At 40.8% G+C, this 110,296-nt stretch overlaps 2 protein-coding genes across 5 annotated transcripts; one reads left to right on the top strand and one right to left on the bottom strand.

The window, feature by feature from the left end:
* The first annotated feature begins 24,554 nt into the window (after positions 1-24,554).
* On the top strand, positions 24,555-56,861 carry CAPN7 (calpain 7). 4 transcript variants are annotated; one of them, XM_054638645.2, is made up of 21 exons: positions 24,556-24,736; positions 28,711-28,819; positions 29,461-29,618; positions 31,874-31,941; positions 33,125-33,325; positions 33,730-33,816; positions 34,505-34,631; positions 34,960-35,045; positions 36,709-36,802; positions 38,378-38,524; positions 40,167-40,273; positions 41,805-41,925; positions 42,184-42,328; positions 43,841-43,940; positions 45,598-45,733; positions 46,196-46,271; positions 48,513-48,658; positions 49,391-49,453; positions 51,775-51,905; positions 53,074-53,166; positions 53,247-56,861. In XM_054638645.2, the coding sequence occupies exons 1-21, from the start codon at positions 24,635-24,637 to the stop codon at positions 53,389-53,391; spliced, it is 2,442 nt and encodes an 813-aa protein (XP_054494620.1). In that variant the 5' UTR covers positions 24,556-24,634; the 3' UTR covers positions 53,392-56,861. The 4 variants fall into 4 exon arrangements, with proteins under 4 accessions (XP_054494671.2, XP_054494620.1, XP_054494628.1 ...); XM_054638653.2 differs by lacking the exon at positions 24,556-24,736 and adding an exon at positions 24,902-25,445; XM_054638696.2 differs by lacking the exons at positions 45,598-45,733; positions 48,513-48,658 and having other exon boundaries at positions 24,555-24,736.
* A 1,096-nt stretch (positions 56,862-57,957) lies between these two features.
* SH3BP5 (SH3 domain binding protein 5) lies at positions 57,958-109,191 on the bottom strand. The gene is made up of 9 exons (XM_054638709.2): positions 109,022-109,191; positions 106,797-106,859; positions 96,594-96,722; positions 77,751-77,915; positions 69,502-69,632; positions 65,584-65,626; positions 63,473-63,692; positions 60,096-60,356; positions 57,958-59,410 (listed from the first exon to the last, which is right to left on the bottom strand). Exons 1-9 carry the CDS (start codon positions 109,100-109,102, stop codon positions 59,229-59,231), a joined length of 1,275 nt encoding a protein of 424 aa, XP_054494684.1. The 5' UTR covers positions 109,103-109,191; the 3' UTR covers positions 57,958-59,228.
* Positions 109,192-110,296: the final 1,105 nt, after the last annotated feature.

Below are 110,296 nucleotides of genomic sequence, written 5' to 3'. Positions count from 1 at the left end.
AATGGAAATACAGTATAAAAATCTCCCAAAAGCCAAAACTCAATGCTGTGGATAATGGGAATGAAAATCTCTCAGAAAATACAAAATTAAAGCATGTTGAGCTTAAGCACACTAAACAAATGAGAACAAAACAGTTTTGTATAACTTTCTATTCTAGGACACAAGCACACTTGATTCTGCCTTTAACAACTCATTGCACTGTTTATTCTGTGTCTTAGATCTGCAAAGACAACTTAGTAGAAAGATTTCAGCTGGTCTAACATTACAGCACAGGGCTCAGACCAGGTTCTTAGGGTAACAGCATGTAATATTACCCTGGGTCTTGAAAATAACAAAAGGCAATGAATAGAAATTATCTGATTCAATCTATATTCTAACCTCAGGCAAGAGCAAAACTTCATTTCCAAGTATTGCCACACCAAGCTGCGCTGAAGTTCTTGAAGAGTTCTTTGCAACCCTTAGGGGAAAAAGCACCACATTTCCTCTATCTCAAGACATTTATCAGATACTGGCACTTTTCACTTTTATTACAACTGCAGTAACACAGAAATTCCTGCTGCAACTGAGGTCCCTATGCAACCAAAGAGGTTCTAGGTATTATGTAATCCTCAACAAGAACAGACAGCAATGCTGGGGTTGGTGCATTGAGAAAACCTCCTTCATGCCTCTGCACACCACGATTTTCTTCCATAAGCATTACTAACATAAAGGAAACTGTTTGGTAACCATTTTGCATTCTGTGTCCATAATTAAATTTGATCTTGGATTTAATTATTTTTTCTGCATATATTCCTGTTAATGAATCTCTTAAGAGTTCCCCTTGATCACTTTGACAGAGATTTAATCCTGTTATCTATTTTCACTACTACACCTAATTATATGAGCCTATTTTTTAGATGTTAATAAGCTAAAACTTTATGCTGAGAGACAACTAAATATTTTAATGGTAGCCCCAAAAAATAATTAGGATTTCTAATTTGCATTACGGTGTTACACAGTTCCTGCTTTGATAGCACAGTTATTATGCCAGAGCAGCGTTAACACCTTAAACTGTCTTGTTTGAATAAATTGCACACAGATCTACAGACCCAACTAGACACGTACATATTTAAGGGCAGATAAGTAAGTTGCTGCCAGTATTTCCAAAGCCTCCAATTAGTGTTTTGCTCTAGAAATTTCCATGACTATGAGTATGTGAAAAACTCAAGAGCACCAAATAGCAAGCTTCCAAAGTATATGTGGCTGCTCACACTCAGATGAGTAAAATACAGTTGGTGTTTTAGCAAGGGGCTAGACTTTCCTCAATTATGTAAATATTCAGATATCATACCAAAATCTAGCTCTTGCTATCATAATATATAAAATAATCTGTGACTGTTTAGCTAGGCATCTATTTTCATGCCTCCCAACAGCTGTGGTCTCTGCCTCCTTTAGCTTCTTCCAGCCCCATGACTCAAGAATGTTCCTTTAGAATGTTCCCAGTTCTTCAGGTCAGATACCCAAGAACTGAAAAATCTCTCCCACTCTTCCTAACAGTGCATGCAAATGGGAACCTATTTGCCACTTGCTTTGGTTTTCCCTTAATTAGTCCCTACTGACATCAGGCAGCTTCTTTAAATACACAGAAGCACTGCAATTTAGAAACATGTGCAGACTGATTTTCCTACTTGTACTATTTATTTTGCTTTATCTTCACGTACAAAATTCCAATCATGCAGTGCAAGCTGCACAGACAGAGGTGCTTTAGGCCTTCTATGTGTATTCTTCATTACTTACTAATGCAAAATGAGAAGTAATTTAATGGAAAATTCAAATCATACAGCTCATAGATACTATGGATCAAACCCTAAATAAACTCTCTCAGAAACATGCAGTGCTACAGAGCATTTCACTGGCAATATCTTCATTCTAAAATTTATTTGAATGTAAAATAGTATATACAAGGCCTTAGCATAATGTATACAAGGCCTTAGCATAATTATATTTGCATATCTGTAGTTGCTTATATAAATATATATATAAGCATAATTATGCAAGGTGCTAAGGCAGCAATTCTCCAAAATCTAAGACATCTTTCCACTTTAATTCTGTATTAGGAGATAAAAGTTGAAAATTATTGAAAGTCCTTAGAAAACAGTATAAAATAATACACATTTTAAAGCTCAAATCTGTGTTTGAGCTTTAAAATGTGTATTTTAAAATTTACACATTTTAAAATACACATTTTATTGTATTATATAAATAAAATACAATTAAAAAAACAAACAAAAAACTGCCAGCATTTTTACATATTTGTTCCCAGATATACACATATATGTATATAAATCTCAAAGGAAGAAAAATATCAACAGTACTCCTGAATCCTTTAAATGCTTCACAAAGATTGCTTGCCCATATATTTTGTTTTTCTTTTTTAACCAACTAATGTCCCAGTCTTATCTTCAGCTGATTCAATGTTTTAGGCAGGTAAAAAAGGATTTCTGTAGATTTTTGCTGCCAGAGCCAAATGCACTCTCAAATGAAAATATGTTTCTTAAGCACCCTGTCAAAAGCATGGATATCTTGAAGCAACATCTCTTTTCACATAGGATTTATAAGCATCTTGCATGCAGGATTCTCTCTGCACACCTGACTGGGAACATTTTCCCTTTTGTGTTGGTATATACTAACAGAAGGAACACAATCTTTCTTCTTTTAACTTAAACTCCCATCTCTACCAGTGCAAATAAATGTGATCACATAGTTTTCTCCTACCTACTGAAGTACTCCAGTTAGATTACTTCAACTTCTACATGCTGATTTCATTCCTTCTGAAGTCTTTGAAATAAGATCAAGTCCTGGAATACAGGGGAGAGAAAGCTTCAACTTACATGCCCCACTTAGTTATTTCTTTCCTCTCCCTAAAGCAAATTTGAAGCCTGGCTTTAAACTGCAGAATTTCCTGGTTTCACCAAACAGTATAAGAGGAGGAGTCCATCCCACCCCACAACTCTCCTCATATATCCACCTACTGAACTTTAAACACTGAGAAATCATAGTACCAGAAGAAAGATAAATGCTGCTGTAAGCATAATGCAAAATACTTTCTAGGTGTCAGATCTTTATGCAAAGGAATAAATTTTTTTTTTAGTTAATCTCCTCTCTACAGCCACATATTTTTTCCTACAAGTACATTATCTTTTTGTTAGCACTGAAATGCCACAGGAAGAAAGTTGCTGCTTTACTCATCGCAGGTTTCCCGGAGAAAAAGGAGTTTCCTAATGATTCCAGGTATAATCACAGGGCCAGGCATTGATTCAAGCAAGGAGACCCTGGGTGACTTACCTGACTTAAGAAGTCAGTGTGAACAACATGAGGATCAATATGCTTCAAGGAAGGGTTTTGTTTAGAAGGACATGCAGACACAGCTGGAAAGGACGTGGCCACAAGGACAGCAACACCCCCACAGACAGACGTAAGTACAAACAAGCACACAACCAGCCCATGAGGAGTCTACACCCAGTCTTACAAGGAAAAACTGACTGACACTAAAATTCAGTTTCATTTACCATCAAAATCAGTGTCTGCCTGTCTGTGAGCAAACAGGATGGATGTTTACTTGCCAACTTCATTTTAAAGAATGAAGAGACAAAATGAGTTTCCATTTCAGTATTTGGTGCACCTTTTATAAGCCTATTGCATATTTTTCCATTTCTGAGTAAAGCTTAGTAATTAGCATATTATGATCCTATAAGTAAATTCCTTATCATTCATACTTCTATATTCCTGATGGTTTAAACAGAACAAATTGCAATAAGTGCACATTAACAAAATTTTATAAGTAGACCCTGGTATCCTGACAGTCTCAAACAGTTCTTAACCTACCATGAAATTAAAAATAAAATTACAGTTTCTCTCTTCAGTCCAGAAGATCCCTCAAAAACAAATCTTCTGTCAGACAGCCCAGCTATTTTTGACATCTCCGTATCTGAAGTAACCATACCATATACCTTAACATATATATAACCATAACCATAGCATCTCCTGAAGTTAAATGTGTTGAATGTATCAAGCACATATATACATTCCCTTAGGATCAGGACAATTCCCTGAGAAGTCCTGAGCATCCTCTAAAAAAACCTCTCTATTTTACACCTTTCCTTTGCTCAGCATGAGCAACCTGCAACTCCCATAATGCATGATAATGAGACAAGCAGAGCTGTCCTTGCTGCCTGCCAGGTGTCAGAAGTAAAAACTTTGTAAGACTCAGATAACAAATTTTCTGACACTGCTATGTTGTTTGCCCCAACTCCCAGTACTTTGCTTCTGGGAAATCTTCACTGAAAAGTCTGTGGTTTTTATTCAGAAAGCTATTTTTAACACAGAATAAAATAAAACAAATGGCTGAAAACCTCACTAGATGAAAATTAAATCTAACCAGAATACTTACAACATCTAAGACCACAGCTAGCTATTCTGAGAGCCTGATAAGCTTTCACTTCCTCACATTGAACGCACTGTAATTAGCTATTTACTAATCACACCCTAATTTAAACTGGTATATTCAGTTGAAATTAATTAAAGCTTGCCTCCAAGTGTATAAATTCAACTAGACTATCCCAAGTTGTCAGTAATGAACATAACTATGCACATTACTATGGCTTTAGACACTCATGTTTTAGTTTCCTCTAGAAAGAGGTCAAGCTGAAGGTTACATTTAACCTTTCATCCCAGATGGGGGAAAGAATTTTAAAACCAAACCCATTAAATGGAGCTGTGAAACTTTAGAGTCTTTAAACCTTGATTTAAATGAGTTCTTAGCAACAACTCATTTTGACCCAGAACTAGCTCACTTTCAAACTCCTAAACACTCTGTTCTTTGCACTCAATAAAAGAAGAGCAGAAGCCTCATACAACAATTTGGGACTGTAACCAATAAACCTGTATATACATAGTTCACAGCAAGGTAATGTATCTCCTACTAAGGGATTTGTTAAAAGGGGTAAAGGAGGCCAAAAGAGCTCCTTCATATGGATGAGCAGTTTTCCCACATCAGAAAGTTCTCATGGAACTAGACATTTGTTATTGTTTCTCTCTCTCTTTCCTATCTGTTCTGGCCTTAGACTTACTTTGTTGTAGTAGCATGTCAGTGCCAAAGAAATATCATGGCAGTGCCACAGATCAAGTTTGTTTACATGCAGAAAAGAGTATAAAATTGATCAATAAAAAGCATTAAAGCAGCAAACCAAAAACATTTCACAGACCTTGTAAAATGGGTCAGCTAAACCTGGAGGATGATACAAGTAACTTTTCATATACTTGCTAGTCCCTTTGACTGGAAAGTAGACAAATGTCAGCAGCATAAATGCAAAACCTTACCCACATGTGCTTCACTGACTCATTGAGTAGAGGATATTAAGTGAACTAAACACAAACATTTCATTCATGAAAGCAGCTTCTCAAAGCCAAAAGTTCTTAAGAAAACCAGCAGATGTGACTCTCCTACTTCCAGGAATATTGAGTGGGAAAGCATCCTATCCACATGAGTAAGTACTCAAATTCATCTGGAACAAATTAATTTTATAACAATTCTTGCTTTAGAATAAAAATAGTATAAGTCCCCTCATGCTAAACGACCATAAAATGGGGAATTTAAAATTGAGGACAACAGTTTGTATGCAACGTTATACAATTTTTAAACCATCAATTATTCACTAACATATGCTAGATGTACCTTTGGAATAGGATTCTAAAAAGAGGAGCTTGCTGGTGGTGGCAAGATGCAGATTCTTGCTTTATGAAAACCTAATGCTAGAAAAATCTTATCTTGCAATAGTCAATAGGAGTAAAACTTCTGCCAACATACGTGCTTAAAAGCCCAACTAATTATCCTCTCATTTCTAGTACTGCAAATTATGCATTTTTACCAGAATCTACCACTTTTGAGGGCAGGAAAACATGAAGCTAGGTAGAATCAAGACTTTTGCTTGTGAATATCTTCACAAGACTACAATATCACCCATAATTAGTTTGAGGCTCACGTTGTCAAATGAAACATCTTTGTAAAATGAACAAAGCAAAGAGATATACACATTTCTGAAGCATCCTGATATTATTACTAGGTGCTTATTTTACTTTGAATCATTTGGAATAAATTTTGTTTATCCAAAGGCTCTTTTCTTATTCGTTGACATGAAGGAGATTTGTTTGACTGAATGATACTGTATTTGGAAGAATTATGTAAATGACTGTATGCAAGCCAATTAGAGCTGAGTAAATTTGTGACAACCATCTTTAAAACTGCAGCTGTTGTAAAACCAATGAAAATTAAACAGCATGTTTTCTATATTGCCACATTGAGAGAATAACCCATAATAAATTCTGCAAAGCAAGTGTGGAAATCTGACACTTTCTCGGGTGTCTGCATGCCTATACAGGTAACTTAGAAAATGCATTTTGTGACACTCGCCATGCACTAAAGTCACAATGCACCAGATAAAATGTAAGCTCATCCATATGCAAACATTCATTAATAATCCTCAGAAATGCTATCACACTATAGCAGATCTTGGAAAACAGTTTTGTGAGGAGCTAAGAAACTTAAAAATGTAGCTTCGTACAGAATCAAAATAAGACCAAAATTCCAATTTTTCCCCCAAGGTAAATAAATTTAAATACAATTTGGCACCTCTGAAGTGTTGCATTTTCTCAAAAATCAGTGTTCTCCGATTTATTTTTTTTAATGCTATAATGATAAGCTTTTGAATGCTGAAATGAGCTGCATCACATTTGCAAAATGAGTGTTTGTCATACATGATTAGTCAGTACTACATAGAACTGTCTTGGCAGATGAAAGAATATCACTTGAATCTCCAAACTACTGATGAAGGTGTTGGGTTCTCTTCCTTCAAAGCCTTGTCTCTGATGTTCCAATCCAGCAAAAATTGTGCACATAAACTCTTTCACCGCATTTTTTTATAATGACAATTCCCACTGAAATTCACTTTATGCACACTGAATAACCTACACAGAAAATGTATTTTGAGATAACGTACAATTAATAATAGGCATGGAATTTGGCCTCTACAGCATCATCTACAGAAAGAACCTTCTGTCTCCCTAGGACCACACAAAAGAAAACAAGTATAGCATCAATGTTTTTTCCCTGAGCATTACTAACATTTCCTGGACAATGTTTCAGTTCAAGACTACCATATGCCTCTAATTATTTACTGATTAGAATTCTTGCATGAGCCATTATGCTTCTACATTCTAATTTTGCTTTGGAAGGTTGTAGGTTCAATTCAGATGTAAAAGGGCTTCTAAACAAATGCTTTTACTTTGTCTGGTGTCAGAAAAGCTGAAAAGAAGTGGAATCTTGAACACTGTCCTGCACAACATAGTGACATACAGATAATGTAGCTGCAGTTCGGTCCTGTTTTTAAAACATGCCAATTACTTCCAAGCACTGCAACCAGAGCTCCTAGGATCCTCTGAATATTGACAAGTGGGTCAAAATACCACCCAGAGACATTGGCCTCAACAGACAATTCATTCCCTTCAATAAGAGGCAGACAGCAACCACTATGTTACCAAATTTATCTGGAGTTGTAGGCAAGAAAAATGCTTCTTCATGTTACAGAAATGTTTGAGATGTCTCAAACTTAAATGGGAAAAAAAACCCCACATGCTGAAAGCTCAATTGCCCACATCTGAGACAGTGGGTTTTCTGTTCCCTTCAGGAGAGAGTCTCACCCACCTTTTTTTCTTTATGGAAGCAGTTTTGATGCAGGGAGTAGAGCAACTTAACCTCAGGGACACCCCCAGGTAAGATGAATCATTATCTTTGTAATTGTTCATTTCCACTTGTAGAGCCTCACACATATTGTGCAATCTGGAAAGGGAGGGACAGAAGGCAAGAACACCTGGAAAAGATGGGATTTGCGCACATTCAGGTTCCTTAGCTGGTCTTAAACCTGATCTTCTCTTAAGGGGCATTTAAGAGGGCATTTTCCCAGTCCCTACCTTTAGACTCTGGAATTGGGTGACATGACTGGAGCACTTGCTAGTGAGGACTGAAGGAAAAAATGTTGTCGAGTATCTCAGTTTTGTATGTGTCAGTCACAGACAGGTCCCCTGTTTCCCACTGATCAGGCAGGGTGCAGTCTCTTTCTCTTCCTTTTTTGTCCTAAGTACCTGAAAAAAAACTATTTGTTATTTTTAATTTCCCTAGCCAGGTTCAGTTCCACATGTGTCTTGGATTGCTTGATTCCTTCCATGCACCCCGACTTTTCAGTATTTCATTTTATTTTCAATTTGCTTTAACCTTCAGCTGCGCCATCAGTTTTTTTGTTATTGTTGTTATTTCCCTAGGAAACATCTTCTAAGTATCATACAATCTCAAAACCCATACAATTTTTGTTCTGTTTTATAGCAATCAGGTGTCTCAGGAAAGACAGGCAGCAACTTTGCTTTTTTTTTTCCGAATTTATTTCCTATTCTACATATCCCTTGGGATAAAAATCAACAAAGAACCACAGACTTCATTAGCACAGTTTACAGTAGATAAGGATCTGGTGTACAGATGGGGCTTTTATTCCAACCTCTCCAGCAATGTCTTTCCTTAGAAGGAAAAGGAAAAACTAATGCACCTGGACTGCCCGGCACAGGCAATGACCACCTATTGTAAGAGTGACTCTACAGGTCACACTGCTTCAAGATAGATCTTTTGCCTTATTTCCAGTGAAAGATAGATTTAATAGGGAAGTCCATCCCTTCTGAACACAGTAACTGGAAAAGATGCAAAAGCTAAAAGTAGGATGAGCTAATAATGCCATGGTATGCAAGGCTAAACTGGAACAGAGATCACATGAGAAACGATTCATGTGGATCTATCCCTGCTCCAATCACAAGGAGTTCTATATAGTATGGACAACATCACACCAACTAATGGGGCAATTGCACAATTTGGGATGGTTTTAGGGATGTAGTGGCTTTAATTCTATTTTTTTAACCTTTTACTGAAAAACTGATTTCCAGCATCAAATACTGTAATGTTTTGCTAGTCTCTCCTACATTTTGGGGTAGGGAGCCCAATGGTCAGAAAATGAGACAGACATTGCTGAATGTTTTCCCGATCCAAAATTCAAACTAAACCTACTTCCAGAATATCTGGAAAAACTTCTGGATCATCCTGATCCTGTAGCACATTCACATGATGACAGTAGACAGGTAGTGTACTTAATCCTGTACAGTTTAAAAATCCTCACTTCCTAGGAAGGCAAAAATTCTTCATAAAAACAAATTTTAAAAGCCTGACTTTCAAAACTTCTTACAAGTTCTTACAAACTTCTTACATATTCTTACAAATATCTTGGGCTTAGCTTACAACCCTGGAGTGACATCTCATGGCTCCATAATAGTTCCAGCAGTGAACACATGCTGGCAGAGAACACTGACAAAACTGAGGAACACAAATATCTACACGTAGAAAACTGGGTAGCTGCCATTGCTATGGGATGATCTAGTAATTAGCTGGTAACACCAGACTCATTTATGCTCCCAAATAAACCTAATACAAAATACTGCCTGTTACAGATACTTACGTCTGTTTGTATACAGGCTGCATCCCATGTCAAGCATGCCAGCTTTAAATAAAAGGATGAAAGGGATGTGGAAAATAAAATTACAAGAAACTAGACAGGGAGTAGTGAAGGAGCAGGGTCAGAGGAGCAGCTACTGCTGCTGGAAAAATTGATTCCAACCCTTCCTAACACAGACAAGCCACCATGCCAAGAGGTCAATGCCTTAGGTAGCCACCTGTTTCAAAGGAAAAAAAAAAAAGACAGTCTCTTAGTTTAAGAAGCCTGGAGCCATCACATGAATATCATTACAGGGAGCTTCATACCTGCATTGCAGAAGCCAGCAAGAGGTGAATCAATTCCATGTATTAATAAAGCTGACATTTTCTTACAAAGAAAAACTATTAAAATGCTCAGTCAAAACTGAGGACTAAACCCATTCCAGTCTAATCAATCACTGCATCTGTATACCTTTTCAAAATTTAATGCAAGGTCAGTCTTTATTCCTTTATAAACTCAAAGCACAATATCATTTTCCAGGTCAAAAGAAACTACTGTATAATTTATTCTCTCATGATGAATAGCAGAGCTTTTAACTAGGTCTCTTAGGAAACTGTTTTGGGGTTTTTTTTCCGGTGCTGGGAACATTAAGGTACTTCATAAATGGAAACAAACTGGGGAGGTAGAGGGAAAGAAATGTTTGAGGCAGGCTTACCTCATTGTAGCTGAGGGTAGTTTTTGAGCACAATATAGTTTTTGTGTAATTATTTTTAAAGGGATCAGACTCAGGCTTATGGTGAAAACTCTACTGTCCCAGCATGCCACCCTTGCATCATTCATTCTTTATTCCAGTGGCTTAAATCTTCATCATGTCTTCAGGGTCTTGATCTGAAGGTGTGTGCACTGTCTAGAAGAACACACAGTGAGCTTTAAATAGGCTCTATTTCTGTTACATTAGTTTTGTGACCTACTACAGATATTGAAAATTCTGAGTATTTAAAAACAGGCAATGCAAAAAACGTAAAACTTCTAAAGCTTTAACACTCAAAGGAAATAATATAAACTTTAAGGCTATAGATTCTGCATGATCTCTACACTCCTGGCTTTTGACACAGGTCATTACTGAACTCAAGCCTTGCTGTGGCAGTTTTGGTATTGAGTGAAAATTACTTGGATTTCAACAAGAGGACAGATGAAGAAAATCCTCAAAGACACCCCCACCTTCCATGGAGATATGTTTTCCTCCTCTGGCAAACACCAGTTTTCATACAAAAGAAAGGAAATTAGAACATCTGGCAAAGTGAACTCTGCTGTGTTCCTAAGAATGGAGAGTTCATTGAGATCTGTTTAACTGGAATACTTCCCACTTGGCTGGTACATAAAGATGAGATGAGATCAAGTTAATAAAATATGCACAGTTGCACACCTTTACTACTTCTCTTGATTTCCCTTTATTACTTCATAACACATATCATTCTCCACTAAACAATTGTTTTGTTTGGGTTTTAGTTTTCTTCTTGTGACATACTGTTTGGTTTTGAAGATTTTGATCTATTGAAGAGCCTAACTTCATTGCAGGGCATCATATGAGACACAGAAAGAAGCAGCAATGTTTACATTTGACTGGACAACACAGACCCCCTCAAGCCCATGTATTTCTTTTCCTGCTCTTTTTTTCTCTCATATGATCAAATACTCATGTCTCCATTCAAGTAAAATAACAGTGTTTTCAGAGATCAGCAATAACTTTGCAGATTCATCCAAGCACAAAGCAGGATAAAAAGGATAAATGAAAGGTATGGAAAGACATCCAAGCATAAAGTGACTATGCGGACTACTGGAAAAAAATAGACAACTGAGTGAAGATATGATGGGTGCTTATAAAGCCATGAGCAACTTGGAGACAGTGGCTTGTCAACGAAAGGACAGGATATCAACTGAAGCTCGATGCTGGCAGATTCACAGCAAGCTGAATGGAGGCTCAAGTACTGGTGGAATGCTTTGCAGCAGGGTGCTGGGATTGCTAAATCATCATATATGCACAAAGAGCCAATGAATTGAAAGTAAATTAATCAGAAGGCATTAAAAATCCACCTTTTATCTCTAGAAGTCTCTGATCCTAGAGCATTACTACATTTCTGCTGGGTTCTTCTACTCTTCTCTCACACAGACTTTCAGGGATAGTGGAAAAATTATTTGAAAAAAAATTTATGAACCAAGGATTGGCTCAATTTTTTTGATGAAAATTTTATCTTCATAGATAAAATTAGAACACAAGGATTCCTCTTGGGAGTCAAGTTAAAGATCATTGCAGAGAGCCTGAAGTTAAGCTCTAACAGGATCCACTTTAAAAAAAGTGTACGCACATGCCACTTGTAAAACACAGCAGAAAGACAATTTCCTGCAAGATACACTGGGGATTTTTTGCCCAAAACAGTTATAACTTCCAGGCTGCTCCAGTTCCAGTTCTAAACTGCTTCTTTGTTTCTAGGCAGCAAAACAGTCAAAGAAGTGTTCACCTACCAATACTGTTGGAGGTCTAGTTCTGTTTTCCAGACAGTGCTCACTGCCAACTTCCTTGCCTGCAGTACTTTAAAAAGAAATAAAGCACAGGAATTGTCTTAGTTCTGAGGGACATTTTCATATCATTATGCTGCTCATTTTTCTGAGGCAGACACAATTTAGTTAAAAACCAAATACTTTATTGCCTTTTAACCTTGAAAAATTCAATGTATAAGTAAAAACATAATAAAAATGAGACCATCACATGCAAAACCACTACTATGTGGAAAGGTTATAGGATATGACAGCCAGATCGGAAGTGACATTTCCAGGTCATGGTTTTCTGTCCTTAATTCCTTCTGATTGTACTCAGCCATTTTATTTTGGTAGCTCAGAGCAGACATGCTGCAGCAATGCAGATTATAAAACCCACTACATGCTAGACTTTATTCAGTATTGTTTTATCACACAGTTAAATCCTGTACAATGGTCCCACAGGACTAAAGGGAGACTCTGTGCAGAAGGAAAAAAAAATTAATAATTAGGTTTGCATTTGAAAAATGGACTAGATTTTTTAGCATGCTATTTTTTATTAATATCTGGAGAGTTATGGTTAGGTTAAAAGATTCACATGCAATGTATCTACACTTTTCTCTTGTTCCAGCTGTACAAACACTTAGCCCCATGAGCAACTTAATCCTAGTGAAATTTTCAAGAGTAAAGTAAAAGTTTAGGATTTGCAATAACTGAATGAGGCCCACCATTACATACACATTGGTCTCCTCAGGACTTCAATGTCTTTTTTTTTTTTCTGCTGCATTCCTATGGAATATAAATGGCATTATTTTTAGCACTCATCATGGAATCTGCCTGCTGCCTGCCTAATAGCTGCTTAGAACAATATTTCTGGCCTCCTTTAAAAATACAAACTCAAACAAATAATGTAATTTGATGATTGATGAAATCATGTCATTTGACTTAAAAATGGAAAAAAACTGTAGTAAAAACTGGCTTGACTGAGTACAAGTGTATTTATGCACACAGGGAAAGACTGGAGAAAGCTGAAGATGTACACTTGGTATCTACTCCAAATGCTATCAAATTTGTTCTCTGCATCAATTTATGAGGAAAAATTTTCTCAGAAATGTGACAATTACCAAGATGGGTCAAAACTGTCTCGGAGCAATTGTACTCCATCCTCCCATTACAATTATTTGGAGCTGTTTTTCCTCATTCCTTCATGTACATTTCCCCATTCCTTCATACACATTTGTTCTTTTCACCTAGATTATATAGCTTAAGGACATGAAAATGTTTTCACCACAAAGCTATCTCCAAAATTCAGTCAGATGTCATTAGTACAGTAATGAAGTTCATTCATGAAGGAAAAGGTTCTTCAAGCATCCAGTATATTTCTCACCTGGAAGACAGTTATAAAGAATATGGTTATTTGATGAAATCCTGCAATAATGTACTTTAATGAAGAAGCATTACTTTAATTAAAGCAAAATTTCAGTTTTTAATTAGAGTAAGCACATAAAGCAAAATAATCGAATTTTTACAGACCAACTTCATTAGCAGTATTGGCAGGAGGATAAACTACGCAGTCCTGTATCAAACCATCTTATTTAAAAGCCACATAAACCATTACTGTGATCCCAAGAATTTCCCCAAATAATCAGCCTCCCACAGTCCACTGAGCTGACCTTGTTAATCAAGTCCAATGGATGTGAATGTTCTTCAAACTTTCACCATTGTTGGGCATTTCCATACTAGGATGAAAGTTGAAATTTAACCCACTGTGATATATCTATATTTATTAGAACTGTTAAACTTGCTAACAAATCAGAGAGTGCAATCAGAACCTGAGTGCAATGTGAGATTTGGGGGGGTGGGTGGGGGTGTGAAGATTGTAGTCAAAAGAGACCAATCACGCACCTGAAAGACACTTGAGAAAGTCTCAAATAAGGGTATGATATGCAAGCAAAATTACTGTTAGGGAAGGTCAAGTACAAAGTCAATGAACAGTTGTCCCATGTACATTACCCTCTAAAAGACAATATGCACAAAGCAGTTTTACCTTCTCACTGATCTCACTATTTAGCATTGCTTTCAGACAGTACTTGGCACAGCACAGCTGATACACATCAAGTTCAGAAATTTAATTTTGCTCGTAAAACGGCAAAAATATGTTCTTACATGAACCTGCTTCCAACAGGAGAAGACAACACTCTAATACTCAAACATGAGAGCAGCAGCCACAGGAACATACAAACTGTACATGAAGGACAACCCATAGGAGCCATCAGTGGTTTCTGACCAATGTCTCCTTGATCAGCAACAAGGATCTTCAACAAGGGTCTTCCCAGCCAGATTCAGCAACCACCAGCTGAGGCAGTAGGGATTGTTTCCTTCTGCAGCTGTGGATTTACCTTAGCCCAGGGTACACCCTCTGCAAAAAGAAGAGGGTAACCCTAGAAAGGGAACTTGAAATCCATGTATCCTCTGTAGGGGTCTTGTTACCTTCCAACAGGTTTTCAGTTGTGCCTTACATATGTAATATCAAGCAGTAACTAACCCGGTGCAACTGACTGCCTTAGTTGTATTAACTTGCCTGTTAAAAAATTTGAGGAGGAAAAATCTTTATTTGTAATAATCTCTTGTTTCTCCTCAAGCTCATCTCTTTATGAATACACTGGGCTATAAAGAACTGGGTTTTAGTAGTGGTGGGAGGGGGTTGCAGGAGTGGTCTCAGTAAAAAGAGGTATGGGGCTGCTTGTGTCAAAAGTAGCTGAACCAGCAATGGACTCACACCACAATGAAGGTGAGACAGAAAAAGTTTGTAACACCTCTCCGAAAAATATTTTAAAAAAGGGCAGAAAAATCTAACACTGGGAGTACCAGCGCATGGTGAGCAACAAGGTCATGGCATGCCATCAAGTGCAGGGACATGCCCAATTGATCCCCATTGAAATCGCAAGATTCTGTTTCCCTTCCCCAAAGGAAATGAAAATGGAATCTTGCGAAACAGAAAAGAAAGGCTTACAAACACTCTGGAAAGGAGATAGGATCAAATGAAATGCAATTGAAAAAAACCAAAAAAACCCAGAAAATCTGGAGATTTAGTGCCTTCAAAAAATGGTCTCTGAGGAAATGAGCTGCAGTGCAAAGGACCAAAAGAGGCCAAAACTAACTTCACAGATGTTGCAAAAGCAGGGGGAAAATCAAGGAGGAAGACACAACTTGGAGGGAAAGATATGAGGGACATGGCATATATACTGAAAAAAAAAAAAAAAACAAAAAAACAAACAAACAAAAAACAAACAAAAAAAAACCACAAAAAAACCCCAAAAAAAACCCAAAAAAACAAACAAAAAAAAAAACAAAGAAACCAAAAAAGCATGGCATACCATCAAGTGCAGGGACATGCAGCAAAGCTTGCCCAAGTTGATTCCCATTGAAGGCCAAAACAGAAAAGAAGGACTTACAAACACTCTGGAATTGACATACCATCAAAGGAAGTGGAATTGCAGGAAAAAAAAAAAAGAAAATTGGGAAATTTGGGCACTACAAGAAAATGGACAGGGATTACATCAGGTGCAGTGCAAAGGCCCAAACCAGGCCAAAACTAACCTCACAGATGTTGCAAAAGCAGGGGAAAAAATCAAGGAGGGAGACACAACTTTCAGGGGAAGATATGAAAGACATGGCAGGGATGCTTAAAAAAAAGAAAAAAGGAAAAGAAAAATAGTAGGTGATATGAAAGCCATCAAAAGGCACAGCATGTCATCAAGTGCAGGGACATGCACCAAAGGTTGCCCAATTGATCCCCATTGAAATTGCAAGATTTCATTTCCCTTCCCCAAAGGAAATTTCATTTCCTTTTGAGATGGGAAACGGGATCTTGTGAAACAGAAAAGAAAGGCTAACAAACACTCTGGAAAGGAGATAGGATAAAATGAAATGCAATTGAAAAAAACCCAAAAAACCCAGGAAATAGGGAGATTCAGTACCTTCAAAAAATGATCTGTGGGGAAATGAGCTGCAATGCAAAGAACCAAAAGAGGCCAAAACTAACTTCAGAGATGTTGCAAAAGCAGGGGAAAAATCAAGGAGGAAGACACAACTTGCAGGGGAAGATATGAGGGACATGGCATGGACACCTAAAATAAAGGAAAAAAAAACCAAAAAAAATCGTCCCCAAAGTCAAAGCCATCAAAAGGCATGCCACATGCCATCAAGTGCAGGGACATGCACCAAAGCTTGTCAAAACTGAACCCCATTGAAGGCCAAAACAGAAAAGAGGCACTCCATGCTGCAGGAGGGACAACCCCAAAGGGACTAGAGTCAGTGGAGAACTCACACCTGAGCAAAGTAAACACAGCAGAAGAATAGAGAAACACAGAGTAAACACAGCAGAAGAATAGAGAAACAAGGAGGAACAAAGAGAAACTGTTACGCACTGACCTCTAACTCCTGCATCATACATCACCCTCTCTTAAAATCCTACATGTAACTTGCACCAGTTACAAGAAGGGAGGGGAGGTGTCTGGAGTGAAGTTAAGCCCAGAATAGGGGGAGGAAAAGTGTTTTCACAAAGTGTTTAAATGTTTGTTATCTTTGTTTCCCAATGCCCAAATCATTAACTAAATGTTTATGTTAATGGGCAATAAATTAATTTAATCCCCAGCTGGAGTCTGTTTTGTCAACAGTAAAGGGTGAATGCTTTCCTTGTCTTTATCTTGACTCATGAGTTTTCTCACTCCTGTTCATCTGTTTTCTCTGTTCCTCCCCCAGCCCTGTCCTGTTGTGGAGATAGAAGTGTGAGAGCTTGGCTGCCAGCTGAAGCCAACCCATCACGAAGAGGAATGTGTCTAGAGTTTTAAATTTTTAATTACCCGGGAGTACAAATTCGGCAGTATAACAAGATGTTTCAGTAAAGGACTTCCTTGATCAAATTCAAGTTTCTTGCAAATAACATTATTCATGCTAATTAAAATGCTTTCATTGGAAATGAGATAATAAATAGCACCAAAGGAACCTTTAAAAAAGGCCCTCCTTGCCCAATGCATGGAGTCTGAATTTTAATTTTTCTTCAAAAAGGAAATAAAATATCAGCCAATACTAACCCTTTGGGAGTTGTTTCTGGTAAAAATTTGATATCCTATAAAGAATAAGGCTTTCTTTACAGAAATGTTTTTCAACAGATGACAGAGACCCATTTGAGCATCTATTTTATAACTTTACTGTCCTTGAAATTGAGAAAATTAACTAAGGCTATGTTAAATATTTTGATATATTATTATCAAGATATATTTCTCTCTTTTCTTCCCTCTTTCTATAATAAGGAACAATGTCCCTGTCACCATGACTGTTTTGAAACAGATGCCACAAATTACAGCCTAGAAAGCTGAGAGCCACTGTTTTAAAAGTGTAAGGAGGAACATTTTGCTTTTAGAAAGTAGTATTACTTTTTGCAATAAACTAACAAATAAATTTTGGAGAACTGCAATGATCTATGCTGAAACTGCGTTACTTACAAAAAAAAATCAACAGAATCTTTAGTAAAATAATTTTGTATTTCATACTTTTATTTCTCTAGTGTTTGGGGGACCAATATTTCTGACCAGTCTGAATACTGGATGTTTGACTATAAAAACCAAATCTAATTCTCTGTGAGGGAGTCAAGAAAACTTCAAAACAAGAATAACTCAAGCAACTTTAACCATACTCATAGGTAAATCAAACTAAAAATGTATTTTTAAAATTTCTGTTCCTTTAACCATACAAAAAATTCTAGCTTCAAGCTAATCATAGATGGACACCTAGTGGTATAATATAATTGATTCCTTTATTCAAATAGTTTCAAAAATCCAAAGCCTTGTGAATAGAAGGGATTTCTAGCATATCAAAAATTAAAATATCATATACAATCTTAAAGACTTTATTTTCACCTATGCTTTTCCTGACATCTTATTTTCATAAAAGTACCATCTGCAGCAATCAGGAGTCTGGGTTCATATTCAGAAGCCTTCAATCAAGGAAAATTTAATTTTGTACCAAAAGATTTTAATATAATCAATGGGTAGGGGGTTCAGTCCTTAAAATAGAATACTTAGATAGCCTATGTAACAATAAATTTGTGGTTCTTTGCACAAAAATAAACCAAGATCAGTTAGTCTGTTTAAGAAAACATTTTATGCACTGAAGAATATAAACAGAGTTGCTCTGGAACAGCCAAGCAAACCAGGCCCACAAATACAGATATAAGGAGTTGCTCCTACGTAGTGGAAAAATGTGGGCAAAGTTTCCCTAAATTATTGCAGAATCCATTTAACACTTGTGTATACACGTTCAACAAGTTATTGATGAAAGAGGTATTGATATTCAAAGATGTTCTGAACAAACAGCAGCCATTTTTTAGTGAGCTATTTTACCATCCTTAGCTTCTTGTCACTCTTCTCCATTCCTCTAAGTCCTAGATCTCCCCAAGTCTTTAAAATACAAACCATCACATGTCTAACATAAATTAACCTGACAAATTATGTATTGAATCAAACTGCAAAACACAAACCCACAATCTTTTTGTGTAGGATAAAGAGATTATTCAACATACTTCAATGACTAAAATAATACAAATTACATGAAGGGGGAGGAGGCAAATACAGTGATTAGTTTTATTTATTTTAAAGTAGTGACAACTACCATAACCTTGCTGTACTTGGAACTAAAAAAAAGGAAGAGATTACCTATAGTCTGACTAGACATGAAATAGCACAGCCCATGGAAGCAAGGAGAAAACACTGTCCTGGCTAAGCAACAGTGTCAAAATATGAACAGCATCTCAGGTAGAATGTTTGGAAAACAACTTGTAAAAGGAGAGGAGAGCACTTGGGAAAGGATGTCACTCATAAGAGAGGAGAAATCTGGATGACAGCTCCATACAGGGACACAAAAACTTCCCACACAGTGTTCTTCTTTAACAAATAGAGGAAGAAGTAACCATTGGCAAAATATAGAAGATGCTGATTCTTCAAATGGTGAAGGGGGAGACCCCTATGGAACCTGAACACAGCATTTCCAACTTCTGTTTCTGAACAAGGTGGTCACCTATTGCAAAAATTCACAAGTCATCTAAAAATGGCAAGAAATAATAAGGTGAAGAGCCAGTGGTGCATTAGAGTATGCAGTCTGGGAGAAAATAAACCCCCTTGCATTTCACCTTGATCTCTAGTCTTCAGAGATCAGAGGTGCTGGGTGCAGGTAGGCTGAATTTCTGATTAAAACCAGTTTGGCCCTGTAAGTCCAGCCACATTCAATAAGAACTTTCAAAATCACAAATTCATGACTGGTGCAGATTATTGGAGCAACAGAAATAAAGATTTGGAGCAGACATTGATAAGTGCACTTATTGCATTAGTGATAAATATATCAAGGCTAGCTGGCGATTAATTAAGCTAAATTAACAACTCAAGCTAAAGCAACAAATTCAGCTTTTCATTATGTTTAACTTCACTGCTAATTAGCTTGGTTTCACCAGAGTATGCTCTGACACAAGTCAGAATCACAAATCTTACCAAAAAAGGCCTACCAGTTTTGGGGAGGAGAGAGGAGCAAGCCCAACTTGTCTGTGAACTGGGATCATATTTTCATCCTCTCCATGGAGGATTCCAAATGTCAGTGTTATATTTTTGGGTAAATGGGGGTGGGACTATAGTCAAATATAATTGGTCAAATGCTGCTGCTGCCATAAGTGGGGGGGCAGCCCCTTTCTCATTTTCATATTGATGGGTGTATTTTTTCACATCCAAAGGAAGGATGATGAGGGGCTTTTTGACCTTTGGTCAAGCTGAGCTATAGGACTTACAGATGAATGAAAGGCAGAATAGAACCTTGAGAGAGCAGCATTGCTTCCTCTCCAAAAAAGTCAAAGCAGCAGTAAAGGCTGTCTGATCTCTGCCCAGCAGTCTCCTTCTATCAGCATGTTAAAACCATACATCGCTGTCTCCTCAAAGGACCAGATACACACTTCTAACAAGGCCTGTTACACCTGGGTGAGCAGGATTCACATCTCAGGGTCAACACCCCTGTACAGAGGTGTCAGTGCTCTTCTGTGCTTCACTGAGACAACACTGGGCTGGGAGACCTCTGCTTTACCCCACACATTATGTTGGTAAGCCTTGCTCTATCCAGGTGGAGGAAAAAATGTCTCAGCTCACGCTGGCTCAAGCAGCCTCAACAATTCTCTGCAGCAAGCCTGGCAATTTTCCACAGCCAGTGATACAAATAGTCTGGTTTGTGAAAGCCTGCTACAGAAAGTTGTGAAGGATCTCTCCTGTGTATGCAGCCTGTGAAATTAAATGCTGGTAAATCACAGGGGAAAACACACCACATTAGGTACATAATGACAGATGCTAAACCATTAATCCTTTCTCAGAAAAGCTGAGTCATTCTGGAGAGTGCTCAGAACTTGGGTCAATGCTAAGCAGTGGTTAAAAGTGCAAATAGAGTGTTAGGAATCATTATGAAACAGAAGAAAACAATGCAAAAGGATACAAAAGTAATAAGACAACTCTAATACTGCACAGTATTCTGGTCACTCCACGTCAAAGGAAACATTGTGAGATTAAAAAGAGATTAAATGTGTGACAAAAAATAATGGTAGGAAGATATAGTAAAGAACATAAATTTATGGACAAAATAAAAGATGTGAGTGATAAGATCATAATTTTTATAAGAAGGGAAGAAAGGGTGGAAGAATGCACTGAGAAACAGCATGGAAATTGATTTATTATTTTGGGTTTTGGTTTGTATTTTTTGTTAATGGAATGTTATACAACAAATTTAAACATTCCCACAAAATATTTTGAATGCCAAAATCAAAATGTGCTAAAGCAACAATTAGACTAATTAATTGAAAATAAGCCCAGCAAGCAGTATCAGAGGCAATAATGTGAGTTCAACCCACAGCCTACGGGAAGCTGAGACAAAACACTACTTTGACTTTATCTTGTTCCTGTACTCTTTCAACAGGCACCAACTGCACTCCAGTCAGAGGAATAAAGGACCAGAGTAACTCCTGTTCTGACTCTGTATTGCCTCAACAGAGTGAAAGGAACTGTGGAGGAATTCACAGACCAGATCATATCCAAGGTTTGTATCTTTGGGGTTTTCAGTGCCAGGGGCAGGGGAAGCACTGAAAACATTATAAAGCATGAAAAAGCTTTGGCTGCAGTCAAATGAAAATAGGTATGGCAATAGACAAAATTTAGGTAAGAAGCCTCATCATCATGCAGACATCCATCCTTACAACATATGTTTGAAAAATGAGGAGAAGAGGCAGAGAAGCAAGAATCAAAATCAGGAGGCAGAGAGAGGAGTTGGGAGATAGCAACTTACAGTATTATGTGAGACAAAAGGAAAAGAGGGGTGAAAGTATCTTCAGAGGAAGAACAAATGAGAATGAACTGATTCTGTCTTGTTAGTAATGAAAAACTATGACACAGAAACAGAGACCTGAATTTCTTCATCTGATACTGCCTCTGCAAAAAGGCATAGGCTGGATGGAAGAGTATTAAGATAACATACAGAGCTATGATCTTCCCAGAGAATATTGACTGTAAAAGGCAGCCAGGAAGGAAAGAAAGCAAGCATTAGATGAGATTAGGAAGGTAGGTACATAAGGCAAGTAGAAGGTGGGAAGTAAGGGATACTCAGGATATCACCAAAGGGAAGAAAAACTGAGGCAGAAGAGGACCTGGATGTGGAATTGGGATTTGTGACAGTGGAAAAAGGGGTTTAACAATCTTAGTCAGTGGAAGTGGTTTTCTGCTCAGTATCTTGGGAGACAAGCGTTAACCATACAAAAATTTAAATGTCTAGGATACATCAACATCAATTGAAAGAAAATATTCTTCCTCATCTAGAAAGAAAACGGGCCAATTTTAATATCTGGCTCCAAAAGTAAAACACCACTACATGCAAAAGGCAAAAAATTTATATGTGTGAAGTCTTAGCTACAGTCATAACCTTAATAACTTACTGTACTTTCTGTACATTTAAAAGCCTTTTGTAGAATTGTAGACAGGATTAGTAAGAAACAGAAACACACAAGACATTTATTATGTGAACAGGGCCAATCACAGTGACCATCAAATAGTTAAAAAAATAATTCTTCAAAGTGACATTTTTGAATCCAGATTAGCTGGAAGAGGTCCTAGCTTATGTTACAGAATAGGTGGTTTGGGCATGTAGATTTAAGTAAGGAACAGCATTATCTGTTGTTCTGCCCAGTTCAGCCTCCTTTGCATCATGCATGTCACTCTGAGTACTGCAAAGTTGCATTTGATCCATTAATGGTTTAGTCTGAAGCAAAATGATAAACACTGATACACATGATACACAAATTAATTTTAGGCGATGCAAGTTACACCACTATGCCTCAACATCAAATTGAAGCAGACCTTGACAGAAACTCCTTCATTTTCATTCCCATCATTAGGGAAATATGGAACAAATAGAGCTTTATTCAGAAAAACCCTTTAGGGTAATGTGAATCTTTCCTCAGACAAAACCCGTAAAATATACTTTGAAAGAAAAAAGTAACTTTATAAGGAGCACAACCAAAAAGGAAAGCCATGAAGAACACAAGAACTTCCCCGTACCTGGCAGATCACAAAAACAAAGTTTCTTTTTGCACTAAACATTACTGTATTTATATAAATGCAGTCAGTAAAGCACAAAAGGGATAAAGAAGAGAACAAGATGGATTGGGAACATTTAACTCTGCACTTAAGAAAATTACAGGGAAAATAACAGATTTCAGTATTTCAGTACCTAATACTCCTGCATTTAGCTGCATCTCCAACTAAATTTATAATCAGAAAACAGGCTGAAAAGACACACATGAAAAAGAGCTGCAGAACAACTTGCCAGAGAGTATTTTTATATCTCATGAAAACAATGCCTTGCAATAAACTGTATTTTCAAGCAGAAATAAAAGCTTGTAGAATCACAGAATTGTCCAGGGGAGAAGGAACCTCGTCCAGCCTTCTGTGGGAAGGGGAGCATGGATGAGACTAGCACCCTGCCTATACCCTCTTGAAAACCTCCAGCAATGTCCCCAGGGAGGCTGTTCCAACAAATGGTCAATGCTTCCATAAAAATTTTCTTTCTTATGTCAAGATGAAACCTCTCCCAGTGCAACCTGTTCCCATTACCCCTTGCCATGTGGCTCCTTGTGCACAGACCCCACTCCTCAAGCATCCCACCCCTCAGATTTCCCCTGACTGCCTCTTATGGTAGGAAAAAAAGAGAAAATCCTGAACATCCTAGCTAAGCAATCTAGGTTACAAAACTGCTACCCCGACTTTTTTTTTTTGTTTTGTTTTAATGAGGATCAATACAATAAAATGGGGGTTTTTGTTTGTTTTCCATTTTAGACCTATATGAAAACAGATGCACACTGAAAACACTCTCTTTTTAAGGCTAGAAAACCGAACCTCGGGGGATTAGCCATGTCCACCTCTATTAAAAATTGAAAAATGGAAAAAAAAGAACAACCCCACTCTGCAACCCCTGGGCTCCACCTGCTTCTTTCGCCCGTGGCTGACAACCATGGGAGAGAAGGGATGGAAGAGAATCCAGGGAAGTGATTCTTCACCTGTACTCAGCACTGGTCAGGCCACACCTTGAGTGCTGTGTCCAGTTCTGGGCCCATCCGTTCAGGAAGGACATTGAGGTGCTCGAGTGAGTCCAGACAGACAACGGAGCAATGGAGCTGGTGAAGGGTCTGGCACACAAATCCTGTGAGGAGCAGCTGAGGGAGCTGCGGGTGTTCAGCCTGGAGAAAAGGAAGGGAGCCTCTCCTCTCTCCAGGGAGACCTCACTGCTCTCTACAACTGCCTGAAAGGAGGGTGTATCTCAGTGACAGGACAGGAGAACGTAGTCTTAACCTGTGTTAGGAGAGGTCCAGGTTGGACATTAGGAGGAATTTCTTCACGGAAGGAGAGATTAGACATTGGAATGCGCTGCCCAAGGAGGTGGTGGAGTCACCGGTCCCCAGGGATGTTTGAGGCTAGACGTGGCACTTAGTGTCTGATTGACACGGTGGTGTTCGGCCATGGGTTGTATTCGATGATCTCAGAGATCTTTTCCAACCTAACTCATTCTGTGATTCTGTAATTTTGTAATTCTGTTATCACCGCCCGGCGCGCGCTCGCGCCTCCAGCGCCTCAGGTGGGAGCGCGCCGTTCCCGCTCACCGGCCCCGCCGCCCCCGCGCGCCCGAGCACGCGCAGGTCTGCCGGGGCGCGCGGGCGTGGGCGCGCGGTGGGCGTGGCCAAACGAGGAGGACTGGGCGCTTTCGGGCGCGGTGGGCGTGGCCACATACGCGGCGGCGCGGGCGGGGGGCGCGGTCAGACGTGGGGGCGTGGCCAGACATGGGGGCGCGGCCGACGGGCGCGGCGGGGTCAAGGAGGCGGGGAAGGCGGCCGGGCGGGCGCGGGGACAGGGACAGGGTGGGCTTCGACGGGAGCTGTCGCCGCTGCCGCCGGCACCGGGAGGGCGCTGGCCATGGACGCCACCACGCTGGAGCTGGACGCGGTGAAGTTCGCGAAGCTGGCGGTGCAGCGGGACCAGAGCGGGCGCTACCAGGAAGCGGTCTTCTACTACAAGGTACGGCGGGGACGCGCCGGTTTCCTCGGGGCGCCGCCGTCTCCTTCCTCGCGCCGCGGGCTGCGTGATGCTCTTGAGCTGCCGGAGGGTTCGCGCTCCCCCGTTGGCCCCCCGAGGGCCGGAGAGGAGTGCGCGGCACACCCGCGGCCCGGCACGGCCCTGCAGGCGGAGGGAGACGCGCTGGGTCAGCGCGGCCGCCCCCGCCCTCCCCCGGCGGGTGTGCCCCGGGAGCGAGCTCGGCCCGGGGAAGGCGAGGCGGTGCCCGCCGAGACGAGAGCGGAAGGCCGTGCGTGAGCGTGGAAAGTTTGTCAGTCTTCGGAGGAGCCGCGTCCTTCAGGGCGGGTTGCGGAACGCCTTTTGCCTGCGTCCTGCTTTTAGGTGGGAACGGGCGCTGCCCGGGCGCTGATGTTTACCGACAGGCTTAGGGAAAGCACTGCAGGTACTCGGCTTAAAAAGCGGGAACGGGCGCTTCTTCCAGCTGCTGGAGACACAGCCCCTTCAGTGCTGCTGGGAAGATTCATCGTAACCTAAAAACGTCTCTGCCCCGCTGGTTTTACGCGTTCATTCCTGGCCTCTCCCCAAACCCTGCCAGGCCAGAAAGACTGATCAGTTTTATGCTAGGCATTTTGGAGAACCACAAGTGGGCATACTACTGCTCCTGGGTGTGCAGCTGGAAGCAACTCTCTTTGTACAGCCACCAAATAGAGAGGTCTGTGGTGAAATGCAAGATGCTCGGCAGTAACACAGCTTCAGATCACAAGCTGTCAGTGTCAGGTTTTTATCTCGTGTGAATTATTCTTTCCATTAGGGACCAGATTTTATTGTTTCCGTAGAGTGTCAGGTTGGTGTAGCTAAGGGTATAATGAGGTTGATTCAGTGTCTTACTCAATATCTGTAGGTTTACTACTAGTATTTAGTCGTTTTTGTGCAACCATTAGGCATTTTTCACCTATGTAAATTGTTGTTTTATGTGTTGTAAAGTTACATTAAAGTTCCATATCGCATTGACTTCTCACCTGTGAGAAGCCTCTTTGAAGCCTCTGTTTATCCTTATCACAGTAGTCATTCCACAGATTCTGTTATCCTGACAAAATGATTCTCTTCCAATAATTTGTTAAGGGATCTGTAGCTGGCCTTTTATTTCATGAGTACAAGGTGTCTGTGAAATGTTTAAAAAGCATAGTGTTAATATCTTGGTGGCCTATGCATGTAAGTGTGAAAGAATAGGAAGAAGAGTCTTTTTTTCTTTTTTTTTAACCCAGTTGTTAATTTTTAGAGGGCTAAATTTATATATGTAAACCTTATATATGGAGCATTTTTAGTTGCCCATAATAACGCCGATAAGCTCTGTGTTCATCAGGAGCAGCATGTGTGCATGGTCTGATAACCACGTGCAGTACTGCTTTAGCACCGTGTATCTCTCCTTTCATCTGGCAGAAATTACTCAGTGCTATTCAGAATGAAAGTATCTTTTTGTGCAAATAGTCACCCCTGTATGCTTTTGAGCATACATCTGTGTGGAAAATCTTTTTCACATGCTGTATACAGGTGATATTCTTGCTAAGTGGAAAAATGCACCCCTGTCAGTCTTGGTGCACTTGAAACTACATGAGACAAGAGGGTAACCTAGATATGTTTGGCTTTCCAGATGTTGCCTGAAGAATCACTGCCATGTTAGATTATACAAAATAATTACAAAATGTCATTTATTATTTCAGGGATACTTTATTTATTTATTCATTTATATATTCCAGCACAGTAGAAGTAAGCTCTGGCCTGTCACCAGCTTTCTTATCAACTGCTCTAAGAAGTTCAGAGCCCACTGGTGCAATTAATAAGCATGTGGGAAAGCTTGGGTACTGAACTGGCTTCTGTAGGAACTTGACCTTAAGGATGAAATATGGAAAATGCTACAGTTGTTGCTGTAGACAACACCAAAACGTGTGAATGGAGTTCCTATGGTTAGCAAGTATGCTTGGCTTCCTGCTACCATGTAACTTTGATAGATGCCATGGGGAGTGCTGCGTGTGAGCCAGCTTCAGGCAGATTGCTAATTAATGGTGCTCTGCAGAAATGTCAGGATCATATTTGGACACCTATGACTTCAGCCAAAACTGCTGAAGGCTGCTGCTAAGTCTGGCTCTTGACCAGCTGTTAGCAGCTTGCAGACTGATGAGCTGTAGTTAGCTTAGTGTGACTGTGGCACACTACTTGTGACAAACAGTAGTGACATTGGAGAAATCATAAATGCTGAGTCTGAATTGCACATCCATCTGGTCACTGGAAACAGCTGCTATGCTGGCTCCACAAGCACTCTGTCAACTGCTTCAGTCCTTTGCAGATTTGGTTTATAAAAGACTTGTTTCCATTATGCTTACGTCTTAAAACCAGGCAAAAACAATTGTGCTTGAAATCACAGAAGCAACATCAATTATACACTGGTTTTGTAGCACTGGTTTGGAAATCCACATTTGTTCTTTGCATCATATGTAGAGCACATACCTTTGTGATACAGCACCTGTTTTGTCAGTCTGTACTTGCAGTATGTCACAGACAAGTATACCCATCCCTTGAGCACACAGCTGTAGTGCACTTTTTCTCCTGCAAAAAATAGTTGTGTGCTAGACCTTAGTGGTAGTTAATTGCTACATATAAATGGTACTTCTGCTTACCCTGCAGTGGCTGTGGATGTTTTGTGTGATGTAGTATGGAGATGGATGCTGGCAGGGAGCATGCAGTACTTAGTTCTGGGATGTTTCTCAGTGAAAATTTATCCTGTTAACAAATACAGGCTGTGTCAGGATCAGTTTTAAGTTTGGGCAAACTAAACAGATGGAGAGGGGAGCAAACTGCTAAGCTTGACCAAAATAATGGCCATAAAACACACAAGGGAGCCCTGGCCATGGGTCTGTGCTTGCCCTGTGCAGGGCAGCCTCTCTGAGCACCCTCTCTGTGAAGCAGCTCTCCAGTTACTCTTCTGCTTTCTGCCTTCTTCTCTAGTTACTCTTCTGCTTTGTGCCTTCCCAGCCTGCCTGCTACCCCACCACCTCCTCTCCTCTGCTGCTGCTGGGAAGGCGAGCGCTGCCACAAAACTGGGGGGTTTTCCATGGGGACAGTAATGGGGACAAAACATCTGTCCTCGTTTTTGTGGGGTGACAAATGTTGATTCTCCATGTGGTTTGGAGACTGTGTCAGCTCTGGCTATTTATTGAAATCCTGCCAAACCTTAGGTGTTTTTCATAAATTCAGTGAAGGGATAGACAGCTTATGCAACTGAAGGTGTTTTTTCTTAATAGATTTGTAGAGGATGGAAAAAGCCTTAATGTGGGTAATGTACTGTGCTTCTGAGCCAGAGGCCTGTGCTCCCTCCTGGAAGCAGACTTCCACCCAGTATTTTGTATACATACAAACATTTTAAAAAACAAGTTGGAGAAGCTAGGAAGCCTCACATTTGTACATGTTCCAGATTGGATAGCTTTATCTGAGTAATAATAATTTTTAAAAATGCTTACTAAACAAAAATTCTTGGCATTTGATTTTAAAAAGCTTATATATTTGTTTACTTTTGTTGTTACCAGATTAAATACAAATAACTGGAATAGCTACTTTTTTCTCCTAACCTTAAATCCTCAACTTTGAAACCAAACTGATTTCAGTGCATGCGTGAAGAGTTTTACTTAAAATCTCCTGATTTCATACATTACTATATAAACAGGCCTAAGATCTGATGTTACAGAACTTCTGAATGTTTTTATAGTCTTATAGGTTGTCCCAGATGTGAGAAATTAAACATGATCTAGCTTATAACTTGAAACTTTTTCTTTTGAGCAGAATTTCCCTGCAGCCACTGAGTCTTTTTGCAGATGTAATGGCTTGCTTTCATGCAACTCATGGCTGCTGTAGGCCCTCTGTTTTTGGTAAGTAATTTTCTAGGCAGCAAACATTAACTCTGTCTCCAATTCTTCTCCCTGCAGGAAGCTGCACAAGCCTTGATTTATGCTGGGATGGCTGGGTCCAACTTGGAAAATATTCAAGAAAAAATAAATGAGTACTTGGAGAGAGTTCAAGCTCTCCATTCAGCAGGTGGGTAAGGAGCTTTCTAATTAAACCTCTGCTTAAATTAATTGAGTGGAAAGTTGTTTGCTGCTGTGAAATACATATCAATGGTGTTTGCTCTGTTTTTATTACTCTGATTTTCTTGCCCTTTGTGAAGAATCACAAATACAGTGAGCACATCAGTGCTTTGAATTCTGATAGACCATAAATTAAGTGGAGCATTACTTTCTAAGGACTTGGGTGTGGGTGTTCTTTGGTTTTAAATATTCTGAGGAACCACATCTGCAGAGCAAATGTGAGAAAGGTCATTAGTAAAGGTATTTAGTGAGATAGACACTGAAGTATATTATTATAGGTGATGTATTTTCACAAATGATAAAATATTTTACATAATTAAACATCCTTGTTCTCCGTGTAGTATGAAAGAAATTTTACTTACATTATTTCAAATCTGAAATATCCTGAGAGCTAACCTCTGCTTCAGGAATTGTGATGGTGTTTCCTTGCCCTTGCATAGATGTTTTTAACAAAGTTTGGAAAGATTTTGTTAGCAGACAAGAAATAGACATTACCCATCTGATTAGAGCTGCTTGTGTTTTGGTGACATGTTCAGGATGTTTTTACATGTCTGCTGCTATAGAAGGCTAAAGACAGTTTTTTTCTTTTAGTTCAATCACAGAAGACAGACCCTCTGAAGTCAAAACAACAGTTGGACTTGGAGCGTGCACACTTCCTAGTTACTCAGGCTTTTGATGAAGATGATAAAGGCAATGCAGAAGAAGCTATAGAGTTGTACACAGAAGCAGTGGAACTCTGTTTGAAAACAGTATGTTAAGCTACAGGGTAACTTGGTGGAATTATGTGATGGTAAGAAATTCTTCCACTCTCACAAATGACTGACCCTTAAAGGCTGGCTTGAAAATGGAGTACCTGTATTTGTAAAAACTCCCTTTTAAATTTTTTTTTGTTTGTTTCACTGTTTTTGGTTTGTTTTTTTTTTTTCAGTGTTTCTTACAGTCTTTATTATGTTCTATACAACACTGTAAATTTATAGGGACTTGTCATTTGTGTGGATTTTTTTTCTGAACTGGATTATACTAAAAGCTAGAAATATTCTGGAATATTTTTTGTGTTGATTTTTGCCCTGGAGCAAACACCACAAAACCAGAAATTAAAAACTGTTAAAAATGAATAGCTGACTTGCCATTGTGTCAGCTGTATTAATTTCTGACTACATTAAAGGAAGTCATTTAAGGGAAATTTGCGTGTGTAACATTTTTTGAAGACGTTAACAGTGATGCCATAACTATTCAAATACTACTTGATTACTCAAGTGTTTAACACTAAAGCTGTTATGAGTGAATTCAATTCACCCTGCAATTAATAAGGATTAATTGGCCATTACATAAACAATGAAGAATTACATAAACAATAAACAATATAACTACAGGTACTGCTTTTCTCCCTTAAGTCCAGTTGGCTTAACTAACTCATTACAAGAAGAGCTCACCATCATAATGTAACTCCACCAAGTCTGTTTTTCTTTTTCTCTTCTTTTCAATGTTATAATGTAAAAATATTTGTGGATTGTTGAGGGTGTTATGTTACAGTTGCTACATGCTTGAGTAAATCCTTTCCTCTGAATTATGTTAACAGGTTTTACCTAGGCTAAAACCCCTGGTGGTACAGTGTAACCAGATCAAGAGTTAGTAGAGCTGCTCTAGTTTTTCCACTTGAGCTGTTGGAGCAGAACATTTTCAGTCTATTACATAACATTTACTGCAGCAGCATGCTCCTTTTTCTCTGCTGTGTTCCTCCTTCTGTTGTGTCAGTGCATGCAAATATTACTGAAGTTAGTCTGAAAATATCTCATATTAACAGCTGCATTTATTGGGTATTTCATTAGGTACAAGATACTGCTGAAGTTTCTTTTAATCTTGACTAGCATATTCTTTTGTTGACATGATGGTAAGGTTTATCCCTCAGGGTGACCCAAAAGTCCTTTCTTCTTCCCAGGATGAAAGGAGATTTAAAGGACTCTGCTATCTTGAAGTTTACTCATGTTTTTATCAGTATATTCAGGGGTAGAGATTTGTTTCTTCCTTACCCTTGAAGTACTCAGCCATTACTTCTCTTCTGTGGCTGATTCCTAGATGAATGTGCTGGTGTTCCATCTCCATTACTTACCTTCATAAATGTTTTAAAGTATTTTCCAACCAGGAACCCCAGAATGTTATTTGTTTGCAAATGAAATTAGTTTCTTACAGAGGGTGTTTCTAGTTTTGTTTCTTGGGGAGAAAGTAGATTGCTTTTTGTATCCTCACTTGACATCCCTGACCTGAAATAATTGATCAAGGCACAAAGCTAGAACCTGAAACCTGCTTTTAGATGCCACAGGAGAGGCCACACCTCATCTTGTGCCTCCTGCAGATTGTTTGGCTGCAGAAGCTATGCTTCATCTGTAAGGAAGACCAAAGTATAAACTGTCAAAAATGACCTCCCAAATGAGAGCAGAAGCAGAACACTCATCACATCTTTGTCACCCTGTCCTAGGTTATTTTATGCTTTTGATTGCAAGTTAAAAATGTTGTTCTTGCACCACTATGTTGTTAGTTTGAAAACACTTATCTTATGAAAGTAAACATATAAAATCTTTTTCCTAAATTACCATGATCATTTCAACACATTTGGAGAAAAGAATCTGAACATATTCAAGCTCAGCAGTATGTGCAGCGTTTTGTTGTGTCTTCTTTCTGCCAACAGTGTTTGAACACAATTAATTCTGGCAATTCTCTTTGTGTATGGACTGTTTTTCATGCTGAAGAATTTTAGACATCACTTCCATTCTATCAAAATTTCACTAGAACAGCAAAATGGTATTTGCTTACATAGTATTTTTTTATGCTGAGTTTAAAAAAAGAAACAACAACAAACAAACCAAAATATTTGCTCATTTCAAAAAGAGAATTGGAATAAATAGCTAGTTACTCTTTGCTGTAATCTAGAAGTATGACAACTGAGCTAATGAAACATGTTCGTGGTTTTTGGATGTGTAGATTTTTCTTTAATTTTGCACTTTAGGCTACTGAAACCTCAGAAGCAGGACTCCAGTCCAAACTGAAACAGCTGGCTCGACAAGCACTGGATAGGTGAGTACTGCTAATGTTAGTAAACATATAATGTTAGTAAACATATAATGTTAGTAAACATATAATGTTAGTAAACATATAATGTTAGTAAACATATAATGTTAGTAAACATACTTGCTGTCAGTTCTGAGTGCACCCTCTGAGTTGGATTCTCAGTCTAACATGTCTGTGTGGATTCTGTGTAGACTAAACTCCTGCAGAGTTCACCTTGGAGCCAGTTGCCAGCTGCTTCACTGCTGAATGTGGCAGCTGTTGTGCCAACCCTCTGGGAATCTTGGGACATGCAGAATTAGGAAAGGACTGTGTGCTTGTTAGAACAAATGCAGTACTTCAGAGATATAATCCAGAGTACTATAATTATTGGCCTCTATAAAAGTTGCTGAATTCAGGCTAGCATGAAGTCAAGGTGTCAGTGTCCCTCCATAAGGAAGACAGCTTGGAAACTGGGAAACATTTTTCTTTACAATAGCAATCTAATTACATAGGGTATGTGTAGTGAAATCTCTGAAACAATTTACACAAGTATAAGGTCAATGTACATCTTTTTAAATCAGCTCTATGATGGTGAATCCCAGGCTATGTTGGGCTAAGTTTCAGTATAAACTGGGTTTTAGTATTTCTCAGTCTGTGTTCAGAAAAAAATCCCAATATTTTGCATGTGTGTGACTATACAGAAGCTTAATGCAGCAGTAACAAAATATGGCTCCTGCATACACGATGTTCAAGCAGTTGAAAGCCTGGGTTGTGAGAATGCCCATGGGTTTTACTACTATTGTACGTGCTAGACAAAATAAATCTGGAAGGTATGAGAGGATGCAGAACAATTTTTTCTCTGTGTTTCAGTGATCTTGTTCTGAGATTCCACATGATGAACACTTACAGAAATTCTCCTATTAGCATAATTTAGAGGCAATAAAAATCTAATGAGTTCTGTCAAAAGTAGCTTGTGAGAGTTGGAAATGCTGTATTTTAATTGATTCAAGAACAGAAAAAATAAAGAAGCACCAACATCAGAAATCGATTTGATTTTTTTTTTTTTTAAGAAAAAGTAGTATTGGTCAACTGGGGCATTTGCTCATTCCATTTAATATATGTGGGAACATGAACAAAGAAAATCAATAATTGAACTGTAATTATATTTTCATCACTGTTGTAAAGAAAATACATTCTTTATTTGCTTTAGAGCAGAAGCACTGAAGGAATCTATGTCAAAGTCGTCTCAGAAAGAAAAGTCAACTGCAGCCAAACCAAATCAGCCAGTCAGAACATTCTTTCCATTGGGACCTGATTTTTCTTTAAATGATAAACCACAGACAATCAGAGCAGTACAAGCTAGTGAATCTCAAGGTCAGAGATACACTGCAGAGGAGATTGAAGTACTCAGGTAAGTCTAAGATTTTCCAAAATGAGTTCATGGAAGGTCTGACACTGAGAAGCCAAAGTGCAAAGTTGTTTTTATAGATTGTACAACTGCTACTTCACTGGAAATAAAAGCATAATATTTTATATTACTCAGCCTTCTATTCCATCCAGTTCCTTTTACTTTGGTTTTTATTATAGGCGAAATAAGCTACAAATAATTTATAAAACCATTAACCTAAATTGTGACTTTTGAAAACTATCAAATATATAATGTTCAAGAGGTAGTGCTCTTGTTTTCAGAAGCACTGTGTATTACTAGTCTTTCTTAAAAACTTATTTCATTGTCACCTTCTGCAAGTTAATTTTCAGAAGATGATTGATAAGCTTGTAGCTCTTGTTTTTTGTTGTTTTTCTTCTGACTTGCAGGAAGACTTCAAAGATTAATGGCATTGAATATGTACCTTTCATGAGTGTTGATCTGAGGGAACGTTTTGCCTTCCCTATGCCTTTTTCGTAAGTATGCGTCAGTTACTGAACTTCAGTTTTGTTTTTATTTTCAAAGCTTCCATATTTAGTATTTCTGTATTTTATTTTTCAGTGTTTAAAATCATTTATGTGGGCTTTTAAGCATAATTCAGGCAGAGATATTTAAATACTACCACTTCCTTCTTCCACTTTGAACTTAAAACTTTATTGTAAGCTGATCCTGCTCTGTAGTGCTTTTGCACTTGTGTCTTCAAGCCTATAAGGATAATATTACATTTGGATTTTTGGATTATCAGGCTGGGCTGGCAGCTTGAGTCTGTTTTCTGATGCTGCTCCATGCTAATGAATTTAGCTCTGTTGCCTGTAAAATGCAGGTCATAGCTGTTCTTCTGTAAAGGGCTATTCCAAGTAATAGTGATATATAACAGCTAGATTTTCATTCATAAGCAGTAATAATGAGTTGAGATGATACAGCCATAGGAGACAAAGACATTTGGGGTTGGTTGACTTTTTTTTTTAAATTTTTTTTCCTTTTCCCCCCCTTAAAAATCACAAACTTCAAAGCAGTGTTCCTTGGATTTGTTTTACAGCTTTGTAATTGTTCTGTGCATATTTTGCCCCATCTATCTGACATATTTAAGACTGCACATACCATAGAAAGCTCTTCTAAACTGCTACTGATTTATTTCTACTTTTTTTTCTCTCTTAAATCTAGTGATAAGTGTGGGAAGCTACCATTATCCCCCAAACAGAAAGCAATGTTTGCCAAGTGGGTGAGACCAGATGACATAACAAATAACCCTACAATGATCTATACCGTATCAAGTTTCAGCATAAAGCAGGTAAATTGTTCCTAAGAAAAAATGTGTGCTGCTAGTGGTTTATCATGGGGGAGCTTGTTGTTCAAAAAGGAATCCCCAAATAGGAGAGTACTTTCCTTGGCTCTTGTGAGGTTAAATAAATGGAAAAAATTTTGCTCTGTAGGGGCCTCATGTTGAACAAGCATACATTTTCTGCCTCTTTAATAGTGGCTTTGCTTCTTTTGGTCTAAATCCTTCCCTTTTGAAGGGAATTACTAACTGACTGTTTTCCTTCCCTCCACCTACTGCATTCATCTCTCAGTAGCTGAATTATTACTAAATGTCCTCACTGGTTTTCTTCTCTTTGTAGACAATAGTGTCAGATTGTTCTTTTGTGGCATCACTAGCTATCAGTGCAGCATATGAAAGAAGATACAACAAAAAATTGATCACGAGGTAAGGAGCTGTTGCTTTGCAAGATCTTTTCAGATTTAACACTGCCCAGCTTTTGCAATATCTTCTGTGACAGCTGTACACAGTCAAAACCAGCATTTGTTTCACCTTCATCTCCCCTGGACTCATGGTTTCAGCACTTCTAAGCAGGAAGCCAACTTTATATTGGAACAAAGGGTTTTAAGTTTAACAGCAAAAAGCTGTTATACAAACATTCCTAATAAATATTTTGAGTCAAAATTGGGAACAGATAATGAATTTATTCACCATAGACATGTTCAAAGAAAAAACAGTTTTCAGACATTTATTTATGCTCTAATAGCCAAGATTTTTTACAGATACCCCCAAAAGTCTGCACAATTTATTGCATCATGGTATAGGTGTTTTGCTTCTTTTATTTCTTCCAGAACATCTCATCTATTTTTGTTTAATGGATAACCCAAATTTTATCCAGCCAAGCAGCACTTTATTAAATTTGCTGTCCTGGTTAGACAATTATCATTGATTAAGTTTTCTGGGGTGTAACAAGCCTATGAACTGGCTCCCTTACTGTACCTGCAGTGTATTAATCAGGTTTTCTGGGGTGTATAGGCCTTTGACTCCTTAACTTGCTCAAGATAGCTTTCTTTTTCTATGACATCTTATTTATCTCTAGTTATATGATAACCATTGAATGATTCTTTATTGAATTTTGTTCTTCAACTGCTGATTGAGTATGGGTTCATGGAGTTCCTTTCTGCAGGTGCTGTGAGATAGTTTCTCAGGGTTTTCTTCTGACACTCAGGCAACACAGATATAAATCAAAGCCAGCTAAAATCAGAGTCAAGCATTCCTTAACTAATTAGTCATAGTTAATTACAATTTTTTTTTTTTAATCACAGAATTCCTAGCTAAGATATAACTTGCTATCAATATAGGTATGAATACAGACTGGAGTCTAACTACTGATGTGCTTTGAGGAGTAAGAAATAGTTTGGAAGGATTTTGTATTTGTTTGGGATTTTTTAAATATAAACTTTATAATGCACTCTGGTTTCATTTGTCTACTTTGTTGGCTGCTGTGCAGCAGGTGGTCCATTTTACAACTCATTGTGGAATTAATGTTAACAACACTATCTCAGCTCCAGTCAATTGGCATCCTATGATAAATTTGCCATGGATTTTCTGGACTTTGCTGGGAGGCTGTTGCCAGACCAGTGTGTGAATGTTTTTTGACTGTTTTGTTTTAATCTGTTCTTTTTGGAACTGAATTTGTAATATTTTCAAAGTTCTGCATAGCCTTCTCCTTCAAAAGTTTATTGGAATATGTGACTTGTCATTCAGGCAAATACTGTATTTATATTATAGATTTGTAAATACTGCTTGTTTAATCATAAGATAAATTTATTTGCCTTGCTTCTGTTTGAAAAACAGTTAGGTTATTATGTTCTTTTTGCTACTATATTAAGTAGAAAGCTGCAGCAAGACCAGGGCCTGAAAAAATAAAACCTATTTAAGCATGATTATTTTTACTAAATTTGAGTTGCTCTTCATTAAAAATGCAATATTTCTGTTCAGTGTAAATTCCTTAAACAGACTGTGTTAATCACACTTTTATCTTTATAAGTGTAGGTACAGCCAAGTCATTTATGTCATAATTTCCTTCCTTTTTTTTTTCTGTTAACAGTATAATTTACCCTCAGAATAAGAAAGGAGAACCAGAATATAATCCATGTGGTAAATACATGGTGAAGCTTCACATCAATGGTGTTCCTAGAAAGGTAAAGTTTTTGGGGGAACTTAGTGCTGTTACTACAAAAGTCATGTGTTTTAAAGGCTTGATCAGCTTCACTATGAAGTACTTGCATAGCAAAAACTTTAGGCAGGTGTTTTTGGAAAGTATTTTTTAATTGTTAAACCTTTTTGAGATTGATTTTTGGTTTTGAATTATGCAACCACATACTTCTTCTGTCTGTACTTCTATAGCCATTAATAAAAACAGCCTTACATTAAATTCATGTTAAAAAATGCCTTATATTACTTAACAGAATTGTGAAAACCAAATAGGAACAAAGCTATGTATCCCCTATTTATGAATTAGATGTGCACTCTTCCACTCCATCTTAGAAAGAATTAAAAATTATAGAGGGGGGTATCAGGAAGAGTGTAGATATGAAATGACCACAGTGGAATAACTTGACTGATAATTCAAGCAAGGCCTTGGTTGACTACTGATTTTTGGTAAGAAGAGGAAATGCCTGAAGATAAAACTTTGCAAACTCAGGAACAATTTCATTTTCTTTTCAGTGCAATAAATAAGAACATAAAATAATGTATTTCTCCACATCATACTTAACTGTAGCACAGATCATAGTGACTGATGAATGCCTATGAGAGTTCAGAAGTTGAGTGGTCATATTCATGGGGTGGGGAAGTAGGGGAAACTCCTCAAAGGTCTTAATTGTTAAAATATAACCTCTGGGTGAGGAAGTCCTTGAGCTGCAAAATTCTGGAATCTGAATGTTCCAGGGAAGTATAATTTTTGTATCTGCCTTGCTCTTAATATTCTTTCCAAAATATCTCCTAAGGGTTGCCTTTTGTTAGGATGAATGGCCATTTGCTCTCCTATGAAAAGGTCTATTCATTCCTGCACAGACAGGATTTGACCAGAGAATGTGCTGTGCTGGTAGCCTGTATTTGTAATGGACCAGTGCCAACAGAAAACTGAAACATCTATTCACAGAAACTGTTTCAGATTACTGCAAATATGCAGTAAGAATCTGTAGTGATGATGAATATATAGTACCTAATTTAAAGAAGAAATGTTAATACTGTCAGAGCTGCTGCTTTTGAGGTGTTCTTCCTTTTCAGAGAGAAGAAACTTAAATCTGGAACTAGAGGCTATGAAAGTGATATGACACAATTTGTTTCCTTAAAGATAAATAAATATTTATTTCTCTGCTGGCTACCAAGCATCATCCACGCTCTGATTCCTAATTAGATGAGGAATATTGTTAGGCTTTTCTTTACTTTTTATGCTTGTAATTGCATGGAACCTTTCTGCAAGTGCCTTTTGCAGTAGCTATTGCACACTTTATAAGAGTGTACTGTCACCATCAGTCAAGGCAGCCACTCACATGTCACCCAATTAGGCCTGTGCAATCAAGAGCTGACAGTGGGGTTTCTTGTTCACTTGGGCAGACCACTGCAGGGTTGATAGAGGTGTCCATATGTGAGAATAATGGTCAGGTCTGGCTGTGTCTGAAAAGCTTTGTATTAATGAGGGTTTTGTTTGATTTTCTGATTACTTTCAAAATACTTTTTTCATAATACTTTACTTCATTCATTTCACACAGGTAATCATAGATGACCAGTTACCTGTTGATCATAGTGGGGAACTTCTCTGCTCTTATTCCAATAATAAGAATGAATTATGGGTGTCACTAATAGAAAAGGCTTACATGAAAGTCATGGGAGGATATGATTTTCCTGGATCAAATTCTGTAAGTATGAGATTATTTATAAGAGGAAAAAAATCCACTTAAATAATAATGGGTAAAATAATTTCATTCCAGTGAAATCAAAGTGAGCAGCTTAGGGAGACAAGTATTTGGTATGACATTTTCTTAATTTTTTTTCTGTTTCTTTTTTTTCACAATTATTTTTAGCTGTACTTAATGAAATTAGTCCATCAAAATAGAATGAGCAAGACATCTTGATGGTCAAAGTTAATCTTAACTCTCAGATTTCAGTATTGATGTTTGTGGGTAGGAAGTGTTTCTGTAGAGTCTAGATGGACGTGTTGGATGAAGTCAAATTCTCTTTGCCTATATCAATACTGCTGATTTTGGTTTCTAACTCTTTCAATAAATAGGGCAGTTCTCCCTCATTAGGTAGTGGAGTCAGCTAGGAAAGGAGCAGTCTAGAAATTTAGGTCTGTATAGAGGGAGCAAGTGCTTTGATCTGTGTAAGTTTGTTTATCAGATTGTTCCACTCATCTCCATAAATATGCATTGGGTTTCTATAATGTGGTTGCTAAAGAAACAGTCAACATTCATCATACAAGTGACATGCAAGTTATTCTTTAAAGAGGAATGGTTTGCTGAAATGAGTAGCCCATATAATTTGTTACTTAGGAAGCCTTTCTGATTTTAACTTTATACTATTATAATTTTAAAGATTTTTTTTAAATTCATGGTGCTAATTGGTGTCTTGGCAATCACATTCTTGGTGGATATACTTAGTAATCATCACCTCTTGAAAAATTGTTATGGAGACAAATGTGGCTTTGTGTAAGGGGTAAATGTAGCACATATTTTTAAGTGTCAGGACACTTAAAATATTTGTTTTGAAGGACAAAAGCTGGTGAGAATAACGTTATTTAATTCCCATTGTCATCCTCTAACTTGCTATCTGGAAAAACAGCTTGACTGGTGATATTTAATCTCCACCCTTCCTGCCCCCTCCACTTTCCACTGTATTCCAGCTTCCTTGTGTAATCTCAGGGTTACTTAGAATCAGGCTGGGTTGTATTTGTAATTCCTCAAGTTCCCAGCCCCCTAGTGCTGGTTATTGACACTTCAAGCATTTACAGTCTCTGCTTTTGCTTTGAGGAGTACAAAGCAAAAGAATAGGAATTAAGCAATATTTCAAGGAGTTGGGAGATTAAAGCATCTTTTTATGGAAATGCATGTCAGTGTCAGCTTTACCAAAAAGAATAAAAAACCCAAACCCTGAGCTTTAGAAATAAAGCATAAATTATTTAAAATGCATATATAATAGCAAGGTTCCAAATAGTGCTTCTGACTATGCTTTAAAAGTCTGTAAATCAATGAAATAAATAGAACACATCACACAGTTAAACATGACTGATGATTCTGATATGCTTCCATTGCTCTGGAATTCCAGTTTATTTCATCAGTTCACTTTCCAGCTCTTTTTTTTAAGATACTTGGAAATGTTGTCCTTGTATAATCAAAGAATTTTTTGTTTGTTAGTCTTAATCTTGACCCTTTTATGTGTAGAGCTGTACTATAACTTATGTGTACTTAATTTCTTTCAAGGTGTTTTATAAGTTGTGTACAGACATCATATGTTTATATGTGGATTATCTGTTCTGATTTCTTTTGAATACTTGCATTTCAGAATATTGATCTCCATGCACTGACAGGCTGGATACCTGAAAGAATTGCAATGCACTCTGACAATCAAGCCTTCAATAAAGACAGCACTTTCAGAATGCTTTATCAGAGGTAACAATTGTTCTTTCCTAAGTAATTAAAATGCTTGCTGGGTAGTAGCCGTGTTACCACTCTAAGAGCAATACAGTCACCACAGATACTTAAACAACATTTTGGTACTGCTACAAATTGTGCTTTATAAAACCTCCATGTGCTTTCTGGAAGAAGAAAAATGAGATATTGGTGGCTTTGTTAGAACAGAAGATTAAAGTTCTGGGGAATATTGTGTAATGGAATTCTTTGGCTATATGTATGAATAAAAAATTAATAACCCTTTCCTTGATAAAGAAAACAGAATATAAAATCAGAGAAGAGCAGTTTGGAACCAATATACCAGTTATATTCTAACTGGTACCAGTTATAATATATACCAGTTAAGTGTTTAAAAAGAAGAAGGATATGTGTTCTGTGTTTCCACACAGTTCCCCAGAACTATATCTGCTGTCCTTGGCAAGCAGATAAGCAGATATAATACATATAATTGTATCACAAGGTTATGCCCCATCAGTAAATCTCCTGGAGGAGCAGCAAAAGTCTATCAAAACTGCAATACTGCTTTTCAGACCTACCATAGCAGTTGCATTTTATGGTCTTAAGGGTCCAAAGTAAATGATTCTATTATTTTGCTTATGGTGAAAGATACAGCTGTAAATTATAAATGCCAGGTATACCAAGTACTTTGATTTCTTTCCAAATGGCTTTGTGCAGCCAGTGTCTTATGTATTTCAATGCAGTAGAAGGGGTTTATTCTGTTGACTGAAACATCTGCATCCACAATAAAAAGAGTCTTTCTACAGATTTTTTTCAGTTGCTTAGGAGCTCTCAGAGCTGTCAGCAATTTTTCAGATGTTCTGGTGTTGTAATTTGAAGGTATGACTAAAGTTAGGATGGGATCTAGCCATTGGAATATTGCTCTTGTCCACCTGGAAATGTGTTGATCCATGCAGTCCAGTGATCCTGTAATCTGCCTAGGGACACTGAGTATGTACTTGGAATTTTAGTGTAGGACAGAAACATGTTAGTGTGTTTTCACAACAGTAATTGTTCCCAAATTAGCAGTTGCTATTCAGAACACTAAACTTGAGTATAAACACTTGCAAAAGTACAGAAGCATGAACTTCTCCTTCTTCAAAATCTTGGGGGTGTGACAGACTTAATAATTTGCTATATGCAGTCATTGACTGAGTGGTGATGAAACCACATTTGTGCTCAGCTGTGGATCTGTGAAGAGTATCTTTAAAGTGACACAGGCTGAGCTTCAGGTTGATAAATGCTGAATTTTGTTTATGAAAATATGAAATTATATTTAAAAGAATAATTTTTAGTTTAAACTGTATACTTAATTGTGGAAGAAAAATAGTTCCACTTTCTCAATTTTTTTTCAGGAGTGATTTCTGTTGACAAAAACCCCTATATCCCAGTTTTTATAAAGCAGGGTCATGCTAATGGGCAGTGTACAAACATGCTATTGCAGTGTCTGGCAAATGTTAGATTGCAAGTTGTGAGAGTTAATGAAGCTATTTTTTCACCTCTTTTTGAACAGATTTCACAAGGGAGATGTCCTTATCACAACAGCAACAGGGGTGATGTCTGAAGAGGAAGGAGAAAAGTGGGGTTTAGTTCCAACCCATGCATATGCAGTCTTGGATATAAGAGAATATAAGGTATCAAATGAAGCTGGGGGTATTTACAAACTCCTGTTTGAAACCTACTATGTTTCTAGGTTTACCCTAGATGGGTAGCTACTGTTTTTTTTGCTCTAATGGCTAATTTATTTTATTTTGTCTTGGAATTGAGCTCCACTGGGAAATTTCAGAAAACTTAATGATTCTGTGTTTTTGTGATCCATATGAAAGCACTTTCAATATGTAAATATTACCGTGACAAGCTGAATTGACAATTTTCCTTTGTGTTTTTATTAGGGACTTCGATTTCTTCAGCTGAAAAATCCCTGGAGCCACTTACGTTGGAAGGGACGATACAGTGAAAATGACACAAGAAACTGGACCCCAGACTTACAAAAATACTTGAACTTTGATCCCAGAACAGCTCAGAAAATAGACAATGGTAATAGGGTTTTAAAAGTCATTATCTTTTCAAATAGTATAGATCTTTGTGGTGAATCCCTTCAGGAAGGTGGAAAGGAATGCTTAAGCACAAGGAGAGTAAAACAAATACTAGAAACTAAATAGTCCAAAAGTTTAGGAAGTATTTTTGCATTTAGATCTGTCATTTCAGGTTTATCTGGGGTTTAAGTAATCTAGACTGTTAAATATATATCTCAAATTCATTGACAAGAAAGTACCTCCTTGTCAAAGTGTGCTGTGTCAGTATGTGGGAGTTCAGTGCAGAAAGAACATTCTGACAATAAGCTGTGTAATGCTGCTTTTTAATACGTGAATGGACTTTCTGTGGGGTTTTTTCCTCTCCAACCTTTTCAAATATATATCAACATGCTTACTGTAATCAGTATTTAAATCATTCTTTCTGGTGCATCAGCTGCATTTTACTTTCAGAAAGATGTTTCTGCTTTTTGCTGTGTCCTAGTTGCTGCAAATCTCTGAGGGAGCCCCTTTGTTCAGTGCCACTGTTTTTACAACACTATGCCTCCAAATCCATTAGATTATAGCATTTATTGATAAGCTTCGTGCAAGTGCCTGATGAAAACTTTTGATTCAAACATAAAAATAGCAGCCCTGGATTTGTGACAGTTATAATAGCTTATTACTTAGTTCCCAATTCATTTAGTAAGTAATTTGTAGCATCTGGTTGTTAAAATTTTATATGAAATTACCTTAGTAATTCTAATGGAATTATTTCTTCTAATTGGATTTACACTTTGGCCTTCTTGTTTTTGTGTAGTTATTATTACTGCTTTTTAGTGCTGCAAGATCTGCAACTGCCTATGTCAGACACATGATTTATAAGGCTGCTACCATTTTAAAAGTTCACTCCACTAGGAATTTGTTGGCTTGAAGGGACTGTTGTTGGCTGGAGTTGCAATTAAGGGAGCTATGGAGAACTAGAATAAATGCATGAGAATGTTGCAAAGATAAAGCAAATTTAGGGTGCAAAAACCAGTGACATAGGTGTTGGATGAAGTACCTTAGAAATACATTTGAACATACTCACGTGTTGGTTGAATACTTGGTTGTGCTGGATGACTGCTGAAGTAGGTTGTTGAATTGCAGGAACCTGTTTGACTGTGTATTTTATTTTTTTTTTTTTGCTTTAGAAACCCAGGAAAGGGGAAATCAGGTCAGAATCACCTAATGATGTCTCTTTCAAAATAGCAGATTTTCTTATACCTTCTGCTGAGTGCTTGAGAATGGAAAAGCATTCTGACAGCTTCAGAAAGTGAAGCTCTGATAATAAGAAGAGACTAACTTGCTTTTCCTTTCTTTAACTTGGTTTGAGGGGCAAGTTTAAATTTAGCAGTTTAGGCAGTGCAGACATTACTACTACATTTTGCAGAAATGTGTCCTTATATAAGCTGTATCATTTGCAGAAAGAGACTTTTGAGAAACAAGTAAAATAAAGGTATCTGGTAAGAAAATAGTAACAGCATTTCCTTTTCAGGCATTTTCTGGATTTCCTGGGAGGACCTGTGCCAGTACTATGATGTTATTTATTTGAGTTGGAACCCAAGTCTTTTTAAAGAATCTACATGTATTCACAGGTTGGTCCAAAAGATAAAATTTTTGTTTCAAAATCTCAGTAAGTGTTCTGTTGTGATGTTTCCTTCCTTCAATTCTTCCAGGTTATAGCTAGGGGCTTGAATTCCAACCCTGTTCTGTTGAGCCTGACTTTACAGTTTCTCAGCCCAGGCTTTGTTTTTGACTAATTCTGTAACATCAGTGGAGCTCAGTGACCATTGTGATGTTTCTGTGGAACTACAGCTGTGTAACCAGATCCTGACCTCAGTCCCACATCTCCCTGTCAGAATAAAAATCAGTTTTTTGTGCAGTCCATCTCTAAGCAGTGCCCAGACAGTGCTTAAGTGACCTAGTTATTATTTGAAATTAATTTTTTGGCCAGTTGCAAGTGAGCTCTGTGGCGTGTGTTGTCTTTACAGGGTGTGTTCACTGACATCAGGGTAGTTTAACCAGTTCTGGGTTTTAGCAGTTGTAGTTATCATAAATAATCTTCCTTGCTTGCTGATTTGTTTTCTGAGTCTGAGTGTCTCTTACTGAATATCCATTACTCTCAGGGGGTTTGTCTCCCAGTTTGGGGATAAGTGTGTGTATCTGTGTCTCAGTTTTGCAAGACAATGCTTTCTATTCTTTCCCACTCCACTAGACTGCATTTCACCACTGCTTCCACACTGTCCCTGCCTGTGTTAGCTCTGCACAAGCTCCTTCATCCACAGTGTGACTGCTGAGCTTATCTGTAAAGGCTCCTTCCATCTTTGCACTCCAATTATTTCTAAAGTACACTGTGGTGATGCAGCAAGATGAGATAATGTGTCTGCTAATGTCAGAGCTCACCTACTGGTCTGTCTGTCCTTACATTATCAGTGATTGTCTTCTCTCTGTGTAGGGAAAAGCCTTGGCACAGTGGCGGTTGCCATAAAATGTGAAGTAACAATGGTGATAATTTGAAACTTTTTTAATGCAGCCTTCCACACATGCTGTTCAGTTTTACAAGTGTGAGAGGGACAAGGAGACTTAGGAATCTCTGTGTACATTTCTGCTTCCAGTGTGCCACACTTTGTGTTCAGTCATCAGCACTTTTTGTTTTTTCTCACTGTATTTTTCTTGTATAGACACTTCACAAGGCAGCAGGAAGATTCTGCCGTAGGGCACCTCAAAGATCTGCAGGGCACCCTTCCAAGCATGAAACAGGGCACATTTTAAAATAAAATTACACCAGGAAAAAAATAAAAATGAGGAAAAATATTTGGCAAGCTTTTGAAACCAACCATAGCAAATGGATAGATGGATAGATAGTTTTCTACAATTACAAAAGTGTAGGTGTTTTTTCATTTAATATTGGTGGGTGCAATCATGGCTATAGTTGTGTAGCCCAGGCTGCTTAAATGGCTCAGCTTTTTCTGTGCTTTGTGTGATTGCAGTCACCAGCCAGGCTGTTTGTATTTAACATTTTTTATTATCATACATGTATTGTGATGAACTCATTTATAAAACAAGGTTCTAAGATAATGCTTCTGATGTGACTGTGTTATGTAACCGCTGCCATAGATTCCAGTAGAAAACTAGGCTTTGGTAACTTGTTACTGATAATATCACACTCTGCATATGTGTAGGATTTGGAGTTCGTTTCAGAGCACAAATTAATTTCTTACTGGTCTAATAACGTGTCTGTATCACTTTCAGCACGTGGGATGCAAAGCAGGGCCCGGTGAAGGATGCCTACAGCCTGGCCAACAACCCTCAGTACAAGCTGGAGGTGCAGTGTCCACAGGGTGGTGCTGCTGTCTGGGTCCTGCTCAGCAGGCACATCACTGACAAGGTGCTGGTTCTGCACTGCAAGCTCTGCCACAGCTTCTATAAATCTTTCTGTATGGCTTTCTCTTATTATTTCTCTTATTATTTCATAGGCAGTATATTACTGCCTGTGTTCAGGTGTGTATGCTTGTGTACATTTGAAATTTTTAATTCAGCAGGTACGTGTACCTCCAATTGAAACAGAGTAAAATTTGAGCTAAGCAATTCTATTCCACTGTAAAGATTCTGTGAAGTAACTTTGAATCCTAAGGCCTGAATAAGTTCAATTAGTGGATGTTTGTTTACTTCAGGCATTTGAAAAAGGATTCTGTTGGGTATCCCAATAAATACAAATATCACATCATATTGTGTGCTGATTAAAAGGGATGGTAGAAGGTGTTCTTGACTCTGATTAAGCATTCATGAGGTTTCACAGAATATCACAATTCTGATTTGTGGCTTTTTGTGTCTGTTTTTTTTTTAATAGGATGACTTTGCACACAATCGGGAATTCATTACAATGGTTGTATACAAGACTGATGGCAAAAAAGTTTACTATCCAGGTTAGTGTGCCTTAATTGTCAAGAAGCTGATGTTATAAATAAAATGAAGGACACAGAATTTTGTGGAGAGGAAAGGCCCTTTTTTCTTTAAAACTAGATGCCTCATTAAGAAGTCAGTCTTCTGAAATCATTGTTTTGCTCTGTTTGATCCTACTTAAAGTCTACACTGAAGGAATAGGCTATTCTAAACATGCTGTAAGCACTCTTAAGAGGTCTACTCTTAAGAGGTCCTGCTGACACTTACTTTGATGCAACAATTTCTTTATTTTTTCTGATTATTTTTCAGTGCCAGTAGTTAATGCTTAGAGGGAACAGATGTTGTGTGTTAGTTTCTCTGATAGCATAATTATTTCCTACATTTGTGAAATTTTTAAAGGTCTACAGCTTCCACAAAATGAAAATAATCAGGGTTAATTGTCCCATGATCTTGGCTTAGTAAAATACCTAAGCAAGCTTATGAAATACAGGTAAACACTTCATCATATTTCCAAGTATCAGGTACGGAATATTAAAAATGTTCAAATTTTATCAAAATGTCACTCTTGGTCGTTATATGTCAGATTCTTTTCACCTTGAGGAGAAGTGGTTTGCTCTAGCTGTGAAGTAGCCAAGTATGCTTTATTTCAAGAGAGATAGCAGATCTGAGACACAGGCTGAGACACAAGGTGTAAAGGTAATGCCCAGGTTGAATGGAGAGACTGAAACTTTAAGGTGGAGCTAGTAAGATCATCTTTTTATTTATTCTTTCTTTTAAGTTAGAGATTGCTAGAAATATTCCTTGGAATTATTCAGTGGAGGTGCATCCTAAAACAAGTGGAATTTGACTGGTTGCTTTTACAGATAGGAACCTCTTTAGAACCAGGTTTGCATTCAGGTAGCTGCTCGTGCAACAGCCCCCTCAGTAGATTTTAAAGCCTTTTTCATCCAAGAGTGGAATTTGTGGAACTTTTTCTATTGGAATGGCTAATGAGCATTGCATTGTTTGCATCTGATCTTGTTCAGTGAACTCTGCTGACCAGTTCCCCCAGAATCCAAGCTTCCCTGAGAACCCAAGTCTTTCTGTGGAAAGATCTCTTGACACCTGACATCATCTGGTTTTGCAAGAGCTCCTCTGTGAGGAGAAGTAAACTCCCAAGTTGCTTCTGGTGTTCCTGGTGGTTGGAGCAGTGCTTATTTTACACGTGTCTCTCACTGAAAATGTTCTTAAGTGAGCAAACCCAAACACAATTGCATAGTAGAAGGAATTGTTAAATTGTGCTTGAAAGAGACAGCCTAGCAAGACCAGCACCAAAAACTGAACAATTTGTATGTTTTGTCTTGCTACACAAACTCTTAAAAACTTCTCATCTCACGAGCTCAAACTTGTTTAAAACCTTTTTCCATGGAAATAGATTGGTCAAGCTGCACTATTATCTTTAACCATCTGTTAAAACGAGATGAGAACAAAAAAGCTTAATCCTTTGGCAGCAAGGCCGAGGTTTCCCATTCCTAAGCTTCTTATTGTTTTATATTAATCCTTTCCCCTCTCCCATGTTGCTTTGTGGAAGAAAATAAAAGGACCTGATCCTGGACCTATTGAAGTAATTGGCTAGACTTGGTCCTGCTTCACTGAAATTAAAAGAAGTCTGGAAAGAACCAATTAGAGGCCAAATAACAAATTACACTGTCTAATTATAAAAGCAAACATTTGGGATCTTTCTAAGTACCACATGTGCATTGGTATTGGGATGCAGCTACATCTGTGTAATGATCACAGGGATTTGAAGAGAGAGGGACAGAAAGTGTGTGTGATTTAGTTACAGGAATTAACATGTTTTGGAGTATTGTTTACAAGGTGGCCAAAGTTCTGGCAGCTGGCATTCTGGAACTGTCCAGCCAATGGAGAAAGAGCAGACACTTCACAGATTTTCAAAGAGTGCTTAAACATTCATTATCTTCCTCTTGAAATTTCAACATAATTACAGCAGTCTTCTTTGAGTAGTGGCAGTGGTGGGAGATGGATAAGCAGTCCTTGCACGTCTTGGGATTTAAGCTGTACTTTCAAGCATGGAATTTGTGTCTTGTCATGTGTGATGTACCCCTCCTGAAAACAGTAGTTGTTGTTAAGACTGTCCTTTCTTTATGTAAATCTTGAGGCTCTCATCTGTTCAGAGCACTCAGGTCTGTTCGTTCTAATCTTAGAAGTTTGCCAAGCTGGGGGTTTTTTGATCAGGAAAAAATGTTCATCCTTTTCTTTTTCAGCTGATCCTCCTCCTTATATTGATGGTATTCGGATCAACAGTCCTCATTATCTGACCAAGATAAAGCTGACCTCTCCAGGTTCCCATACATTCACCTTAGTGGTGTCCCAGTATGAGAAACAAAACACCATCCACTACACCATCAGGGTATGTGCTGTTGTTCCATAATGAATGTAAGCAATTAAACTGTAAAGTGTCCTTTGCTTTTAAATTTTATAAAAAGGGTATTTCTGAATTAATATTGCTATCTTGGGGAGGGAAGCTGTGAGTGATGGAGCAGAACCACTGGATGATGTGTTTGATAATGTTTTCCATTTGTAGTAACAAAATTTTAGTAACAAAAATCAGCTGAAAAATACTCTTACTTTCTAGAATAAAAAAGTATCTATGTACAGGCAGATCATTGGCTCTCTATGTATCCAAAATAAACCTATTTTAGATCCTGGTTAAGATTTAAAGGTTTTTGACTTCTCTAGGTCTTGATTTAGGATTTGGCTTTTTCTCTTAACTGCTGAATCACATAATGATCAATGCTAGATTTTTTTTTTCACTGAAAAAAGAGTAAAATGCAGATTGTTTCCATTTTGCTTTTTTTTGTTGGTTGTTTTTTTTTGGTTGGGTTTTGTTTGGTTGGTTGGGGTTTTTTTGGGGGGGTGGGGAGCAGGATTGTTAAGTAAATTAAGTAGAACTAAGTCTTAGTCCCAGCACTATTCTGAATTTTGAGTTTGACACATGGTCATCTGGTTGGTAATACAGGCATGAAGTAAACAAGTATCTAAAAATGTTGTGTGGGCAATTCTGCTTTCTTTAATTTGTCATGATTTCATTTGAAAAGTGCAAGATGAAATGTGTGACCTGCTGCTTCTTTTTACAACACAGGTGTATTCCTTGTGCAAGTTCACCTTTTCCAAGATTCCTACACCTTACACCATTTCCAAACGGGTAAAGAAACATTTTATTTTATGCATCACTGGTTTGGCTTTTCCATATTTGAGATGTACAAGGTTTTAAAATATATTTTGATACTACTGCCCCACCTCCAGCACAGAGTGTGTTGTTGCAGCTGTGCCATTGCAGACATGCTGCAAAGCCTTTTTAGAACAGACTGGCCTTTGGAACAACAACCCGTAACCTAATAAGTCATCACTCTGCAGAAATCAGGTTGGTGCAGAATGAAAACTCCCCAGAAGTGTTGCTCATTTCCCCTTGGGAGAATTGCATGATTTTCTTGGAAAAACTCTTGGCATGATGGGACAAAATCAGCAATGCCAAACAAAAGGCACCAGTAGCAAGACCATAAGAAACAAACCTAGGATGGCAATATCACAAGATACCTCAAGGGTCTGTTACAATCGGAATAAGCACTCCTGTTGCCAGACAGGATCAAGGAAGTATATCCATTGTACACTCCCTGAGAGTATAGGAACAGGAGGAGAGTGAAAAACTTGACTGAAACTAGGTCAGAAGCTCAGGCAGTTTTGGGGCCAGCTGCTCTTCATATTTCAGCTGTCAACATAAGCTGCAGTTACACCTTCAGCTGAAGTATAAATATAGCCAAGAGCTCACAGGATAAAGGAACTTGCATGTATTTTCACGTTTTAGCAGTTTTATCCTCAGGATAGAATAAACCAGCAGCTTTACCTCTGTACCTACCATGCATACCCTGGGGAATCCTACTGTAGACAGAAGTCTTGTGTCCAAACAGCAACTTGTTCAGGAAGAGAGAAGCAAGGGAGTTTGGAACAGTCCATTTGCTTGGACACTCATGCCTGAAGCCCAGGGCTGCATTACTTTGTGTGCTCAGGGGGACATGCTGGCTTGCAGCTTGGCTCTCAGGCTCAGACAATGTTCCATACCAGCTGGTATTTCTGGAACAGTCCCTTGAAACCTGTTCTAGAGAACGGTGAGTGAATAGAGAGATTCCTGGGAACAGCAAGAGGGTTTGTTTGGTTCTTCCAGAAACCATTGTTCTATATAGCTGTTAAAAACCAGGCTTACTTTGAGGAAGTGTTTTAAGAGGTTTAAAAACATATTCCAGGTGAAAAGCCTGTTTGAGGAGGGACATGCATTTTATGTTGTAATACGTTTGAAAAGAGAATTAAGTATGTAGAAAACTCCTGTTGATTATTTGAACATGTCTCTCGAGTATTCAAAAAAAAAAAAAAAAGTATGTTCTATCTATCCAATGCCAGTTCTGTCTTTAGGATTGAACACAAAAAGTTAGTTACCTGTATTTAATGCCCCTTTGCTGATGGCTTAGCAGTCATCACACTCAAAAACAAGCAGAGAACTAAATGACAGTTTAGCAGTAAAAACAAATTCTGTTAGATGTCCGATACTGGAGTCAAGTGGTCACCTCTGGAGCTCACCAAGCCCTGATGTGATGCCTGGAATTAAGTGCAGCAGAAGTGGGAAAGGGCTAGAAAGCTCCACAGCACACAGCAGTTTTAGGTTCCTGGGTAGTAGCTTGGTACGGGGGCAAAATTGCCCTTGCTTCTGTACTTACCAGGTTTGAGGGGTTTGGGCACTGAGTGGAGAAATTAAATCAAAAGGGAAAATGCTGTCCTTTGGTGCTTTGACAAAGGCAGGAGACATGGATCTCAGCTATAAATCTGTGGGAATGCCTGGCATGCCTTATGAGTCTAACCTTTCAGTTTAATGACTAGCAAGAGGAGCTTGGAAACAGATGGGCTGCTTCTCAAAGTCTGAGCAGCATTTTTCCCCTTGAGTGTCTTTATCCTTGCAGAATCTGTCCTTGTGGTTATCTTGTCATTGCAGTGCTGGTTCTCAGAGCACACAGAGGTGATGGACAGGCTGGAGGCAGAGATCTTTAAAAGCAAAGGTTACAACACTATTGGTGTTGTAGTGCCTGTATCACTGCTGTTTCTCATTTAATCCGACAGGGGAGTGTCTGACGACAAAAAAAAATAACCTGTGTAGTCTAGTAGGCATGGGATAGATGGGAATGTGAGTCTTCTGTTAGCTGCAGTTTGTCACAGTCAGAAACAGTCACTCAGTACTTGTTTAATGTAAGCTGGAAAAATACAGTACAGGGATGGGATGTAAGCTTTGATTGAGGGGGAGGGGGAACTGCCCGAGACTTCATGAATGCTTAACACCATCTTGCACTTCACTTTAAAAATTAGGAGAGGTCATTAAAGTCAGTCACTATTAAAGTGAGACGACCCTCTTGTCTTGTCTGTGTGTATATATAAGCAATAAAAATCCTCAGGAACTGTTTTCTGTATTTTGACTTCTTTCAGGTTAATGGACAGTGGAAAGGTCACAGTGCTGGAGGATGTGGAAACTTCAGAGACACCTACAAAAATAACCCCATTTATCAATTCCAGCTAGACAAGAATGGGCCATTGCTAATTGAACTACGGGGACCGAGGTTTGTAGAAAATAATTGTGCATCAATACAGTGAAAGCATTGCATGCCAAAGATAAAGCTTTGTCAGTATCCCCTTGGGGAGGGTGGCAAGCTCATGGAAACTCCAGAAAACAAGGTGTGGGAGTTGACTCAGGTTTAGTACTATTTGTTTCTATCTTTTCCATCAATAGTGTTTTAAATCTACAATTAACTACTGAGGGAAATCCTTGACCTATAAGGAAAGCAGCAGCCTTCCTTTAAGTTTTGGGGTCTGAGCAGAGCTAGGGAAGAAGGTATAAAGGATTTCTTCTTAAAACTAATTATGATCAAAATTCCTTTTATTTCGTAGTAGAGCTAATATGCAAGATACTAAACCCTTACAGCTCTCAAACACCTCTGAAAGTGCATTTACTCTGCAACTAGCAGGCCAGGAGAAGTGCTGGATGTCAATGTCCCATAAAGTAGACTTAGGCATGCCAAATTCCTTTGGCACAATTAATGATTACCTCAAAATACCAGTATTCAGTACTTCTGAATAGCAACAGACCTGGAGTCAACTTATTATCCTTTGCAAAGCTGCACAGTGGGCCCTACAAAATGGCAGAACTTTTCTATCTCTCTTCCCCTCTTTGAGGAAACTCCTTCTCTCATGAAATGAAGATGAAGGCAGAGGTGCGGCTGCACAGTTCCATGAATTGAGCAGTTCTTTGTTTGCATTTTTTCCTGCACTTGTACATCATTTGGGTAGTTTGAAGGACAGAGGCAATGGTGCCTGTCACATGCATTAGCAGGAGCAGACAAAGTGTCCCAAGTTGTATTGCAACACGAGAAATTCTGCTGAGATCACTGACACTAAGTCTTCCAATAGCAATCTGATCAGAGGCCAGGATCTCTGCCATGTGGCACAGGAGTGTGTCACAAGCTTAACTACTTGAATTCTGTTTGAGTGCACAGGCAGGCTTCTAGCAGGCATTTTCCCAACAGTCTAGTTCTAAACCTGAACTGAGTTCTGTCTTCCTCCAAATACCACATTCATGTCATGGTAAATTTGACTTTTCATTTTTGTCACAAATGTGGCAAAACTTCTAGATGTCTTTCAGTTATACTGTGTAGTTTTTAATAACTAGTCCTCTTCATGATAATCCTGATGAACCAAGTATCTAAAGGAAGCCTGTCATGTCACTTGCAGGCAATACAGTGTTGGTTTTGAACTTGTCACCGTCTCAACAGTGGGAGATCCTGGTTCCTATGGCTTTCAGAAAAAAAGCAGTGGTGACTACAGGTAACACTTAATGAAGTCTGTACAGAGGTTTGAAACATACTTTAGATCCCATTTCTAACAGGTAGTTTTCTTTATCATAGGTGTGGATTTTGCTACTTGGAGGTGGAGAACACATTTGCTGGAGTTTACAACATTATCCCCACCACATTCCTGCCTCAACAAGAGGGGCCTTTTTTCTTAGATTTTAACAGTACTACTCCTCTTAAGGTGTCACAGCTGCAGTGAGGAGACAGAACTGTGCAATGCTGTTTAAGGAGATGGTTTTGATCTGCCCTACAGGCTGAGAACAGGTGAAGAACCCTTATTACACCTGCACAAAAGAGAATTGCATCCCGAATTACAACCAAAAGCATGGAATGACAGATTGCCAGGTAATTGTGGCAGGCAGTTAGCTGTGAGTTTGCTGCTATGGTCCAGGAGTGAGCACTGTTCAACAGGCTTGGGAATAGGCTAAAATTCATATATTCAAATGAACCAGCAGAAGAAGAATTCAATTTATTGCAGTTGTTCCACACTTTGAATCAAAGTCTAGTGGGTTACAAGAAAAACTAACATTGAAATTCCCTCCTCCCCACATACAGGGTATATGGGCTAAAGATTCTATTCTTAAAAGTAAACATATAAGAAAAAAATATTCTTGTGTATTCTGCTTATTCAGTCTCAGGACCAAATAGCTTTTATTACATATTTGTGCTGCTGTCTATGTTTTCAGCACTGAACTGGTTCTCCCATCTAAATGTAAATGTACTACTGCTGAGCCAGTAGTATTCCATGTGTCATCTTCTCTGGAATATGTATCTAAGAGTATAGGAAAAGGAAGCTTCCAGCTTTAGCAAATTCTAAAAGCAAAGCAATTGCTTTGCTCATGTTATGTGTACCTTGAGAGCTGTAACTTCATCTCTGTATGACTTTAGTACATAATACAGGAGCAGGTTCTGTGGCTTTCTTCCTGCCATCTGCCAGAGCTAGGCTGATCCTGATGAGCAGGAAGGACAGGAGGTTATCCAGCAGAGGTGACCAGGCAGTGCAGCACAGCCTTCCCTGAGCAGCTGTGAAAGGTTTTCATCTGAAGATCCCCTCCCTGTAAGATTCACTGTATCTGCTGAGGGTAGTCTCAGTTGCTGGTGCAGGGAGATGCAGAACTGCCCACCATCAGCAACTCTGCAAAGAAATATTTTATTTTCATCACTTTTGTAAGAATGCATCATGTAGGGAAGGATCATTTAAACCTCTCTCCCAATACACCACAGCTGCAAGGAATGCACTTGCTGATTCCATTATGCAAAACATCTTTGAAAAGGTACTTTTTCCTTTTAAGTTGAAACCAGTGAAGGAATTGAGCACGAGGTCAGTGACATCAATAGAAGCAGGGTCAGAGTTCTTAAGAAAATAGTGGAGGTGGGATTAATGCAGAACAAGTTATTTTTTTAGAGGACCCCCCTACCATGTGTTCTTCCTCTACACTGTATACATTGTATCTGAGGAGGATTCAAGATGAGTTGTGGTTTTTTTTTTAATACCAACTGCCTTAGAGATTCTGAAATGGATTAAATTTTGTCATTTTTACAAAATTTACAGTATTTCACAAGGGGAGAGAGGGTATTTTTAAAACAGCCATGGGAATTTTGCTGCCATTCATACTGGTTTGGCAGTTTTCCAAGCAAAAAGGTAGCATTTAAATCTTGCTTTAGGTTACAGGTGTCACTCGGCCATTGGGAAACTAAACATATATTCTACAGTAGCACCAGAAATAGCTGTGGGCTAAAATTATTCCCACAGAAATCTGCTATTAGTCCTCTCCAGAAAGTAGAAGAACCTTTTGTTTCATTTCCTTCATCAGACAGCTGCTTAACAAGTGTCTGGCACTGAAAGGGCAGGGATAGCTCCTGCCTTGGAGAACACATGCCTTGCTGACTGCAGTTCTCACAGAGACCATCTGGGCTAGGGAATTTGTGACAAGTTTGTCACAGAGTGACTTACCTTCTTTTGCAGGGAAGTTTCTGATGGTTATTGCAATAAATCAACAGAAGGAGCAGCATGGGTGCAAGCTGAGAATAAAGCAGATTAAGTTCTTTGTGGTTATGCTTGGCTTTCGGAGTATGTGCCAAGGACTGCCCCACCCCTAGAATATGAAAATTTCATTCAACTCCCATTTTCCCTACACGTTTCTGTTAAGTTTTTAGCTGAGTAGCAGTGGAGTCCTCCATGTATCTTATCACCTCCAGAGTTGGAGGTAGTGAGGAAGTCTCAGCTGAGTATCTTTTTGGCAGTACAAAAGGCAGATGCCAGAAGTGCCAGCTTTCAGCACCAAGTTCTCTGCTGTTTGAGATCAAGCTGGTAGACTTGCCTAGAGGAAAATCTGTTGTTGTTCTTCAGTAGTTGGTTCCTATCCGGCAGGAAGGAGTTTTTCTTTCCCTTTCCCCCTGAGCACAAGTTAGTGCCAAAGCTTATGCTGCATGAAATGAGAGCATAAGGCTCAGCTTCCATACTGTGCAGAACTTAAACTGAACTGAAAAGTAAGAAATGTACTCACTTTCCTAATGCCAGACAAAGACATTAAAGCCAAAGGAACCTGTCTCCACCAGGATATGTCAATATTTCTTACACATTTGGAACAGTCAGTAGATTGGGCTCATCCCCATAAATGCACAGGACTTAAGTTTAGTATCAGTCTTATATATATAAAGCAAAGTGTATTCAAATATTGCACCTGCACTGCATACTAGAATGCCATCACTGTGCATTTCCCTTCAGATATAGGACAGAACACTCAGGTGAAGTATTTAAGAGGTACTACAAAATACCCATATAAATTGCAGCCTAGGGATTCTGGTTATGGTAAAGTAATTTTACAATAAAATTTTCTTGCCCTTTTTTCTTCAGAAAAACCATTGATGTAAGCATTTAGGATTTGCTTTAGTATTTTCTGTCAAATATATACTTTCATATATTTTCCACAAGTAAGTCTGAAAAAATTATTGCAAAGTGAACTGATCCTTAGATTTTAACACAACCTCAGGCCACTAAGTTAAGCTTTTCTTTCCCCTGTACTGTAGCATTTTTTGAGCCATATGACAGAGAACATAGTTTGTTCTGTTTGTTTTGTTAGGAAGACACAGGTTAGCCCTTGGTTGATCCAATCCCTCAGTTCCCAAAGATTCAGTGAGACACAGTACCATGGATGAATGGTATCAACAGCTTCCATCCCAACTGCCCCAGACAGTGAGTCTGAGCTCAGTCCTAGTCTCCTGCTGCAAGCTTCATGTAACTATTTTGTACAGTAATCATGCATTTAACCACACAATCTCTGCAGCCTTTGAACAGCCACCTATTTAGAACTAAGTTTGTGTACATACAGTAGGGGTTTCCATTGCTTCATCTAAAAGGACACTGAAATTGTTTGATAATACCAAAGAGAAGTAGAACTCCTAGGTTAACATTTGCTTTATACATTCTCACATCAGGGCAGATGAAGCAATCATGTATACTTTGATACACCAGAGGCTTATTTTTATACCCATGAAGGCAGCTACCATCATGTTACCCTTCAGAATCCATGAAGAGCTTAAGTAAAAAGTAACTGGAGAAAGCTTGTTCATTTGCTTGTACTCCATAGCAATGTATGTTCATTTAAGTCTGTCATATTTATAATTATGGCTTTTATGAAGTTTAAAATAAAATGAGTTTTCCATTAATTTATTAGACACACAGTTGTGCCTGTTTGCTTGCACGTTTGAAGGGTGATTTACCTGCCAGGTCTGGGGCTCACCGAAGGAGGAAGGCTCCACCATGATCTTTCACCAACTCTTGCAGCAGGGTGATAGAAAAGGAAGGGCAGAGTGGATTCCACACCCTTTCAAACTTCCAGATCAATGGTTTTACCCAGCTGGGAGCTGAACCCAATCAGGACATAGGCAAGGCAGCACACACACAAAATTAATTAATTGTGCCCAAGTGCAGGAAGTTTGGGTTTCCAGTCCCAACTGGCGAGATGAGAAGAAATTTGATAACAAGAGAGGTTAAAAAAATAAAAGGAAAAAAAAAATCACCACCAAAACAACCATTCAGAGAACCCAGGAACCTGTAACAGGTGTTACTGGGAGGTCTGCAGAAGTGAGATTCAATCACAAAGACCTCTGCTAGTTTACCAACTGAATGCAGCACAGACAACAGCTCAGCTATGACAGTTTAAGTAAAAACACTTAATACAATGTGGCAACTCCTGTACTGCTTTTCATATTTAATACTGCCTATCCTAGCTTTTTCCTAAGTAATGATCACATCAGAAGCTGGAAGCACAGACTTCTTTCCTAAGCATTTTTTGTGCTTGGAATTGCTGGCAGTGAAAGATTTCAGCCTTAAGGTCTTCAGAGGATGTAAACATATAAATGTCTAACAAGGTTACAGCTTAACAGCTATAATGTGATGAATCTATTTTTCTATGAAAACAGGATTCTTTGCCTCCAATTCTGCATGGCTTTACAGCATGCATTAAGTACAGAGGTCTTATGTAACAGAATACCTCCTTCCTGCACACTAAGGAGGTTTTGGAGAGCCTGACTGAAGCCCTGGTCTTGTGGCACAGTTCAGAATAAACTGTGAGCCACGGATGCAGGGATTTGGGAAGCTGGAAAGAGGCACCAGTTGCCCACGTACGTTAATGGATTCTAACACCAGTGTGACCTCAGCCTGCAGTCTTCAGCTGGAAATGGATATTTGGAGGCTAAACTTGCTGTGGGAAAAGATTGGTTCCTAGCACTTGAGATAAACGTCACTTGCACAGACTCAAAATGTGGAAAACAAAAATGTTTACTGTAGTGTGAAGAATTTTACATTAACTTTGAGAATAGATACACAAGCTGTGGCAGGGATGAAATACAACAGGACTGCAAAAACAGAATAGAAAATACTTTGGGCAATACTAAGATTCCCATCAAATCAACAATATAAACTGACATTTTAGAGAAAATGGTGCTTTCAGAAATGCTTAGTCACCAAAACTGAAGAGTCCTAGGATTTTTACTACCACTTATTAGCATAATTATCAGACACTACTACTGCCTAACAGCTGCTGGCAAAACATGCCCGTGCCCTTTCTAGTTTTATTGAACACTTTGTCTAGGGCATACTAAAATCCCATGTCCCTTTAACAGTTATAAACCCCCACACAGTACAACCTACAGAGAAGCTTAAGAACACATTGTCAATCTACACTGGCAATTCCTTTTCTTCATGCATATTTCAAGGGCAAACCCCTTATCATCATCATCCTGAAAACATCTATGACTCCCATTTTTGAGGGGGAAAAAAAACCCAAAAAACACTTAAAGTGCTGAAAAATAATTCTTCACTTCTCAGGGAAGCAGAAGAGCAAGGGGCCAATCAACTCTTTTTGGTCACTGGAATCACCTGCAGAGTCCAAGCCAGACTCAGGAAGGTGTCTAGAAAGGGCCTCCCCCTGCTGGGCATTACCATCCCCTTCCTGTCATCCATCTGTTTTATAGGCTTTTAGAGGCATGACTCATTTTATTTTCTGTGAGCACCAAGGGAAGAGTGAAGGCTTTCAGACCCCCCACATGCAACAGCTTTCCTGTATACAAAATATTTCTACAGTTTCAGCATAATAAAGACCAATACAGATGTTTAAAGATTATGCCACTTGTACTCAAGAGACTGGTTGTATCTAAAGAGCATTTCATTCTACAAAACCAAAGCCAAACCACTCTGCAAAAGTCTGGCTTGAATTTCAGACCCCGACTGGCATGAATTTACACGGGAACATTACTAGTTATTGCTTCAGCCAGGCTGCTACAAAACAATTTACAAAGTCTGTGAAATATGAGCACAGCTTAAACATTTGATAACTCGTCCGGCCTACAAAGGATTTACTGAATAAAAACTTCAGCCCTCCACATCAATTAAACTTCTTAGTGCATTTTTAAATTCTCAGAGTAAACGCTTAAGATTTGGCATATATTATTGGCACAACGTTCTTCAAACACTTAGAAGTTCATGTATAAATATTTAGACTCCCATTATTCAGGACGGGGCACGAGAAGGCCTCAGCCAATCTGGGCAGCTTTCCTGCCTGCACAAATTCCCTCTTTGATTTTCATGCACTGCAGGGAGAGCTGCTTCATTCGGTTATCCAGAGCCAGCCCTTCCGTGGAGCTGCTCCTGGTGCTGCTCCTGTTCTTGTTTGCTCTGTCGCTTGTCTTGTTCTCAGCCCCTTCCGCCCTATCCCCTGCAAAGAAAGGATTAAACTGCATGTTAAACCCGGATTTCATTCTGCAAGTTAAGCTTCAAGCAGGTGCCTCTGCAGCTTCCTTTGCCAAAGCACATAGAAATTACAGGAGCAGGAGCAAGATGCTGTAACAAAACCAAGTTGGCCTTCCAAGCCGTGCTCATCTTGTGCACTGCATCAGCAAATTAGTGAGAACAGCCTTAAAATGAAGCAGACAAGGGCAGTGGTAATCCTCTAGTCTGAATTAGTCAGCCAGAGCTGGCAGAGCCTGCAACGAGCTCCTTCTGGCATGTTATTTTTTGTGGGGATTTTGGTTTGATTTTTTTTTTCCCCTGGAAAGCAACATTTTCAAAAAGCAGGACAGTAATTTAAATAAATGAACTCAGATTTTCCTCCAAATAAATGTACCATGACAATCCCGCTGGTCACTTATTTAGTGAGAAATCTCAAACCCCTGCACTAAGGCAGAACTGGGGAACGTTCCCAACCAGGAGAACAGTAATTAATACATTATAGACATTGCTGTTAACTCTGAGACACGGGGCCTTCCACAATTGCCTTCCCCATAGAAGCAGCAGCAGCTCTGAGCATTCCCTGGCTTATGCCTAGGGGAGCTGGGAAGGTTTTCCTGCTCCCTTGATGAGGCTGAAGAGCACTGGCCCAGGGTGTATCCAGCTGTGCATACCTCTCTCAGCTTCACACTCGGGGGAGGAGGCCCCACTGCATTCGCTCCGGGGGCCCAGGACAGGGAAGATCATCCCGAACTCAGAGAGGGAGACGGGGCTGGGCAGGTCCAGGCTTCCCGGTCGTGTGGCAGGAGGAAACTGAGTGGGCACCTCACAGGGACTCGTAGGACCAGAGCTGAAGCTGGACACTGACTGAGTTTCTGAATCTTCTTCGGACACAAAGCTGCTGCCGTTGTCATCCTCAAACACTTCTGAAGCCACTGCAATGTTCAAAGAATATTCCAGTCAGTAATTCAGCCTCCTGTCCTGCACCTTCCCAGGCAAAGGCAGTTTTTCAGGTTTTCATCTTCCATACACAGACACACTGCTAACGCATGGGCTGCCCCCTCTGGTTTTCCATTCCCTGTGCAAAGCCTTAGCCTGGTTCTGCCCTGGGCAGCAGCACACCTGCCAGCCAGGTCCTGCAAGGCCAGCACTGCAGTAGCTACTGCTCCTCATGCCAAGAAGCTCTTGGATTTTTACCAGCCCTGCTGGCCTTGTTCATTTGTGGTTTTCAGTAGACAACTTAGGATAGAGCCTAATTCCCTGTGTCTGCCTCCCCCAGCATTATCTTGATCCCTGTGCAGCCTCCTGGTTATTTAAGCTGCTAAATTAGAAAGACACAGGTCCCAAGATTTCTTTTTGAATGAGCATCACCAAACAACACCTAAATAAAAAAAAAAAAAAACCAAACAAAACATATATTCCCTGCTTGTGTTTGCTCAGATCTGAATTCTAATTAAAGCAAACCCGCTCCAAACTGTCTGTCTGGGTTAAGCTGTAGGGTCCTTATGAACAACCAGAGCAGAAAACCATTAAAGAAAGCCCCATTTTGTGCAACACAAGGGTGTAGATTTTTGCTGAAATTCAACACACTTCAGAGGCTCATTGCAGGCTGGGGACCAAAGATTTCTGCACACAAGCAGTCCCACTGGGATCAGAAGGTTCTCTACACACATCAGCCTCTACACCACGTAAGAGTGTGCTGGAATCCCACTGGCCTGAAGAAGTCCCAGACACCGCAAGACATCCACAGTGACCTGAGGTTATGTCCAATTCCTCCTCCTGGTGACTCCTGCCATTGTTAGCCAGGCTCAGAACCACCTTGGAAGAGCAGCAGGAGCAAAGCAGAGGCGTTAACAAAATGGCTCAAAGGAGAAGCTTCAAAAAAGTTCTCCTGTCACCTTGGCAGCCTGGGGCTTGCAGGCACCACTCAGACACAAAGGTGCCAACAGAGGCTGTTCCTGCCATTTTTATGGCAGAGATGTTCAGCCTCTTTCTGCTGGACTTGCAGATTGCTGCACTCACAGCAGTTGCAAAACTGACCCCAAAGGCTTTGAGCATGAAATGGGTAACAACATTATCCACCTCTCTGAGTCCTCTCCAGGGCACTTCATACTCAGAGACAGCTTCTCTTGTGGTTTGGGTTTTGTTGTTTTGTTTTTAATGAAGTCAAATCTAAGACTGCAGAGGGGCCTTTTTTCTCACTTGCTGTGTTTCATCAATATATGGTGAGCAGTACAGATAACTTTGTGGGGGAGAAAGCAATAAAAGGTTTGGCAAAAAAGGTGTTTCCAATTAGAGTCCTCTGCTTGGCAAGAAGCACTGACATCAGGCAGTCTACACATGGCACAGCTTAAACGGTAGCTTGCTTTTCACTGTCTAAAAATCACCATAATGCACAGGAGCATCTGCAAGGGCCAAGAAACTCCTGCTGATGACGAGGTGTTATCCAACTCCAGCAGACAGAAATCAAGATACAAAAGGACCTTGGCGGAAAGCTCCCCCCACATTACAATGAGAACTTAATCCAGGCTATTTTATTATTTAATCCAGTCTGCTAGTCCTGCCCTGTCATAACCCAGTTCTGTGTTGGCACCAGACACAAGCTGATGTCCTTCCACTCATGTCAGACTGTACAGTCCAAAGAGAGGGATGAGCCCACGCTGCTGGTCCTTGCCTGCAGCCTCAGGTGAGCCAGCAACTGATACAAACATTAACTTGCCTGGCTCTTTCTGCCCCTATATCCCAGGTCCCTGAACTCCTTCAGCACAAAATACCCTAAAACTCAGTTATACCTAAGGCTTTGAGGAGGCCTTCTGCATGAGAGGGGGGACTTGCAGATATCCAAAAGAGGCAATTCCTGCCTAGGTTGGAAAGGGTCCACCTCAGAAATTAAGGGTGGCAGAAGATAAGCAGCCATACTGAAACTTGGCTGCATCAGCTGTCCAGACACAGCACACCCTTGCTGCTGCAACTCAGGTCCCAGCTGCACAGTACTGAGAGCTCCAACACATCATGCAGAAACTCCTGCCATTGCAGAGGGTGGAGGCCAGCCCAGGCCTGCTTCCCAGCTCCTAAGGCTGTACCTACAAGGCCTCAGTGCCAGTACACATTGGTGTTTATGGGGAAATTGCATCTTCTGCCTCTAGGCACCAGGGTTGTGCAATCATCAACTCCTGCAATCCTGACCTAGACTTTCCCCTGCAGAAACAAAGCTGAAATACAAATTAAACTGGAATTTGTGGGACTGGGCAGCAAGAAAAAGACTTTCTGCATCAAGAAGGGAAAAAAGTGTCCAGGAAGGAGGCAAAAGTAGGCCACATGTAATGTCCATCTATCCACTTGCACCCGGAGGCAGGACAAATGCAAACTCACCATACAACAGACTTTGGTGGCACACGGGGACCTTGTCTTGCAGAGAGCAGAGGTTACCTTGCTTGTTTGGAGCTTCCTTGGAGGTTGTTGCTGTCCCACATTTCTCCTACAGAGCCCCTCTTGCTCACAGCACACATGCTCTGCTGAAATCACACCTTGGCAAAAGACTCTCAGCACAAAGGAGCTTATCCTTACTTGCTTCCCTGCAAGCATCACACCTTTCTCTACTACTGTAGCCACAACTTTAGCTCCCTGTGCCACAGGCCCAGCACTGGAAGACAAGCCCTTGATCCAGAAGGTCTGTTCCCAGACTGCATGAATGATCTGCCACAGCCTGCAGCCTCCCGAGGCACATCACTGCCAGCAGCACCACTGGTGTAGAATTAGACACAAGCTTTGGAGTGTGTTCATTTTGCTCCTTTCATACAGCACTGTGCAAAAAACTACAGGGATGCAAAGGGAATGGCTGGTGCACTTTAACTCATTACCCTTTCCCTTGAAAATTGCCTATTAAAGAATGTAATCAACTCCTGCAATAACAAGAAGCATCACAACTTAGCCACAGTCCCAAAACAGCCAGCACATTTCAAAACTGCGTAACACAGAGAGCAGCCCTAACATCAGCATTTCTTACAATGCCCATAGGATGCTCCCAAGCAGGAGAGTGCTCTGTACTCACTGGAGACGGCGTCTGGCTCCGGCTTACTCGCTGCCAGGTCTTCCACAGAGGCGTTGCTCCCCTCGGCACCCACGCCACACCCTCGGGGCCCTATGGCACTGGACCTTCTCCTCTCATGAATCTCATCAGAGATCATCTCCAGATTTTTCAAGGCAGTCTTATATTCTCCCTTTGCCAGGGCCAGTTTGGCCTGCAGGTCATCCACTGTTTTCTTCAGTTGCTAACAAGGGAGACAGGGATTAGATGGACCTTCACTACAAACAAGGCACAGCACACAGCTCCCTGTTACACATCCAGGCAAGCACAAACTGGGCTGGTATCTAGGGGATGGCAGAGTTCAGAACTCAGAAGCACCCTGGCCCAAGCAGTGCCACTTGTGAAGGAGGGAACAGCAAAGCAAACCATGGGAGCCAGGGGCTGGAACTGCCTCTGGAGTGTGGTCACGGCCCTTGGCTAAGCACAGAGCAGAGGCCCCGTTAAGATGTGAGCATGCAGGATCTCTCCTTAACAGGAATGCAGCTCTCAGCTATGTCACTGCTTATCCCAGAGCCACCCCCAAGGCTTGCTGGCAGCCCTGGTCTGCAGGGCACAGCAGAGCTGGGAGCCACCCCTGAGGGGGCTGAGCCTCACTCTCATCAAACCCATCACTTTGCTCACTAAACCTGCAGAGCAGAAAGCAGCAAACCTCAAACCCTGACAGCCATAACACAGCAGTTCCTGTGTCCCCAGGCACAAACACCACCCTACAGCAAGGGCAGAAGTGTTGTGCATCCTATTTCCCAAAGGGGAAACACTACTTGTGTGTCTGCAGTTCTCTCAATGCTTGCTTTTAATGCACAAAAAAACTATCTGTGCTTTCTTCATACAGTTTTACACAATCACCTTGCTTCAGAAGGGCACTGAGCAGCTGCCATAGAGGAGCAACAGGCGTACAAACAGTGTGCCTTTGCCCGTGGAAAAAAAGGGAATTTCTCAAAAGATGCTTCTGGGCAGCAGGGATTACTGGCCTGGCAGCCAGCCCAGGGCAGGCAAGGGCTCAGCTTGATGCAGCAGCAGCTGCAGGCAGGCAAGGCAGAGGAGGAGGGCACACCCAAGCCTGGAACCTGGCAAGGAAAAAGGTGCACACCAGAGTCTCTGAGGCTTACAAAATGCTGCTGAATCTCAGGCAGGAAAGGGCTCACAAAACCTTTATGGGATATGCCTTGCACCCCAGACAAGGAATGGGAATCCTTTTCTAGCTAGGGTCCTACTGACCCAGCACCACACCGGCAAGTAATCCAAGGCAATGTGCTCCACTCAAAGCCTCTGCCTATCCCACACAACAACAGCACCACTTGCAGGGCCACTACCCTGCAACTGTGAGGAGCCAGAGTCCCCCATTTTAGGGGCCACATGCAGCAAAAGTCACTCAAATAGAGAGAGAGTGATTCTTGTATTTGAATTTGTATGGCTGCCCTGCCCTCCCATCCCTAGCAGCTCCAAGACTGGCTGTAACAGCAGGGATTACCATCCCACACAGTGCTGCCATGCCTGGCCCGGGGCCACTGTGCCCTGCAGGGCATGTGCTGTGCCCAAGCACTGGCCAGACATTGCTGCACCACACAGAATGCAGTGCAGAGATGCCAAAAAGCCCTGGAAGCCTATCCAGCCAAACCCCAAATCTCTCTTATGCCAAACCCCAAATCAGAAATTCACATCTGCATGGTATCGGAGCACTGCAAGCAGGTTACTTATTCTGTTAATTGATCCAGTCAGTGAACATAAAAGAGCACCCCAAGTACAGTTAAACAGTCTGAAGCATAAAACATAGGGGGGAAAAAAATCAAACCCACAACAAACAAACAAATCCCAGACATATTAAACTACAAGAAGCAAAGATAGTCAGACTGTGCTCTTTTGGTTCTGACAGAGTTCAAACACTCTTATTTCACACAAGGAAACAAAGACTCTCTTAGTCTTTTATCTTTAAATTGTGCTTTGCAAATTACTCAAGAGGTTTTGAATTGGTTTTGTATAGAAACACAACATAGTTGTCAGAGCACTTGAGATGTAATTTCAGTATTTACTGTAAGCAGTAAAGAGTTTCAGATGGATGTGAATTACATACGTACCTCTAGTTGAACATAGTACTTCGCCTTGAGTTCAAAATAAGGTCTGTGGAAAAACAAAGAACAGTTGTTTACAATCACTGGGACTGAATGCCATGTACTGGCGTGGGAGTTGCTCTCTTTGTAGCATTAACACAGCTATTTTGTGTCTCACTGCAATCCCAGGAGACCACTATCCAGATGATGGAACACCTACACATGCTCTCAGTGTCTCTCTCTTACTCCCTAATGCATCTATTCCTCAGGGGTCCTTTGACCTAAATATAAATTGCAAAATTCCAGTTTTTGGAGTTGACAGCATAATTCCTCCAGGCCTAGATTCTGCAAGATATTTAAATGTAACATCCAACTTCAGGCATAGGCATCCTCTCTCTACCCAGCTACTTTCTGAGCCCACGGCACATGTGAATTCCTACAGAACCTTCTCTGTGTTCAGGTGGGGGGGGTGGAGGGGCAGTTCTTGGGTTTTTCAGTGAAGGAGAGGGTGTGAAGGGAGGTCAGAGCACCACACACAAGGGCACAGCACCTCCCAACAGTGGCCCACCAAGCACTTCCCTAAACTTGCTTACAAGGTTGTAAGAGGACAGGGGTACAAGAGGTGCAGTGCAAAGCCAAGAAACCACTTTCCACCCTCCAAGTTTTGAAGCCCACAAGCCAATATCATCTGATACAACTCTGAGCAGGGAAAAAAAAATAGCCCTGTTATTTAGCAGGGCTCACTACCCTCCTCCCCTCTTAGAAGCTCTCCTGGAAAGTAGGGGAAGATAAACAATCAGATATGGCTTTACATGAAAGTAAAAATGTGAACTACCCCTGTTGTGTTTCTACCCTGACAGCAGCTGGGGCTCTTCTGAGCTCTAAGCCCTACTGCAGCTGCAGTTTGGACTGTGCACTAGAATTCAGGAGTGTGAAACTGGCTTTCTGATCCTATATTCTTTGAAGGGCTGAATTCACTACACAGTCACAGACAAAATAACTGAGTGGTGTTTCCATGAGAGTAGGTTATTTCCAGCTCTGATATTTTTAAGCACCCTCCCACCATCACCAGGAGCACACAGCCAAGTCTCAATGCTTCCAGTGACACCAATCCAGCCAAAATGCACCTCTGCCTTCCCTTAGTGGGACATCACCCTGCCAAAGGCTACACAGATGCACTGCCAGGCCAAATAAAACACTGCAGTTGAGAATTTGGGTCCAACAGATCAAGGACTCCTACAGCCCTACCCCAAAGCAATGGCAGCACACAGATATTGACAGAATGGTGTTGCAGGGAAACATGCACAGGGAAAGCAGTGAAAACCACTCACCTCAAATGACCTGATTCTCAACCTTCCTTACCCTGGTGCCAGCTGGGATGGAACAACCAGGCTCGAGTCCTAACCTCCCACCAGCTTCCACAAGCCTTGGGAAAAGTCCCCTCTCTATCAGTGACAAGCACAAGTGTGTCTGCATGGTGTGAAAAAGCAATCCACACATGCATGTGTGTGTGTTCACAAACACATCCCTGTGCACACAGGAGCAGGAATGTCTCATTGCAACAGGTGAGAGAAACCCCAGCTCAGCAGCACAAGGAGAGCACGAGGAGCCTGGTGTGCAGGAGCTGACATGAACACTCCTGCTCATTCATGGCTCACAGCTGGGCACCCAGTGCCAGCAGGAACCAGGGCACTGGCAGAGACACTCCCATGTCCCAGAGTCCCTTCATTCCCTGACATTCCATGGCCCTGTAGTCACTGGGGGCTGGTCTGTAACTCAGCAGGGCTGGAGAGCTGCTCTCTGGTGTCCTACAGCTGAGCCCAGGGCACTGCACTGACAAAGTGCTTTTCAAGTCAGTGACAGGATGAGTGAAAGGCATTTTGCCCAAGTCACCAGAGCAGAAAGTGACTTCCAAAAAACAGCTAACACAGGCAAGTTCATTATCCTACAGCTCAGAGGCACTGAGCCAGAAGATCTGGTAACTGTTAAGAACGTGCAGCCTATGCACATTCATAAATCACAAGCAAGTAAGCACCCAAAAACTAAAAAGCAAAACCAAAACAAAACTACCCAATAATCCTTTGCTCATCAACTTTACCCAGCAAATCAGCTAAATTACTTTCCTCCAGGATGCCCCAGTCTTGCTTTCAAAACAGTAATGCTTTAAGCATCTTAATCCCAACTGAAGCAAGCAGCAAATGCAAATAATTTTCTGCCCAAAAGAGAGCAACTCATTCAGTGTGTCTATCCATAAGTTTAAAGAGAAGATGAAGAAAAGGTCAGAAAGGCCTAAATTACAGCCAGTGCTGCCAAACCTCAGAGGGAGGGGGTCAGAGCAGGATGCTGGTATTAAATCCTTCCTGAAGAGCAGCTAGAGGCCAGCTACACCCTACAACACAAACAGCTGCAAATTCAGCAGCCTCATTTCACAGTTTCTGTAGCCACTTGACACCACTGATGTTTTCAGCTCAGCTGCAATTTTCCTTTATGGGAAAATTGCAATGCTGGGAGACAACTGACCTTTCCAGCATCCCCATGTAGCATAACTTCAAAGACATCCACGACTGTTTATGCCACCAGGCATCTTTCACATCAGTACTAGGTTAGAACTGGCATTTCTGTACACCCTTTATTAAAGGATCTCCAAAACACCCTACCTAGATGGTTTGTGCTGCAATCAGCCCTGCTGTGAGACAAAAGAATACACTGGGATCCTTCCACAGAAGTGGAAACCAGCTTGGCCCAAGGAGAATGACACAAGACACCCCTCTGAGGGTAGTTCCAGCAAAGAAATGAAAACTCAGATGCACATCACACAAGAAGCAGCTGGGAAACCAGGCTCCACACCATGATAAAAAGCTATGTAGGACCCCACTGGCAACTTAATAATGGTCTTTATTTTAAATCTTATTGCAAGGAAGGCACTCCTGGCAGCCAAAACTGTTCTCAGCTATTGCCCTTACCCAGAGGGATCTGTCATCTAGGGAACTGATGATGGTTTTCACAGCCCTTGTGCAGTGCTAGACAAACAGCATGCAGCTCATTCTAGAAGTCACACCACTACACTGCTTCAGCAAACATGCTTGAATCTTGCTTGAGAAGTGCTAATCCTTTCTTGAATTGAGCAAACACCAATCAAAATAGATTTTTAGTGGACTGATTTCACCAAAAAGTCATTTTTAGATGGAGGGGATTAAAAGCTAAATACAGCAAGCAGATTGTTTAGACAAGCCACAGTCTGGAAATATTAGAAAAAAAAAAAAAGACTGTGAAATATAAAGAGGATTAAGAATTGGTTGTAAACAGGGCCAAAATTTTAAACGGGTTCTGAGCAAAAAGCTGTTTCACTTCTCTGCAACAGAGCCAAACTGCAGAGTAAATGCAGACACAATTATTAATGACACAAGCTGCTTAGCTATGCCCACTGAAGGGTGTTTCCTTCCCCAAGAACAGCTCTCACACAGCTTTGCCATGGCAGCAGGAGGAAGTAAACAAGCCTTGTGTGCAGCACCTTACACCCGTGCAGTCTCGCACCTTTCAGCTTTCTGCCACTTGCTTTGTTGCTCTCCTAACTAAAAATAAGAACTGTGAACAATCCTAGGCTGTGAAACATCCACACAGAGCTCTGCAGACAGCACTTGTGTGGATCCCATGTGCCTGTTCCTCAAATCACACACCACCAAGGAGTTCAGTGCACTAGAACAAGACCAAGATGCTGCTCAGAAAAGGTTTCTTATCCCAGTTCACCAGTCCATCAAGTCAGGTGTTTCAAAAGACACTCAGGACAAAAAGGACAAATACCAGTGCCAATTGTGCTGTGAGGCTGCTACACACAGAGAGGAACCCAAAGAGCAATACACTTTCACAAGTCCAAAAACCCCGTAGGACAGGTATTTCCCCCAAACAGTTTTCACCACTAAACTCCTCTCCAAACATAAAACATACTTTGATTTATTGATGGCTCTTTTCAGCTTCTTCTCCAGTTGTTTCATCCTTCCCATGGCAGCATTGTATTTGGCTGCAGTCTCCTTGTGAACCAGCTCACTTCTCGTTTTGGTCTGTTCCGCCTCCATGACCTTCAAGAGGGGGATAAAAAACAGGTTCAGCAGCAAGACACAGTGATCCACTTCTTATCATTTCAATTAACAGCAACTTCATAATCTCTCCTATCAGCTCACGTCAGGAAAGTGAGGGTATAGAAAATATTACTTCCAGTGAACCTACTTAAAAGTCTTTCCCAAAAAGAGCAGATCTTTCCCAAAAAGGTCTTCAAATATTGCGTAAATTATGACAAAGGTGTTACAGCATTTCACACAGTCTCTCTCACAGGAAGTTTAGAAGACCTTAAGCTTTTGGGAACATCCATTTTTTAACCCAGTTAGATATTCACAAGTGGAGCAACACTAGCTGAGGTCACTCAGTTACATAGCAATGTTTCTGTTTCCTCCTGCTCCTCTCCCAGGAACCTGACATTCCCAGCAGAGAGCCTGCTGGTTGCTCAGCTCCCAGCTGCAGCCCCACCACTCTGGAAAGGGCTGGACACCAACCACCACAGAGGGAAGACTCAAACACAGTTGGGCCTGAACAACCAATCACTAGAAAACTGTGTCCAAGATGGCTCTTTTCTTAAAAACAGCTGACATGCCTGAAATCACAGTTGCAACACTGAAAATGCAAAGGTTCAAACCCTGAGCTGACACTCCCACCATGCAGACAAGGAGAGTTATGCTGATGACCAGCCTCCTATCCCCATGTATCAAGATATCTAGAACACAAGTCTGATAAGGAGCAGCTGAGGGAGCTGGGGGTGTTCAGCCTGGAGAAAAGGAGGCTCAGGGAGACCTTATTGCTCTCTAAAACCTCCTGAAAGGAGGCTGTAGCCAGGTGAGAATCAGCCTCTTCCTCCCAGTAACAAGCTACAGGGAAGAGGAAAAGGCTCCAAGTTGCTCCAGGGGAGGTTTAGATTGGATATTAGGAAATTTTTTTCACTGAAAGGGTTGTCACAAGCATTGGGAAAGTAAATGTCTCTCCATTAGCTGCACTGCTGGTATCCCACAGCCATGCTTTGCCAGTAATTTTATCCAGGGTATTTTACTGTTCAAATTTGAGACGTCAGAGGTGTACTGTAAGCACTCTTTACTGCTTACAGTAAATACTGAAATTACATCTAAAACACAGAAAATGTGTTCTATTTGGGGCGCTAGCAGTCAAGATCCGGGCAGGGAGGGGACCGATTTTTTTGAAGTCAGGAAAGTGGTGACACCTCTTTGTTGGTGTGGCAATGAGGGGAAAGCAGGTGGTTTTTTTTAAGCTTCCTGTTTGCGGCTATAAAGATATTCACACAAAAATGGCAGGACTTCTCCCCAGTACTGGATTTTGAAATGCCTCAGCTGTGATACCAACTACTGCACAACTTCACATAAATTTGCTCCTCCTGGCTCCCACCACCAGACTACATCTGAGCTCATATATGCAGAGAGAATATTCAAAATATCTTGATTTTAAATAACCTCACCCACAAAGCTTTAATTTATTTTTTTTAAGGTGTGCTAGTCCTCCCAACCCTCAGGCTGAACTGAACAAGGAAAAGAGATGTCCAACTCTGACTCACTCGGATCACTGTTCCTCTCAGGAAAACTGTCATATTTGTCCTTTCTGATGCCTAAATGAAAGAGTGAAACTGCCAAAGCCATCAGCATCAACTTGGAGCTCTTGCTGCCACACTTTTTGCTCATCTGCACACACCACTCATTATTAAAGAAAGGAATTGCTGGAGAACTTTAAACTGTGAGAAATAAAGGTTTTCAAAGGATCTTCTGATCAGGTATAAAATAATATACTCAATCCAAACACCTTTCAACTTTCTCATATATATAAGGCATCCATTTTCAAAGAAAGGGGGGAAAAAATCTATCAGGCTCATAACATATTCTCTCCTGCACCCTGAAAAATAAACTGCAGCCTCTTATCTCAAACAGCTGTCTTAAAGTCAGTTGGTGCAAAGACTTGCCTTAGTGAAACATGTCAGACAAGGCTGGTTTTAACGTGAAGTCCCTTAAATCAAACTGCAGTCTCCAAAGACTGCACAGAAGGTGGCTCATCTTCTTTCTAGTGTGGCAAGGAAACTGCAATTTAAAAACGCTGCAAGCTACAAAATAATGGAACAACTGGAATTTGCCAATGCTCAGTTACGTGTCAGTCCCTCTCATCCATTCTTAGGGCAAAATTAGCATAAACTTTGATATCTGAGATAAATCACATGATAAGTATGACCAACACCAGAGTCATCAAGCAGGTTAAGTGTCCAGTACTGTGCTGATTTTTCAAATGTCTCATATCAAACATCACAGAAATGCTGAACCCTGCAGAACTGGAATTTGAGGATGACACATTGCAAACGCCTCAAAACATCTGACAAAACATGGAATTTGCTATCAGCCATATACACCCACATTCATTACCTTGTTCAGAAAGAAAGGGGAAAGAAAAGGCTATATACTTCATGCTTTTGAGAAATCAGTGATGTAACAAAATCTCTCTCTCCCCCTACAGCCTTGTTTTCCTGTGGGAATTCTGTCCTCCTGCTCACATTATCCACCCAAGTCTGCAGAGACTGCCTGTCCCCTTTTCCTGGGACATCAGCTCGAGGTGCATGCCTGAGGCTGAGGATATGACCTGGGGGATTGTAAGGTGCCAGGATATTACCTGGGGGATTGTAAGGTGCCTCTGCAGAGATCCATCACCTGCCAAAATGCATTTAAGCACTTCATTCAAACAAGAAGAAGCAAGAGAGATCATCCTCCCTTCCAAACAGCCTTTAAATGGAGAAGTGTCCATCAGGGCTGGCAGACAGAAACAAACTGCAAAAGATGCTGCCACCTCTGCAGCTGGGAAGTTCAATGTAAGACCAGATAGCCTAACTCCTCACCTCCTTAAGAAGGCTTAGAAAAAGACAGATAGTACTTCTTTTCTACACTAGCCTTTTTATTAGAGCTAATAATACATTTGGTGAAAAAATTGCAGTGTCATATGGACTTGTAAACAAGCTCTCAGTCACAGTTGCCAAATAAGCTGGTTTGTCTAACCCAAGTGCTTCTACCACCCACCTTGCCTTGTAGATGCTCTTAAGCCATCACAGATGCAGCAGCATCACTTAGAAAAAGGCAGACAAATAAGTGAGGATGACACCTCTTCAAACAAAGGCTGCTCAAGACACATCTCACCTCCTGACATTGTACCTGCCTTTCAGCTCACCCTTGAGGTCAGCAGGGGACATAGTCTTGGACAGAAACACCAGGATGGATGAACTTCCAGGATACCCACACAACCACCAGACATTCCTGTAGCTCTTGCCTGTCTACTGGATCACCTACCCCAGGCAGAAGTCACTCTCACAGGCAGCACAGGCTATAAGATACAAGTAATGGGAAACAAAGCAGGCAAAAACCCCCAACACAGGGATTGATCAATTCCTCTTCTCTCCTCCCCTGCCCTCTATTTCCTACCCTGGAAACCTTGTCTGGAAAAGGAGGGTCAGTGTAGAGTATATATTTACCATCAATAAGTCTGTAAAAGTAGCTTTGTTCCACCCAAAATGTTTCCATAATCAGAAGTAAAAATGGACTCCAGGCAAAATTTCAGTAATAATAACAGATGCAAAAGAAAAATTTTATCAGTGGAGCTGAGCAAAGCTGACCATCTAAGCCAGAGAATTACTCTGAAGGACTGCTTCTTTCACAAAACATTAAATTGATTGTTCTTCTAGGGGAAGAATTAAAAATAAGAGACGAAAGAGACAATGCAGTATCAGTAAACCAGAAGGAGAGAATCAACAACACAAGGGATCACAAAAAATCACTGCATTTGCAGGATAAAGTGACAGAGAGATCAGGACAAGGAAAGATGTGGTTTGTTGTTTTTTTCATAGACTTTTCTTCTCCTCTTTTTTCCTCTAAGTTCTTCTAGCTGCAGGAAGTCTCTCTCCTCTCTACATCACGAAAGCACCCACACATTTTACACTGACAGATGGTACTTCACTGTGTAATATCAAAGGGAGCTTCACAAGCCAAATTAATCCAAGAGGGAGCATGCCTCCTCCCTCTTTACTCTCCCCTCATCCTCTCCTTTTTAAAATGTCTCATGATCAAGAGCCAAAACATTTCTTCTCCCTGCCAGAATTTATGAACTCAACATATCTCAGGAAAGACTGTAAAAGCAGAACCTTTTTAAGACTGCAGATTGCATCAGCAATTAGAAATTAGCAATTTCTCTTGAAATTCATGAAGCGTCTTCCTTTCTGCTCCAGCTTGTGTCAAACTAGATGTAACACATCTGTCAATACTATCTTTTTGTACATCTTTATGAATTATTTTCAATAGAAGCATAAATGTGAAGATCTTTTTCCTCCATCCCTCCAAAATTCAATATCCTTTGGTCCTGTCACAGGACTCTCTCTCATAGCCCTGCTCTCTGCACCCCAAACTGCAGCATTACAACTCAAGGTACAAACAGGCTGGTACCACTAGCAAAAACATCATCTCCAAATTTTAAAGAGACACTGCAGTTACCAAAATCCTGGTAAGCCAATGGCTAAGAGTGAACAGTACTCTTCCTCCCCAGGCAGCTTAAGAGCTCATCAAGCCTGTCTACATTTCCATTATAATCAACAGAGAATTTATCTTTTAATGAACTTGCCCCTCTGGCCGCACGAATTGCTCTCCAGACACCACTTACTGAGCAGATCGCCTTTCATCATAATGGAAATTTGGCAAGTAATGGTGATACACAGCCAGGTTCCAGACATGACACCATGAGCTAAATTCCAATCTAAGTGTCATTACACTTCTCAGATCTCTGGAAAAACGGACATTTAGGAAAAAAACCCACAGGACTTTACCCCAAAATACACATCAAGTTAAGAGTAGAAGTGGGCAAAGCAGCCTCCTGACTTGCAGGATTGCACCACAGTCCAGTGCTTCTCTGTGGTGAACACTTAGCTCAAGCACAGACATTTGCAGGGATTAGTTGCATCTTCACAGGCAGGTAGGCAGGAATCCAGCTCCTATTTATGCTCCCAGCCTCCTTTGGAAACATAGCTCAAACTGTGAGGTGCAAAGAAATTTCTGAGTGATAGCCTATACTCCATGTACATGTTCATGCTGGTTCTGCCTGTTCCATGAATAGAAAGATTTTCCACACATTATGCTCTAAGCTAACCCAGGAAAAACAATATTACAGTAACTGTCCCATTTTGCAACAGTTGAATTGTATGATTTTCTAGATCAGTGGCTACAAAAATCTTGTTTGCAGAAGCCCAATAGCTTGTTACATTAAAAATAGTGTTAATAGCTTTTCAGACTATCAAGACATCAAAAAGCAATTACAACATACAACCCTTATCTCTATTTCCTCCCAGTGAGGGTCTGGAAACAGCATTTCCTGTTTGGTACCCTGGAACTCAAGTCTTTGTCTATATCCATCAGGTCAAGTGCAAAAGTAACCTGGCAACATTTTCACACATAGCTGTGTAAAAAATCAGTTTCTCGTTTGTTCTCTTGCCTACCCTTTTTCTTTATGCATTCTGTTTACAGTGTTTGTCAGCTACCAAGCAGCTACAGGGCTCAGGTTTGGTTCCAAGTTTCAGATTCATTCAGTAAAGCCTGCTCTCTCAGCCTAAGAACAGCAAATAAAAACACTTGACTCTGGTCTGACATTTCTATCAGAAGAGAAACAAATGAATCAGTAGCCCACTTCTAACATTTAGCTCAGAGGTGCTTTTCTGCACTTGAGTCCTTGCTGTAAAAGGCCTGGAGCAAGATTATTCTCTGCCCACTACAACTGTCATCTATAAATGCATGCAAAAAAAGCTAGAAAATCCAAATAACCAGAGTGCAAAAGTTTTCTCCAAGAGCAATTTAATATGTGCCAGTAGAAGATGTCTATTTCTTAACCTCAGCCTTCACCCACAGAAACAGTTTTTTCCATGAGTGATTTCTAATGTAATTCATAGTTAATGATCTGAGTTGTCAGCAACACTGTGGCAGTCAAGGAGAACTTTTGTTCTAAAAGATTTCATTCTCTAACCTCTTTTCACCCATAGCTTGGTAGGCAATGCCAATGTTTCCTCCTCCCTGAGATCCCAATCATTCTGTTTGCCTCACTGAACACTGAGCACTTCATTAATTGCATGCACCGAAGCCAAGGGAAGCTTTCCCCCCACTCTTAGAGAAGACACAAAACTCAGTCAAGCACTCCAAACAAACTAATGCTGGGTGTGCTCAGTCAGGACTTCAAGAGCATTTTCACCCTTCCTGGCTCTGGCCTCAGCCTTAAGACCTCCACCACAGCCAGTGAAAATCACAAGACAAACTTCCACGGAACTCTCCCAAAACCTGCTGCACCATGCAAAGGTGCAGATGGGTGCTTTCTGGGAACTGAGCTTGCCCAGACTATTTTAAGCACTGGGAATTGTTGCTTTCCAAGTTTTCCATTCATGGAGCCCTCAGCTGCTCTACACAGTCCACTCAGTGCCCAGGAGATTTTACAGCTGCAGTGAGTACACCTAAGCACCCCATTTACTGTTCAGCTGTAAGAACTCAGAGGCATTATGGCTTGAACCAGCCCCCCAACAAGCAGCTGTCCTGCAATCACTGACAGCACCTATCAACACCACCAGCAGGACTCCACCAAACACTGCCAGCTGCTGCTCTGAATCACTGGGTTTGCTCATTTCAGGTGCACACCTCTCACACGCTGTCAGGGAATGATCAAGGGCTGTAGATGGACACAAGGATGCTTTTGAAATAGCCAAGGAAAAGAAGAATTCATTTGTACTCTCAAGTTGCCATTGTTTCTTCTGTCACCCACCCCAAAACAAGTTTTTGCTCTGCCAGCTAGAGAGAGGTAGGTGGCAGATGTGATTCCTGTCACTGTCCACCAAAACTCAGCAGTTCAGCAGTCAGGAGCTCTAAGCAACTCCTTAGACACTTCTGGTTTTCCCATCTATCAATTCTGAGAATCAAAAATTATCTATTTCTGGACTTTGTTCGCATGGAGCAGGGATTACAGCCAGGAAAAATGACAGCTGGCACACACACACTGCAAAGGTGGGGCTCCCCTCATAAACACAGAGGTCACCACTTCTGCAAATACCAAATTATAACAGGGACAGTAACACAAACAGTACCCTGGAGTTCATTTTCTCATTAATATAGACCAGGTTTTCTATCTCTCCCCCTACACACAGGCAACATCCTTTCTCTTCCCTGTTTCTTCATCAGGCAGCTGGATTTTAAAATTCACTCTGAAATAGAGGCTTTTTTATGACTGAGACGCTTCTGCAACAGAACAGAGCAACTGTTGCACTGAGGGCTGCAAGACAATATGAGCATTGTATGGCATGATAGCATGTTTGGAATAGCAAGTTCAGCTTTACTGGCATATTAAGTATATGTAGAACAAAGGTTTTTAACTTGGATTTTTGGTTCTTTTATGTAAAAAAAAAAAAGGCAGAAAGGTTTCTTTTAACAGCGAGAAGACAAATGACAGGAAAATTCTTCCTGACATCTGCTAGAAAGAATACTGTCTTTCTTTGTTAGTGCATCTCTTCTGTAGGTTTAAGAAGACTTTACAAAGGAGGTAGGACCTTGTCTAAATTCCAAAGTTAATTCAGGATAAAGCAGCATGCAAGCTTAAAATGCAACACACGATTTTGAGTAATTCCACATTCAAACACACATTTCTGAAGCAAAGTGACTTGTTCAATGTAGTCCATACAAAGAACAGGTTATACTAAAACTGGAACATGTCCCTGTTTTGCCAGGGTAAACACTCCCATAACACACATATTCAGGAACAGGCAACCCCATGCAATTATTCTGGCACAACTCCAAATGCAGACATGCCTTAAGACATTGTTTATCCCTGTAAAATAGATGGTAATAGCTTTTTTTTTTATTTTCTGTAGAGAGCTACTCCACTACTCCAGCACCACCAGGCAGAGAACTAGAATTGTCCCAGAAGCAGCCAAGGCCCAGACCACTCAGGCTTAGGCTTCACCATTTCCATGGCTTCATTTCCTACCTCTCATGTACCTGGACCAAAAGGAAAATCTGGTCCTTCAGAAACTGGGCCTCATACACCACAGGGGAACACAAAGTATGGAAAAGGCAGGTGCTGGGGCAAGTTGGTGTTACCCTCTGAGTAGCGTGGTTGAGCATCTCCTGCCAGGCAGAGTCAAACTGGCGCTTGTCATCCTCCAGCAGCCTCTGCTCTGCAAGGGAAATGGTCTCTTTGGCAGCACGCAGCACTTCCGTGGCCCTCTGGAAGTCCTGAGTCGCCCTCTGAGCCTCCAGCTGAGCCTAAAGGGGCAAAAAAAAGTCTGGGATTAGAGACAAAGCAACCCTCACAGTCACATTTAGAAGATCTGTGACACAAATCCCAAGACTTTTATGAAGAGCCACACCGGCGTCACTGTTTCCCAAACTTTTATTTGAAATGACAGATTTCTCACTGCAGTAAGTCCTGCCAAAGCAGCAGTTCCCACCCAAAGAGGTCATTTGCCAAGAAGTTTAATTTGTAGCTGATGGCCTACAAATAAGCACCTGGCTGAGAGACAATACCAAATGATGCAGGTTTAATCACTGATGAGCAAACCAAAAGAAAGTGAAATAGCAAACTAGTGGCATGGCAAGAATACACTGAGAACGGCACTCCCTGAGTTTAGTCAGGGTGGATTTTTATCTGATACGCCATTAATCATGCTGAGGAAATATTTTGGAATTATTAGCATGCTATAAAGAATAAACAAGTTCTCTGAGATGGTGATTGCTTAATTCTTTGGGTGTTTTTTTACTTTGCTATCTCTGGTACACAACTGGTACAGTAAGTCCCCAGCACACAGACACAAGAATAACCAAGGGAATTTAAAAAAAAAATCTTTACCTGATTTTTCTACATTAGGTATTTCACAGATTTTTATTTAAATGAATATTTTTGAGCTGTTTTGCTCAGAAATGCAACCCTTCCAATGTAAGCTTCACACACAATCAACTGAACATTGAGCACTGTGAAGAGAGTTTTCATTTACACTTCAATGATTTTTCAAAAATAAACTGGAATTACGCAGTACATACCTATGAAAAATGTCTTTGACCAGACATGACTGACAGAACAAAATAATGAATAAAACGTTAGGTATCATGATATACACAGAAGGAGTCTGACAATCAAACATGAGAAAGGACTTTATCTTCCTCAGTGTAGTATTCTGTATGTCAAAGTCTTATGAATAAAGGAGGAGGTTTTAGCTTGAAGAAATGGTGGTCATTTGGGAAGTGGCTAAAAATTCCTGATATAAAATAAGTTGAACAACAGTGTATTTCTTCAGCAAACAGCTGGCTACACCCTCTCAATACCAGTTGCAAATACCTCCACACTTGAGACACCACAGTTATTTGTAAAGGTAATGGAAAAAGCCCTCCCTCCCTGCCCCATGGCAGAGGAGATGACTCCTAATTTAAACACAAGTCTCAAAAGGAAATAAAGTGCACTACTAAGTTTCCCTCTCCATGTCCTGAAATAGCAGCAAGCTCTTCTTACTTCCTTTCCTCTCTCACATGGAAGTACTTCACCCCAAGGTAACCATGCAAAAATAGGAATTATGTGTCAGAGGTCCTTCACTTACTAGCTGGAGAGGGAAATCAAAATCATCACAATCAGAGCAGTAATTTCCTTCCAACCAAGGTCCCTGATGCATTTCCTTCTGAAGTGGCTGGTGATGTTTTCCACAGAGAAGTTCATCTAACCATGCCCTTTGTTGTTTTCCAGGCAGTTTACACCGTATCACCCTGCCTACAGCATCTGTGAAGAGGCAGGGCACTAAAAGTGTTAATTTCCATGCAGAACTGCACATTCCAAGGCAGCACAGATCCTTTGGGCCAAGGTTAGTGCATGCACAGCATCCTGGTTATCTCTTTATCTCTTCTCCTTTCTGAAAAAAACCCCATGTTACACCTCCCCATCACCCCAGTCATCAGCTGCCTGCTTCAAATATATTAATACATTTTATAAATTCAGAATAAGCCTGACTATAGAATATTTTTATTTAGCCACTAACTTACCTAAACCATGATACCCAGCAAGCACAAAAATTCACCAATACAAAAAAGCCATCTGAGGATCTTTAAACAAGGCTCAACCTGGGCTTCCAACAAAGAATACATCAAAAAGCCTGAATACAGCCAAAAGTCTGAATTTAGTCCCCAAAATACCTACTAAATTTTCTAAAATCTCACAACTTTTTTTTTTCCATCCAGTAAATTTGACCTATGCTAATAAAGAAATCAAATACAAATAAAGGCCAAAAGTTTCCACAGAAGTAGTTTGAGATGGTTTAAGACAGGAAATAAAATGCAAGGCTCCAGTGAGGGCCTGCACCAAGTACTGCAGAACAATGCTGAGGATGCCTGGAGGAAGAGCAAGACCAATTTTCATGGAAGACTCTACGAGAGGGAGCCAGGCCCCAGCAGCTTCCAGCAATAAGGCTGTGAAACTTCTGCTGCATGAGCAGGCCTGCCCACGTGAGAAATGAGTTACAAACACACAAAACCAGACTGGAGACCCATTCCAAGCACAGCCAGAACCTCCTCAGAGAGCAACTGCTTTGGAAACTCAGTACAGCCAGATCCCAGTGGCAATGCAAGCACAGAAGTGCAGTTTTCTCACCATAATGCATCAGCACTTGGAAGTTTCTGTTGGCACACATACCTGGGTCAGGGATCAAGACATCTGAGCCAGCAAAAAGCCTGCAGAGCATTAGGAGCTGAGATACTTAATCCTCATGGAAAACAACACTTAGTGGTAGCTTGCAGTACCAGCAGCCCTTCTGATGAAGGCCTTAATGGCAAATTGACTCTAAAAAAGGAAAACTGTCTTTATGATAAAAAACCCAGAAGCCAAATTTACAAGTTAGTTAGATTTCTGCTTGCACCTGGACCTGTAGGACAGTGACAGCTGGAGCTGTTAACAGGCAAGCCCACAACTCTAGGCCCATAATCCATTCAGATTCATGCCCTGTATCTGCGTGGGTAAATGGAAAACTGAAACAAAATCACACCTAAACACTCCCTCCCAGCTGCATTTGTTGAACACTGCTCTGCACTGGCAATTTGGAAACACTGTTAGGCTAACATAGTTGGACTAACTATGGTTAGTTGGACTGCTGGACTTACAGTTAGTCCAAATAGCAATTTAGCTCCAACAGTTATCTGAAGTCAGTCTACAGTCTTTACTTTAAGCAGCTTATTGAAAGTCTGAGAAAGAAAAAAAAACAACAAATGCTCAGGTAAAGAATGATACATTTGTCATTAGGAAAACATCAACAGGTTTGTGGCTTTGCCAATGTGAAGAAGAATACTCCAACACTTTCTTTTGTCTTCTAGTACAGTTACCCAATAATTAGCCCTCATTTAAAACTGCCTCCAGCACATACAAGTTGTTCTGCACCATCACCAACAGGTTGCTCTCAGTCCTAAGCCTTCAGGTCATTCCATTTGATGGAAAAGAGAGTAGCCATGTTCTTCATGTGCTTTGAAAACCACAGAGAAACCAGCAGGAGCTCACCTCTCCATCCAGCCTCCTTGTATTGCACATAACCTTCACCACTTTAGACAGTGGCTGTTTCTCTCAAGACTAAAATCCAAAATTCAAATGAACGGCTGAAAACTAGGTTGTCTTTCATCACAAACTCGTGTTTGAGTTGAGAGAGGCTTAGCCTTGGGGTAGAATGAGAGAAAATGTACTAGGGATGAGGACAAAAATTGCTGAGGGAGGTTGGAGGCAAGCAGGATGTCAACTTTCTGCCTGTCATCCATATCACTGGTGTTTAATGGAGTCTACCCAATACAGAAGTGAGGATTTCTTTCATTATAGTCAGAAGAAGTCAGTGAAGCCTCTTTTTGAAAATGAGCAAGCCCTGACACCTTGGGAACTGGGGTACCCGTGCCCCAGCTCCCACTGCCAGGGTGACAGTGCTCCTTGTGGTTCATGATCAGCACTTTCTGCCAGGAAACTCAACTGAGTGCCTTCACCACTGCAGACACTCCCTGCATCAGTGGAAAATATAAAATGGGAGTCCTAAAGAAACACAATTAGTCAACCACAGAGAATGAAGCTGAGGAGAATCCCACTGTCACAGCACATCTGGCACACACTGTCCACACAGAGCATCAGCTCTTCCTGCCACTGTGTTTGTGCCTCCTCTGCAACTCAGTCTTCTACAAGCAAGCAGCTACAAACACATCTCCCATGACAGTAAATCCCTTCCCTACACCCAGCAGCACATGCAGAAGTGCTGCTCTGCCCACTCAGCCCCCTCCTCATGGCCAAGAGCTCTCTTTACACCGCTCTCCACCCTGTGCTGTTCTGCACATGTGACCTCCCCTCACCAGCTCATCCACATCCCTGATCTCCCTGGCTCTGACAGGCACAGCCCTGAACTTCCCAGGCAGCTCCCAAAGACCCAGAAGTGACAGGCAGTAGCAGCACTCACAGAAGCAAATCCTGCACTGTGGTATAAAATGTGTCAGCTTAGAAAATAAATTATGTAAAATTAAAGGGGCACTGGCAGGATTCATAACTTCAAGCTATTAATATATTGCTGAAAGATGCTCAGTCCTGACAAATCCCTTTTGGGGGACAAAAGCTGCATCCCCATAGGCAGTCCTCTGCTTAGCCTACCCAGGGCCTTGCACAGAAGGGAACCAAGCACAACAGACAGATTTATGTTGTCAGCCAGAAATTAGAAAAACACTAGGCCATGGCAAGCTAACAGAAAACAAAACCAGGCACTTTTTAAATGTAGTCCTTCTGGAACTGCCAGCAACATACTGACAGCTGCTTGTCCACTTTCAAAGCAGAAAACTGTGCGCTCTTTAATTATGAAATACAATTTTCTGATTAGCCTACATTAGCTTCTATTGACCCAAACCCTCTTTGTAGTCAAGATCTTGCCCAGTTGCTAATAGATTTTTCTCCACCTTCCCATATATATCTTGAACCTATGACATATCTCATCTCGTATTTCATCTCATCTCTGATTTTTGTTTTTGTTTCTGCACAGTATCACTGACACTGAAACATGGTACAACACAGCTATAGCATTCCTCTGAGGTTAGCCAACATCTAATGTACCCCTGGTAGGCACTGCTCAGCCCCTGACACGTGAACACACCTGCACACAGCTCACAGCCCAGCCAGGCTTCCCCAAATAGATGTAGAGGGCTCATTTTGTGGAGAGAAGCCTATGCAGAATTTCTCCCCTTGGCCAGCCTCACCAGAGGATCAGACCTCAAGTATTGATATTAAATGAAAAGGACATCACAACACAACTAGAAATTTTCCCATTAGAAACATCAGTCAGCAAAGAGCAGATATTTTCGAAATTGGCTTCTTATTTATCCAAGTGAATCTTTCCCATCCTGCACTGCCAAGGCCTTGACATCCACTTTATTTCAGCATCTCTGACTTATTGCCAATGAAAGACATGAACAATTTCTGTTTATAAAATCACTATGAGCTGGAACATGAAGGGAACACACAGCTGCTGGTCAGAACAAGGCAGCAGCACCCCACGTGCTGGCCCAAGGCCTTTGCTCTAGAAAGCACTTGTTTGTTACTGTGAAACCAATGTTTCTCCCACCCATTAATCTTTAAAACAATAGTTTAATTGCCACCAGCAAGCATGTACTTGCTTACTAGCAAATAGATAATGATTAACTGTGTTCCAGTCCCACTCTCCAGAAGGAATCAAGTTTCAGATGTTTTCATTCTGGCCCCCTTTCCTTCTTGTATCAACATCCCACGTTAATTTGCTGTGCAAAGTACAACAGGGAACATGTTTTGAAACAGGAACTTTACTCCATCAATCGCCCACCAGAGCTGCTGTGGCACTGCCTGTCTTCAGGGATCCCTCTGAGTGCAGGGACTGCACCAGGGCACTCTGCACAAGCTTCTGGCAGGAATGGGGACAGCAGGATCACCACTCACTGACCACTGCATCCCCATCTCCCCCAGCCCTGCAGCACATTCAGAGATTCAGAAGCCCCCGAGGGAAGGCAACTGAGTGCTCACTGCACAGCTCACAGTAACCAGCCACTGAGTGCTGCTACTTCAGCTTCAGTTTTCCTCAACCTGTTTTAATTCAGCTGGCAGGAAGGAACAAGAGCAGCAGCCCAGATGTCAGCACAAGGGCTCATCACGCTCAACATCCAAACAAATAACAACAACCTGGGCACTGGCACAGCTCCATCCACAGCAAATCTGAAATGACACTAAGTCAGAGGAGGTGGCTGAAAAGGCAGAACTTCAGCCTAGATGGACCTTGGGAAACCTGGCTGGGCCAAGAGACACTTTACAAGGAGACCTGTGGACTCCTGCACTTGGGGTGGAACAATCCCATGGTCAGCCCTGTCAAAAGGACCTGCACATTACAACAGGTGTCAGGCTGAGAAAGCTGAGAAGGTGCAGTCTCACTGGGAGTAATGCAAACCATGTCCTAGGCTAAACTAAGAGAGCCATGGCTGCCAGTCCTGCAGACAGGTTACACAGACAGGTTTCAAATCCTCATCTCTGGCAGTCTTCAAGACTTGGCAAAACCATGGCTGATGCAATCCAGCAATGTGACAGTTCTGCTTTGAGCAGAAAGTTGGGATCTGATGACCTCCAAAGGTCCTGTACAACCCACTATTTCAATCAAATACCATAATATTTTTCCTAGTTTCTCAAAATCTGAAGAACATTTCTGCAAAAACTGCAGTGATGCTGAATGTTCTCCTAGATACTCAGATGCATTTATTTTCCTGAATAAACAGACTAGTGGTGCAACTCAGGGGGAGGGGGGGTGTAAGGGTTCTGTTTGCTTTTTTTAAGGACCATGACCTTTCTTTCCTCTCTCTCAACAACCTAAAAACTCTGATCCAAACCAGAACTGAAAAGTAGTAAAAACACTCCAGAAACCCCTTCTAGCTATACTTTTCTAAACAACTTCTAAAATCCAAGGCCATGGGTGTGCTCTCATTTTGACACATCTTCAAGGACTGAGCTATATAATCATGATGACTGTTTACATCAAAAAATACAGTCTCTCTAGAGTCTGAAATCCTCTTTAGTTCTTTAAGCAGTTTATTATAAAGCTATATAATTGAACATGAGTTAGAATTTGTTTTTTCAAAAGCAGATTGAAAGATTTTTAACTGGATGGAGAAGGCAGAGGGGAGGAAAAGGTGAAAACAAGCCTTGCTAGAGTTTTGTGAAACACGAACCATTTCCTCCCTGCTGCGTAACTAGTGAAATGCCTATGGAACACTAAAACCATGTGAAGCTTAGTCTCTGCTTTTGATTAGGTGTTTTATTCTTGTGCTGGGCTTTTTGGTCCCCCACATGCATCCACCCCTTCTCTTCTAACAGCCAAATTGTTTCAGAACTGACCTGACTCCTGGTTGTGTGTTACATTCCTATGTAGTCTATAAAAAGGCTCAGGAAATAAGAGCAGACCTACAAAGCATGCTTCCAGAGACATCTAGCTCTGTGCTAAAGTTAGGTGGCATGTGCAACTCCTTTAAGACAGGGTCATGAGTGTGTTCAAAGAGCCAGAAGGTTCAGGGCACAACCAAGAGCTCATTCATTAGCTGCTTCCTTCGCTAGCATGCAGACAGCTGGACTCCTCAAGGCAGAATCCCACCTCCCTTCTTTGGGAGCTGTGAAAGGAAATGAGAAAGAACACTTCTGAACACACAGTTCCCTTAAACACTGTTAAGGCCAGTACTGAACTGGTCTGAACAATCAGCTGCCAGCTCTTCTCTGTTCTCTGGCAGCTGCCATCTAGGTTGTAACCAGGATCTTGAGAAATGAGGGCAAGGATATTCTCTCTGAGCTGATCACCGCCACAGTGCAGTCAGTCATCTGAAACCTGCTGGTCTCCTTGCTGGTTTTAATCAATGTAGCTCCTTGCCTTACAGGAACAGGGAGGTGATGCTCACTTGGGTGCAGAGATTGCATGGCAGACACTACCCCAAGCCTTCTGCCCCTCCTTTGTTTTTCATGTGGTTGTTGAGAGATGCTGGTGTGTTTGGAGTTACTCACTCTAATTAACAAGTCTGTGGCACCAGAGCATGACACATGGTTCAGTCTAATACCATCCAGGCACAGCCTTCTTGGGCATTCACTGCCATCTGCTTGTTAGCTGTGCAGTTGTTTGTGGCTGAAATTATTAAGCTGTTGCTTTCTGGAAGAGGGGATGATAGAATATGTCCAGGTTTTTATTTCAAAGGTAAAACATCTTATTAAGAGAGAAAAACACTGAGGTAATCCTCCCTGCTCCATGCACCTGCATTCTGAGAGCTTAGGCAGTGAGTCAGCGAGTCTAGGGCTTACAGCTGGCTTCCAGGTTTACAGAGGCTCTACATGCTCATCTGCACCTGGCAGCAGCCTGCTTTGCTGGAATTAAATATAGAAGCAAGGAACAACTCCCATGAATACACCCTGGAAGAGAGACACCGCCTGCATTAGTGGCTTTTTTTAATGACCCAAGATAATCAACATTCAGCACACACAGATGCAACAGGCATGTTCAGGAGAAACACTGGATCCTTGTCTCATGCAATCACCACCAAAGCAGCCAATGTTCTTAAGTAGAAGTTTCCAGGCTGCTGGCAAGGGATTGGCAGCCTGGTTCTGAAAGCACATCTTGTGCATTCATACTGGCATAAGCACAGACAAGGCATGTGGGTAGGAGTTTCACCTGGCTGATGGGCTGTTCTGGACATGTTCTCCCAGTTCCCAGAAAGCCCCACACCCACAGCCTGTCCTCAATACCAGGAGCACGCTCTGGAAGAAAGTTCTAGGCTGACCTTGTCCACCTTTGCATGCTCACAGATACTTTCTAGACAGTCATCCTCCTAAGGGACATGTTGGAGATAACTATTGACCCTTCAACATTTTTCCTAGTCAAATTACACAACTCCACAGCACAGGTGAATAACACCTGCTACACTTAACCAAAAATGTTGCAGGCGGTGTCCTGGACTAATGAAGGGCTCAGTCCATTCCTCGAAGGAAATAGTCTAGGCAGCAGCAGGAATAGGGACTATGTCAATTATACTTCACAGCAATAAAATCCTCCTTTGAGAACAAGCCATTAGCACACTTCACCAAATTAAAAGAACCTACCAAGACAAACCAAACAACAACAACAAAACAGAAACCAAACAACCAGACACAGCTAAAAGAGGTGGACATTTCTCCCACATCCTGGCAGCGAAATTTCTTGTTGAATAGTACAACTTTTTGTTTGCTGCAATTGAGATGTATTTCTTATAGAAACTCAGTCAATGCAGAGCCATTCCCACATGCTAATTATCTAATACAGAAATTAGAGTCTTCAGATATTTTTTTCCAGCAAGAACAGACAAAAGCTGCAAAGTTCATACTGTTTTACTAGAAGTCATACCAAAACACATCCAGAAGGCAATAACCATCATCCATATCACATCTGTTTTGGCAGCAGACGTCAGCATGAGCATTTATCACTCCAAAATAAACTCCCACCTATTTAGACCACTGTACACAAGAAATACTTGGTTGGCTGAAAAAATTCCCTGAAGTTGCAAGACTTGTGCTGCCTTCAGCAGACATCCCTGAGCAATTATCACACAAAACAGGTAGACAGGATATCACCCTGACCTCAAGCCACCCAGGCTCAAATGCCAACTACTATTTTTAACAGATGATCCTGTCTGTGGTTTACAATCTCTTGAAATAGACTTTACTAGAGGCCAGACAAAAAAAAATCAGGAGAGAAAATGGTGACAGACAACAAAGCAAAGCAACCTTTCCTTTAAATTGCTTTGTTTTGGTTTTTTTTCTTCCTGTAGATCAGTGTTCTGGCAATAGCTGTGCATGTGCTACAGTCACACAAAGGAATGCACAACCTAATCCCTCAGGTTTTTCCAAATTGGAGAGGATGCAAAATGATGTCCCTCAAATCTTCATACAACAGCAGAGGAAAAAAGGGATTCTGTTCTATTTTCACATTCCAGCAAAGAACTGAGGGTATTTCCACACCAACTTAACCCAGTATTCCATTACTTCAGACCTACTTGCACAATACTTTAACTATTTCACAACAGAAAAAAAAACCAACAAGAAGCATTCTTGAAGGTAGGAAAAATAATTAGGTCATTTGATTCCCAACAATTAATGGAGAGGAGGTTGAACAGCTATCTTGCTTTGAGCTACTGCCATCCACTATGGCTGAGAATTGATGGAGGCTTTGTAGGGTTGGAGAAAGTGGGAGAGACACCAAAAGAGAGTATTTTTTTTCATCTCTCCTAGATAAATCCTTCAAAACAGATTAAATAGCATTTTCTTCTGCAAATAAAAGCAGAAGAGGGAAGAACCTCTAACTTACAGAGCACAGTCAACAAATTTACATGATGGAGCCCTTCAAGGCACATCAGCAAATAGGCATAAGAAAACAGTTTTTGTATCAATAGCTTATACAACCATCCCTCAACAGGATAGTGCTCACACAAACCAGAAATGCAGGGTGATTTAACTTTTAGAGAGGGAAATGCACACACACAGAACTTACTGACATAGGTATTTCAACCATCAAGTGGTTAAAATTAGTTCCCACTATCCAAATGTGCCAGGAACATTGTACTTGCAGATACTGTTACAGATGCCACCTCTTCTGCAGGAAATAATAGCAACAGAGCACTAAATTTGAATCAGGTAAGGATTTTTTTCCGTTCATCTGAGAAGCAGCAGTTGTCAGTGCTCCCAAACATTGGACAGACTAAGAGGGTAAAAACTTGCCAGCCACACTGACCTACTGTCCCATTAGTAAGGTTGATGGGAAGACAAACACATTAAGGAGCTTTCCTTCAAAGATCAGATCTTTGGCATAGCCAACCAGGCAACATCTGTCATCTTCTCAACAGTGAAAGGACACTCAGTTTGACATACTCCAATATCACACTCTTCAACCAGGTGACAGAGCCAGAACACAAAAGCCAGATTAAGTCAGGCTTTAAGTAAATAAATAATGTTAATAAGTCAACCAGGCAAAACCTAGCTTGTTGACCCAGGTAAGTGACCGAGTTCCCTGCTTCCTAGGCTTTGTTGCTACTTTGGCCTGAAGGAAAATGCAACAGAACCATGATTCAAGACTTAAAATACAGTTTTCAAGTTCTAAGCATTCAGGAGGAACAAACAGCACACCAAGCACAAGCTCTGTGCAGCAGCAGTGATGGCAGGGTAGTGACTCCCCACACGCTGCTCACGGGGTTTCAGATCCCAACTGTGCAAACACAACAGGAGACACTCCATCAAACTCTGAGCACGGCAAAACATTTGCCTGACTGAATCCAAAGTACATCCTGCCTTAGAAAAAGCTTACAAAATTCAGTGGATTCCCTGGTGAAAGCCCAGGAAGTGACTCCTCACCCTCAATAATAAAGTTACAGATTCCCTTGCTTGGCTTATGCCCTCTTCAGCCATGCTTTGTGTGGGAAGGGAGATTATTACAGTGAGAATGCCCTTTGGGATCACAGCAGTGGGAACTCCACATTGCACCACAGGACTGACGTCACATCGACATGGTTTCCCCAAGATTTAATGATGTGTTTTGTAATAAAAAAAACCAAAAACATTGGTGGGAAGAAGGGGTTCAGACCTAGAGCAGGCCCATAGGGAGCAGAAAGGTAAAAAGGACACACAAAACTTCACAGGCAAACAGGTACAATACACAGCCTCAATGCTTCATCCTTTCAGGCACTTCTTGCACAGCTCACCTGCATTTTCTTCCCTTACCATTTCTTCACAGCACTGAGCCTCCTGACTGCTCATGCAGCAAGTTCCGTGTCTCTTTTCCCTTCAGAGTACATCAGTCATCTGTTCCCAGGCAAGGCTTGTGCCTGCCTGCCTCCCTCTCGTGCCTGCCACAGCACCAGCCGAGGCCATCACATCAGCATCCATCCCACAGACAGGTTCCTCAACCAAAAAGCCCCAGTTCAGGAAGGGAGCTGCTCCCCTGCCTCTCCAACTACTAATCTAAAAATCACAGCCACTTCCACATGGCTGATTTACAGACCCAGGGAGTGAGCTGCTTCTCACACCATGCACCCCACCTTCCCAATGCAGGCATCATTCCCTCCCATCTCCCAGAGCCAAGAGGCTCCTCGAGAGCCACCAGGGCAGCTGCAGTACAGCATCCCCAGTTCAAAGGGCAAACAGCACAGGCAGGGCACAAACAACACAACCTACACTGCCAGCCTAGACTGCTCATTGCAAAAGGCCAGAGCAGCAACATCCATCCAAAATACAAATAACACAAAATGCAAAAAAAATTTCCTAGTGATCAGACAAGGGGAGCAGTTTTAAATTAAAAAGGAAAAGATTTACATTACACTTAGGAAGAGATTATTTACTCAGAGAGTACTGAGGCACTGTAACAGGTTGCCCAGAACAGTTGTGAATGACCCATCCCTGGAAGTGCTCAAGGACAGGATGGCTTGGGCATTGAGCAACCCAGTCTAGGGGGTGGCATCTATGCCCATGACAGGTGGGCTGGAACTTGTTGATATCTAAGGTCCCTTCTAACCCAAACCATTTCATGATTGTATGACTACTTAAAAACAATAACAGCACCGAACTATAGCCACAGAAAGCAGTCAAGTGCTCTGGGCATTTGTTTTTTTCCTTAAACAGTTGGGAGAATTTGCAGAAGGTTTGTCAAAGTTTATTTTCAAGTCTCTCTATTCCTTCCTTTCAAAATGTGAATCCACATTTTGGGTAGTTATTTGGTTTATGAACAGTTAACCAGAAACACTCCTTCAGCCAGGAAAGGTCAGCTCGTTGCTTTGCTGTAACTGTGCCAATAATTTTGCTTTTTACTAGCTCCATGGCAAGTCTCCAAACAGGAATGCAACAGTCTGTCACAGTTCTGCTGACATTTAATTTTTGCTTCTCAAGTTCCTTCTCCCTCCACCTTTTTTTTTTTTTTTTTTTTTTTGCCAAGATAAGCTTACCAGATTAGACAAATCAGTCTTAACTCCTTGCTGTCCTAAACATGAGCATCGGGACTTCAGCTCCTAAAAGTAGGATGGAGAAGGAGATTCCTTATGACATGGGAAGTCAATATACTGATGGATAACACATTTAGTGTCTAGGAACCAGAGGGAAAGACTTGGTTATCTACCACTGGTGGACCCAGGAGCTGTCATCCACATTCAATGCTGCCCTCCTTCTCCCAGCAGAGCCAGCTGGTGCTGTGATCCCATTAGCTCTCACTCACTGAGGGAATTTGGATACAAAACTTGGGTGCTGCGGGAATTGAAGTGGCAAGACCACAGTTTCCAGTTCCTAATTAATCTTTAAGGATGCTCGGCAGTTTTGAACTTCCAAGTTACATGAATTTAAAAAGCTTTTGTTTCCTGAGCTAAGGAAGTCACCATCTGCAACTTTCCACACTTGCCACACTACTTTCAGACATCTCAAGCTGCACACTTAGCAGCTGAGATGCAATGGCCACCTCAGAAAGTTTTGTTCATTTACTGGCTTGATCTCTACAAAGAAGGGTACCAGTCTCATCTGCTGAGGAAGACTCTTCCAGCTAGGTAGGTGAGCTGTTATCTGCTTACACCCCTCCCACCTTCACCACCAAGTGGCTCAGTTCCTCCTCCATTCCTGTTCTGCAAGATTACAGCAGCTACTTTTCATCCTGATTCACTTTGAATAAAAAATTCATTGAATCACATCAAAACTCACATTTGAGAGAGGAAATAATTTCCCAGTGATAACTGGGCTCCCCTAAGTTTTGTGAAGACAAGCAGAATGGAGGTGCAGGATCTAAATATCTGAAAGCTCACCTCGAATACTTCTTTATTCTCTCTGCTGATTTCTTCACACAGATGTGGCAATTCAGTTACAAAATACTACATGAGTAAAATATTATTAGTGAGGTGAGAGAAAGAGCTCTACAACATAAAAAGTTGCAGTGAACAGGATGGGACAGCTGTCCCTACTTGTCCATCAACTGCACTTCTCTTGGGTATGCCTGGACATCAATGGAGAAGAACCACTGTGAATACTCATTCCAGCGGGTTTTTCCAAGCCTCTTCAGATACAAGAGTCCTGCTTAAGTATGCCAACAACATGAAAAAAAAATTAGTTGTAAAACTTAGAAGACTGACCCAAGAGAAAGCAGAATATACACGTATATCCTGCAACATACTGCTGTATGAACACATGGTACAGGTGGGTCCTTTACTGAGACACACACAGGTATGACCCAGCATAGATCCTTCACCTATTTTTGCCTGAAGCAAGATTTCTGATACTTTTTTGTAAAAGCTAAATGAGGCAGGGGGGCAGAGGGGTGAAGGGAATATCACAAAGCAAAACAATGTCTCTCCCAAATAGGCTCAGTACTAAAGCTGAGCAAAGCATCCTCACTCCCAATCTGAGCCAATAAAATGTAACCCCTCACCCTGCCACAAAACCAAACCAAACCAGCCCACCACCAAATAAAAACCAACCAACAAAAAAGAACCAAAAACAAACCAAAACAATGTTGAAGCTCAATTAAAAACAATACTCCCAGGGCTTTTAGTCAGGTTAGGGTCACAAAAAACACATGGATTGTTTTATTTGTGGGGGTGGGAATACACTTTTATCAGATTATTTTTCCAGCAGAAGCAAAACAGAAAGGCACGCTTCCTGTTCAATTTGTCTATGGGTTCACAAGTGATGATGTATGGACAGCAGTGTTTAAATGGCACCTCTAACCCAGTGACCCCAAAGTGCTTTTACTTCCCTTAATGAACTCAGCTTCACAGCAGCTTGACAGCTTCATTTTACATGGGAACTGAGAGAGAGATGAAGTCATCCATCTGTGCCATGCAGCAGCACAAAATCAGCTCCTGCCAGCCCAGTGATTTATGCATTAGACCACGCTTGCTTTTGCACAGCATCCTGTCACCAGGGAGGTAGCACCCTTCCCAGCACTGTCACTTGCTCAGACACTACTGTGAACACCATTGCATAGGCACTTTCCAGCCCCAGCCCTGCAAAATGTTAAGTCAACAGTGGCTTAAGACACTCCTTACCTCAGAGGCTCAGGACTTCTCTTAACATTATTAATGTTTCCTGGCAGCTTCACCCTTCTCCCCCATTACCTTTGGGTAGAAAAGTCTCATTCTTTGACTAGACAACTAAGGGAAGCAGCTAGTTTTTTGGGAAAAAAACCCCCAAAAAAAACAGAAAAGAAAAAAGAATAAACCACCATCTAAACCAAACAAACATGGCAAGTTTGGTTTTCTGAACATTTAGAACCTGGGCCATCTTCTGGATTACAGAAATTTCATATTGCTGCAATGTGGGCATTGCTTGTGTACATGCACAATCCTCTGCATGCCAAGGTTCTTCCACTGAACATGGGCATTACTGCTTAAGTTAAGGAACAACATGAAATGACAATATGCCAAACAAAAAATGTTCTCACAGCACAAGTACCTCAAAATTTAATTAAACAACAAATTGGAATCAAATTTCTCCAAAACAGTAAGGTACTGTCTGCAATCAAAAGGCCCACTGCTGCACCAAATGAGGAATCACAACAGTTTTGTCTTGGCAGAAGTTACATGAAATTTCCTTGAACAAGAATATGAGCTAGATCTCACTTGAGTCTCAGCAAAAACCAAATTTTACTGCTTTGGTACCAACAGACAGCATCCTGACTCCATGTGCCACCATTTCAGATGGCAAAGTACTCATATTGTAACACCAAGGGACCAATGTTCTGGTGAAGCAAAGTTTCACCCTGAGACAGGCCAAGCCGTGGCTCTCTTGGCAAACATTCCACAAACAAGATCCTACAGGACCTTTGTATAGGAGAGTTAATTTGTTTTGAATTCCCTATCTTCTGCCAACACAGGATTGCACAAGATGGGGATAAGGGTGAGTAGACAAAAGGGCTCAAGATCCCAAATCTTCTCCAGTATTATACTTCAGTTGGTGACCTGGTTTTTGGTGACCCCACATCACTGCCCTCATAACTTTTTTAATGGGTTTTATCTTGATAGATAAAGCATGCATTTCCAAAAGAGATTCGTGCTGGTGCCATGTGAAAGCAAACTCCTCAATATGACTTACTACAGCTTGCATTAGGTAACTTACCCTGCAGCTGACATCTTAAACTCAAGTAACTCTGGACAACTCCTGCATTTCTGCCAAACTAAGAGTCATTAATTATGCAATTCTGTGTTTCCAAAAGGCTTAAAATTTACAAGGTCATAGTTTTACTTCCCTTTAGTGAGAACAACAAACAGGAATTTACACTTCCCTTTCTCTTACCAGTAGAGTCACTCATTTTTCCCTTATTGTTTAATTAAAGCTCTTTCAGCCCTCAAGAACCTTGTTCCTGTATTTCTGGAGGCAGCCTAATGGCTCTAAAATAAGTGTAAAGAAAGGAGGAGGAAGACAATTCTTCACAGGCTAGATGTTATTATTAATTTAAATTTAAAAAATAATAATAATAACAAGCTCTTCCCATTATTTCTCTACAGTTTTCCAAATCAAAGTAAAAAGAGAAATGCAAACTGGCACCTAACCATGTTAATACTCTGGTACATTCCTTCAGTTTCATATTTCCTTACCTATTCACCCCTTCTTCATGCTCTATCACAGTGGATTTGCTCCCAGTTATGTGGAACTTTTCTAGATTAAATTAAAACTAGAAAAACTCTTTAGGCAGATGCTTTACTGATGATTGGCACCAATCTTTCCAATCTCCCAGCTTTCAGATAGATCCATTGTTCAAAGCTTGCATTCCTCTTGGCCCTCACATTTTTCATTTTAAGATGTTATTAGACAAAGGGCAAAAGGGAAACCAGAGACCATCTTCTATCCCTGTCTGCTGAGCAGATACAAAGTGGGAACTCTGTTCCATGACCAGATCCATTAAACAAAATGAAAAAAAGGGAAATTAGTGGTTAGAAGGGCAACTCCTGCTTTAAAATAAAATGCTATCAAGGAATTAAAACACGAATGTGAACAAATGTGAAGCAAATAAACAGATCTGGGATAAATAGCATTTAAATCTAGCTAGTGACAGAATGGATTGGGGAAAAAAAATACTGTTCCCTCTAACAAGCCTACTGCTGGAGCAGTGATTCTACTAATTTAAGGACCTTCAGGAGCTTGGGTTTCTTAGTGGTCTTGCAAAGTACCTTTGAACCAGAATGATTGAATGGATTTCAGGGGTAGCAGAGACATAACAATACAAAATTCCATTTCCAGAACATAAACTGCTGCCAGCTTCAGGACAGAGGGCAAAGTTCGCTGCTCTGAGTTTGTGATGTTACAAACCTCAAAGTCAATTGATCTTTTGATGGTTTTTTCTTTGTACTGCAAAGTGTGTGCTTGTACCATTAACTCTTCCAAGTGTAACTCTTGAAGTCCTATGCATGCTGTGTCTTTCCCAGCTATTTATAGTAACAGAAGTATAAGATCATGCTCAAGGCAGGGTCACAGGGATTGTTTTTCCAAACTGCACCAACTAGTTTACACAATCACTAACTTCTGTAGCTCACCACTGGTTTATCTCTAGCACACCCCATAGCCCTGAAGAGCAGGGTTCCAGAGCACTTCTAGATGAGAGGCAGATACTTCAAAGCACAACAAGCAGGGCAGAGTTTACCTCTTTGCCACACTGCTTCTAGTCTGCAGGATTAAGCCTAATACCCCCTACACCTCATCCCCATCACCTGAGACAATGCCTCCAGAACAATGCTATGCAATTTAAAGCATCAACACAGTCACATATTACCTTGCATGCCACATCCCATCAACCCAGTTCCTGCTCCACCAGCTTTCAAGGGAATGAAGCTTCCTCATTCCTCCCTTTCCGGTGTGCTGTTCTGAGGACACATTCTCTTCCCTCCCCTTCTCTTACCCTGAGAGTTTACTCTGCCTCCTGGCACACACCGATTCCTCTCATCCCTCTACCTACTTTTATGAACAAAATCCTTCTGCAGTTTTCATGGATTTCACAGATGCTACCCCATCTCTCGTTCTCCCCTTGAACACAGTCACATCCCAGCTACCCATCCACAGATGTCACCCCACACATCCTTCCAGCCAAGCACAGAAGTAGCAGCTCTAGGCAGCTCTTCCTGACTCTTCCTGCCTCAAGAGAAAACAGAAATAGCACCCAGGAACATGCTTCCCTTGGGGAAAAAACCAAAGAGCCTCACCCACCAGCAAGCCCCACCACCACAAACACCAGCAGAAGCACTGCCTAAGCCACCACATGCTCAACTCTCAGCAGCTTCTTTCCTAAAATGAGATGCTGCCTGACATGTCACAAGCTTTCTGACTTTCTCTTCATCCAGCAGGTCACACTCTTCCCTCCCCACCTCATGCCTCCCTGAGCTCCACAGGCCTATCAGTAATCAAGCAGTAGTTAGGGCATGGGAAGTAAGGCCCTGATGACAGAGAAAGCCAAGCTCAGCTTGTCCCCAAACCAAAACACTTTAGAGACACATTTAGCACATTCCTACTTCAGCACAACCCAATCAGCACCAAACCCTGCCCCATTCCAGCCTTTTTCCCTGCAGCTTCCAGCTGCAGCCATTTAGCTGCTGAGCATTTTGCTCTAAGAAGAAAAAACATACACACAATGTCTACACTGTATTTTCAAATAAGTACTGATAGGAGAGAGCTCTGAAAGGCCATTTATTAGGAGAGAAGAGAGCTACTCTTTTTGCTATTGTGTCTGCTGTAGCTGTTCTGGGTTTGAAGGGCATGTGCAGCTGTGGCTGTGAAGAAATCCATTTTGCCATTGATTCCCATGGCTGACATGCAACTGAAGACGTAGCCCAGTGTCAGCCAAGTGCATGTGCCTAGGATGTTATTAATAGCAGGAAAGCAACACCATCAGTGTGTGCCCTCCAGCTTATAAGGCAGAAAGCTCTTACCTGCCTGGCCACCCTCCGAGCTTCCCAGTAAGGTTTAGAGTCTTCTACAGCTTTTCCAATCTTCTTGACCAGCTCATCCAGTTTTACTGTGGCCTCGACCAGCACAGAGCGGAACTTCTGGCGTGCATCCTTCAAAACGTTGCAGGAAGGAAAGAAAGGACAAAGGCAGATTAGAGCTTTAAAAATTATTTCTACCTGTTTGTTCTACCTTCAGGTTCCTCTTTAGATTCACACAGGAGTTGATGCATTCAGAACAATTACTGGCATTTGGATTAAGGCAGAATTTTTCAGCAGGGATCCCTGGAATCCAGAGCCAAATCCTAAAGCCGGCATCCTGGACACCAAATCTTTATCTTTCAGTGACAGCTTTTACATAAAGCCTACAACAGCCTGTTCTAGATGTTACCTCTGGCAGGGTTTCTCAGAGAGGAATTGTTTGTAAATTACTCACTCTGTGAGGAGGCAAACAGCAGTGTAACAAACTCTGAGAGGGACTTCAATGGCAAAGACATCTCACATACATAACGCTAGAATGGTGCCAGCAGCAGGCCAAACCCCCACAGCAGGCTGGCACATCAGCTGGAACTGGCACAGAAAACCCATCTTTTCAGCTGTGGTTTCTATCAATGAGAAGGGCACCTACATTCCACTTCACTGCTAATATTTTCTATATTTAAAAAACCCAGCCAATTCCAAACAGGATGAGTCGTGCTCCTTACATGATCAGCTAAAGTAATTAAAATATTTTCTCTGCTCCACTGAAATTTCCACACATGTAAGCAAAGTGATTCTGATTTCAATCTCAGAATCCACTACAGACTCTAAATATATGAAATTATTGCAGATTGATGCAAATTCAGGCTGGGACCTGGCCCAGGATTTAAGGAGATGAAGAGGAAGGGCCATGTGAGCTCTCAACAAGGCTTGTAACTCTAATTAGAGTGCAACATTTATGCAGGCTGCTGGAGTGACATGTTGATAATCAGGAAGCAGCTGGCTTCAAGAAGTGCCCTAATTCAGGAGGGTTTTGTCATTATTGTTGACGATTTCTGGAATGCAAAACTGCTTATTCACTGGAAGATTTAAAATACATTGCAAGCTGCCACTATACTCTCAGAAGTGGAAAAAAAAAAGCAACAATATATCAGTTTTTGCAGAAAAAGCAATATACTTCCGTAAAAGCTTCTTTGCTTCCTTTTTAGTGTTATGTAAAACCTGAACCAGCATCAGCATTATCTTAGTCTGGGCCAAATAGCTTTGGATTCTCAAGGTACTCCAATTTATTCTAAGGAATTATTTAAATGGGTAACAAGGTCAAAAATGGAGAATTAAATGGACATTAATGTATTATTTCATTAACTCAAATCCAGTCAATAATCTCATTTCTCAGTGAAAGTCTGAAATGTATCATTTAAACAATATTTATTGAGTCAATGATTTTCTCAGTGAGAAGAATTTGAATATTTCCAATTAAGTTACTGGACCATACATGGTTCACTGCTCAAAATGAGTTTCATAAGTAACTGAAAAAAGACTCCAAGCATGATGACTATATTGCAAGAAAAATAATAAGTACTGAAGTATATTTAACAAAGAGAAAAATTCTTTGCAGGTGTAGGAACAGAATTAAAAGCTCATTTCTAAATGAATGAGCCAGAAGATTTCTTTTGACTCTCTTTGTGAAAGCTGCCTTTAAGGATATTAGTTAGGCAAAATAGTTTAAGTAAAAAAAATCCCTATGCAGTGATTCATCCAAAAGTTTAGTTCCCATGTTTGTAAGATCACTTGGAACAAAGAAACCATCACTACAAATCTGTGCTTGGAAACCTACCCTAAATTTACTCATGTAATAATTATACACAGTCTTATCCCATAGGAAAAAGATGACTAGTCCCCACTTGGAGTTTAAAAATACAAAACAAAAGAAAACAAAGGACACTAAGAACAAAGCAGTCAAATTAACAGCAACTTCTGTACCCATTCATCTCCCTTTAACTCTGAAGCATATACAAATTACTGAACTCCAAGTGCTCCTCTAACTGGTGCCTGAAGCACAGGTCTTACAAACGGTGAAACAGACATTTGCCCATGAGCAAACTCCACTCCACAAAGTGGTTAGTTACACAGAATAGGAAGCTTCAGCTGAAGAACACACTGGTGTGAAATCCCAGTTTATCATTTTCCTCCAAAGATGACTGGTTCTTCTTTTAAGGCTTACTTTAGGTCTGACCACCTCATTCTTGCAGCGAAGAACCATAATGAAAACCAAAACACCCCGGAACCTTGTATCACCCATCACAACTTATTTTAGTGACATTTATTCTCAGGCTCCTGGCTGCCAGGAACACAAGCCTGCAGGCTCCAACGCCTTCTGCACGACAGAACAAGCAGATGCTCAATTCTCTGCTGGTATTAGTTCCCACCAAAGGTTTCCAGCCATCCCCTTCAGACCCAGCAGCAGGATGCCGAGGTCTCTGAGGCGGGATGCCAAACCCACGCTCTCTGCAGCCCTACCGACACCACTTTAGCACTCCACCAGCCCCAACTACACTACAAAAGCAAACCATCCCACCCTGTGTGTGTGCTCCTGTGGGAACCCAGGGCCTTCCCACCACCCAGCCTCCTCAACCAAACTGACCCAGCTCTCCTGGCCGTGTCTCTGACCTGGGAGCTACAGCAGCCCCTCCTGAGAGCAGGGTCACAGCTGCCTCCTGCACACCCAGCCACGCTCCTGGTCCAGGGTGTGGGCCCTGCCACGTGCTGGCAGAGCACCTGCAAAAGACATTCACGCCTGGGACAGCACAGAACTCCCCTGGCAGGTAACCCTGGGGAAGTCTGAGTGAGAACTACAGGTGCAGCAGTTATTTTATGCTTCATGTGAAAATGGGGAGGTCAGAAGCACCAAGGCAATTGCACCAGCCAGCAGGACTGGGCTTGCACTTACTCCTTATGGGACATGAGAAGCACATCTGTTGCTCACGGAAATGAATGGGCCTATGCTCAAGGCAGTAACTTGGGAATTGATTTAATTCACTACTTTTTATGTCTGGCTTCCCATGTTACTGTCAATGAGACACTTCAACCCACATGTGAAGTGGTTCAAAGCTATAAATCCTCTTAACATCATTTTCTGTAAGGATACTCACATCAAGAACTTAGAGGCTCAGAACAGCACATCACTGCAGCTCATTTGTGGTCCCCAGCACAGGGTAAGTCCTACATCCATGTTAGAAAGACAACCACAACGTTTTCAGGCTACTTATCAAACCCTCTGGTGTGACTTGCCCCTCCAAACAAGTGTTACTATTTAACTGCTGAACTCTTGCTTCATTTAGACCTTTATCTTGCACACACAGATAACAGAGAAAGGAAAATATGTCAATTCCTGCTACTTGCTGTCGTGAGCAAAACCAAGACAGTGCAGCATATGCCATAGAAATTTTCAAGCACAGTCCTCAATCTCCAGTTTCTGTATTTCAGTTTCTTGAAAGATAACTCATTCCAGCAGAAATGCTATTCATTGATAACAGCAGCCTTAGGTAACATGTGAGTCACACTCACCATTTCTGGGTGAGTTTTATGTTTTGGGGTTTTTTTCTTTTTTAAAAACACATTTTGTTTTTTTTCATCACTGCACTGAATGCATACACAGACTCTAACAGAAGCAATGCAACTGACACCAGACATCTCAAACACCCTGACATTTTTAAAGTGTGTTTTTCCCCTCTACTCATTCCTAATCTTATGTGATCATTTTTAAGAACACCTTGCTTCTGATTTCAGAAATAGAAAGGTGACATTGAAAATGTTAGCCAGTCAGCTTTCAATGTTTTTTTCCCCTCCTATTTGCTCAAATGAGATGATGATAAACCTTTTACAAGCTGGACAAAAGCCGATTAAGGCATTTATCCTCAATGTGTGTTGCAAGGTAAAAAAAAAAAAAAGTAGCAGGAGAAGCTTCTTACTTAAATTACAGCCTTAACAAGTAGACTCTCACTAGCTAGGTGTTTGTCATACACACATTATAGCAGGCAGAGCACTTAGTGTAGCACGTGGACAGCTGCAGTTTACATTTCAACATCTTGCTCTATGGCTGCAAGAGCTCCATGCTCATCAGCTTTCTTTCTGGAAATCCTTAGCACTTTTCTTTCAAAAGAGATTTCACTAGCACTGTCTTAAGGAGCATGCCAGACCTCTACCCCATATATGGTTTTGCTGCAATAGTTCATTATTAAAAGCAGACTTTGTTTTGCTGCTGGGCAGCTTTTTGATACTGCACCAGAAAGAGGGACCACACTTAAGGACAGGTCATCCTTACAGCAGCATTTTGAAGATCCATTCTCAAATGTGGGGAAAAAACTGAAAAACTAAAATACAATTTTCAACCTGTACTGCACCTGTCAGAGGAAAAAAGCATGCCTGTTTTCCTCACTCATGAGTGATGGTGATGAGCTGGTGTTAGATGCCAGATGACAAGTAAATAACTATTTCTGCCCATCAAACGAAACATGTATTTTCAAACAATTTTATTTTTAAAATGAGCTTTACATATCAACCATGTCTGAATCATCCTAGTACCAAGCACATCTAAATTTCATTTACAAAGGTTGTCTCGTGACTGTTCTGCCTGTCTGGTGTGCAAAACCTCTGGCAAGCATGGGAGGTGCATGGAAATGGAATTGCTGGCTGAGAGACAGCCTTCATCTATTGCCAAGAGGCTGACAAGATCCATACCCATCTCCTCTGCTACAGAGACCTACCAGCTGCAAAAGCTCATCTCCAAGCTAAACCAGCATCAGCATCATACATCCACACCAAACACATGCACAAGGTGTGCTCAGAAACCCACCTTCAAGCATCAAACCAGTTAAAGACACTTTAAATGTCTCTTTGGTACCTGAGCAGTTCAAGTAAGCCAGACTGGCAACCAAATCTTAAAAACAAAGTGCAAGGAAGAGGAAAAGTAGTATCTCCATTTTTAAGGGATAAGAAAAGCCTTCCATTTGGTTTTTTTTAGGCAGCTTCTAATTTGCCATCTAAGAACAATTAAAAAATCAGTACCTGAATGTTGCTCTAACCTCCTGCTTGCAGACAGTTACAAACTGAGACTACTAATACTTTTTACTACAAATGTTTTTAATTCTCTTAGAAGGAGAGAGAAGAAAGCAGGCATGGAAGGGTACTGGGTGCTCCTCCCAAAGCAAGATTTCTCCACCTAACCCTTCCTCTTTCAGGCTGGAAACCCATCTGTACGTCAAGAACATGAATCAAGTAAAGCCCTTTGACTCACTTGGTTGACAAAATCTTTCCAGAGCCACAGCAGAGGAAGAAGCCTTCCTTTACTCATCCTTGGATGAAAGCAGAAGGCAAAACAACAAGGAATTCACACACAGGAGCCATTTCCTATGGAAGCAAGTAGATCATAAAGAAATGTGGAAAGATTTGTCCTGATAGTGCTGGACAAATCCATCACACATGTACATCCTCCTCCCAAAGCCAGCAGGAACACCAGGCAGTGAGCTGCTTTGCCTTTATCTCTGCATTCTTTTGTGGACACTGGAAAATGCTGCACAGGGATACTGATAAGGTGGCAGATGTTTCCACAGATAGATGTTTCCTCAAGCCAAGCAGGCATGCTCGGAATGAGATTCCAGACACTGAGAGGTCATTTTTCTAAAATCTGAAAGATAGAGGATTTTTTTTTATCTGCTTACATGTTTTATGTGTAACAGGGAAAACAGCTCAAGTTTTTTTCCTAAAACCAAGTATTTTAGTGAAGAAGTAAGAAGCAATTCTAAGTAACTGGTGAATATCTGCCTGCCAGTGGGAAGTAGAGAATTAATTCCTTGTTTTGCTTTGCTTGTGTGTGCAGCTTTTGCTTTACTTAACTGCCTTTATCTCAACCCATGGGTTTTCTCACGTCTACTCTTCTAGTTCTCTCTCCTGCCCCACAGGCAGGGAGGGAGCAAGGGGCTGTGTCATGCTTAGCAGCCAGCTGAGGTTAAACCATGACAAAAACTCCTTCCCCTTCTGAGAGGGGCTCAAATGCTGACAAGACTCACCAGTAAAAGAGCACCACAGCTACCCCTTCCCTTATATCCAACAACAACCCAGGGTGACCTTTATGATAAGCCCAGGACTAAAAGTAACACAAAGTGTAGCAGATCAGGACTAGAAGATCCAGGCAAGCACACAAGAAGGATTCTAGCCAGGCCCTCTGATAAGGGCATGGCTGAAAGCAGCACTGTTCAGCTCCAGTTTTCCTGTGCAGTATCTCCCATGAACAAACACTGGCAAGCTTGTAGCTCCAGCAACACAAAAAACTCTCTCTAACAAAAACCACATTTGGGATAGCTGGGATTCCAGTGGTAACTTTAATGGTATGTGCTGCATTTCCCCTCCCCACAAGGCTGCCAGAGGGTCCTCGGGTTAATTTGTTACAGCTGAGTTGTACTTTCAGTGCCAGTCCAAGCCCTCTGTGAGCTGGCTGGACAGACAAATCCTGCACATTTGTTAAGGACATTCAAGCTCCTGATGCGAGTTCAGATGGAGATGCACTTCCAATAAACAGGAAAAAACCTCCTGCATTTGGCCAAAACACACTTGTATCTCGCCTGCAAGACACTTCCCCCAGCCCTTCACAGACACTTCAAACATAAACAGGGACATTAGCGAAGCCAAGTGTTAAATCCCTCAGAGAACCCTTATCACCCTTCTGCTGTGTCAGTAATGCTCAGTGTTGCACTTAGGATGAGCAGCATTATGGATTTTAAATCAAGTCTAATCAAAGATTCATTAACAGGCAATACATTAACGCAACATCTAACTACGAGCCACTCGGTGCCCTTCAGCAGCTCTGCAGCTCCTGAACAGGCAGTGAGTGTCAGCAGGTCAGGGTGTTTCTTCAGGGCTTAATAGGATAGGTCAAAAGAGCAAAAAATGAGTAATTCTTCCAAGTGAAAGAATATATGCATCCAATTTCAATGTATCTGTTCAAGTCATGCCATGCATGTATATCCAGTGCTCTCACAGGCGGTATGGGTGCAGAACTTATTTTAAAAGATTAAAAAAACCCAGGCTGTTCAACTTAAAAACAGGTCATATAGCAGTTTCAGTGCAGAACTTAAAGAAGTGGCAGGCTGGTCAACTCAAAACAGAATTCCCCATTTTATCACCTCTGTAAGCAGTAGACATCAGTATTTTCTACATTGCTCAAACAAGGACATTCCTGTGGCTACACCAGGCCAGGCCAGTGCAGCCTCAAAATCCTAGAAGCCTCCACTGAATTCAGCCCCATAACATTTTCCACTGGGTAACACAGCATTATTACTTCCATTCTGCAGATGCAGACCTGAGGCACAGCAAGAACAGAAACATGGGTTTAGAAAGATTTAACAGCTTTTTTTTCCAGTTAATGGGAACTGGAGACAGCCAGCATTCTCATTTAGAGCAACTCATGCAAAGCTACATACAGGAAGTCCAGAAAAGTCTTGCAGAATTCAGATGCCATAAGGTTACCCTTCCTGCTTATCAGACGGTACATCAAGTCACAAAAACATGGGTGTCTTTTTCTGAACTTCCTTCAAAGAAATGTACCTTCTACTCAAACACTCCCATTGCTTTTCCAGATTATTCTGGGAAAAAAATCAACAGTGGGAATCTATGGACCACAAAGTAACATTACAGGAAGCTGGTCGTCAGCAACTTGTGCTCTAAATAATGTAATGATACATCTATGTTCCCATTAAAGATATTGGAAAGATAAAGAAAATTATACTAGCAAAACAGGATAAATATAACTCCATTGTCTGGTTAAAAAACACCCACACACATCTTTCTTCCAATGAAATATAGCAGGAACACCACAAACTAGGAAGGGGCAGCAAGAGGGACCCAAAGCAGCTAATAAGAGGCAAAAGTGCAAATCTTCAAAGGGAAACTCAGCATGGCTCTCCCAGAAGCCCACATTTTCAACAGCATTCATGGATTTTGGAAGCCTTTGAAGCAGAATGATCCCAATTCCAAACTCCTCCTTCCAAACTTTCCTATAAGGCTGCTTGGCACATCTTTCTTTTCTTGTGCTGAGTATGAATGCAGAGATTTTCTGCTAACCATAAGTGTTGGGTGTGGTGGGATTTTTTATTCCTTTACCCTAAAAAGGTTTTAAGTCCATTTAAAATGCATTTATCAACCTGTATATAAATTAAGCCTTGCTTACATCATCCAACTGCATTTATCGATGATATTTAAGCAGATAAATGTAATGAAAATCTTTACAGATTAAAAATTATGCAGTTGCATGATACCACAAACTGGCATCCATCCAATAATAGGATTTTTGGATGAAGAACAAAGAGGAAACATTCAAGAAAGCATCCTCTTGGTGGTATTTCACCTTAATTCCATCAAAAACTGCTTACAGTAGGTACTACAGACAGATCTGCAGTAAACACTTAATGGCAAAGTGCAGAGAATGATTATATGATTTTCTACCTATCTAACACCTGCTATTTACCAGGCTGAGTAAGCAACAATGTAAGACCAAGCTAATGTGGAAATTCTGCTCCTTTATTTACAGTTATATTTCCAGGAGCCTTTCAGCCTCTACAGCTCAGCATGTGCCACACACACAGTAGCTACAAATCTGCAGGCTCCACAAACACTTGATCACATGAATAATTTTAATCAAGCAGCAAAATCCCATCTTAAAGTCACTGGGATTTATTTCATGAGGATGCCTTTGCATTATTATTACTATTCCATCTGCTTCATAATATGTCCTCAGTGCAAGGTTATGACAAAATTAATGAAATCCAGGCAACTATCCATAACACCATCTTTCAATTTCAGTACCTCAGCATGCAATAAGGAGACTGAAAAGATACGTATGATAATTTTTTCCAATATATCTATATAAAGATTCCTGAAGTCCATTTAATTGCCACTGTTGCAGACTAGAATACTGATTTTTAAAGTTCACTCATAAAATTTAAATCATGCTAGTGACACTGAACAGTTCTCACAGCAAAAGTACTGTTTCATTATGCATAGCAAATAGTTCCCCATTTAACTAAGCTTATTAACCAATGAATTCATAATCTACACACCACAATGACAGAATATGCAAACAAGTGGGGATAAGAAAAAAGCTACAAGACAAGGCTTGTCCAAAGATCATAACTCCATTTTCTGTTCAGTGCTTTCAGTGGATACTCCAGTATTTTAAAATTCTACCAAGAACCACCCCATGCTTGAGGTATCCATCTCATGAAAAGACATACAAGAGGAAAAAAATTAAAAAGAAACAAACAAACAAACCATACTTTGATATTTTGAAGGTACAGACAGAAATGTACAGATGTACTTTTATAGTATGTTCCTCACTGCAATATCAGAATGTTTTAATACAGTATTCAAGACATTGTAATGATATCAAAATTATTTAGAATGTAAAGTCATATTTTTATGCCAGTTTTTCTTTAGCAGCATGTTTATCCTATATTTTCATTGTGTTTATCTTCTTTGTTTTGCAAACAAAAGAAAATTCAGACACACACACAAGATAGTTCGTTTTGGTTCACTATTAAATCAATAATGCTGATCCTTCCAGAATAACTACCAAGTAGATGAAGCTCAGATTTGGGGATTTAGAAACAAGTTCTTCAGAACTTGCTTTAGATTCTTAAGTATCCCTGAAAATCTCTCTGTATAACCAGGAAGTCTTATTTTCCAACTTTCCTTCATCACCTTCCTTGCTCAGGAAGTGATGACAAAAAAGGCAAAGATAACAATCTAAAAAAACCCCAAAGAGCCACCAAAGAGAAGATCCTGGCAGACAGCTGTACGGCAAAAACCTCTTAACCAAATAACTTTCCCTGTCTATAATCAACAAATGCAAAACAGTGACTCGTAAAAATAAAACTTGTCTAAGCTTAGTGTCAAAACCTAAAAATAGGTTCTGGCAGTGGTTGTGTGTGAGGTTCTCCACACAGGGTTTTTACACTGTCAACATACCTCTACCTTTTCCCTTTCTATTTAGCTGTTAGGTCAATTCATACCTTTAAAAACATCATCACCAGACTCTTGCTGCAAAATTACGATTCAGGATGCACAAATTCAGAAGGCAACCTACTCAAAAACACTGTACTTTTGTTCACAAAATCCAACATGCACAAAAGGAAAATGCAAGGATAGATTCTGTACCTCCAGCTCCGTCTCTCTGCGATTGATATCATCTGTAGATTGATTCAATTTTTCTAGCTCCCCCTAGAAGGAAAGAAAGTCAGATACATAGTAAGAAATCAGGGAAAAAAACATGTCTGAGAAGGCTCATTCAGCATCCCCACTGAAAGCTCACAAGGGCTGCAGCTAATGAATTTAGTGAAAAGAGGAAACCTTGAGGTGCCCAGCTTAACTTTGCCACTGGTCTTCTACTTTGCTACTTAAAAGAAAAAATAATCAGAGAAGCTCTATAGTTTTATGTACAGGCAACACCTTTCCTTTTCTGGTTACTTCTTCATTATTGCAAATAAACACAAGGTACAGTAAGCTCTGTCTCATTAATCAATATAGTCAATATCAGCGAGGTACTTGACAGACAGACACGCCCACCCCAGAAGATTAGCAAAGTTTGTACTATCACAGGAGACACGCAGTGAAAGGACAGAGCTGATAAGAAACACATCTTGCTGCATGAGAAGTATTTTAGTTTGGATTTTGGCAAACCATTTCTTAACCCAAGTCCAGTCCATGGGACATACAATTATGTTAACATAATTTGCCTTCCTGACAACATTTTGATCCCTTAACAGCAGAAACAAAGGTGTTAAATCCCTTGAATAAATATGTAGTAGAAGTGGCATTGGCATGAATGAAGTTACTGTAAAAATAAAGCTCATTCTTACTGACTTTCTTGCCTCAAAAAGCAACCCTCAGGAGGAGATGTGATAGCTTTCTTTATCTGGGCAACATGATTATAAGATTTTTAACAGGAGTGTTCTCCAATTAAAACATTATTTAATTGTCAACCAATGTAACAGAACACGCCTGGAAATGTTTTGCTGTACAAACCAAACGTTGTAAATTGATTGTCACTTGAGCAGCTTCCCACTGGACTACAAGAATGATTCTGGTTACAACCAGAAAGGAATTCATTACAACAGTTTAGCTCTCTTATCCTCAGCGGTCAGATTTCATTTCCTAGTCCTAGGACTTGGAAAACACCTACTTGGGTATCCATGTTGTCTGAAACAAACACTCATCCAAAAATTACCTAATTGTCTCTTACTGTAAGGCTCAAAACCTCATGGCTCTCACGGAAGCAGACACAGCAGCTTGTTTTTCAAACCAAACAAAAAACTGAACAAAACCAATTGTTTTGCCAACAGTTCACAAATCGTATATGTGGAAACGAGTAGCAAGCTGAAGAACCTAAGGCCAAAATTAGACCAATAGATGCCAGCCAAGCTCAGCCTCTTAAAATCAGGGCAGTACCAGGTTAGCTTTTGACTGAGGGCCTCGCTCTGTGTAACCATGTTTTGGGAATTTTGCAATGGCTCTGCACAGCCCTGGAAAACAAAATGCTCACGATGGAGAAAAGAATGACAATTACAGCGAGCAGGGACCTACGCCAAGGATCCTCTCAGCATTGTACACACGTGTTATATTCATTCATGACAAACAGTACCAGCAATGCTGGAGGCAAAAGCCATAAATCTGCAGAGACCTAAAAATACATTTCATTTCGGGGACCACAGCGTGCTGCAAGTTTGCACTGTGCTATTGGTCGAGACACGATTTTGGGGAGAAAAGCTTTGTTAGAAACCATGCAAGAATAAAAACCATTGCAGAAGGCATTCACTGAGAGGAAGCACCATATTCCACTAAAGCTCCTTTTTACAAGAAACAAAAAAATACGGATAAAAATAATGAGACAAAATTTAAACCCCACATTTTCCCGCATTTATGAATTTCTAAGCACCAGCCCCGCTCCACGAGCAAGGTCACGCTGTCATGCTCAAAACTAAAAAGGGGAGGGGGGGATTTCAGCAGCAGGAGGAGGAGAAGGAGGGACGCCCAAAAGAGCCGGGCGCGGAGCGATGCCCGGGGTAACAAAGGGCTGGGGCGCTCCGGGGGCGCTTCCCCGCTCCCGGCGGGCGCCGAGACACCCGGGGGAAAAAAAATAAAAAAAAAAATATATATATATACGCACATATGTGTGTATGTATTGACGTATGCGTGAGCATATGTATGTGTATATATATATATGTATATATATGTATGTATGCACATACGCAGCAAAAGCAATGAAATAAAAGGCAACCATTATTACATACATTACATTACATTGCTTCATACAGCCATAACACGCATATTGAAACGAACTTAAGGAAACGCAGCCGCCCCTCGGCAGGCAGGCAGGCCCTCACCTGGATGCGGGGATCCACCTCCTCGTCCTCGGGCCGCGCTGGTTCCTCGGCGGGGCGGCCCCGCCGGCCCCCCGGCTCCATGGCGGCTCCCGCTCCCTCAGCCGCTGCCGGCGCCTCCCGCTCCCGCTGCCGCCGCTGCTCCCGGCCCGGCCCGGCCCGGCCCCGCCTCCGGGGGAACCCCTCCCTCCCCACAGCGCCCCCGTCTCTTTGTGCCTTCGCAGCGCAGCCGGGAAAGCAGCGCCAAATTGCGGGGTTTCCTTTTTTTTTCCCCCTTCTTTTTCTTTTTTTTCCTTTTAACGCTGCCTCACGCCCCGTTTTTTTCTGGCCTGCTAATTCCTGGGTCCCCCCCGCAAGGGCGCTGCGTGAAAGCAGGATGAGTAGTTCCAGGTGCAGGGAAACGCTAAGGACACCTTGCTGGCTTTTTTAATTTATTTTTTTTTCCGCTCCTCCTTCTTTTCTTCTTTCTTCTTTTTCAAGCTCTGCTGGAGGCTGACATGCCCATGGAGAGAAAGAAAAAAATTTAAAAGGGAGAAAGGGAAAAGAGAAAAATACTAACGGCACTTTCAACAAGCTTGAAAATTCAAATGAACCCCAGATTTCTATTGTGTGGCAGCTAAGCGGGCAACTATTGTACCTACTGCATGCAGTAGAAAAAGACATACTGAAGACACATCCTTTTGTTGTCAGTAAAAAGGAACTTTGTACAAGAAATATGTACGTGCATGGCCCATGTCTAGCAGTGCACTTCAGATTAGTGTCTCCCTAATCATAGGGGTGGATAACAAGTAATTTTGAACAAATGAGGAATATATTTCCACCTTTGAAGTATCACTATTAACTTAACCCCATTTTTTTTGTTTGAAAAATTATCAAAAGATAGTAAAAAAAAATTCAAAGTTTAGATGTAGTGAAGAAAGGAGCATCCTTTGTGAGACTGAAGGTGAAAAAGAATCTCATATCTCTTTATAAGATAGAAATAAGAGGGAGGTAAAATAAGAAGAGAAAAATTAACATTGCTAAAGTAACTAAGGTTAAAAAGGAGGCAAAAGAAAAGCAGTCAAGCTCTTCCAAATGCTATAAAGCAACCAAGGGGAAAAAAACAAAATATGGGAAGAGAGTGACATAAACATTTGAAAATAGTATAAACATGCAAAGTGACACCAACAAACTAAAATAATCAAGGAACAGAGGAGGTGTTGCAAAAACGCAGATGGGTTGTTTGCAACATCTTCACTGCTCACAGCAGAAAAAAATCATGTTAAGGGGGGGAGAAAA

Source organism: Agelaius phoeniceus, chromosome 1 (genome assembly GCF_051311805.1).
Source record: "Agelaius phoeniceus isolate bAgePho1 chromosome 1, bAgePho1.hap1, whole genome shotgun sequence".
NCBI classification, from domain to species: domain Eukaryota; kingdom Metazoa; phylum Chordata; class Aves; order Passeriformes; family Icteridae; genus Agelaius; species Agelaius phoeniceus.
Note: the sequence above shows the minus strand (reverse complement) of the source record. Positions and strands in the feature narration are given on the sequence as shown.

What these genes read in the sequence shown, in the direction of transcription:
- CAPN7 (XM_054638645.2), top strand. Translation starts at nt 24,635, where the DNA reads ATGGACGCCACCACGCTGGAGCTGGACGCGGTGAAGTTCGCGAAGCTG. An exon ending in GCTCGACAAGCACTGGATAG is followed by an intron (nt 31,942 to 33,124) that starts GTGAGTACTGCT and finishes TATTTGCTTTAG; the next exon opens with AGCAGAAGCACTGAAGGAAT. An exon ending in CAAGTTTCAGCATAAAGCAG is followed by an intron (nt 34,632 to 34,959) that starts GTAAATTGTTCC and finishes TTCTCTTTGTAG; the next exon opens with ACAATAGTGTCAGATTGTTC.
- SH3BP5 (XM_054638709.2), bottom strand. Translation starts at nt 109,102, where the DNA reads ATGGAGCCGGGGGGCCGGCGGGGCCGCCCCGCCGAGGAACCAGCGCGG. An exon ending in GCAGAGAGACGGAGCTGGAG is followed by an intron (nt 96,723 to 106,796) that starts GTACAGAATCTA and finishes AACGTTTTGAAG; the next exon opens with GATGCACGCCAGAAGTTCCG. An exon ending in CGAGTGTGAAGCTGAGAGAG is followed by an intron (nt 59,411 to 60,095) that starts GTATGCACAGCT and finishes CTTTCTTTGCAG; the next exon opens with GGGATAGGGCGGAAGGGGCT.